Source organism: Molothrus aeneus, chromosome 1 (genome assembly GCF_037042795.1).
Source record: "Molothrus aeneus isolate 106 chromosome 1, BPBGC_Maene_1.0, whole genome shotgun sequence".
Lineage (NCBI taxonomy): Eukaryota > Metazoa > Chordata > Aves > Passeriformes > Icteridae > Molothrus > Molothrus aeneus.
The window spans coordinates 70,359,630-70,501,073 of record NC_089646.1 but is presented as its reverse complement, the minus strand read 5'-3'; the positions used below and the strand labels follow the sequence as shown (position 1 = coordinate 70,501,073).

The 141,444-nt window shown below is 41.3% G+C and overlaps 9 protein-coding genes across 17 annotated transcripts in view; 8 read left to right on the top strand and 1 right to left on the bottom strand.

Moving 5' to 3' along the window:
* Positions 1-3,397, top strand: part of LOC136562412 (ovalbumin-related protein Y-like) — a 4,221-nt gene extending 824 nt beyond the window's left edge. Inside the window, exons 2-7 of the mRNA XM_066559221.1 lie at positions 17-67; positions 653-781; positions 1,533-1,650; positions 1,882-2,024; positions 2,361-2,516; positions 2,958-3,397. Of these exons, the coding sequence (XP_066415318.1) occupies positions 17-67; positions 653-781; positions 1,533-1,650; positions 1,882-2,024; positions 2,361-2,516; positions 2,958-3,359 (999 nt within the window). The 3' untranslated portion in view covers positions 3,360-3,397. The remainder of the gene's footprint in view (positions 1-16; positions 68-652; positions 782-1,532; positions 1,651-1,881; positions 2,025-2,360; positions 2,517-2,957) is intronic.
* Positions 3,398-17,445: 14,048 nt separating this feature from the next.
* On the top strand, positions 17,446-22,346 carry LOC136562405 (ovalbumin-like). Its single transcript, XM_066559207.1, has 7 exons — positions 17,446-17,613; positions 18,216-18,266; positions 18,809-18,937; positions 19,574-19,691; positions 20,384-20,526; positions 20,704-20,859; positions 21,951-22,346. The coding sequence occupies exons 1-7, from the start codon at positions 17,446-17,448 to the stop codon at positions 22,344-22,346; spliced, it is 1,161 nt and encodes a 386-aa protein (XP_066415304.1).
* An 11,346-nt stretch (positions 22,347-33,692) lies between these two features.
* Positions 33,693-39,670, top strand: LOC136562380 (serpin B10-like). Its single transcript, XM_066559178.1, has 7 exons — positions 33,693-33,860; positions 34,797-34,910; positions 36,516-36,650; positions 37,047-37,164; positions 37,529-37,671; positions 38,230-38,385; positions 39,224-39,670. The coding sequence occupies exons 1-7, from the start codon at positions 33,693-33,695 to the stop codon at positions 39,626-39,628; spliced, it is 1,239 nt and encodes a 412-aa protein (XP_066415275.1). The 3' UTR covers positions 39,629-39,670.
* Positions 39,671-43,831: 4,161 nt separating this feature from the next.
* LOC136562374 (heterochromatin-associated protein MENT-like) lies at positions 43,832-50,233 on the top strand. Its single transcript, XM_066559164.1, has 7 exons — positions 43,832-44,001; positions 44,345-44,431; positions 44,826-44,963; positions 45,499-45,616; positions 46,309-46,451; positions 47,506-47,673; positions 48,716-50,233. Exons 1-7 carry the CDS (start codon positions 43,834-43,836, stop codon positions 49,127-49,129), a joined length of 1,236 nt encoding a protein of 411 aa, XP_066415261.1. The 5' UTR covers positions 43,832-43,833; the 3' UTR covers positions 49,130-50,233.
* Positions 50,234-55,379: 5,146 nt separating this feature from the next.
* LOC136562339 (heterochromatin-associated protein MENT-like) lies at positions 55,380-67,235 on the top strand. Its single transcript, XM_066559109.1, has 8 exons — positions 55,380-55,418; positions 56,905-57,080; positions 58,136-58,222; positions 59,844-59,981; positions 61,973-62,090; positions 62,838-62,980; positions 65,302-65,469; positions 66,343-67,235. Exons 2-8 carry the CDS (start codon positions 56,913-56,915, stop codon positions 66,742-66,744), a joined length of 1,224 nt encoding a protein of 407 aa, XP_066415206.1. The 5' UTR covers positions 55,380-55,418; positions 56,905-56,912; the 3' UTR covers positions 66,745-67,235.
* A 356-nt stretch (positions 67,236-67,591) lies between these two features.
* LOC136562348 (serpin B6-like) lies at positions 67,592-76,683 on the top strand. 5 transcript variants are annotated; one of them, XM_066559151.1, is made up of 8 exons: positions 67,592-67,750; positions 69,938-70,028; positions 70,428-70,605; positions 71,482-71,619; positions 72,197-72,314; positions 72,551-72,693; positions 74,281-74,448; positions 75,409-76,683. In XM_066559151.1, the coding sequence occupies exons 3-8, from the start codon at positions 70,438-70,440 to the stop codon at positions 75,811-75,813; spliced, it is 1,140 nt and encodes a 379-aa protein (XP_066415248.1). In that variant the 5' UTR covers positions 67,592-67,750; positions 69,938-70,028; positions 70,428-70,437; the 3' UTR covers positions 75,814-76,683. The 5 variants fall into 5 exon arrangements, with proteins under 5 accessions (XP_066415248.1, XP_066415224.1, XP_066415240.1 ...); XM_066559127.1 differs by having other exon boundaries at positions 69,938-70,047; XM_066559143.1 differs by having other exon boundaries at positions 69,935-70,028.
* Positions 76,684-76,903: 220 nt separating this feature from the next.
* LOC136562305 (serpin B6-like) lies at positions 76,904-82,827 on the top strand. Of its 4 annotated transcripts, none has more exons than XM_066559075.1 (8): positions 76,904-77,018; positions 77,671-77,761; positions 78,162-78,339; positions 79,208-79,345; positions 79,956-80,073; positions 80,310-80,452; positions 81,506-81,673; positions 82,358-82,827. In XM_066559075.1, the coding sequence occupies exons 3-8, from the start codon at positions 78,172-78,174 to the stop codon at positions 82,763-82,765; spliced, it is 1,143 nt and encodes a 380-aa protein (XP_066415172.1). In that variant the 5' UTR covers positions 76,904-77,018; positions 77,671-77,761; positions 78,162-78,171; the 3' UTR covers positions 82,766-82,827. The 4 variants fall into 4 exon arrangements, with proteins under 4 accessions (XP_066415172.1, XP_066415148.1, XP_066415164.1 ...); XM_066559051.1 differs by having other exon boundaries at positions 77,671-77,780; XM_066559067.1 differs by lacking the exon at positions 76,904-77,018 and adding an exon at positions 77,217-77,329 and having other exon boundaries at positions 77,671-77,780.
* Positions 82,828-84,349: 1,522 nt separating this feature from the next.
* LOC136562331 (leukocyte elastase inhibitor-like) lies at positions 84,350-92,863 on the top strand. Of its 2 annotated transcripts, none has more exons than XM_066559087.1 (7): positions 84,350-84,457; positions 85,842-86,017; positions 87,983-88,120; positions 88,944-89,061; positions 89,669-89,811; positions 90,491-90,658; positions 91,383-92,863. In XM_066559087.1, the coding sequence occupies exons 2-7, from the start codon at positions 85,850-85,852 to the stop codon at positions 91,782-91,784; spliced, it is 1,137 nt and encodes a 378-aa protein (XP_066415184.1). In that variant the 5' UTR covers positions 84,350-84,457; positions 85,842-85,849; the 3' UTR covers positions 91,785-92,863. The 2 variants fall into 2 exon arrangements, with proteins under 2 accessions (XP_066415184.1, XP_066415194.1); XM_066559097.1 differs by lacking the exon at positions 84,350-84,457 and adding an exon at positions 84,612-84,660.
* Positions 92,864-97,473: 4,610 nt separating this feature from the next.
* Positions 97,474-123,332, bottom strand: WRNIP1 (WRN helicase interacting protein 1). The gene is made up of 7 exons (XM_066559042.1): positions 122,771-123,332; positions 113,640-113,831; positions 112,421-112,665; positions 104,916-105,148; positions 99,670-99,825; positions 98,709-98,788; positions 97,474-98,251 (listed from the first exon to the last, which is right to left on the bottom strand). Exons 1-7 carry the CDS (start codon positions 123,272-123,274, stop codon positions 97,976-97,978), a joined length of 1,686 nt encoding a protein of 561 aa, XP_066415139.1. The 5' UTR covers positions 123,275-123,332; the 3' UTR covers positions 97,474-97,975.
* Positions 123,333-141,444: the final 18,112 nt, after the last annotated feature.

Below are 141,444 nucleotides of genomic sequence, written 5' to 3'. Positions count from 1 at the left end.
GTATTTTCTCTTGCAGGTCCTTCACTTTGATAATGTTACAGAGGATAGAGACATTTCTGACTCCCAGGTAGAGAAATAATTTAATCTTCCTTTCTGTCTTATTTTCTCAGAACAAAAGTAGAACTTTTCTGCCTCTCCTCCTAGCTGTTTCAGACCCTGACAAAAACTATAGTAATGGCCTCAAACCAAGGGGATCTGTGGAGGGAGGGAGGGAGCAAACATAGAAAGACAGTAGGTTGCTTATCTTGCATCAGAACAAGTAATGGTGTGGGGAGAATGCTTTGGGCACCAGGGTGTCTTCCCAGGCAATTGCTGCCGGGGGATGAGTGAAGAGGGCTCAGTACCCAGAGCCAGGGTACAGCAGGGCAGGACAATTTTCAGCTAGGCAGGAAGATGCTGGGCAGAGAAGAGCCCAGAAGTCTCAGTGATAGGAACTCAACTGCATCTTTTAAAAAGCACATTTCAGGGGATTTGTCTTGACAAGGATGAACTTGCCCATTCAATGCACCACCACCACAGCACTGGCTGTCGCAAAGGAGACAGTCTGTGGCGGAAGACTGCCCTGTAGCATCACTCTTAACTGAAAGGGACCAGACTTTAGGATCTTATTTCCTTATGCAATCTATCTTCTTTTTTCATGTCATCACCTCAGTGTGGCACTGCTGAGTACATCCACAAAACATTCAAGGATCTCCTCTCAGACATCAGGAGGCAAAATGCTACTAACTCACTCAGGATTGCTGACAGACTCTATATTGAAAAAACATACCCTATTCTTCAGGTGAGTTACACTGTGAACTGACTTCCATGAGATTTCCTGTAAATGCCCTGTGACTCTGCCCTAGAGATGCACCACCAACAGTAGCCCACTCTGTTGATGAAGAGGTGCTTGTGAGCCATGAAAGGAACTGGTACAAAATGAGTTTGGACTTTTCTGTGCCTCTTAGATGAAGGCAAAAGATATAATGGCATAAAATATGCCTATATTGCAAATCACAGGGAGTAATCAAGATTGCTGTTAATTTACCAGAAAAATGGCATGTGATGAAAAATGTAAATTTTAAGGGAAATTAAATAAAATTTATTAGTTGAAATATTGGAAACTGGAATTGTCAGTTTTCCTAGTGAAAGGAAGCTTTGCTTTTGAAATCTAAGAATGTGAGAACACAATGTTCAAAACCCTAAAGAGTGAACACAAAGAGAAGGAGACAAACATTGTCTGTCCTTAGAAATGCTTGTTAAAGTGAAACTGTTTTGGTAAAACAAAGGAAATATATCAAAATTTTAACTTGGAACCCTGTCTCATCAAAAAGTGCCAGACCTATACATGTGAAGCAGTCTTTCTTGTACAGCTTTAAGATTCAGTTAAGGAAGACAGATGTGACTGACATGTTCAGTGTCTGATGCTCAAACCCAGGAGTAAACATTCACTGTTCCTTAAACCATTCTGCTTTATTTCACAATCTTGCTTAAAACATCTGTACAATTCCAAGTCCTCATCAGTCTGACAACTGTAACCCTTTTGCTATTAGGAATACATAAAGTGTGCAAAGAAATTCTACAAAGCAGAGCTGGAAGAAGTTGACTTCAAAACAGCTGCAGAGGAAGCAAGACAGCTCATCAATTCCTGGGTGGAGAAAGAGACAAATGGTAAGGACTCAAAAATTGGTAGCAGGCATTTTCGCTCACCTACCATAAACTACATCCTTGTCTTCCTCTCCTCATAACCTCTAGAAAAGGTGGGTCAAGCAAGTGCAGGTTGCTTATTGCTGTGAAAATTAAACTCCACAAAACAGGAGCCACCACCCTCAACCCAACATCACAGAGATTTGTGCAGAGGAGCTGGATCTTACCTCTCTCTGCCCCGTCTCTTTCTTAAAGGACGGATCCAAGATTTCCTGGTGTCAGACTCTGTTGATCTCCATACTGCGCTGGTCTTTGTGAATGTCATTTACTTCAAAGGGATATGGAAAACTGCATTTAAAGAAGAATACACTCGGGAAGAGCCTTTCAACATGACTGAGGTAGGAGGGCAAGGACACACCTCTGGCCAGGGCAGCTGTTGGCTCACACAGGCAGGAGTCTGGGTGCTACAAATATCTGTCACAGGTTGGGTGATTTTTCTGAGTCCATCATTGTCAGTAAGTGGGCCTAAAGCCAAGTAGTGTTCACAAGATCTGTGTCTGACCACGCTTCCAGGACACACAAGCAAGCAAGAGAGGAAAATGGAGATACAGCTCTTTTCCAAAGGCAGCATGGTTGAAGATTGAGTCCTGTCCTTTCAAAGGCCTTGTACATTTGTCTGACCAAAGAAAAAGATTGCTCCCACATTGCATCATCTCACATTTTTGTTTTTGCAGCAAGAGAGCAGACCTGTGCAAATGATGTATCAGAACAGCACCTTCAGAGTGGGAAGAGTGGCTGAAGATAAAATCAAGGTCCTGGAGCTTCCATACACCAGTGGAGAGCTGAGCCTGTTGGTGCTGCTGCCTGATGACATCTCTGGCCTGGCACAGGTATGGCCCTGGCAGGGCGAGCAGAAGAGCTGTGACTTTAGTGGGGCTTGGCTGCTGTCAGACCTTTTGCTGCCCATTGACATTGCAGCTGCCCACCCCATGGCTGTGTGCTGGGCTGGGAGGGGAGCACAAAATCTGCCAGGTGCTGAGGCAGAGCCTCTTAGGAGAGTCCTGAACTCGGTTTTATAAAATGAAGGTAAAGCAGTGTAGTGCTGCTGCAGCCCTGCAGAAGAGGATGTTGCCATATGCACCAATCTCCATCAGGTATCAGAGGCAGGCAAGGTAGCAGGACTTCTATTACTGTGAGTGGTTTCAAATGTTTACTAAAGAAGAAGTTTGTCCTAGGGGAAATAAAAAATGAAAGTGATGAAGAAAGCATTCCAAGAAAGCATTCCATTTAACTTTTGTCTCAGACATTTAATTCCCTGCCTCTCTTTGCAGCTTGAGAACAAAATCAGCTATGATAAACTCCTGGAATGGACCAGTCCCAGGGTGATGGAAAAGAAGAAGGTGAAAGTGTACCTCCCACGCATGAAGATCGAGGAGAAATATAACCTCACATCTGTCCTGACTTCCTTGGGTATGACTGACCTGTTCAGCCCCTCAGCCAACCTCTCTGGCATCTCTTCAGCAGAGAGCCTGAGGGTGTCTGAGGCCGTCCATGAGGCATACATGGAAGTCACTGAAGAGGGCACTGAGGCAGGTGGCTCAGAGGTTGTAACTGGAGACAGCCAACATTCCTCTGAGTTTGAAGAGTTCAGGGCTGACCACCCATTCCTTTTCTTGATCAAACACAATCCAAGTGACATGATACTCCTCTTTGGTAGATATTGTTCTCCCTAATGAGAAAAAGGGCTGGAAATAATGCTTGCCTACCCCTAAGAAACAGACCCCCTTTACTCTAGTATTGTAGTATAATCTTATCTCTTCACTAAGTGGAAAGCCTTCAGTATCTAGGGTATATTTCTGAAGAAGCATGTGACTTTTCAGATCTTTGGGTGCTGATATTTCTGCTTACACAAGTTGTACTTAGGACTTATATCCAGGAATAAATAAGAACTTCAAGAGGTAGCTTAACATCATGATTGAACAACTTAGGATTCAGGACCACTGTTTTTATTCTTGTGAGAAATTCTGACACTGATACTGAGAGTCTGGTTTTTCTACAGGAAATAAACACAGCTATTAAAATAATCCTGTTCCTTTCTGTTGATCTCACTGTGCAACCATCTTTGAATTGATGCCTGGACAACTTGCAGATGAAATTCTTAATTTCAGCAATCATTCTTTGAGTAATGCATTTGTGCTTCTTTGTGCTGCACATACTGTAAGGCTAAGGTCTTGTTCAGAGGGGGCATACAGAAAGTTTCGCATTTCTTCTTAAATCATCATCTCCAAACACAACACCTGCCTGACTGATACAATTTCCCATCTTCATTCCCATGATATGCCAATGATTTTGTGAATGTCAATTGTTGATCTTTCTATTTATTCTAATAAAAGCACTGCAAACTAAACATGTTCTACCTGTTTTGTGTTACTGCACCACACAACCAAAATATATATTGGGTCATCGTTATTTACAGAATGAGTTTAGACTAGGATTTAGATACTATTTTCAAAACCAGAATGTACCTATATAGAAATCATTCAAGAGCCTAACATTTCTTTTCCTAAAATTCTGAATCTAAGCAAGATAAGCCCCATAGCTCCTATTTTTACCTTGCACTCATCTCCATATGACATATCAAATAACTCAGTTTTTTAAATCTGCTATTGTATTTCCAGAGAGTTTTAAAATATTCCTCTAATTGCCCCCAGGAAATACATTAAGGTGATGCCTAAGAGATACAAGTTCAAAAACATGAGGAAAGGATTGCTATTTTTCTTAAAAGGTGGACTGCTTCAGCTGTCTAATACCCACAGGAACCGTGTGAGAAAATCTTTTGTTACTGCCTTTTGATAACATAATCCCCTAGAGGTATCATTTCCTATTTCAGAGTCTTTAGGGGGAAGGTTCTTCAGGTTGCAGTTTTTCCAATTGAAAGACTTACTAGTGTTGATCACAGACTTAAGCAATCTTTCTTCTGCTGGCATACACGTGCAGAACTTCAAATCACAGTACTAAAAAAGTGCTTAGAAAAGGGAGATAGTTGGCAGTATTTGGAGCTGCCTCAAACATTTCAGAAGTATTAAATATAACTTGAAATGATGATGCTGACTATAGGGAAACATATTTGGCTGCTATGAAGCCTATGGAAGAGCTGCAAATACTGGTCTTCCCAAGACAGTTTTAAGGGATTAGACACGGTTAGAAGTATTCAAGTAAAAACATATTCTTGTTTATGCAATTTCAAGCATTTCTATGCATATAATGTTCTGCTTCTCTTAAAACCTAAGGCAGCAAAGAGAGTTTTGCTACAAGTAAAACAAAAAAGAAAAAGGCAGGATGTAGAAAATACTTTTCTAAGAAGCAGAGGGTGAAAGTTTATAAACAATTATAGATCTGTTATTAAACTGAAACAAGTATATCTGTCATTCTGTGCTTTCTAGGTACAATGAAAATAAAATTAATATTTATTGAATTATATAACATTAATATGGAAAATAACTATTCTCTTGTTTAATTGTTCCTTTGCTTGATGATTATTTTAAAGAAAATAAATTGTGAAAATCAATGGTAATGAAATGAAGATGAATGAAATGGTAAATGGTTTCCTAAAGCTACATCTGAGAGAGGTCCATCTAATGTCCTCACTGTGAAACAGAACTATTTGACTCATTCTACATTGGGCCATTAGGTGTCACTAGGGATACAAAATGATGTCTCAAGTCTTCTGACAGAGAGACATCTGTTGAAAACTAGATCTGGGAGCTTAATGTAGGTTCCAATTTTGTTCTTAATTTTTGTGCAAGCAGATGATTATGATCAATATACTGAAAATGTAAGCCAGTGGCACTGGGCTTGAAACCCAGTAATTTTTTGAAGAAAAAGACAGAAATATTATTTGGTGAAACATCAGAGGCATTTTAAAATGTCTGTGTCCTGGAAAAAATATCATGGTCAAACACTGTAAAATGGATGGAGCTGTTTTGTTTATGAAAGAGAAACCACCCTCTAAAGAGGCTAAAATGAGAGGAAAAAGTGCAGATTCAGGGAAGTTAATAAGATCCTCTATATCAATGGCTGGGCCCAGTACTGCACTTGTGCATTGCTGGTCTGGGCTGGCAGGACCTGCTGCAAAGGCTCTGCCAAGGTCAGTGTGGCTGCTGCAGCTCCCATGGGAAGCAATTCTGAAAAGACCAGCGTGGAGGGTGTTACAAAGGAATGAGGGAAGAGCAACCATGAGGAGAGCAAACTCTGCCTGCTGTTTCCTGGCTCTGAAGTCTGGTAAGAGTTTAATAAAACTAATCCCAGCTCCCACAAAGTCTGGGTATTGTCCTGCAGCCCTTCTTACCCCCCTGGCAGCGTCATTGAAGATGGTATGTCAATAAACTGCCATCTGTCCATTCACTACACTCCATTTTCACTATGTGCCATGTGGTTCTGGGTTTACTGTTCTGCCAGGGGTGTGTGGAACAAAACCAGACACACACAGGACAGCATTTGAAATGCTGTGTGAACTATTTGTGGCCTTCCTTGTTATGTCATTTGAGGAAGGGTTGAAGATGACATATCTTCCCTGCCCTTTGGGGAATATAAATTTCTGAGACTATTCCACATTCCTGCATATATGACTTGTGAGAGAGGCCTGCTGTCTCCTAAGCAAACTGAATCCATGGCTGAAGGCACAAGATTTAGCAGGCATTATCCTGTAACCATAGTCACTAGAGGAAGTGCAGAGAACCCTCTGAACTCCAGGGCAGAGCTGTCCTGGGTTCCCAAATGGTATTTGAGAAAGCACATCATGCTGAATCAAACTGAAAGCTACATGTCTGCCAGAAAGGCTTTGACACACAGCAGGGCTTTCTGTTTCTTGGCTAGTGAGCTAAGATTGATCAGTAGGGAAAAGGGACAGCAGAGAGGAGATTGTCAAAAAGCAGCAAGGGTGGGGCTGCTTGGCAAGGAAAGGGATACACAGCAGGAGGTGACAACAAGACCAGAAAGGCAGGGGCTTTCCCATAAGATATTAGATACTGCAGTTCCCTACACTACTGCTACAGTCCAGTGATTGCCAAACAAGCCTGTGGTGATAAGGTAGGTCAAATATCAAGCCTGCAGGTTAAATCCAAAAATCAGTGTCTGTAGTGCTCCTAACCAGAACACTGGTTAGTACACAACACTGTACATTGAGGAGTTAGTGACCATGTAAAAATGGATCTGATCAGGCTGATCAGTGTGTGCAGTTTTGTGTTAAGTTAGGCTGCACATACTGCGTAGTGTCCAGGACCATACGGTGCTGAACATATCATGGGGCTGTGGGCTAAACTTCATCTGCTAATCATAATGGAGAGCCTCACAGATGGAGGAATGGAGAACCTCACAGATGGTCCTGAACTGGCACCCTGTGATGATATTGCTGGCATATTATTGTCTTAATCTTGAAGTGAAGCAGCATTTTTCTGTATACTTTCATTCATCAGTAGAAATTATAAACAGAACATACCCATAAAATTGTAAAGATCACACTACCAGTGAACCTCAGCATGCATGGGATATGCAGTGTGCTGTTCCCTGAATAAAGACCTATCCAATGCTGCACCACTTTGGGATCTGACCACTGGAAGGGACATGAAATTGACTATGCTCTCTCCTTTTCCCTTCTCATGTCATTTCCAATAAAATGGAAATGGAAATTTAATAATTTTCTTACTAGTGTCCAAAATGAATACTTGCAGTGTCCATCTTGCTTGAGGTTCATGGCCAAGCAAACTAGCAAGAGCCGGTCAAGAGACACCACCTAAATTCTTCTCTTGAGTGAGGGGGATGTAGACCCCCATGGAGGCATCTCACAGCTCTGCCACAAACAGTGCTCAGATTCAAGGCTTGGAAGCTGCTTCACGTGTCCCTGAGCCCATGCAGTCAAACTTTTAGGAGAGGGATGAGCTCAAGAGCAGAGGTTTCTGAAGTGCTGAGTGTTATGGAGGCAGTGTCAGAGGTGGACTATTTGGTGTATCTTCTGACATAGGAACTTAATGGCATCAAAAGAGGTCAGCAGAAAGTGGTTAAAAAACCCCAGCACATAGAGGTAGCTGACAACAAACAGCTGAATGATGGAATTAATGGTCAAACAATGTGGAAGATGATAAAATTTCACATGATTTTAAAGGGGAACTGGACAAAACCATGGAAAAGAAATCGGTTGAGAGGTAATAAATGTACAGAAAATACTATCAGCTATTTAAGTTCCAGAACTGACAATAGCCAGTGTTAGGACCCTGAAAGCACAGCCGGCTTCAGCAAGAGATTTCCCCAGCACCCTCTGCACATGGGTCTGGAGCCTGTATTAGGTACCGGCACCATTGGTGAGAGGAGGACACAAACTGTCCTTGGCCATTTGCAGCAGACCCTGTAATGAATGGAAAGAGCTCATACTGTGCCAAATCTCCAGTCAGAAGAGCAAACAGCACCTCTGCTTGAGTGTAATTAAGAAAGAGTGGACAGAGACGTGTGACAGATGTGTCTGGAGAAACAGAAGAGAAGACATGGAGATGTTAATAAGAAGGGGATGTTATAAAGAGCACAGCTGAAGGCACACTCTTGGGAGTCACCTCTGGGGCATTGCAGCCACAGGCAGCTCATGGCAGGGCAGTGACACTCCAGAGGAACTGCAGCCTGCTGGTCACTGATGCTGCAGCAAGGACATCCTTGTGGAACTGCAGCTCCTGAAGCAGACTAGAGCACAGAATAAAAGTGAGCAGCACTATCTGGCAGATATATACAGTTATACACCAATCACAACCTCTTCCATTGCTTGCTGCTCCACCAAAGGGACTGGTGAGCACTGAGTATAACAAGGAAGCTGAAACTAGTAAGCACAAGAGGACACTTTTTGTATTGAAGTGAAATGTGGGGAAGCAGGATGAAGGGTCTGTTTGTTTCATGGTTTGTTACATTGTCAGACACCAAATAAACAACAAAAATTTAATGTTAATCAGCAAGAAATTAAGTGAAACTCCCCAAGCCAAAGCTGTTGTCCACAACAGAAGCTTGTTTCAGCCTAGACATAGCACTGAAGTGCACTACAGGTTCCAGTTCTACCTCCTGACAGACCTCAGTCCTAAGCCTTGGAGCCTTGTCTCCAGGCCCATCTCTTTTGCTCATAAGTGTATGACAGAGCTCCGAGTGCACTAATGAATTTGTAATAGTCCTGCACTAATGAATTTGTGAGAGTCCTGGAGCCTCTCCCACACCTGTGACCCCAGGAGCTCTGAGCTATGTGCTGGACTTTCAGTTCCCATGTGTATTACATCAGTGGTGTGTCACTCTCCAGTACAAACACAGCTGTGCCCATTCCTGGCCAAGGACTCCTAATGTGACCTTGGCCCTGGCTTGTGATCACTGGACCTGGACCTGCCTCTGCTGTGTGAATTGACTTTGTGGTCAATGTTGTCTTTGCACCTGCCTCTGTTCTGCCCATGGTCTCCAGGCCTGCTCTGCTCAGCTGCTGAGCCCTGGCTGGTAGGACTCCAGATGAGGCATCCCCCCCTTGCCTCCTGGTTTGTTCCTCTTTGGGAAAAGATGGCCCTTGCTGCTCCTGGACAGTGAGCTCAGTCCTGCCTTAGCCCCCTGCCAAGCAGGAGGAGCCTGGGTCTCCGGTCACACAGGGCCCTGTCCTAACAAACCTTCCCAATCTCCACAAAGCACTCACTCATTACCCAGAGCCAGGCTCCTGAATATTCCCCTTCCACCCAGCCAGACCATCCTTCCTGGCTTGTTCCTGACCAGCCTCTGGGGACTGTTGGGATGCCCTGACCATCTCACTCCGTTCTTGACCTCTCATGCCATGTCCGTTTCCTTTCCACTGCCCTTGTCCCAGCTTTGTGTCCCCTGAAACAGCCCCCTAGCACCCCACAGCCACTGAGTCACTCTGAAGTGAGTCCCTCTTGAGCACAGGTCTCCCTGAGGAGCAAGGGCACGCTGTCCCCACAGGAGAGGCTGCACTAGAAGCCCTCAGTGGCCTTGTTCTTCCATGGGACCTCTCCCAGCTGCCCAAATCCCCAGATCCCATGCTACCCCCCACCCCGGGCCATCAGCCCCCACCCCAGTGACACCACATCAGGGGCTGTTCTCCTGTTCCCCTCAGTCCTGCCCTGCTTGGCCATGGCCTGCTTGACAACAACTTGTGCACTCATCTCCTGGCTTGAACTTGAGCCTACTCTGTCACTGCTGACCTGCCTTGTAGTCACTGGATCTGATTGCAGCCTTCACCTGTGGAGAGACTTCCCGGCTTATATTGCCTCATGTTCTGAAGGCTTGGTTGGAGCTGTCACCCTTTCAGGGTCTGTCCTGTTTCCCTTGCTCAGGTGCTATGGGGCCGGGCCCAGGTCAGCCAGCCTCCCATTCCACAGGCAGCAACCAGTTTTCATTGCTCCCTAACCTAGGCTCTGGAAATGGACCATGGCCCTGGCTCTCCTCTTGCTGTGTCCATGGATGCTGGAGGACCCTGTCACTGACATTTGGTTCTGCTTCCCTATGGTCAGATATTGTGGTGAGGGCACTGCCCTCCCTGAGGGCTGACTCTTGGCCCAGCTCACTGTTCTCATGGAGCAGCCCTGCTCCTGCTGCTTCTCTCAGAAAGCTGTCAGACAGCTTTCCACTCAAAATACTGCCTGCTTACTCAGGCTATAGTTCTCCAGTGTGACTACAAGGATATTATGGGAGATCATCCAGAAGGCCTTACTAAAGTCAGGTGTACAATATCTTCTGCTCTCCCTTTGTTTATACGACAAACTGTCCCATCCCAGACACCAATGATGTTTGTCAGGAGAGATTTGTCCTTGGTAAATCTGAGCTGGTTTTCTTCATCATCTTTTATTCCTTCACATGTCTCAAAATGTTCCCAGGAGGCTATGCTTGGAAGCCTTCTGCAGGGATTTGAGCTCAAATACAATGGTACACCAGGGCATTAGTGACCTACATAGTATTTGACAGGAGAAGGTGCAGGCCTGAGCTTGTTGAGCGTGGAGCTTGGCTTCCCATCCTGTGCTGTCCTGCACATCGCCCTGGGCTGCAGCATGAACTCTGTGTACGAGTCAGAAGGGAGGAATCTGTAGGTAGCTCCCACTTGGCATGAGTGACTGCATCCCCTGCCTCCTTGCATTATCATAAAGTGAAGCAGCAGGTCTTCATGTGAACATCCTTCCATTTCTCAGAAGAAATTAACTGCTTTCTTCTTTAAAAATTCCTGCAAGAGCTCTAAAGACCAAAGTGTCAGTGAACACCTATCTCTGTGGATGGTGATCTTTCCAATGCTGCACAGCTTGGGGTTCCCAGCAGCTAAGGGAATATCACAGAATCAACTAGGTTGGAAAAGACCTTTGAGGTGATCAACCTATGTAAGCAGGCTATAGGTCCAACCTATGACCTAAGACCACCATGTCAACTAGACCATGGCACCGAGTGTCACATCCAGTCTTTTCTTAAACACCTCCAGGGACGGTGGCTCCACCACCTCCCTGGGCAGCCCATTCCAATGCCCAATCACCTCTTCTGTGAAGAATTTCTTCCTGATGTCCAACCTAAATCTCCCCTGGTGGAGCTTAAGAGTATGTCCTCTTGTCCTATTGCTACTTACCTGGGAGAAGAGGCCGACCCTTACCTGGCTATAATCTCCTTTCAGGTAGTTGTAGTGAGTGACAATAAAAATTATCTATATTATTCTCTTTTTCCTTTCAATGTTAGCTGGAATAAATGGTATTTTAGGCAGTGTCTCAGAGACTGTGTTTTTCTTGACACAGATCATTATGAGTACTAACCCTTAGTGCCTTGCAGCAGTGCACTACACCTTTTCAGTGACTGCAGAGACCTGTAGTCTCCTCAATTCTCCTCCTGTTCCTTTCTGAAAATTAGTCAGTTTTTCAAATCATCAGGAACCTTCTCCAATCATCCTGACTTTTCTCTAGTTTTCATTTTGCTGTTGCACCCAAAAACCTTTTCTTACTGTCCTTCACATCCCTTGTCAGTTTTCCTTCCAGCACAATTTTTGCTTTTCAGATTTCATCTCTGAGTGCATGGTGAAAGCTTCTATACTCCTGCCTGGTGGACTCTCCTTGCTTTCAACACTTGTACACTTGCTTTTTGCATTTGAGCTTGGACAGAATGAAGGCACCTTTATCATCAGACACATGTTGCTTTCACAGAAAGATATTTAGCAGGTATGGAAGCAAGGCAAAGGCTTTGCATGTATGTGAGGCTAAAACCCATTCAACCACAGTAAGGATGTTTTTCAAACATGGGAGTCAAAGACTCCCATCCAACCCATTGCTGGCCTGTGGGATGTGATCATTGAAAATTATGTCATGAAGGTCACATCAACCTATGTCAGGGGGAGCAGTAAGAAATCATCATCTGTATAATGAAGTCTAAGCCTGTGTCAGTCTCAAATGAATAAAGGGATGTGTGTTGTCATATGGGATATTGCAATGACAATTAAGGGCAATGACAAATGCCCTGTCACTGTCTGTGAGAGATCAAGGCAGCACTGCAGGCAACAGTGCACATCTCCAATGGAATAGAGCAGTTGTAGAAAGGTGCCATGTGGGCCATGGGCTCTGAAGGAGCTTGACCAGATACTTCATTTGCTTAGTACTGGGGAAAAAAACAGAACCACAGAACAATGAAGAGAGAAACCATCGATAGCTGCAGCACCCAGGTCTGCAATGGTAACAAGTTAGACAGTCAGCTGCAATCAGTAAATCTCTCTGTGACTGGTTACCTCTGTCCCTGCTTGAAAGCCAGCTTCTAGAGTCACAATGTGGAATGAAGACAAACACAAAACAATTAATATGCTCCTTTCTATTGGCAAAAGAGCAGGATCAAGGACAGAATCCTGAGTTCTGAATAGGTTTTTGTGATTAGATGAGAGGCTTTGTTCTGTGAACTGACCTGAACTTCATATCCTTTTGGTTAAGTTCCTTTTACACCGTCAGTTGTCCAAAGCTCAGGTAGTCAAGAGTCTGTTGGTTTAGGGACAGCTCCACAATGAAATGCCTGGCAGAGGAAAGGGCAATTGAGCCTTAGCTGACCTCTTTCTTGGGACAAGCATTGTCAAACAAGGATGTGTGACTGAATTGTTGGTACAAGTACAGCTGTATTTGACAGGACAATCCATTGCCAGTTGTCACAGTCTTCCAAGTGCAGGAAGGTTTGCTTACTTTAGACCTCATGTCAAGCAGACTGTAAAAGACCTTTTAGGGTCGACGTTATGATGCTGGTCTGCTTTGTTCCAGTTCTTCATTTGCTCATGGGTATATTCTGTTGCTTAAAATGGGCCTTGCATTAACTCCCAGTCTGAGCACAGAAAACCACACCAGACCCCTCATAAAGAACACAGCTTCCCTTTACCAAACATTATCACAGCAGAGCTTTTTATCCTCCATGTATTTGCTTATTGTGGGTGTGTTCTGAACCTGAAGCTCCAATTCTTGGAGAGAAAACATGATTTTCCTATAAATCATGCAACAAAGCTCTACATCAAATGCATACAAAGCTGTTCTGAAGATCTGGAACCAGGACACTACACAGAAGTTAAACTCACCAGATTAAAAAAAACAACTGGGATAATTTTAATTCTATTCTTGCAGTGTGATAGTGTGTAAAAAAAAAAAGATCATCAAAAGTGAAGCTCCTTCCTGAATATGTTTGTAAGTCCTAAAATTCAGGTCATATGAGCTCTACTTGTGATACAGGTCTGGACACTTCTGTAATTCATGTATGATCAACCAGACGAAGGGAATGGGAATTATGGTTGTTTAGCAGAGAGTCTTGAAGGACATTTGAAAGGCAGATTTCACTGAGGTAAATACACTGACCAACTCTCACATGCAGCAATTGAAGACCAGTGTGTTGGAAGTAGAACTAAACCCTTGTGGACATCAAGTGGCCCTATACAAAAAAAGGATAAGGAGTGAAAATAGTGGCATAAATCTGAGATGCACTATAAACAATGTGATAAAACAGCTTGTTAAGTGAAGACACACAGGCTTGAAGAATCATAAAGTATCTCAAATTGGAAGGAAACTATGAGGATCATTGAGTTCAGCTCTCTGATCCTTGCAAGACTACCTACAAATAAACCATATGACTAAGAGCATTGTCCAGATACTCAGTGAACTCTGACACACGGGGTGCTGTGACCACTTCCTTAGGGAGTCTGTTTCAGGGTGTGACTGACCACTCTCTGGATGAAGAACCTTTTCTCAGTGTCCAATCTGAGCTTCCCTCAATGGAGCTTCATTCCATTTCCTTGTGGCTCATCACAGGTCACCAGAGAGAGGAGAGCAACACCTCTCCCTCCACTGCACCCATTGAGGTAGTTGTAGGCTGAGATGAGGTCACCCCTCAGCCTTCTCTTCTTGTCCTCGAGGCCTTTCACCATCTTTGTCACTCTCCTCTCTACAGGCTCTTACAGAGAGATGTCCTTCTTACATTGAGGTGCCCAAAGCTGCACACAGGACTTGAGGTGAGGCCACATCAGTGCAGAGTAGAGAGGGAAAATCATAGAATCAGAGAATAGTTTGGGTTTCAAGGGACATTAAAGATGTCCCCTGCCTTTGGCAGGGTCAATCACCTCCCTCAACCAGCAGGTGATGCTGAACCTGATGCACCCCAGTATGTGGTTGGTCCTTTTGGCTACCAGGACACACTGCTGACTCATATTCAACTTGCCATTGACCCAAACCCACAGATCTCTTTATGAAGGGCTGTTTTTAACCTCTCATCCCCCGATCTGTACTTGCAATGAGGATCACCCCATCGCAGATGGAGAATCTGGCACTTGCTCTTGTTAAATGTCATACATTTGGTGATTGCTGAGCTCTCCGGTCTATCCAGATCTCTTTCTAAGACCCTCGAGGGAGTCCACAGTTTCTCCTAGTTCAGCACAGCTGGCATTAGCCCACACTGGCATGTTCACTTCAGCTTTTTCATCATCATCTTAGAAGGATGACTAATAATCAATATTTTGTGGGCACAAAGCTTAAAAGGAAAGCAACGTGTGACTTGGGGTCCAGGCACATCTCCCACTATTTAATCATATGTGAGATTTTCTTCTGGCTACCTAGCACTTCTAGAAAGCACTTCTGCCTCTCCTGATGTCTGTGTTACCACCTCACCTCACCTCACCTCCTGAGCTACACGCTGACAGACAACGACTCATCGAGGGGAATGCAGATTTATATGGCACATTTATTTTCACAAAAGGAAGCAGACTGAGGTAAAGAATACTGCACTGCCTAAACTTTTGACAGCAGTACAGGAGACTACTCTGCTTAACAGAGATCACGGTTATGTCCCATATGTTCTAAAGAATTACATCATACTGACTTTGAGATCCCCCTCCTGCCTTCCCCCCTTCTTCCCCCACTTTTAAAAATCACACTGTGCTTTGCAGAGGTCAGGATGGTTTCTTAACTGTTTGTCCATTCTATTATTCCAATACAGAACAATAGCTTTTATAAATGAAATATACTTGCTATTATATATTATGATTATCCCACAGACCATGAACACTCTAGCTGGTTTTCACAGTTCCTCCATCATCTCTCATGCCATTAAGTTACTCATGGAAGATCTGAGAGATACAAGGCAAATGCATACACAAATACATTTGAACTGACTGTTTTTTACTTTATCTAGAGTTATGTTTTGCTGTTAATCCCTGAGAATAAAATACTTTGCTATAAAACCACATTCATAGAAAGATCTTTTATAAATATTCCAGCTTCTCAAAGAAAATGTTCCTGTTTTTGACTTTCATCTCAATTGGTTTTGTCACATGCACCCTACTTTATTTCCCCATTTTTTAAGAAGAATAAAAGGCTAAGTCCTGTCCTCTTATCTCTTCTGTCCAGCATGGCTGCATTTTGTACATTCAGAAGGGACTAACTGAAAGAGAGTTCTGGTCTATTACTATGACCATAATAACAAATTGACTAATTATTGACATATTGACTAATAACTGCTAATTATGTGTCACTAAGGTTTTCACATTTTTTGTTTCTTACTGCTATCCCAGTATCTCATTGCAAATGGGGCATTGTTTTCCAGCCTCTTCTCCAGCCAAATGGTCCTGATGTACTGGTGGAAAGCGCTGTTAAAAAGCATAAAATACTAATATTTGTTCTCCCTTCAATCAAACCCAAACCCATTGAAACAAAAAAACCTGACCTAATACCATTAATTTATTTTTATGGTGTCAAAAGTCAAACTTCTGAGGGACAGCAGTGGGTGGGTCACAACTCAGACTGTATAAATTCCCAAAGGCTCAGCCAGTATACCCACATACAGCTGGAAAGCTGTATTGTCTTTGGTGCTGAAGCCTGAAGGTAAGAATTTTTCTAGAAAAATTTACCTTCTCACTGCATTATTCCTTGGTTCTGACTAAACTTAAAAAGAGAGAAGTGATTGTCTTGTGTTTGCTATTTTTCAGGACAGAATATTTACATGATGTTCTCTACAAATCTCACCACTGTACATGCATTCTACACAGTTTTGTTATATGTAAAATCTGAATGTTTGTGGTTTTGGGGAGGTTTTTAAAGTTATTCTCTATGCTTAAAATGTTATTTTGTGCTCAAAACATTATTCTATTTCAGAGCATCTTATCTTCCCATTCCGTATCTTTTAAGATTGATTTTGACAGACAAGCAATAAGTTTCCTTGCTTGACCTCTCATTCAAAAGAGTGAATTGAGAGCAGAACTGTGGTGTTCTGTGAATTTGCTAAGTTTATTTTAGTGTGAAATTTCTCTAAGAGTTGCATTTCTAAAATATAGAGTTGGTGAACACAACATAAAAAGGTACGTGGGTGCACAGATGTACAATTTTTAAATAACTTATAAGTGGGATCATGTATACAGATAGGAAAGTGAGAGAAAAATGTGTGTGGCTGTATGTGTATATCCAAGAGGCCAGTCACAAAACATTTTGGTAGAGTTGAACACTACAAAGAGAAACTTGAGATCCTAGCATTTAGCTCCTACATAAGGGGCTGGATTTTGAAAAACAGTAATTTAATTTCTCAGACAGATTACAGTCTGAGAAAACGTAGCATGTTGATGCAAAGCAAACTATATCTGAAAGCACAATACAATGAAATATGAATTTTGTGCATCAGTCTTGCTCCTAGATTTGGTGACATTAGACAAATTATATTGCCTGTCCATGCTTCTATTACTAAAACAAGGGTAAGCTACAGGCCTTTGAAGATCTACTGACAGTAAGTATTGTGCAAAAAATAGATACTTTACTACACCTACTTATTCTTAGAAAATAAAAATAGCTAGCCTCTGCTTTTACCTTTATCTGCCCAGAGCTAAACCAAATGGAAATGTAATTTGTGCTTAAATTTCCAGCTTTGCAAGTATATGAAAGAGAGAATATTTTCATGTTTTCATCAAGCCACTACAAAGTACTAAGGAACTGTAGCCTTCAGTGAATAAAATAAGTACAGGCAATTGTTATTTGACTTCTTTGAAAAGGTAAACAGAAACCACATACAGATTCCAGAGCTCTGAGGAGCTGTTAAAAAAGGTGAATGTATAGAAATGCAGAAGGAAACAGATTTGTGAAAACAGAGTTTCTAACATGCATGAGAGGTGAGAATAGAAACAGACATGTTAACATAGAATGATTTCCAAATTACTTGTTTACATTTTATAGCCTGAAAATTCCTATTAAAGTGCACGTGTTGTGTGTGTGTATGCTATTCCCATCATTACATTGCTATTGTCCTTCTGCTCTTTGCTCTAGGCAATACTGCTGCACAATGGCCTCCATCGGTCCAGTGAGCACAGAAGTTTGCTGTGACATATTCAGGGAGCTGAGAAGCCAGAGTGTCCAGGAGAATGTCTGCTACTCCCCTCTGCTCATCATTTCAACCCTCTCCATGGTCTACATAGGTGCAAAAGATAACACCAAGGCTCAGATAGAAAAGGTGAGACTACATTGAGGATTTAAACCCTCCAGAGCAACAGCCCTTAATGATATGATAATGTCCCTCAGAGGCTAAGAAATGTGGATCCAGAGTTATCAAAACCTGTGGCCACTTGAAACTCCCACAGTGCTAAATAAATGCATCAGCCCGAAATCTTGAGACTGGATTTAAATTTTATCATAGTTTAGCAGTAGAATTCTCAAAGACAAAAATACATTCTAGCAACATTTTTTTTTTTTTAATAGGGAAAGGAAATAAAATCTATAGGGAAAGAGCCAAAACATATCCACAGACTGCAGTGTTTCATGTGTTTCCTACAGCTCTCACTATCTTCACAGAGTGGCTGGCTTGTTACCTACAAGAAGGTTGGCATTATTGGTAGCACACACTGGAGCTGAATCCTAGATGCTCAATAGAAAAAAGGATCATCTAAGCAGGCAACAGTATGCATGGCTGTTCAGAGATGGTACTGATAGATTGCACTTTTTGAGTCATTCTCAGTTAGTCAATAGGTTTGCTTCAAACATGATGTGTTAATCTCTGTTGCATAACCTTTTTCTTGTCACACCAGTTATTTCAACTACTGTTATTCTTAATTACAGGCTATCCACTTTGATAAAATCCCAGGATTTGGAGAGAGTACTGAATCTCAGGTACAGAAACAATTTAATCCCTTCTCTATGTTGGTTTCTCCTGGGAGCAAAGTCTATCAGATAAAGCAGTCTTGTACCAGTTCCAACCCTATTCCAATGTGCATAGAGCTCTTCATCCAGCATTTGGGGGGAACATTTAATTCATAAGAATGAACAGAGAAGGCGGGTAACAGAGAATTCAGAGCAAGTATAAAATGACACCCATTACCATAATATTGGGCCAATAGGGGGAAATTATAGATATTTGTATAACTAGGCAAAGTAGCTGGGTGCTAGTGGTTAAACAGAACTGATTGGGAACTGGTCTGCTGAAGCTAGATTACTGTAGCAGAAAATTAAAAGTCCCCCCATATGGCATGAGGAAATTACAGTAGAAAACCAGCACTGAATTATATATATCACAAAATTACATAAGCACAGGATGAACCATTTTCTAAGCAAAAGCATCTGAACTACTCTACTCCTTTTATATAGTATGTAATACCTACTCATCATTAAAACTAGGGTAACATCATCTCTATATTTGTATTCATATCAATCAGTGTGGCACATCTGTGAGCATCCACGCTTCACTTAAGGACATTGTCACCCAAATCACCAAACCAAGTGACAATTATTCCATCAGCATCGCCAGCAGACTTTATGCTGAAGAGAAATACCCAATTCTGCCGGTGAGTTGCTCTAAGATCTGATCTGAATGTCAAAACTGTAACTTTCTGTAATGCAAAAAGGACTGTCAGAAGTGTAGGGTCTGCTAAAAAAATTTTCTTCCATATGGAAAGATTCTATCTATCACAGCCCTAACCCCTGAAACTCTTGAGAAAAAATGTGACTAGCCAAAAAGATGTTTGTGCAAAGTACAATAAAGATCCAATTAAGTCAAGGTATAATTAATAAAGAGATAACTCCAACTCTTTTCTCAACTTGGAAAACAAACCTGAAAAAAACTTCAGGTTCTCAAAAATGTTCCAAGGTTTTCCATTGAAAGGAACATTTAATTTGAAATTCAATTCATTGCAAAAAAAAAAAAAATTTAAAAGTGGGCAAAGAGAATAAAAAGCCCATACTTAACTGAAATGAATGTTTTAGATTAAACTCAGTTCTGGAAAATATTTTTTAAAATGTGGGCATATACTCTTGCTTGAAACAATGCATGTCAAATCTTAAGATGCTTATGAACTAGCTCATAGTTTACTGATGAGCCTTAATAAGCAGATTGCTCATATCTGTTAATTTCATTCTTGCCTTTTACATCTGCAAAATGCTTTGACATTCTGAGCTGAAAATGGCATACTCTTTCTTTGCAGGAATACATTCAATGCGTGAAGGAACTGTATAAGGGAGGCTTGGAATCCATCAGCTTTCAAACAGCTGCAGAAAAATCCAGAGAGCTCATAAATTCCTGGGTTGAAAAACAGACGAATGGTAAGAGGAAGCCAAATGTCAGCACAAGTATTTTCCCTTCTGCCACCGTGTCTGAACAACATGTGAGAACATTTAAGTCAGGTGATGAAAAATCAAAACATCTCCCTGTGCTCATTATCTTGGATAAGAAATCAGATACAGAACTATCATCTAACATCAGACACATCCCTGTTAGAAGACTCTCTCTATCTGTAGAGGCTTTCTGGATATGTAATATTTCCAGTCCTGATAAAAGGGACTAATATATGCTAAAAGATTTCCAGTCCTGATAAAAGGGACAGCACTAAAATATGCTTTTTACACATTGACAAATAGTTTGACACCAATGTTTCCACTTTGGTTTGATGCAAAAAGTATTAAATGTTTGGCTGGGAGACCATCCTGGGATACAAGGTTCCAATGGTTCTTCCCATTGACACAAAATATGCTAATTTTGTATCAAGTAAATCTCTGGATCTTTTATCTCTCACTATAATTCTTTATAGGGAGAGAAACAACAACTATTGCCAACAGTAGTAAGCAAATCAACCTTGGAACTACAAGATAACAGCTACAAAACCAAAGCAATGTCCTTGCCCTACACTCTCCTTCCCACAAATTCTTTACCCTCCATTTAATGTTGAAAGTGCCAAGTAAGATGTGTTATACACAGATGTATTATAGATGTTCTCTTTTCCTGTGCATTTTGAAAGGGTCGATCAAAAATATCCTTCAACCAAGCTCTGTGAGCTCACAAACTGACATGATCCTGGTCAGTGCCATCTACTTCAAGGGATTGTGGGAGAAAGCATTTAAGGAAGAAGATACCCAGACAGTTCCTTTCAGAATTTCTGAGGTATGTGGGCCTACATCACTTTAAACGTGTCATGTTCGAGAATTTATGAAGGGAGTCGACGAGTTGCTGTATAATCTTACTGAAAAAGAGCAATCATCAGCTTTACCCATAAGTAGGCATTTCTACACTCTAGGAATACTCTTTCTGAAAACTGTATTGTTTTCTTTGGTTTTGCAGCAAGAAAGCAAACCTGTGCAGATGATGTCTCAGATTGGTACATTTAAAGTGGCAGAGATCCCTTCTGAGAAATGCAGAATCCTGGAGCTTCCATATGCCAGTGGGCGGCTGAGCCTGTGGGTGCTGTTGCCTGATGACATCTCTGGCCTGGAGCAGGTATGCCCCTGGCAGCTAGGTTTCAGAAAACCATGAACACAGTGAAATTTTAGGTGCAAAGAAACTCTTCACAATAAAGTTATCTTAAAGCACATCCCCAGCACAGATCTGAATATTGGCAGCACGGGATTGTTGCATAGAGACATGCATCTCTCTCAGTGGTCCTGCAAAAGTTTGTATGAGGATGGATTGATAAGCAACTACTTTAATGGGTTAAATTTTTGTCACTGCAGAACAGATTCTTCTCAGATAAGCAGCTGTTACTCCAGCACTTTGAGCTCCAAAGCTTTTATATTTCAATTTCTGCATACTGAGGAACTTACTGGGAAGTCGATATTAGCTTGAGTATTTGTAATTATTGAATGGTTTGATAGCCTTCAACATGCTTCCTTCATGTCTTCAAAAATTAAACTATCTAAAAATTGAATACGAGTACTGGAATTATTAAAGCAATTTCAGAAAGTAAAACATACATGACATATTACTGTTGGTATGAAAAGAATATAGTCATTAGCAGGAATGCAGTTTGAATAGGTAAAGTTATGCAATAAATCCGAGTTCATTGAAATGATTGCGCACTAACTCTAAGAACCTAAATTATAAAATTAAAGAGTCATTTGAACACAGCTAAATTTCTTCAGTAATAACTGATAGCTCATTTATTACTGAAGAAATTTAGCTGTGTTCAAATGCCTCTAGATACTTCAGGTATTAGTAAAACCTTTAACACTTCCTTACTTGGAGGTCCTAAATGTAAATAGAGCTTACAACTCAGAAGCACAGAATGACCTCTGGAATATATTTCTGAAGAAAAGAAGATAAATTGGCAAGAGCTTTGGGAAATTTGCTGAGTAGCCATCTAGTCAGGACTATAAATTGCCAGTGAGCCTATTAAAGAAATAGGAAGCAGGACAGAGAAGAGAGAGTCATGGTTTGCTTTCCTCTTCTAGACACGTTAATCCATATATACCCAGAAAATACACCATAAGAAAAGCAGTCAGTTTAAGAGAAAAAACCCACAATGGTACTGCATTGCTACAAAAGGTGTCGTGCTCTCATCCCAGAGATCTAATTTGTTTGTTTCCTTGCAGCTTGAGACCGCAATCACCTTTGAAAATCTCAAGGAGTGGACCAGTTCTAGAAAGATGGAAGAGAGGAAGATTAAAGTTTATCTCCCCCGCATGAGGATTGAGGAAAAATATAACCTCACATCTGTCTTAAAATCCTTGGGTATCACCGACCTGTTCAGCTCATCAGCCGATCTCTCTGGTATCTCTTCAGCACGGAGCCTGAAGGTGTCTGGAGCATTCCATGAGGCATTTGTGGAGATCCATGAAGCAGGCAGTAAGGTGGTACGCTCATCAGAAGCTGGAGTAGATGACACAAGTGTCTCTGAAGAGATTAGAGCTGACCACCCTTTCCTCTTCTTGATCAAGCACAACCCAACTGACAGCATCGTGTTCTTTGGCAGATGCTTTTCCCCTTAAAGAGAGGAAAGCTGAAAGAGTTTCTGTCCCTCCCAGCAAGACCCAAAGTGCTGCAGTATCAAGGGTAAAAAGAAACACAAACTTTCTCATTTGTCCATATTTTCTAAAACCAGAATGCTTTATTAAAAAAAAAAGTAAAAAAAAAAAAAAAGAAGTTAAGGCAGAGAAATTTTGAAATTTTGCTGGAAAGCAGAGGCCCTTTGCCTTTCCTCTATGCTGAGTATTATTATTTACTCATAGATGAAGAGTTAAAGGAATGAAAATCTGACCCGAAGAAAGCATGAGCATTAACAGAGATGTTCCTGGTGCAATTTAACAATAGTGCCGAATCATCACACTGAAAAAACACATCGCCTTTTTTGGGAAAAAAAAATGCAATCTTCTAACTTAGCCAGATTTCTCTACAGACAAATTTCCTGATGTCTCCCCTGGAATAAGTCACTCAAAATTTCCTAAATTAAACTCTAAACTACTACCAATCATACCTACTCTGATAAAGCAATTGGTTTTTATTTCTACCCCTGATACTGCCAGGCTTTTCCTCCCTTTCTAAGAATGCATTATAGAAATTTTGTAATTCATATTTCTTCTTAAGCCTTTTTGGATCAATCATCATGACCAAGTGTGGTGATTTTGCAGGTTGCTATTCAAATTTTTTCCATGTGTCCTATCCCTATATACAATGGGTCTTGTGAGTGTACACTTTTGCTCCTTTAATCATAATAAAAACTTTAATCATAATAAAAACTTAAGAAAATGCTTTTCATTTGGAGTATTTTAAATGCATCTGGGACAGGGTAATCCTGGCTGTGCATACAAATCTGCAGCTTTGGGTGGATGGCAAGTTGAACAGCAGTGCCCTGGCAGCCCAGAGGGCCAACCTGGGGTGTCCTGGGGGGCATCAGGCACAGCATGGCCAGCCAGGCAAGGGAGAGGATTGTTCCTGCTCTGCACTGGGGCAACCTCACCTCCAGTGCTGGGGGCAGTTTTGGGTGCTACCGTATAAGAAGAACATCACACTCTAAGAGTGTGTGCAGTGGAGGGGGACTGAAATGGTGCAAGCTCCCAAGGGCAAAACTTACAAGGTGTGTCTGAGGTCACTTGGCTTGTTCAGCTTGGAGGAGAGGAGGCTGAGGGGTGACCTCATCTCATCCTAGTGGGGGCAGGGGAGGGGGAGGTGCTGCTCTCTGTCTGATGACCAGCAAGGGCATGAGGAAATGGAATGAGGCTGTATCAGGATTGGACATGACATTAGGAAAAGTTTCTTCATCCAGAGGGTTGGTCACTTGAACAGGCTTTCCCAAGAAAGTGGTCATTGTGCCATGCCTGTTAGAGTTCAAAAAGCATCAGGACAATGCTCTTAGTCATATGGTTTATTTATAGATAGTTTTGTGAGGATCAGGGAGTTGGAATCAATGATCCTTATGAGTCCCTTCCAACTTGAAATATTCTATGTTTCTGCAATTTTTCTGCCTAAGTTGGTTCATTGATTTCAGAGAGATGAGGAATAAGTCTGTTGTAACTCTGGGCTAAGACAGAATATTCAGACCAATTTTCTGCCAGGAAGGGATGTGTGTGACCCATACTCCCTCATGCATGCTACTCAAACTAGTCAGATGCAACAATTTCTGCACAAAACATGATTCATCCAGTTTCTCTGAAACAGCAGTTGATAGGCAGTCTGAAAAGCAGCTGGATATGTGCAGAATCTACATGCCACTGAGACAAAGCATTGCCTCAGAGAATACAGGGGAATGGGAAATAGGAAGGAGTTTTTAACTTATCTTTATGGTGTGTTTACAAAGCTTTATGGGCTTTTATTCAGAAGCTAAAGAGAATAATCATGCTAGGAGATGGAATGTCTATGGTGAGTTATAGTTTTTCTCTGGAATTAATTATTCATCTCTTTGACACTGAAGCAAGAAAGGAAACAGAACTGTGAGGAACTGTCACAAAAAAGCACCAGGAGAGTGAAATGGAAAAAATTTGGGGGTGCAGTTACTAGAAGAAGGCTATGCTCTTTCCTGATTCCAGTATATACAGCATAGCACCAGTGCTGGGAGAACTGTGGTGGAATACTTTTTCAGTTCTACCACACAATATTTACTTGTTCTACTTGCTTTGGATTTCCCTGCCCCATCCTCCAAAATAACACATACTTTGGCAGGACCTCGGGGACATGACTTGCTGGTAACAAGGATGACCTTGGGAAAGAACAAAGATAACATGACAACACCTTCACTGGTATGTAAATAGTTCAAATATATTCCTCCACTTTCTTTTATCAGAGCTGATTGCTGATCAAGAGATAACAATGGGGAAACTTACTGCAAGAGAGCTAATAGTGTGTTTACTATGATCCTAGAGTTTCTGTTGATCTGGTCATGGAAATAGGGCACCTAAATTCCCAAGGACACTTACATTTCAGCAAATTTTTTTCTAAAACTGCAGTATTTCCAGTCTGTTCAAGTTTTTATCAATTAAAGCATACTTCTTCACAAACAGAAGACACAAAGAAGTCCATCTGCTCCTGTATGTGGACAGATATTTTCAGTGCTACCTCGTGATTTCTGTTGACTTCAGCTGCCAGCACAGCAACAAGCAGTCATATTCTTGTCCTCAGTAGTCACTTCCTTAAAAGAAAAAAACCCCATGTGTTCCCAGACCTGTTTGCAGAAATCGTTTTGGAATTTGGCAAATCATGTCCCCCTTAAGGAATGGATGCCGGAGTCCTCAGATCCCAGATAGAGAAATATTAGTTTGAATGCTTGAAGATAGCCTTCCACATTGAGGTACTGCAGATTCTGCAATAACAGGCACCCAAAGTACTGGCCCCTAGAGGAATATGCCTGGATCTAGCCCCAAGCTATGTGCCAGATATCAAACGTCCACCACTCAGCATGGAACAAATCCTCTCCTTTGTGCCACCAAATGAGGCTACAGCTTCATCTCACCATCCTCAAAGCAAAATAGTAGCATCATGTCCTAGAGACTTCAGCTTTCTGCTGTGTCATGAAGTACAGGTGGATTATTCTCTTGTTTATCCACAGAATGTCTTTCAGCACAATATGGAAGAAGGTTCATACAGCTTTAGGATTTGTCATTAGAGGCTTTTATTGCTCTACCACCACACCCCACATATATTTGTAATTTCAAGCGTGCATTCAAAAGATTAGTGAGTTGTGTCGATACAAGACCACACTCGCTTGCTTTCTTGTGGTCTTACAATGGGAAGGTAATTCCACAGAGATGACAGAATTTGACCCTGAGGCCTTACTGTTTATTCCAGTACTAACTGTTCTAATACATAAAAAAGCAAGTAATATTGTTTGGTCGAACAAAGTCAGTTATTTGCAAAAATTGGTCTCCTGAAGTTCACAGAATTAGAGACCAACTTGTGCTGGAATGGGCAGCTGACAGTCACCTGGTCCTAACTCCAGAAACACATCAGGGCCCTTCCCAGTCAAATGTTGCATATCTTTAAATTTGGGGAATCTGCAGTGCTAGGACTAATTTAATTTTAAACATAAATCCAAATATTACTAATGTAGAAGTAGTGTAGACTATCTAGCCAGCTTAGTTTTCTCTCACCAAATGGGAGTTGGCCACATGTGAAAATGAGCCCCACCAGTTCCTTCATTTTGATTCTCCCATGTCCAGTCTGCAAAGCTCTGATTATCTTCCCTTACTTTTAAACCTCTTGGAGACAATGCAGAATACCTCTGAAAATCCCAAGGAGTGTTTAGTGAACCATGTGAACAGGAAATTCCTAGAAAATTCCATTGCTCCTAACAACGACTAGGAACAGAAGTGAAATAATAGATAGCTTCATGTTATGCATTTTTATTCCAGAAGCATTACTTATACTTTATCTACATTTTATTATTTGGCAATATCACTGGGATATTGTTTGCACCTGGCCTCTATTTCCATATTGTTACAGTATTGAAGTTCCCAAGAAAAAGAGTTTAATACCATATAGTCCAGCTGTCTTGTAAAGGGAACAAACAGTCTCAAATTGCATGCTACTCCCAGGAAAAAAAATCCAAACTAATTTTATGCTCTTATTTTTTAACTCATTCATCACTTTCCTACTTTTTTAAATGCTAGCAATAGCATTCCACAGCAGGCAAACAATGAATTTCTATTAGTGGCACCTTCAGAGAACAGGAAAATGTTTCTAGAGGTGAGCAGATCCTTACAAGGAGGGCTGACTTCTTAGTCACGCAGATAAAATTCCAGTTTAGTGGCACTGATAAGACACCAATAAGGAGTGGGAGAATAGTGAGGTGCCAGATGTGCTTTTGTAAGGAATGGAATTACAGATCAAAGGGGGCAGAGGAGGAATCATTGAACTTCACAGGGCTGTATGCAGGAGCAATTCCTCTTCCTTCTTTTCTATTTCATTCTGCCTCATTTCCCTTGGATGTGGTTCATTAACCATCTTTTCCCAAGGTGCTGACTATCCCCACCCTTACCATGCCCTCCTTTTTCCTCCTTGCCCTTCAGCAATCTCTACTTCTGTGGGCAGTGAGGGAAGAGGGCAGGGCTGGAGTCAAGGCTTGATTCTAAGAGGAGCAATATCAGGGAGAGGAAGAAAGTGGGAGGACAGTTTACCCCTCCTACTGTGGGGCCTGGAGGGACCATCTGCTATGAAATGATGCTGTGTCAGCTACAGAGGCCAAGCTGCATCTGCATGAGGTGGGGGGAGAGCCCCTTCCTCCATCTACAAACAGGGAGCCATTGCTCTGCCTTCCTTACACGTCTTCTGGTAACTTTCCCTAGCCTGATCTTGCCGACGTTCCACTGAATTCAAATTGGTCTTGACCTATGTGTTGGTCTGTCTATGTTCCCAGACAAGGAATTAGCAACCACAGAAGCAAAAGATATTAAAAAAGATAAAGGATATTAAGGAAGATTAGGCCAAAGAAAAGTAAGGGTGATACACCAAGAAGAAAGAAAAGTCTAAAGCAACTGAAAGGGACTACTGCACTAGATTTAAACTACACAGAGAGAGTTCTGCTTTTGGCTTTCAAAGAGCTAAAACAGCCACAGATATCAGTACAAAAGATAATAGAGTCATGAAGATCTCCTTACAGTTGAATCAAAAGAGTTTGGAAATGCTTTGGTAAAGAGCAGATGTTCATCAGGATAGTTTAAAAGAAGGTCCTCAGTGCAATACCCTGCAAGTTCACACTTTGCCACTCTCACAAAAGTTTGAGGAACAAAATGAAAGCTTTCCATCTAATTTTACCTGAGAGCAGAAACGAACATGAGATCATCTTATATTGTCATGTATCAGGTCATTAGTTTCGCCTTGGCTGTGAAAAGCCTGCTAACTTGAACCATGCAAAGGATGTCAGGTCTCAAGAGATTTAGATCCTTTGTGCAACAGGCAGGGAATGTGAGAGATGGAAAAATGAAATGGCAAAGGCATTGATGAGATATGTTCAAGTGATGCTTATGACACTACACCTTAGACAAGGTTCTTGTCAATCCAAAAGGGGAATTCCAGTCCAAGTCCCCATTTTTTGGGTCTCCCTCTTCCAGGACAAAGCATTAATGCTGCTGTATGTACACTTAAGCAGGTAGTTTATATCAGTTCCAAGATTAGCCTAAAAAGCATGAAACTATGAAGGGGCAGCAAGTGCCAAGCAGATCAATGAAGAGCAAAGATTTTCTGTACATCTCCTTGAGTGATTATTGGGAAAATTCTCCTGGTGAAACTTCTGAAAAGACCAACTGCCTTGGGAAAATCTGCATCTTTCCACCAAGCAAGAATACTTGCAATCAAACTGTATGAAAAACAGAGCAAATATCTAAATGGCTTTCTTAAAAGAGAGTATTTCCTCTATATTCTGCTCTGACACCTAAGTACAAGGCTCCTGTTTAGGATGGGCACCTGTTTAGAAATGCATATTGAAGATACACTGACTTGATATTCACATCCTTCACCTCATAATGTGGCACATCCTTCACGATAGCACTGGAAGGGGAAGATGGGATCAGCTTTCTGATAGAGTAGTTGTGCAGCTGACATACAGTTCCACCCTTTGAGAGATTTCTTTGGAAAAATGACAAGTTTCAGCCAAAGAGCACACAAGCCACACATACATCATGACTCATAATGCAGAACTGTGTATCATGGCTGAGAAATTCAGGCCACTTTTCATATTTTTGGTGTCATCCGTGACCTGTGATACTTTTAAAATGCTCACCACCTGAGTCATTCAAAGGAAAACTGCACCCTTGCATGTGTGGAAACAGTATGCATATTCATTCACAGATAAACCACCCCTTTTCAGATATACAAACCAGTCCTTTATCAGAAGTGCTGTGATTCTTACCAAAGCAGAATTTCTCAGGACAAACATTGCCTTTATTAATTACAGTGCCTAAGCTAAAGCATGTAGAAGTAATACTGAAGTAAGAGGAATTCTGCTGGAACTGTCAAATTTTACCACACCTTTGCCTCTGCAGGTGTGGAACAAAATGCCTCAATAATATTTATACAGGAACCTCACCACACCCTTTGGGAACTCATAAGGTTTTACATAGTGTTAGAGTATGTCAGCAAGGATTGCTTGGCAAGGGAAGGCTTGCAAATTTACTTGTAGGAGGTGCAGAACAGATCACTATCTACTTTGTTTCAAAATAAAGACACGTGTATTATCGACCAAAGCTTTAAAAGGAAAAAGGACACTCAAAGAACTAATATCTCTTTAACTTAAAAATTATATGAGATTTCAGGTTGACACCATCACGCATAAAAATCCTTTACAGCACAGCCCAAAATCTGTTATAATCAGTCTGGGTGATGCATATAGGTTTTTTTTCAGTTGACAATGTTAGGTACAGCTCATGCCATGCTCTCAGTTACACTATGACAGGGTTATCAACCAGGAAAAAGCCCTCCTTAGCACAGAAAATGTTATGTTTCTAGTCATAGAATCATATGCTGAGGTACAAGAGACCCATGAGGATCATTGAGTCCAACCTGCAAAGGATGCCTCAAGAGCCACACAATGTTCCCTGCGAGTGTTGTCCAAATGCTCTTTGAATTCAGACAGGCTCAGTGCTGTGACCATTTCCCTGGGGATCGTGTTCCAGTGCCCAATCATCCTCTGGTCATGAGAGTGAACAGATCAGTTCTTATCCCTCCACTTCCCCTCCAGAGGATGCTGAAGACCACAATGAGGTCACCCCTGAGTCTCCTCTTCTCCAGGCTGAACAGAACAAGTGACCTCAGCCATTCCTCATACGGCTTTCCCTCAAGGCCCTTCATCATCCTCATGGCCCTTCTTTGGACACTCTCCAATAACTCAATGTCTTTTTTATATTGTGGTGTCCAAAACTGCACACAGTATTCAAGGGGAGGCCATACAAATGCAGAGTAGAGCCCTTATCACTCTTAGTATTTTCTCAATTCCTGTGCCCCTGTCCTCCTTACAGTTTTTAAATAAATTACACAGAGATTTAAAACAACAACAAAATCACACGTAAAAAGGGATTAAAATATTAGCAGATTTCAAAACTCTTTTCTTCCCTATGCTTCTTGTATCTCCTAAAGTCTTTTTAAAGGTTTGGAGGTATTTTAAATCCTTTCATGTTTAAAATCTGGCCAACTCTGTCTGAGTCAGAAACTTGAATAGAGTGCTCTGCTGGGTGTATCAGAAATTCTTCCCTGCCAAGTAAATAAATAGTGCTTGTAATTGTAAAAAACACTTGAGGATGTCAGAAAAACTGAAGAGCTTTCCTTCAAAACCACTTTTTCTTTTGATCTACCTGAACACATTAGTCTATACAACACATTAGTTGTGAATTAAATCAGATTTCCAAGAGCTATACAGAGTTGATAGTAAAAATAAGCTACCAATGGACATGAAAACCACCCATGGAAAGTTGCATCCTAAAAATACGGTGTGAGAGCAGAAGCTACCACTTTTCTGTGACAGCAAATCTTTTTCTCAAGACCCTTAAGAAACTTCATAGAGCACTTTATAATGTTCTGTTCAGACATCAAACATATCACCTACTCCTGAACCCAGGCATGAACTGAGCCAGACACTGTGTAGTCAAAATGACGTGTGCAAAGTTACAGTGAAACTGGAGGAAAACAAAATGCTTTTATGCAGCTGGCCAGGGTGCTGGTATCCTGCCAATATTTGCCCTAACCAAATGGAAACATGAATGACTGCAGTGAGAGGGAACACAAGTTTACTTCCCACAGGAAGGAGACTACTAACACAAATATAAGTCTCCTAGTGTGCTGCTGTGTTGACTTAGTAAGGAGTGGGAGCACCGCCGTTACTGAGTCAGCAGTAGCATCCCACAGTGAGTTGTGTCCTCCAGAGATGCTAATTTAAATGGATATTAGAAAATATTATCAACCCATCATGTTGATAAAGCATATTTTGTCTTCTGAGATGAGTATAATTTTAGTTACTCAGTATGTTTTTCTTATTTTTATGTCCTAACCACTAAGAGGTGTTCTAAAAAGGTAGCTGTAAAACCTTGTGCAAAAGCACAAACCTCTCATTCAGCCTAACCCAGCATTTCTGTGTAAACAGAACACCTCAGTCACTTCTTGTAAGGCAGCAAGCAGTAGCACTAGTTAGCAAATTAAGTTCATCCCCACTTTATAAGCAGAAAATCCACACCAATTGCTTTAAGGGATGAAGTCTTTTCAAGATATCTATCACTCTTCAACAACAGGGCTAAATTTGCAAAGATTACTCAAATCATTTATGCTTTGGAAACCATTTAAGGCCAATGTAAACAGATTACAACTTTCCCAGGCGCTATGGGAGCAATTAGTTCTGCAGTGAACACCTCTCCTACACTATGCTGCTCTCTGCAAAACGTAACAGGTACATCAAATTACAACTCACACTGAAACATGCCCCTTTTGCCTAGCTACCATTTCAAAATATCTGAGGGGCAGGAGAACACCATCCAATTAAAGTAATGTGGCTCCTCACAGGTAGGAAAACAACTTTAGCAAAGCTTTCAATTCCCAAGTTACATTGATACAGAAGTGTTACTATTGTCAAGGGATCCCTCCTATGCCCCGCACCAAATTTTGTAGGTATTTCCATGGTTCATTCCTCATTATGAGATCCTTCATGCAAACCTCTACCCTACAACATAAATCCACGTTGAATGTACGCTCACAGACAGCAGATCAGAAGAAAGCTCTCCAAAGGCATTTTATGCTGAGGAAATAGACTTTGTGAGTGAATCCTGCTCAGTGTTGGGGAAGTATCCAATTCCTACTCAGGTTTTCAAGGTGGAGGTATCAACAGTGAAGAGAGAAAAAATGAAATAAAGGGCAAGGTAGGATTTTAAAGGGTGTTTCAGTTAGGAGTCAGAGTGGGGACGAACAGATACAGGAAGGACTACAGAAGAATGATTGCAAGGAAAATCAGGGAAGGAGGTATTTTAGTAGCCCAGGAAAGAAGAAAAAGAAGATTTAACAGAATATTAATCGCTGGAATGGAAAATAAGGAATAGATCTCCGATGTGCTACATGGGCCAAACAGCTTCCAGACTGGGTGGAGAAATAGAAGTCTAATCTAAGACCCACACTAAGTTCAAGGGATGTTGCCCACTGCTAATACAAGTCAGGGTCCAGTGCCTACGTTTTAACCTTCCCTATCTCACAGTTACAGAGTTTCCCTGGCTGTACAGTCTTAGAATCCTCCAAAACTAACAAAACCCTTTTTCCAAAAGAGAAACCCACCAGGAATGACAAATACTTTCTCAGAAGGAAGCAGGCAGTAGAAAAACTCACACATAAGAGGTCCCTTTCTTTTTTTGTCTGTCTGTTTCTCAGAGATAAATTCTGTAATACAATCCATAAAATAAGTAGGTCAGTGACTGCCTTTTTTTAAACTCTCCAAACCACAAAGGAAAGATTGTTCAAAGTAGTGTGGGTTCAAGTTGTTACTAGCCTGTTGCCACAAAAGTGTTTATAGAAATACTTAAGCAGTCACTTTTGTAAAATTCTTCTATGGTATCATTCTTACCAACACTTCACATCCTACTCTGAGGTGATTCAGTTCTTCCACAGGGATGTGGCCTATAGGGCAAATCTCATTGCAGAGTCATGAGTCATAAGAACCTTTGCAGAACTGGCCAGGCGCACTATAAATTCATCCTACCCTTCCTGTCAACTGCAGAAACCTTGGAGACACCCAGAGCAGCAGTCTTTCTTCCCACACAAAACAAGGTACTGTAATGACTTCTAGATACTATTTATTTTACTTATTCTTGTCTGATGTTGCTTTGTTGACGAATAGGAAAAAAGGAAGCGGGTATCTGAACTGGAAACAACTAATGCTTGGGAAAAGTAATTAACTTGGGATTGCACGGGCATAGCCTAGAAGATGAGTCTTAAAAATATACAGGAAGACAACTTATTGTTCAGAGTTCTATAATTTCTAGAGCTCACTGACTAGCATATATATCACAGCACCCTTAGAACCATTGTGTTTGCCTAAGTCAGGTAATTTGTTCTTGTACTCTTTAGTGCTTAGAAGTACTAGTTTGGCTCCTGGTTTGCAAGCTATTAGGGTCACAAACTATCTTTTATTCTAATGTCATCCTATACCAACCAGAATAGCTCTTAGTCTCTGACTAGAACCCTCAGCTAACCTGCAAGGCAAATAACAAATAGTAGCCTTTGTGGTCTGCTGAATATAGAAAGCTTCTATTGCAGAAGAACTGGGAAGCTAGGATCTGGGCTAGTGCTGTAAGACAGGGTTTCAAGACATTTTTAAAAGTCAGAAAGGTAATTCAGGATGCTTAGCATGCAATAGTTGGGGCAGTGCTTGCTCAAGTGTAGGAGTGAAGGAGAGTTTTGTCTTGACCTAAAGGAATAGTTTGACTGCTCCTGTTACCAGAGTATTTGTTCACTACAGAGATGGGCATCAAAAGACTCTTAAACAAATTGAAGCATAAAATTTGTCCTAAGAGACACTTTCTCGGTGGTCTCTAGCCTAGGTTTGCTGAGTAATCAAAAAATCAAAATTTGCTATCAACTATCACTCCAAGATGCTGTAAAGGGCAGTGCAATAAATTTCCTGGTGAACAAATATGAAACACAGTTAGAGGCTGGTTCATCCCTAAAAATGATAGCTGTTGCCATCAGTGAAACATGGACATGCTAAACTTTGCGTGACTTTATAATAGTTAATGCTCCTCACTCTTTATATAAGCAATTTTAGAAAGCTTTTTAATCACAAAAAAGTTCAAACAGTGAAGAGGAGCTTCTAAAAAAATAGCAATCACAGTTAGTGGTTCATTAATAGCATCTTTTCTGCCTTTCTGTGCAGCTTCAGGACAATGGATACACTGAATAAAGCAAACACAAGCTTTGCTCTTGACTTTTTCAAACAGCAATTGCAGGAAGATGGTGACAAGAATATATTGTTCTCTCCTTGGAGCATTTCATCTGCCCTGGCTACTGTTTATTTGGGAGCCAAAGGTAACACTGCAGACGAGATGGCAAAGGTGAGTCTGGGCTTCAAAAGTAGCTGTCTGAAAGGGTTGATCTCTTGGAGTAATGTCCTCCATGCCAGAAATTTGCTGTGTTGAAACAGAGGAAAAGAGTTTTCTCTATAGTTATTTCAAGTTTTACACTTTGCTAAACATAAATCCACATCTACAAGGTTAGAGAAAAACTGTGTTGAGACTACTATCCTTTCTTTGGAGTATGTATTTTACAGGCAAAATTACGTACTGAAATGCCAAGTCACACTTGTTCAAAGCTTATAGCGTCATCAGAGGACAGTGAGAACAGTCCCAATGCTTGGTTGTTAAACACCTAATGCAGGTACCTAGCTTCTGTTGGAGGAAGGGAGGCTTGTGAGTTTGCTTCTGCTGTGGCAGAAGTTGTCCCACCTGCAGTGATCTAACTCCCGATTTATAGGACAATAAAGACCCAGCAGGGTAAAAAAAGAGTGATCTTCTGTTAGGATGAAGGGAAAACAAAACAAAACAAAACAAAAGACTCAGCTCTTTTGAAAAGTGTTCCAAGGTTGTTTGCACCCCTATGTAGCCTGGTTAAGGTGAACAAGTCCAGAGAAAGGGATTTAAGGCATGGAACTGCCTGTACACTTTTCAGGCTTTTTGACGCATAGCAGAGCTCCATTAAGACTTCTCCTTTGGTAGACTCCATCAGGGCATAACTCAAAGCAGGCAGATTCCTCAACAAAGGCCAGGTACCTAAGAGTTTCGCCCTGCAGCCCTCAGCTTAGTTTGCACAAGCTATTTTGTACACATGGGCATTGAGACCTAGACAAAGATTTCATATTCAGTAAGGACTGGACACAAGAATAAAATCTGAGCTTGACTGTCATCATTACTAGTCCCTTTGATGTCACTGAAAAATTCACTGAAACAGCAAGTTTTCTATTGTTACATTTCTTATTGCTTTTTCCACTACAGGTACTTCACTTCAACAAAGCTGAAGAAGCCAAAAATGTCACCACAACCATAAGAATGCAGGTCTATGCCAGAACAGAAGAGAGTCTATCAAATCGACGTGCATGTTTCCAGAAGGTATCTCACCCAAACTGGTGATCAAGCTAAGGGCATAGCCACATTTTCTCCTGTATTTTCCTTCCACATTTGTGTTTGCTTATGTTTGCTTTCCTCAGATTCAGTATACAAAATTAATTGGTGCAGCATTGTGTGATACCTTCAACTAATGCAACGCTTATTGCATGCTTCCCCCTTTTACACAGAATTGCATAATCTAACCTCAAATTTGCAAAATTTAACATTTGATGATCAATAGATCTTCTGATCTTTTTCCTTTAGCTCTGAGGACAGATTTCTTTCTCAAACTATTACTATTCAAAAGCTAGCACAGTTCTTACCGCAGAGAGCTAATCCCAAGAAAAGAAATGTTCTTCCACACATTTGATTGCAGCATCAAGACAAAGAAAACCAGAACACTAACTTTTCCAGGCTACCTATTCTTGATCTGTTTCAGAAATTTGCCTTCATTTCAGTTGAGAAGTTAACAGTATAAATTTACGTGTTGGGATTTTCCAAAGTAGACCAGTTGCCTGCAATAAATCTAAGACAAATGGGAATAATTTTATTCCTGAGATAAGCCTTTGCCATACTGGCAAGCATTTTGTCTCAATTTGTATGTGATTTAACATAGCAGAACAATACAGAAGAGCAAATGTAATCCCTCTGAGTCAGAAAAGGCTTTTTCCTAGTTTACAATTCAAAGATGGTGATATCAAATTCTTCTCCCTGCTCTTTCCCGTCATCCTTATTCTCTAGGGGGTTGAGCTGTTTCCCTGCAATCTGCCCACAAAACCCCAACTGTTGCTAGTTTTGATGAATGGATCTGCATCCCACAGCCAAATCCCATGGTGGGAAGATTTATTTTAGGGGTTATGTCAACATCTCATTTGCATGGCATGAACAGGAAAGGGATTGCTCCTCACGAGTAACACTTGCCCTCACTGTAAGAATTACAGAGTGCTATGGGTTCTAACACTCTGGAGATTTAAGGGTCTGTTTGTGCCTCTAATTCTGATAAAATGATGAGATGAATACAGCACAGGTTCAGATTTTAAATTTACTAACTCACAGCTTATTCCTTGAGCTCATTGGAGACTCTGAACCCACATTCATTTAATCCTGTCACTTCAATATAGAGAATTTACTGCAATTACTGAAATATAAAAAAAACCCCAAACCATTATGAGAGACATTAAGAAATTTAGGGGCAAACCTTCCATGTAACACTACTTTCATAAATTAAGGGAGTGATAGAGCCAAGTCTCACACATTGTTTAAGAATTACTCTCTGACTTTTGTTTTCTGGATGTCCAAAGTTTCACAATATCCACTTATAAACCCTTAAATATTTTACATAATTCAGGCTCTTAACACTTACATTCCAAGATACCCACACACTGAGTGTCTATGTGTGTCTATACCACACCTGCAACTTCTAATACTTTAAAATTATTCTTTTATTTCATTTTATTTATGATGTCTAGTTTAGAGCACCTCTTCTGTTGTAATATAGGTAACAGATCACCCAAGGAGAATTACTTTACTTGGATCTGTGTGAAGGAAAAAAACCAGAATTTTTACACAACAGATGAATAATGTCCTTTTTATTTCTATTTCTCCAAGACAGAGATTGGCAAATCAGATAATATCCATACTGGATTTAAAGCACTCAGCTTTGAAATCAACCAACCCAGTAGAAGCTACCTACTTAAAAGTGTCAACCAGCTATATGGAGAAAAATCATTGCCTTTCAGCAAGGTAATACTTTTATTTAGATTATGCAGTGTCATTTAATCTTCATGATCAACCTATGGCAACATAAGCTATATACTTTAAATATTTTTGCTACATTTGCAAATTATGTTATTATCCTTAACATTAACATTTTCTATGATACTTTTCCTTAGACTTTGGACACTAAAATTTTAGTTTTTTGGAATGTGTATCTAATTTCAGAGTGGTTTGTAGATGTAGTTAGATGAGAATGTTTAAATTGAGTGTTTCCACTAAAAAAATTGTTCGAGAAAGGAACTAAAAACTTTGTTCCTTTGAGAAAACACTGTGCTTGTGCCCATGTAATTTTCATCTCTGGCTGTAATAGTACTCATATTGGCAGGCAGCAAACCTAAGTTAGGTGTCTCTATTGCCCTGCAGGAATACTTATTTTTAGCCAAGAGATATTACGGTGCAGAGCCACAATCAGTCGACTTTGTGGGAGCAGCAGATGCAGTCAGGAGAGACATCAATTCCAGTGTTGAACAACAGACTGAAGGTGAGTTCCAGCCTCTCCTCTCCAAATCAAAAAGGAGTCATTTTGGCTTCACTGTGCCCAAGGGGCCCATGGCAGGTAAACAATTCACCTCAGAAAGGTAAATCAGACTTTTTCTAAATTACTCATCTACCAACAAGCTCTTACTAAAATTAGTGTCCTCCATCTCAGTGTGTGAGGAATATGTCTCATTCTTTGCAAATCATGGTTACCTCAGTAACTACATATTTGCAAAGAATCTCAAGCTAGATGAGTGCTATGGCAGCACTTAAAATTTCCCTGGTTTATATCCCCAGAAACTGTGCCAGCTCTTAGACTGAAACAGTGAAACTGCACAGATATGTGAATGTCCCTCTGTTTTCTCTAGGTAAAATCCAGAATCTGCTGCCTCCTGGATCCGTAGATTCACTCACCAGCCTAGTCCTGATAAATGCACTCTACTTCAAAGGAAACTGGGCAACAAAGTTTGAAGCTGCAGCTACCAGGCAAAGGCCTTTCAGAATAAACATGGTATGGCAATATACTGCCCTATTTCCTACAATGCAGGTGGAAAAACTTGAAAAAGATGGGGGGAGAGGAGGGGAAGGGAGAAATCCTGTCACCCTTTAAATCCATGTGGCAGTATAGTTATTTCATTTAAAGCATACAGTGCATTCAGTATATTTATTTCACCACTTTCAACACTAAAACTGTACACACATACCAGGCCCTGAGGCACTAGCAAATTATCAGAAGCTGACTTCAAAAAAGCTTCCATTCTCCAAAGGTAGGAAAAAATAGAGGAGAACAAAACTGTATGGGTTAGTTCTTTACATGTTCACTTTTAACCATTCAGCAAATCAGAGTGGCATACAGTTTCCTACAATTGGTGTCATCTGAGACATCTCAGATAGCATGCCATGCCTCCCAGTGCCTTGCAGGGATCCTCTGAAGATCCTGTGTTCTGTGTCCTACCCATTAGGATGTCTCAGACACATTGGGCAGTTTGTAGAGTAAACTGTGCTACTTTAACTTAGTCTTTTACTGTTCAGAGTATAAATGTAAAACATTCCATTTGATTTGTTGCAGCATACAACTAAACCAGTGCCCATGATGTACCTGAGGGATAAATTTAACTTAAACTACATAGAATCAGTTCAGGCTGATGTTCTTGAGCTTCCATACGTCAATAATGACCTCAGCATGTTCATCCTGCTACCGAGTGACATCTCCGGCTTACAAAAGGTAAAAAAATTGAGAACATAATTGCTGTGAAAAAGTAAGTGTGTCATTATCTTCTTACTTAATGCATGTGTGAGGTAAAAGACCAGGCTGTAGTCATGGTTCTAGGAAGGAGGATACTGATGAGGCTGAAGGTAAAGCAAATCCAAAATCTGGTCCAGTACTGTGAGCTTGAAGCTCTTGACGCTCAGACTAGATTTCTTAGTCTTGGAAGCCAGCATGTCTGTGCTTACTAAAGTTCGTAAGTCCCGGAAACAGGTAACCCAAACCCCGTAAGATTACCTCTTTTCCAGAAGAACAAAAATGAATACACAAAACCAGCCCTGCTGAGATCCACTGTCCACACCAATTCAGACAGATATGATTTCATTCTGGAAAAAACCCACCAAAAATTGGGCAGCCTCTGTTATGTTCCAGGATGTCCGGAACTAATGCGTATGGATACTGCCACCTTCTGTAAAAAGCCTGATTCTGCCTTTGGATAACAAACCCTTAAGAAATTTTAATTTTTAAAGTGTTGTGTGGGGGGCAGGAGAAAGCTCTTTTCAGTGAATTCTAAAATGTGGGGAAGACAGTCCTGGGAACAGAAGAACAGCCAGACTATCATAGCTCTGCTATATTCCCTGACAGTTACTGAGAGCATTTCAAATATTGCATTGATATATCATAGAACAACATTCTCCTTTAGAACAACATATCTCCAAACTGCTGTTTCATTACTGTTTTTCTTGTACTCTTACAACCTCTTGAAAAGTTCTCCATTTAAGAGAAGAAGTAGCCTGTAGAGCACACGTTTTGGAACATATTTTAATTTTCTGATTTTTTTTTTTACTTACTGCAGCTAGAAAGAGAATTGACTTTTGAAAACTTGTCTGCATGGACAAATCCAGAACTAATGGAAAAAATGAACATGGAAGTTTATCTGCCCAGGTTCACGTTAGAAGAGAAATATGACCTCAAATCTACTTTGAGCAGGATGGGGATACAAGATGCCTTCACAGAAGGTCAAGCTGATTTCACAGCAATGTCCAAGACTGGTGATCTGTTTTTGTCACAAGTTTTCCACAAGTGTTACCTGGAAGTCAATGAAGAAGGCACAGAGGCAGCAGCTGCCAGTGCGTCAACACTGGCATCGCGAAGTCTTGGTGCTACTATTATCTTTTTGGCAGATCACCCTTTCCTTTTCTTTATCAGGCACAACAAGACCAAGACTATCCTCTTCTTGGGAAGGTTTTCTTCCCCATAGAAGCTCGATTACTAAACAGGTTATTGCAACAACAAAAATGAACTAAATACACACCACAAAGAACCTCTCAATAGCCTGTGCACTTCTTAATTTTCCTGTACTGTTGACAAACCTCTCAATGTTAGAAGAGAGTATTTATGAAAAATAACCTCAAATGTATGCCTCTGGCTCGTTTTCCTGGCCAAAAACCCCCAAAATGCTAGCACTACACACTAAGTACCCAACTGTGCAAAGAAGAACATTACTGTGTCTTTTTAGCACTTTCTGAACCTGAACTTTGACAATTCAGAACAGACTGAGTTGAGCTCGACCAGTAATTTTAAAGTTTTGATACCTAAGAAGACGAAAACCCAGGAAAATCTTGCAGAATGCTGCTGCATCTCCATTGGTTTCAGCTTATGCTGATCCCCAAAGCAGGCTACTCACCCACATTCTTGTCAGTTTTTTACCAACTCTGGTAAAAAACTGCAGCCTGGCAGAACTGGCAATGAAATAAACCTGCAAAATCACCTTTGTTCCTGATAGTGGTGCTTCTTTTTTTGCTCGAAAAGTGGTTAACACATGTACTTTCTAATCTCTATGCCACAGCAACTGGAAAATATTTAACAGCACAATAGAACTAGGAAAATAAAACACATGTGCCTCACAACCTTCTCCTTTGTAAACTTTCACCCTTACAACACTATGCCCAGCCTAGCAGTGTGCTGCTTTGCTCTCATTTTAATTTGCCACTTATTCACTGGTTTGAGACAAGAAAAAATAGGAGAACCAAGTCTACAGCTAATACAAGTAATACTAATGGCCATAAGTGCTTTCTGGAAGATGAATGTGAATCTCCCAGGTCATATTTACTCCTGTCACTGCTCTTTCTCCTAAGAGAGTGCCCTGATCAATCATGCATGTTTGCAGGGAATGCTCCTGACTATATGAATTCACAACAGACAGCAAAGGACCAGGTTTCTTAAGGACTTGCACACACCAACAGCTATCTTACTACAAACACATTTTCTTGAAACAGCAGAAACTCCCTTTTCCTGGCAGAGACTGCTGACTGTCCCTGCATCCTTTCTCTTTTCATTCAAGTGGTCAGCTGCTCCCAGGGTCCCTTCTGGCTCTGCTTCCCAAATGGGAAGGAACATAGGAAAAGTGTTATGAAGCACGTACTTTATCCCTATAGAGCCCCAAGAGAAATGCCTTCTGCCTGTCTCAGCTGTGAAACATGACACTGGATCCCTGTGCATTCAGTCCAATTCTGCCATGCCCTCCTTCACCTCATGGAAGAGCAGCATTTCCCCATGGATAAGCCTCTAAGCACTTCCTGATATGCCTTGGGAATAAAGACAGAAAAGTCACAACTGGAAGGCCAAGGAGAAACAAAACTATGACAACATGGACACAGACTCACTCAGGCCTTTAAAGTCAATGGAAATATGAGTCATCTTTTCTCCCTCCTTCACTATTTTAAGCATGGTTGCAAAGATGACACAGTTGATGTCCTTTTGGCAATGCCATATGATTACTGAGTGGCAGTGGCCACAACATATGAAAAGTGAGTTGTACATTAGGGAACAACTTTTTCCCGGGGTGAAGAGCAGTGCTGGAAATGTTGTGGGATCTTCATCCTTGGAAGGGCTATGGCTAACCTTATCTACTCATGGCCCTGCTCCAAGCAGGAGGTTGATCTCTGGATGCCCCTTTCAGTTAATATCTGTGATTCTTTTTTTCTCTCTTGTCAAAACCACTCTGCCTTGCAATCTCCCTTTCTCACCATGTATGGCTTCCTTGCATCTTAACTAGCAAAGGCAACTATATTGCTCGCACATATATCTCTGGGACTTGGGGGTCTCCTGGCTTGGGCTTTCTCACCACCTAACCATTCAGTTGACTTTTCTCCTATCCAGATTTGTGGGGAACGTACTCACCATACTAAAACTAGCACTTGTTTAATTTCTGGCATTTCTTCACTGCCTTGCACAACACTGATTTTTGACATTTTTTAGAATTCTTGACCCACTGTATTCCTGTAATCAGGCTTGCAGTAAAATGCTTAGCAAACAGTACAATTTCCTTCCTTTCCTGCTCCTTCCGCTACCCTCTAGAGTCTTAGAGTTGTTACCACCTTGTTCTTCTTCCATCACTGTGTCTCTTCTGGGACTTCAAAATGACAGCTCTTGTGCCATGTTTACCTCTCTTGTGTCTCCGTCTTTGCTTGAGCCCTCCCAGCAGGGTTGTTTCAATTCTTGCCCTCTTCCTTATTGTGCAGCAACTCAGGGTTTTGCAGTGTTTGTCTCAAATGATTCCCAGCCATGACTGCAATGAGATTTCTTCACCAACCAGTGGGGTTCTCCATCCCTTGCCCTCCTTCACAGCTTTGTGTCTGTCTGTGTTCCTAATAATCTTCAGTCTGAAGCTGGACTCCCAGTGTCCAATTCAATCACTAAACTTGGTGTTTTATGCTGAGGTACTGCATTTGAAACTCAGGAGTCACAGAGCGGAGAATCCGACTCTCAATATCTGCTTAAATCCAGAAACCAAAACAAAGTATTGTGTAACCTTTTTAAAATTCACTTATTTAAAACAACACAGCAGTTATCTCCACAACAACAGAAAACCTTTGGAATCAGCAACTTGCTTTGCTATCCTGTCCATAGGCTATTTTGGTGCAACAACAGACTTGAGATTTAATTCCATTGTCCTTTTGAAATCTCTAAATCTGAAAAGTGACCAAGTCAACAAAAAGGCCAAAACTTTGTAAGATGTTTTGGGGATGTGGTAGAAAGGAACTTTGGGTAGGTGGACACAATGTGGATGTAGATAAAAAGGAAAGGGAGGGGCAAGCAGTACTGTGTTCCCTAATTTAAAAATTGCTTAACACACAAATGCAGAACCTGACTGAGGACAAGAGCTAAGTCTTCTCTCTCACAGGATTAAAGGTAAATATTTAAATCAATTTAAGGAAGTTTTATGGTGTTTTTAAATGCAATCTGTGCCATGTGTGACTGTATGGATAAATGATAATACACCTGTGTTGTAATGCATTATTCTTGCCTTGTGTTTTTCTAAATGTCAACCATTAGAGAAAATAATGCTGTAAGCCTATGGAAAACTGCTAATTTGGGGCAGAATTATTCACAAGCAGGAACGTTTTCTTAGGGCAGCAACTGCATTACAAGTAAAATCTTCATTTTGATAAAAGAATTCTGTACTTCAGGTGAAGGCACAGCACTGCACATTATCAGGCCAGAGACTCAGAGGAGTATTCATTAGCTGAAAACAGAGATTCCCATCCTGATGCTCTCTTGGTTGTGTTCTCCAAGGAAAGAAAATCACTCTGGTACAGACATGGTCCTGAGGGCATACTGACTACTAGAAAGAATGCAGTTGTCTGGAAACCAATCACTTCATAAATATCTGCAGACTTCAGAGATTGCCCCACAATTTTTGTTGCTCCATTCCATAGATAAGACAATGAGAATAATATAAGCATTTCTGTTTTTTTAAATGGCAAATTACATGAGGCAGCTATTACTGGGCAGATATCTTAAAGCCTAGAGCACTCATAACCTCAAGGCATCTGGCAGTTTCTGGGGGAAAAAAATTGCTGGAACATTCAGAAGGGGTGGTAGGTACACAGAATGAATAAACTGTGTAAGTCTAAATGGAAACAACAGCTTTGCTGTTCATGAAACTACTCAGAATAGGTCACTGGCCAGGAAAAGCAAATGAGCATAAAAATTATGCCTAAATCCTTTTGCAGTATCAGCTATCAATTCTATACAGATCCAAATGTAGTAGTGGGAAACTCAAATAATGTACTAAAATGTGAACCAATGTACTAAAAATGCATATAATTTCCCCTGTGAATGTTGCTTTCACAAATCATTAGTTAAGAACAAAAAAGGAAAGAAATACAGAGGTTATAAATCTGCACATCTTTGGAAATCAAAGGCAGAAAGAATCACAAAGAAAACTGCAGCTGTAGCGGGAAAAAACCTACAAGAAATTGGTGCTCCTAACATGTGGCAACCAGTATGTGTGTGGAAGATAAACATACAACTATGCTATTAGTTTTAGTGGCTTAAATGGATTGCTTTGCACATGCAACATTTCTCATTAATGTGTACAAAAATGTATACAAATACGTACAAAAATTTAAACATTCAAGGAGTACAATTCTGTTTGTTGCCTCTTTCCAGGTTGTAAAAATGGAAGTGGTCTCCACATCAGTTGGCAACTTTACTGTTGATCTTTTCAACAAGCTGAATGAGAACAACAAGGGAAAGAACATTTTCTTCTCCCCTTGGAGCATATCATCTGCTCTGGCTCTGACATACCTGGGAGCAAAAGGAACTACAGCAACTGAGATGGCAGAGGTAGGTTACTTTTGCACTATTATTGTGGGGAGAACCATTTGGATTTGCACAAACACATTCCTGCTGTTGGGAGAAACAGCTGTGGAATGGAGTTCTGCCTTGCAGCATGTAGATAAGAGCACAGTGTTGGTGGTCTGGGAAGGGTATGGTGCTACTCATTGTTATTCCATGGGATTTACTGTCAGCACAGCTTCAGCAGCCCTTTGATTAGTCACCTAAGCAGCAGATAGCACAGTGAGTTATCACAAGGAAAGAAACATGACAACCATTTGATCCCCATTTGACTTTAAGTCTCACAAGGCCCTTCATGCCTATTTCTTATCTTTGAAAATTCTGCTTGCAGGTCCTTCATTTCACTGTGGGAGCAGGAGCTGAAGCTTCTTCTTCTGTGGCCAGACCTTCTCGGGGGAGACCAAAGAGAAGAAAATTGGTATCTATTTGAACTGAAATTCCATTATAAAGAACCTGCAGAATCAAAATGTCCTGATACAGCTTTAGGAGTCCAGCCTTTATTGTCTGCACTCCTCTTTAAAGTACAACCCCAGCCATACTTCACAACAGGATGATGTTCAGTTCCTTTCACTCACTCAGACCTTCAGAAGCTGAAAGGATGAGTGAGTCACTGGGATAGTCTGGATGGTTTGTTATATGACAATTCAGTTAATCCAGTCACGAACAGAGCTCTGCAAATTTGCAGTGATGGTAAACTTGGGAAAATAAAAAGGAAGAGGAACCTAAATCCCTCTCCTATATGCATTGCTTAGGATGTTTTGAAGGCTTGATGCAAAAATTAAATTGCTGAATGTTTGCTTTCTTTTTCCAAGGATCCTGAGAACAAACAAACTGCAGATATTCATTCTAGCTTCCAGAAGCTCCTGACTGCCATCAACAAACCCAGAAGCACCTACTCCCTGAAAAGTGCCAACCGCATTTATGTGGAAAAAACCTTCCTATTACTGCCTGTAAGTTAAAACTCAGGGAAGAGGAAGAAAAAGTGCAAAAATATTTCTCTTTTTAATTACTTGCCATTAATGGAACAGTTTGGAAGCTGACCTTGAATACTGCAAATAGGAGCTCTGGACTCCAGTGATAACCTTAACTGGAAAATACCAGTCAGTCTGCTCACAGAATTTAAGGATGCATTGCCCTTGACTGTATTGTAGATCCCTACAATCCTTTACATGAAATGTGCCTTTAGTATTGGAACCCCCAATATATAAAATTGTAAATGAGAAATTAAATAAGCACATCCATAGGATGCATGCAGCCTTCCTCACTTCTCCAGATAAATCTTGGAACAAAAGATGTGAAACTTCTGTTCTTTGCTTATTTCTTAATTGTTAAACCACCGTCCAGCACATAGTAACAAGCAAGATCCTGCAGTCCTCTAGGTCCAATAATCTATCAAGTATAAGAGCTAATAACTTCCTTTTGGGGCTAAAAATAGCATATTTCTCTAGTACAGAACTTTTTTGCTCACTATTTTTTATTTTTCAGACATACATACAGCTCAGTAAGAACTACTACAAAGCAGAGCCACAGAAGGTTAACTTTAAGACAGCACCAGAACAGTCAGGAAAGGAAATCAACACTTGGGTTGAAAAACAAACTGAGGGTAAGCTGGGCTCAACCCCAACATCTTTGCTCTCCCACAAAGTCAGGCTGCCATTTCCCTTGGGCAGGTGCCCTTGCTTCCCCAGGTGCTACTGCAGCAGCCAGGTCATGCCTTCCAAAGTGGATGTGGGCAGTGAGCAGAGATATGGTGGGAGGACAGACAAAGAGCAGCACACTTGAGCAGCTCCAAACACCTGATGTGGACCTCATTGAGTTCCCTGAGGAGATTCCCATTGACTCCACAGTGCTCTGAAGCAGCTGGTCTGCTGGCACAAACATGCCCTGGTGCTGCACCACTGGCAGAGCAGACAGAGGGGAGAAACACCTCTGCCTACCAGAGTGCTCCAGGGCAGGGGGGGATGCCTGCCTTGCTGGACCACCCTGCACTGGGCAGAGGGGCTCCTCCTTCTACCTGGTGTAACCAGTCAGTGAGGCTTTCTGCTTCTAGCTGCTTGCCATGAAGCTGAGACAGCTTTGGAAGAAGGAGTAAAGCCCTGTCAGCCAGGAGGACAGGTCAGGAAACAGCTTTGGAGAGTGTAAAAAATTGCACTGATTTATCTCAGGGGAGCATTTTAGGGAGCAGGGCATTGTGGCATGGACTTTTTACTAAGAAGCTGAACTGAGAGAAAAACTGATCAAAATGTCCACACTGTGCTATGCTGGAATGAAACCTGACTCTTGTGCTTTCAAAAGGCAAAATCAAGAATTTGCTGGGTCCACGAGATGTGACAAACTCCACCAAGCTGATCCTGATAAATGCCGTTTACTTCAAGGCAGAATGGGAAGTGAAATTTAAGGCAGAAGATACAGAGCTGCAACCCTTCCGACTGAGCAAGGTAAGTTCCTCCTTCTTACTGTAAACAACCTGGTCACAACATCTATTGCTGAAATCTTTCCATTTCATAAGTGTTTTAGGTAGCCCTGTGGTAACTAGACCCTGTGAAAAGCTGGTTGCAGCAAAATCTGTCAGTTCTCAGCTCACTGAAACATTAGGATGTGCTCAGGTAAATGTTAGTGAGCTCCAGGTAACAGCTACTTCTTCCAAAATCACTACAGACATTTAAAACTTTGCAGTAAAGCAGTGCTAAAATTGACTAAATTGTAAAAACATGATTTTGAGAGTCCAGGCTCCATGGATGGTAACTCCATGGCATATCATGGTTGAGTACAGCACCAGGCTGGGCACAATCCTTCCCGCTCAAACACAGCTGCAACAGGGTGCCCTGAACTGGTGCATGTCTGTGTGAGGCTAGAAGCAAGGTTAATGGCATGTACCCAGGAGAGATGTTAATGAATTCACAGTTAAAGAACTCTGTGCAACTTCCACAAAATCTGCCTTCTGCTCTCTGGTTAGCTCATACACATGGTCTGCTTCCTTGAATGAAGGGATACAGATGTTAATAGAAGTTACACACTCCTGACAATGTGACTGTCTCCCAGGAACTCCTCTCATCATGAGCTCTTTTGCTCTCACACTAGAGTTATCTTTTCTCAAGCAATCAGCTGTTTTTTCCAAGCAATTACCTTTTATTGCCAGAGAGAAGAGATCACTGATAAACTGCACAACACTCATCCTCTTAAACCACAGCTGCTTTTCTGCCAGAGTGTTGTAAGGCCATATCCCACACCTGCTCCATACCCCTAATCCTTGCAGACATTTCTAACTCTCTTCCTCCTTAGGCATTTTTTGGGGAGAAAAACATCTCTTCAGCCCCCTACAAAAGCTTTGGGACAGACACCAAGATAAGCAATGTTGTTCAGTCAAGAAAAGCTTTGGAAAATGGATGATAAATCACTGTTTTAAAAGTTTATAAAATTTCCTCTCCCTGCACTGAGACATCATCACCCTTCCATTCAATGATTTCTTACTTATAAAAAAATACTTTCCAGAACAAGACCAAGCCTGTAAAGATGATGTACATGAGAAATACATTTCCAGTTCTCATCATGGAAACAATGAATTTCAAAATGATTGAGTTGCCATATGTGAAACGTGAACTCAGTATGTTCATCCTCCTTCCCGATGACATCAAAGACAACACCACGGGTCTCGAACAGGTACAACCATTTTGTATTACTGCTCAGTCATTTAAAAAAAAGAAGGGCAGGCTGACAATAATATCTCCCTTTCTGAGGACATGCCATCATGCTGTTTGACCTCATCCACTAGCTGAATTAATTTTCTTTAATGCTTCTTTAATTCCAAGAAAGTTCTTCCATGCTGAGGGCCCTTAGTTTGGCAGGAACTGAAGACAGGCAACACTTTGCATAATCAGATGCTCAGCTCTTCAACAGCCCCCTTGACTGACACCCAATTTTACATGATCTGTAAGGGTTGATCTTGCTTCCTTGCATGTTCAGGAGAGACACCACCACATACGAAGTCATAGGTTCTTCCTGAGATTACACCTTTTCTTGATGGCCTAGAAGTCTATTTCCATATTGTTCTCACTCTTTTTCCCCTTCTCCCCTCCCACCGTTTGCCTGCTCGATAAAAAACTAGAATATTGGTGAGACTGCATTTGCTACAATAATGAGATCTGCTACTGTAGTTACTATAATTACAAGATTGTTAAATTCTTGGAGTCTAAACCATTCATTGCTTTCCTACATTTGTTTTGAGCTGAACCCTGGTGGCATAGTGCCCAGGATACAAAGTGGCAGTGAAAGACTCGAAGCACTTTGTTTCAAAGCTGTCAAGGAAATGTATGCAATAATTTTAACACCTGTTTTTATAGAACTGGACCAAACTGGACCAATTGCTGCCACACAGCAATTTTAGTCACATCAGGACTGAATTTAAAGAGAGGAAAGAACTACCATGGGGGATGGCAGCTGTTGAACGCCCTTCCTATCTCTCTTTTGCTATGAATTTGGAAAGGGCACTGCTCAAAACTTTGCAGCAGTAAGACTCAAATACTTGTGGCACACCTTGTCTCTGATCATTAATAAAACCAATTTCTTTCATGCTTTCAGCTAAATGTTACATTTACTATTTAAAATGTTTGATTCATTACATTGCCATAAAATTGATTAATTCATAGTTAATGAATTGTTTTTCCCTGCAAAATCCAAATTCCTTCTCTTTCTTAAATGATAGCTGGAAAGAGAACTGACATATGAGAAGCTGTCCGAATGGACTGACTCCAAGAAGATGACTGAGACTCTTGTGGACCTGTACCTACCTAAATTCAAAATGGAAGAGAGATATGACCTCAGTGATAATCTGATCAGGATGGGAATGCGCAGTGCCTTCAGCAGCAATGCTGATTTCAGTGGAATGACAGAGAAGGAGAGAGTGATGATCTCCAAGGTTTTCCACAAGTCTTTTGTTGCAGTTGATGAGAAGGGCACTGAGGCAGCTGCTGCTACTGCTGTCATTATAGAACTAACAAGTGCACATGTTAGCCATGTTCTGAAATTTAGGGTTGACCACCCTTTCTACTTTTTCATCAGACACAACAAGTCCAAGAGCATCCTTTTTTTTGGTAGATTCTGCTCTCCTCTAGAATGAATAATTACTTGCTCTCAGACAGCAACCAAGGTTCACTGTTCAATGGAAAAAATGTGAACTGCGGTGCTAAAATCTCAACCTTAAGCCATGTAGCCACCTGTACTGAAGTGCCTGTTCTTTTCCTTCCACCCAACCGCCCTCAAAGAAGGCAGCAAACAGAAACTATCCTGAGCCACCAAAGAACAGCCCTCTACTGCTTCTTTCTCTTGTCCTAACGAGACAGTCCTAAACAGAAAAGAAAGAACAGAATTTTGCTCCCTTTTATCAAATCTGCTCTTCTGGCTTTGTTGTTTAAAAGTAAGGCGGAGTCATAAAAGCTCTCTGCACACAGGCCATCATCTAGCCCTATGTCAAATGCTGACTACAAGGGAAATTCAGTTCATTCTTTTGACTTTCACAGAGAGGAAAAAGAACCCTGAAAAGAAAAAAAACAAACTTGTAGAAATCTGTATGCTCTCTTTTTCTCTCCTTCCCTCACTGGGAAACCTGCATTTGTACTGCAATGCTATTTCATAACCTTAATTTCAAATTTCAATGACTGTTGGAATTTAAAAAAATTTAATACAAATCCAGAATAATCTCAGAATGCCCCTTACCATCCCTTGTCTCACCACATGTATATAGGCACATCACATTCATTCTCTCCTGCTCTTTCAGCTTCCTGAAAAAGACTGTGAGAGAAAATTGTCCAACCCTTAATATTAAATTGCTGACTTCTAATCACATTGCATTTTTTCCTCATTTTTCTAATTTTTTTAGTTTAAGGTTGTTGAGATTTCCAACCAGCAAAAATGCTAAGAAAACTATTAGCAACATGCCTTCTTGCCACCTTTTTTATTGATATGTAATCTAAACCTGTTAGAATTTAAATCTGTTTCCTCTTTTTAATTTTGCTTAGTTATACCTGTTTCCTGTTTAATACCTGCAAAGCTTCCTTGCCACATGTAATAATGAACAATGTTTGATTTGTATCTTATGAGTGCATCTTAGCAAAGATATTTGTGGTATTGACAGAAACACCAGTGAAATTTTGATTTTGATTGATGCTTTACTTACTATTTTACCATGAGCTGCATTTAATGAAATAAATAAACTTGAACTTGTGTTTGTGTTGTTCAAGACACTGAGTTACTTGGTTCTCTTACAGCATCCTGCAATCTGCACAGCTGGAGCATGTTTCCATTCTTGTCATTCCAAATCAACCACCACACCATCCCAACTGACAAAGCTGAGAAACTTTAACACAATTGTGTCTTATTTTCACCAGGTTTCAAATAGGCCTCCAAACACTGTTATTCTGTGTGTCATCCAAGCATTTACAAACATACCTTTCACAACACACTAGAAATAAGGAGTCTGACCAGAAGCTATAGACCAGAACAGCACCTTCCAAATATCCCTTTTGACCTTGTTCAAGAGTGAACAAGCAATGTGAAAAACAAAATGAACCTTCCACACATCCCTCTTACCCATGTGCAATAATGAACAAGTCATGCTGTACTGGCAGCATCAGTTCCCTCTGACAGCTTGGGAGGGCAGCAGTTGTGCTATCCCTGTGGCATCAGGAATAGGATAAAGTTTTGAGGCCATTGTGGTAGTCCAAATATGTGTCAGAGAACATTATGTAAGAAAACAGGATCTGAATGCACAAGGGAGGTACTGGGAAAGCATTTACTCTCAACAAAATTCCACCTATAATTACAACTTGTTCCACCTCCCCAGAAGGTATTCTATTTGGAACTACATCTCCCTTCAACAAACAATTTCCACATCATCTTCCCTGTACAAAGTGCTGCTTCTAAAATTAGCACCCTCCCTTGCCTGTAAGCCACAGCTCAGGATTTAGTTGTCTGTCCCTCAGGGCTGACCCCAGTGCAGCCCAGATGTGTGCTATTGACTTGGCTTTACTGAGAAGTTTGTTTTTTAGGTGTGGAAGAATACATAAGTGAAGGCTGTGAAAAATAAAAGGAGGGAAAACAGAACCTCTGTGGCTCTCTCTCACTACAGCACAGTGACTGCCAGCTGGCGAGAGATGCAAAAGGTCAAACAGGCTGGGTTGGCTACCAAGCCGCTCCCAGTCTCAGCTTTCCTTGAAGAGTACACATTCCAGTGTATGGCTTGGAGTACAAGTGAAATATGTGAAAGAGAAGAAAAGGAACCCATCTAGTACTGCAGAGCTCTTCTACTGCAAGCAACACTGAGCTGCTTCATTTGTGCTTCCCTGCATTACTGTCATGGTAACCAGCATCTGGGTCTCAGGTCAGGGTAACCCTTGCGGAAACAGAGAATTGTCAGGGTAGAAGTGACTATTTGAGATCATCTGGTCCCACCCACTATGCAAACAGGCTAAACTGATGCTGGTTGCACAGGGCCATATGCACTGGACTTTGAATACCTGTCTCCACCAATGAAGGATACACAAGCTCTCTTGGCAACCTGTGCCAGTGTTTGACCATCCTCATAAGTGACCATCCTCATCCTCTCTTATGTTCAGATTGAACTTCATGTTATCAGTCTGTGCCATTGCCTCTTATCATCTGTCATGGTTTGACACTGGCCAAACACCAGATAGCCACAAAAGTTGCTCACTCACCCTCCTCTGCCACAGCTGGGCAGAGGAGAAAAAAAATTGACAAAAGGTTCATGAATTGAGATAAGGACTCAATTCACGAACCTCAATTTCATGAAGGGAGAAAACACTCCAAGGGCAGTGGAGGTACAAAGTGAATTAGAGGAACAAAGTGAATTTATTACAAACCAAATCAGAGGAGGATAATAGGAAATAAAACAAGCCCTTAAACACCTTTTCCTCCCCCAACCCCTCTCTCCTTCCCATCAACAGTGCAGAGAGACAGGGCATGGGGGTTTGGTCAGTTCATCACCTGAGGTTTTCTTCTGCAGCACAGGGAGAGAAGTCCTTCCCCTGTGAGACCATGGGGTCCTTCCCATGGGAGACAGTTCTCCATGAACTTCTCCTGCATGGGTCCATTCTCAGAAGCAGAAGTCCTCCCAAAACTGCTGTGGTATGGATCATTCTTTCATGAGGTGCAGTCCTCCAAGGCCATGCTGCTCCAGCCTGGGAGCAAGAGCCCCCTCTCTCCATCCAGTCTCCCACTGGATCACAGCCTCCTCCAGACATCCACTCACTCCAGCATGAGCACCTCCCCCACAGGCTGTGGGTGGATTTTTGCATCCCCTGTGGATCCCCATGGGCTGCAGGGGCACAGCTGTTTCGCCATGACCTCACCATGGCCTGCAGAAGAATCTCAGCTTCTGCACCTGGAGCACCCCCTTCCGCTCCTTCTCCACTGACCTTGGTGTCTCCATGTTGTTTCCCTCACATGTTCTCACCTCCTCCTTTTCTCTGGTTAGAAAAACACTGTGTGTTTTTATCTTCTTCTTAAATTTGTTATCATAGAGGTGTTACCAACCTTTCTCAGCTTTGGCCAGCAGCATGTCCCTCTTCAGAGGATCAGGGAATCCTCTGTTGGGCATGGTAGAAGCTGCTGGCAGCTTCTCACAGGAACCACCTCTGTGGCCTCCTTGCTACCAAAAACCAGGCCGTGCAAAACTCATGGGAACCTCTGAGAAGAGCCTAGTTCCTTCTTTGTTACACCCTGTAAGTCAAGTAAAAGGTGCAACATGACTGCATTTCCAAATAACTGTTTTCAAGAAGCCTTGGGTTTGTTCTGTATCATCAAAATTTGCAACTTCAGGACCACAAACTCCTCTTTGAAAAGCCACAGTAACTTTGAAAACTAAAGAAATAAGTACTTACTATAAACTGATAAAGCAAGACTCAACACAAACACATTGTGAGCACAGACCACTTGTCACTAAGTGATTCCACGCTTGTCAAAACACAGCATATTAACATGCTTTCAGTTTATCCTACAACGAAACATGGGCGTTTTGTGTTCCAGTACCAATGTCAGATTCATAAAATAATCCCTGACACCTCTGTGGTAGACAGAATTCATGAAAAGCAGAAATGGTAGACATAGGTTGCATTAATAAAGCCAAGAATATTCACAGTGTTGGTGTACTGTTAGTATACAAGACAAGGACATATAAACCCCCACTCTAACCGAAATGCAAATGCATCCATATTTTAAAGGTTTTATTTTTTCAACAGAAAGAGGCACAAGAACCCCGCTTTTCAGGTGTTATTTAGAGTCCTGTCTTTGCAGTTCTATTGTAACAGATGTGACACTTGGTCTCATTTTCTTCCCAAGCAATATAGCTGAATAGGATTTTTTGCAGACCAAAAATCCATAATTAGACTTAGTCTAACACTGATTTTAAATTCTGCTGCTTATTACTAGCAATAACTGCAAGAGAACTCATCTTCAACAAATGCCCAAAAGGCTCACTCAGAGTGGATAATTTACAAAGTACAGATATAGGAATATGGTAGTTAATCAGGCAGAAAGATACAACTTTCCTGCTGAGCCAGATAGGAATGAAAGATGGCTTCATTAAAGACCAAATTTGTTAATCAGTATGTCAGGGGAAAATGACTAGTTTTATTGAAAACTTTTTTATAACCATTTATCAAAGGTCAATCCACTTGAAGTCAATAGGTCAGGCATTGTGATGCAGTGAAACCTTTTTTTTTTTACCATTCTCTCTGCATCAATTCACAACTTGTTCTCACTGTTTACATCTGGCACTGCAAAACCAAGAGCACTTACTTGGCTAATGTGTTTCCTTCTGTAACTCCAATGTCTCTTACCAAACAGGATCTTGCAGCAGCTGGTATATACCACAAAGAGTGTCTACACAGTTTGGGAACCCTTTCTTCATCTTCCTGCATTTTTGGCCAATCTTCGGACCTTGTAGTACCACTAACTGCTTGGGAGTTTTTCTTCTATGAATTTATCTAGAAAACAAACAACAGCATATTAAGATACACAGGAGAACATTTCTTAAGCTCGTAAGCCAATACAACATTGCCTAATATGTTTCTGAAGCAAGAAAATAAGATAAACATGCAAGTACAAAAATTGCACTTAAAAACAAAAGGTATGAAGAAAGCAAGGCATACGTATCTCTCTTGAAACCTCGCATAGCATATACAGTAGTCAGATTTTAAGTGTATAGAAGCACTAAAATATAATCCTTGTTCAAAAGATGAACTTCATACTGATGCTTTTTCCATATAGGTTGTCAGCATGTAGGTAATTTCTTTACTCTGCATGTGCCATACTGGTGGGCAGGGGCCATTCTTTACTAAGGTTGAATGTAGCAGAAAAGACAGATCATGATCACAAATGAAATTTATCAACACAATTTAATCTGAGTTACAAAGATTAAGATCAGAATTACACTGGTTTAAAGTAAAACATTTGATTACATCTTACATTACACCTTTGCTGATATCCAGTTTTACACATTCTCCCGTTTTTGCTCCCTGCTCTTATATGACAGTTTCAGTAAAAGAAATCATTACAAGTAGAGCTTCCAAGTAGCTTTTCAGCTTTTGGTGGATGATTCATAATCACTAAGTCCACCAGAGAGGGATAATGAGTTCAGTACAATGCAGGGCCTGTAGGTATCTAAAGCACCTTCGCTGACTTTGCTAGGACCACAAGTCTTTCAAAACAACATCTACCAGTTCAAATGAGCCCAGAACTCACACTTATTTCATCACCTATTTTAGGTGACTGTGTAAATACCTTCTGAACTTCCTTTGTGATGTGTTTTCTTTTAAAAAAAAAGCAAAAGTGCAAAATATCCTTGTACAAAATAAAGGCTTTATGTGGCCTGAGGTCTACAAGTATTTAGATGCCTCAAATTTAACCAGAGGATCAATGAGATTAACAGTCTATTTCAATATTCCCTTTTAGCCATAGCTTTGAGATCAATTACTGTTAATTTCCCCAGCTGGTAGAGTATAGAGAAAAGGAAGCTGTAAAATCATTTCACTGCATCTGTTGGCAATGCAGTGTGGTTGAATTATTTTCTGCAATTCCTACTTTTTTTGCAGGCCAACTCCAAGGTTGTGGAGGACACCTGTAGGGAACTGGAATACTGGCCTTCATGTTCCACGACATACATGCTCTAGCAGGGACCTTGAATTGAAGAGGTCTCTTAAGTTCTGAAAGCAGGTGATAGAGAGCAAAACTAGGACTAAATGAGGGAACATGCACATTTAATACCAGAAGAGGATGTAGATAGAAAAGGGAGGTGCAAATATTTCTACATTTCCAAAAGGACTCATTGCCCCACAGACTGCCACAGACCCTGACTGAAGACAGATCTTAACTCTTTTCTCTCAGGATTTCAGGTAATTAGATATTCCTATCAAAATAACTAGCTTTAATTGAAAGTCTTAAAAACTCACTTAAAATTCTTTGGAATGGAGTTGTTAAATGATGGCACAAAAGTCATTCAGAGGAAGGGAGCATTTATTTTTTTTACTATGAAGTGTAACCCTTAGGAAAGCTCTCTGTTGAGGCACAGTGAACAGAATGCAAACCAGGGCTGGGCAAAACCTTCAGAGCCTGGGAGGGCAGAAAGTTTCCTGACCTGTAGAAAGGCAGCCTTAATCACCAGAGACCATCAGCATCTCCATGAACAGCAGTAGGATATGTGATTTGAAGGACCTAAAAATGCTTAGGTGTGAGTAGGCTGCATAGTATTCACCTCTGAAGCACTCCTGGGAATGCTTCAAAGCTGTTGCAGAGCTCTAGGAAGCTTTGAAAACAGAACTTGAGGACCTCAGAGGCTCCAGGCATCTTGGACACTTCATGGGATCAGCCTCCTTTGAGGACTGCAGTTTTTGATTCAACTACACAAATTGTGGGTGAAAATGGATTTAAATGCCCAGTTGCTGTTGTTGGTCTAATGCTTAAATTATACTTGATGCCATCTTACGCTAACTTTACCAAATGTTTTATTAGTTTTTATTCTGATGAAGACAATAGAAATGTCTGAGTTTGTCCTAATATTTATCAAAGTATTATATGGACCAAAAAATACGAATAGGATGCACAGGTTTATTCCAGAACCATGTATGAAAAATTAATTTAACCTGGGGTTGTGGTTATTTGTTTTCTTTGGTTCTGTCCTGAAAAAACATACCTAAGAAAAGAAGAAGAAGAGGGATGGAAAATATGCTGGATAAACCAGCAGGAAACCAGAGAAAATTTGTTGTTGGTTAAAAGAGGAACTATTTGGGGTTGTATGTAAGATAAAAGAATTTTCTTGAAAAACATAAATTAGCAAATCCAGACACAGCATCTAAATATGGGTTTATCTACACTAAGAACATATAATAATCTGTATCTCTCTAGTAGCCTTCAGGATATATCTGGATGTAGTGAATCACCTGAATTCAACTTTTTTCAGCAGAAAATAACTGTACAGGAAGTTTAAACAAATAGAAAAAAGCCTAAAGCAGCACGGTGAGAAATTATTCTGTTTCAGTCTCTCAGAATCAAATAATAGCTCTATAAAAATAAGGGAAAGAGCAAATAAGTTTTTGAAGCAAGTCTAAACTCTGATAACATTTCTAGCTAAAATTGAACTCAGCTGATGAAAACCAAACAAACCTGGCAAGGACATTGAAAGTGATGAGGAAGGAAAAAATAGTACAGGTCTTAGAAAGAACCTGCTAGCTGACTGTACTTGGTCTCTGTGCAGTATTTTACCCAGGGATACCTTCAGACTGTTTTTGAGAGGTGCAGGCAATCTCCCACTGGCAGCTTTGTATTTTTAAAAAGAAGTGAAGGAGTGGTCACCAACCCCTCTCTGATACTTGTTTGTCTCAGGTGTACCAATGGAATCTCTCTCAGTGTCAACCAACAGCTTCACTCTGGACCTTTACAAAAAGCTGAATGAAACTTCCAAAGGCCAAAACATTTTCTTTTCTCCTTGGAGTATTGCAACTGCTCTTGCCATGGTCCACTTGGGTGCAAAAGGTGACACTGCAAGCCAGATGGCTGAGGTAAGCTCTGAAATTAGCCATGTACCACCTTCAGGGGGTTCCTACATAAATTGCACTGTTATTCTACCTATGCAGAACAGCAAGGAACAACATGGGAGGACAGTGATCTGCAATGCTGACAGCATGAGTAGGGATATTTTCTGTACCAACATTATGGAAGCTCACTTCCACTTTATTTCCATGATCTCTGCTCTTCACCAACTCTACATTTAGCTTACACTTACAGTTCACAGAGCATTACAAGTGATCTGCCAAGGAGCAGTTTTCAACATTTAGAGGCTACTCTTGGTCTTGCTTGGAGTTCCCTGTTCCATTTTAACTGCCTTATGAACAGAATAATTAAACTAACATAATGCCCAAAAAGTAATGAGGACACACCTTTATTAAAAAAAATTAATATGGGACTATGATATCCTAGAGAAAGGAAATCTGGAGACAATCTCTTGAGCAAGATATCACTGCTTCTACATCTCAGCTGGTTCTGGCAGGAGTATATCTGCTTTCTCATACTGCACACAGTAAAGCAAGCTCTCCTGGACATGTGTTTGGCTGCACAGGAGAGGCAGAAATCTTTATTTGTGACATAGTTAGTCCATAAAAATAATAATGCTTCAACAAATAATGGAGATGCGTGAGTATTGGAAATATCAGAGAGCCATAGAATATACTGAGTTGCAAGGCACCCATGAGGATCATTGAGTCCAACTCATGGCACTGCACAGGAGTCACACCATGTGCCTGGGAGTGTTGTCCAAAAGCTTATTGAACTCTGCCAGGTCTGGTGCTGTGGCCACCTTCCTGGGGAGCCTGTTCCAGTCAAAATACTGATCTATTATTAAGCAGTCCATGTGGCCAAAATCTATCTAGTAATGATACAGTTACAGAGATTTAATCAATGTCCTCAATAACATATAATTGTCCTCAATAACTTCAACAGGCTATCACTGGGTACGGCTGGTGGATTACCATAGAAAACTAAGATATTTACAACTCTTGGGCATATTAATCTCAAACAAACAAGCTGTCTTTATGAACATTTATCATCATCATCATAGGTTCTTCATTTTAACCCGACTGCAAGAGAAGAAGGATCAGCTGAGACAACAAGGCCTTCTCCTGCAAGACCAAAGAAAAGAAAGATGGTATTTATTACAACAAAAGATTCTGATATAAAAATTTCTGAGAATGGGATAAGTCCAATGCAACCACTGCTTTTAGGCTTTTAACATCTGCTTGTTTTCAGTCTATTATCTACTGTCTCGGTTCAGTAAGAACTATATAGAAAAAAAGTGAACAAGGAAGAAATATGGCTGTAAAGCTTATTAATTCAGTCTTTCAAAAGCAGAACTGAAACACTAACAGCACTTTGATTGCCCATAATACTGTATCACTTGGTTTTAGCTGGGCTGTGGAAAGATCAAAAAATCATTGGTCCTAATATGCTTTGGACAATTTCATTTCTTATCCCCTTTGGGATGGTTGGGATATTTTTTCTGTAGTGATAATCAACCACTGCCTTCTCGCCTGTCTCCAGCCCTACCCAATAAAGTCCCTTCCTCCTTTTGTATGCACAGACACATCAGGCAGACAAAATTCCCCTTTAAGGTAGCGTGCGTTGACTCATCCTTGCTCATCAGCTCCCCAGAGGCTTGCCAGCAGGAGAAATGGCCCAGATCTTTTTCAACAAGTTAACTCCCTAATCAATGAAAAGTATTAAACTCAATCAAGCCATGTTTTTTTCAGCATAGAAACTAAAAGAGAGCTGAAAAAAATTAAATTAGATTAACTTCAAATAAAAGGGCAAGGGGACTATATCATTCTCTCCCTTGATGGTGTGAGATGGTTCTTCAAGATGAATCACTGCACTCACATTCATTTTAGCAACTCACTGACTTCATAAATTGTACCAAAGTCTGTCCAATCTTTTCCTTCAGATATTTTCCCCTATTGCCTCTTTGTTCTGGTCCCATCCCATTGAAAAAACCAGCCTCTGCTATCCTGTGTCCTCTGGCTACCAAATTCTTTCCCAGGTGTCCTTCCTGGCAGGCCACATCTCAGCATGAGTGGGAAAAGATCACAGCAAAGAATGACAGATGAGTCACCCTGAGTCAGTGGCAGAGACTCTTGGTGTCTCATGTGCAGGGCACTGTACAGGACATGGGGGAGGACAATGCATCCAGGCAGCTGGTGGGGAGCAGCTGGCAGGTAGCAGCTCATTCCTCCATTTGCAAAGCAACAGCTGGAAACAGCTGGCCAGCAACCTCATCCTCCCTAAAACCATCAACACTGACATCCAAAACAAGCTCTCTCCAAAATCCAAATAGCAACAGAAAACATCCACGTGAAACAGGAAAATTTGAATAGTTGGCAAGTCCGTGCCCTGGCATTAGTTTCTGTGAGGGTAGAACACCTTCTCAAAGGCTGCCAGGATGCATTGATGGATCACTGTGAAACTGAAAGGTCTTGTGAAACTGAAAATCAGGCTTGAAAATGACAAAAATCAGGAGATTCAGCTTCCTTGATGCACCATCATATGATGCCCCCAAATGCCTACAAAGCACTGCAGAAACAAATCATTCTACCCTACATGTAGAATCCCATTTATCTAGTTATGCACAGTGCTGCAAACATATAACATTCTCAAAAAAGTTTCATTCCCTAAAACTCCTTTTTAATTAAAAAAACATGAACAATTTAAATAAAGCAGGTGTATCAGACAAAAAAAATAAAAACCCTCCATATTAATTGGTGTCTCTTTCCAAGGATCCTGAGCACGAGGGAGCAGAAAACATCCACTCTGGCTTCAAAAAGCTCCTGTGTGACATCAACAAACGCAAAAGCACTTACTTGCTGAAGAGTGCCAACCGACTGTATGAAGAAAAGACCTACCCATTACTGCCTGTGAGTTGAACATCTTTATGTGGGAATATGCTGACATGAAGAGTGATTATCAATAGAGTGATTATCAATAGAGATGATAAAAAACTTCCAAATGATAGCACTGGGGTGTGAGTGAGAATATGATGACAGCCATGGAGGGCAGGAGAGAGTTTGGATAGGCAAGAGGTCCATCTGTTTTCAGCAGTGGGCAATAGTTTGGCAAGTGCATGAGAAAACTCTGTAGTGATTCTTCTCCAGAATCTGCTGTGGCCACCAACTGACCTGCAGCTCAGGGACTTCTTGAGCCAGAGGGCATGTCTACTCCAGTGACCCTGATGAGCTGTTGTTTCAGGACTTTGCACATTTGTTTTCTGAATCTACTTCAGCCCCCAGCACCAGGATTTCCACAGCTGAGCTGTACACTGCAGGAAGCCCCTGTGCTTTCTGAGCTTGCTGCCTGTTGGCACCACTGTTGGCTCATCTCTGTTCTGAAGGACATTTCTCCACATCTCTGGTCACCCTCATCTCCTGTGTCTGTATTTTTTATACTGTAGCATTTCTGAGACTGGAGAGGCCACAGCTGCATTGCAAGCTCAGACAGTGGACACACCATAGTATTATAAAGTGCCATTATAGAAATTTCTCTTTTGTTGCCTACTCTTTCCTTCATATTTCCTAAATTTTTATTTGCATTTTTGGCCATGATTAGGTAGGTTTTTTTTTCATGCACCTCTCCATTACAGCTTCAATACCTCATTCCTAAACCGTAACAAACGACTTCCTATATTTTAGCACTTTACCAGATCACCAACAAATATGTTAATATATATATTTTAATGTAAACATCTAAACTTTGGTTTTATAGAAAAAATACTGTAGCAAAGATGCCAACTTTGCTACATACACATACTGCTGTGGTACTCCAGCAGTAATAACCCTTCATTGTGAATGTATTTTCCTCCTCCTCTTGGTTTCTAGTCTCTTAAACAAATGAGACATATCTCTGTAGTCCCATGGATGCTCAGCCTTTGCTGACAAGTCCTACAAAATGCATTTTGGTAACCCAAAAAGACTGTAATGGCTCAGCCCTTTTACCCACATACTTCCTAATGCCCTCAGAAAGCTCCAGCAGATTTGAGATTTTTTCCTATAACAAAATGTTGTTGACACTTCTCCAATAAGTCATGTTAACCCACATACCTAATATTCCCATTCTATTCATTTGCCCCACACCGACTCATGAGTTTGTAATCATCTGTATCTCTGAAATCTTTTCAAGACTGATGTTGTAGTAATCATCTTCCAGGTCTCTGGAAGGGGGTTTTTAATGAGATTACTGTTCTTTGATTTTGGAGTTTGTTTGGTTTTCTGAGTAATCAGTAATTTGTCTTTCTGAATGCGTATTGCTCATTTTCTCCATAATCTCATGTACATTTGCTTTACAGAGAATCGAGGGAATTTCCTGCTGGGAATCTCCATGAATGATTTCACAGCAGACAGCAATGGAAACGTTAATTCTGCTTTTCTGCCATGACTTTATTCTACCAGAACATTCCTTTTATTGTCCTCATAAATTTTTGGCAGGTTCCTCACCTTTGAAGCAAACTAAAAGCCTTGTTTAACTTTATATGAGACTATTCTTCCATCTTGCACTGAACATTACTTTGTAAATCAGGGGAAAAAAAAGTATTTAAATTATATCAAAATTTCATTTTGAGAAATTTAAAAAATGTAAAGTTTTCACGGATATTTCAAAACTAAAAATTTCCACCTTTGATTTCAAACACAAAAATTTGAAGTATCAGTCTCCTTGAGACTGAAGTTTGATCAATCCCTACTTAATATTTAGAATAGAATGTATCAGGTCTTATTATAAAGGTTACTGCATGTAAACCAAGTTTTCTTAAATTATGTATTAGCAGAATGTATAATTTGTTACACTGATTGTAACTAATATTTTTATAACTCAAGTTTAACTAAATAACCACACATTCTTTAATCCTATCTTTCAGAAGTTTTTACAACTCATCACAAGCTATTACAATGCAAAGCCACAAGCTGTAAACTTTAAGAGAGCTGCAGAACAAGTCAGAGCACAGATCAATTCATGGGTAGAAAATAAAACTGAGAGTAAGTATCACTCTGATGGCTTTTTTTCTTGTCTAACTTTCAAATATTTTGCATTTCCACATTTATTGCTCTTGCAGCCAAGAATCCATAAAAGGTGGAAACTCAGCAGGGAGGTGATGAGTAAAGTACAGCTAAATAGTCTGAAGTATGCCTCTCTCCAGCCTAACTACTACTCCTTACAAGGTCCTTCCTGCAATTCTTTATGCTGTAGCCCCCTCTGAATCATTGCTGTTCGAAGGCCTGCACAGGTACATACACACAACGATTAGTGAGAGTTTTACTTCTGCATTCTTCAGCTGCTTGCAACCAACTTCACAGAACATCCAGGCTATTCTGCTTTACCCACTTTCCAATGCCATTTACTACCAAAATTCCAATAAATAATTTTTTTTTTAAAACACAAAGAATTCATAGAATGGTTTAGGTTGGTAGGGACCTTAAGGATCATCTCATTCCAAGCCCCTGCCATGGACAGGGACATCTTCCACTAGACCAGGTTGCTCAAAGTCCTATCCAACCTGGCCTTGAACATTTCCAGGGATGAGGCATCCACAACTTCTCTGGACAAAGGATACAGAGATACTTCAAAAGGTCATTTTTACCATATGTACAAGATAAATACATATTAAAAAAGCCTCCCAAAATGCAAACACTTTTGAAAGAGAGGTAGGCACAGACAAGGAACAATTAAAATTGGCAAGTTGCACAGTCACACTGGAATAACTGTCTCTTTCTCTGATTTTGAAGGGAAAATACAGAGTCTGCTGCCTGCAGGATCACTCCATTCTCGCACTGTGTTGGTCTTAGTAAATGCCATTTATTTCAAAGGAAAGTGGGAGAAGAAATTTCTGGAGAAAAATACTTCTGAGATGCCCTTCAGAGTAAGCAAGGTAAATTCCTTGTCGATATGCCTGTTGTCCTATGTCAATATGTCTATTACTGAGGAGAAAATACTTCACCTGTATTTCATATCCCACTGCCACACTACTTATTGCTGACAAAGTGCTATAAACTCAGGGAGAATACCAACTGTGAAAAGAACTCAGCATTGTCTTGTTTATGCATATCCATGAAATCTGGATTTTTTATTTATAACTCCTCAGTATCAAAATACTTAGGAACAGTTAAAGTTAATTTTTTAAAAAAGGTAAGCTAAGCAAAGTAAGTTAAGAAAAGCAGCTTAAGGACAAGAAGAAATTTCTCTAAGTACCATTTCCAAATGGGACCAGGTTGCTTTGGAGAGCAATGTTTACACACGTAGGGCTCACTTCTGCTCTTGGGACCCTGAGATTATGTGATCTAATCCAGCTGTTCTTCCCACACCTACCCTGGGTGTTGCACCAAACCTCACAGGGAATTTTCATGGGGTTTGTCATTTTAGCTGAGTGTGTGAGGGTGATCTATTCCAATGATCTATTCATTGAGCTATCAGTTTTTAAATGATCATGCACTGACAATTCCCAGTAGCTGACGACACACATATTTTTAGACTGTGTCAAAAGCAAGCAAAACTATTTGTCAATGGAAACAAACATTTTGTTTGACATAGATTTAGGGTGTAAATACCTTTTGTATGCCAGGCAGTGTGAAGCAATTGATGTGACTATGTACTCAAAACCTACTACACTATGTGTGCAGTTTTAGGATCTGTCACAGCAGAGGGCTGTGGTGGGTGACCCTTGCCACCCACCAGGTGGCCACTGAGCCTCCCTATCACTGCCCCTTGTCAACAGGATAGGGGGAGAAAAATAGGATGAAAAGGTCACACATGGGTCAGGGAAAGAACAGGGAGAGAATTTACCAATTGCCATCACAGGCAGGAACAGGTTCAACTTCAATAAATTAATTTACTGCCAATTCTCAAAGTAAGTTAGTGAAGTAAACCAAGCATAAAGTGCCTCCCCCCCACCCACCCTTCCTCCCAGGCTCAACCTCACTTACAACTCACCTGTGCCCCAAAGCAGTGCAGGGGACTGGGAATGGGCTAATGTTGTAGTCAGTTCATTGTACATTGTTTCTACAGCTCCTTCCTCCTCACACTTTTCCTCTGCTCAAGTGTGGGGTCCTGTTTTTATCTTATTGCAAAAGTCCTATACCTTCTCAGTGATTGCTCACGGACAGCTCCTCACAGCACTGAGTCCTTCTTCTTCACAGCACAGCCAACAAACTTCAACTCTCTCCTCACCCACCTAACCCACTCTTTTGTGGCACTCTTCTTCTCATTGGACACAGCTGTGGCCTATTAAGGGCAGGCCTGTTCCTAATCTTTGGTGATTAGTACAGCTGCAACTCCTCAGGTGTGAGACTACCTTCTGCACTATCCTTATTTTCTTACATTCTATACCCCCACCAGGTCCTATCTATTCAAAGTCCTTCACATTCAATGCGGCCCCTTTCCATTGTCTGCAGTTTTGCAAGAACTGCTCCAGTGTGAGTCCACTGCAGGGTCACAGGCGATGCCAGAAAAAGGCTGCTCTCCACAGCATGACAGGTCCTGCCAGGAGCTTGCTCCAGCATGGGATCTCCAGGGGTTGCAGGGTGGATATTTGCACCACCATTGTTTTCACCATGGGCTGCAGGGGAATCTCAGCTCCAGGGCCTGGAGCACCTTCCCCACCTTCTTCCCCACTGACCTAGGCATCTTCAGGGCAGTTTCTCCCACATCATCTCACTCAGCTGTCCCAGTTCCTTTTGTGCAGCAGTTTTTACTCTTTCATAAACATGTAATCACAGAGGCACTATCAATGTCACTGACTGGCTCAGATTTGGACAGTAGCAGGTCTGTCCTGGAGCCAGCTGAAACTGGCTCTGCCTGACAGAGGCATCTTCTGAGGTCTCCTCACAGAAGCCATCCCTGCAGCTTCCTCACTACCATGCAAACCAAATATATTGGTGCCAGAAAGGGTTTAATTCACAGGGTGAATAGCAAGGCCTGCAGAGATACTTGATTATCAAAGCTTAATCTTTATTTTAAATTTAGAAATACATTACATGGGATTCAGTTAATAGGTATTTAGCTTGTGTGTTTATACTAATTTTTATAAAGATCTCAAAGACTTTGAAAAGAGGGTGTATGTGATCCTGTCTAAAGAAAAGGGTCCTGGTATCCAGATGCTGCTGAATCTTGTACTTGTTTTCAGTTCAATGAAGCAAGTAAATTTTATCATCCTTTTAATGTGTAAGGTAATTTTTATGTCTGAATTTTTTCCAGACCAAGACTAAACCTGTACACATGATGTTTTTGAAAGATAAATTTTTCATACTCCATGAAACCACCATGAAATTCAGAATCATTGAGCTGCCATATGTGGAAAATGAACTCAGCATGTTCCTTCTCCTTCCTGACGACATCAATGATAACACTACTGGCCTGGAGCTGGTAAAGCTGACCTACTGTTGCATCACATATACTATGAAACAGTAACAGAAACAGATGAAAACAGTGAGAAAGAACAAGCTTCAAAATCACAGTAGAATATTTCTGATGTGCTCGTACTTTGTTTCAGAAACTGTAACACCATGATTTTCAGCTTAGGATTCAGGACATGCGGTAACTTTGCAAACGTAGTACATCTAAAACCTATGTCCACATAACAGTTTTAGCCTATTTTGTATCCTTTTTACTATCATCAGTATAGCATAGGGAAAGCAAGGATCATCTCTGAATCACCATGCCCTAGAGTTATCTTCTCCTGAGGGCTGTATTAATGAATTTTTATGTCATTTTCAGTCTGGATTTCCAGCTGATGGTTCGGGGTGGGGTTTCTCAAACTAAGTGCTGACTACCCTGACCCAGAAGGTGCCCACAGCAACTCATGACTACGCCAGGATCATTTTCAGATTCTAAACAGAGCAGAGCAAATACTTTTATTTGTACCTTAGTTCCCATGCATCCCATTTATTTATCACTACTAAGAGAAAATTTATCCATATACACACACATCAAGCACCTATTATTATTGTTATAGGTAATACACTGCAAAAAAAGCAATGTTCTTCACACCAGGGGAAAAAATGATAAACTACTCTGAGGCTTCAGGCCTCCCCACCTTTAAAAAAATACACAGGAATATAAGTCACTCAGCACTTTGTCAGATCATGCCCTGTAAATATGATGCATGTTGCATCTGTAGTCACTGCTGGTAGCTGGGTCTTGCTTTACATGTTCTTGATGAGCAATAAGACACTGGTCTGTGCATGTCTTATCTCTGTCCTTCACATTCCAATTGCTTTCTTCCTCAACTCATTGCAGGTGGAAAGAGAGCTGACATATGAGAAACTGTCTGAATGGACCAAATCAGACAATATGATGAAGGCTGAAGTGGATCTATACCTGCCCAAGTTGAAGCTGGAAGAAAACTATGACCTTAAATCCCCTCTGAGCAGCATGGGGATACGAAATGCTTTTGACCCGGGTCAGGCTGATTTCACAGGGATGTCAGTGAAGAAGGATCTTTTCATCTCACAAGTTATTCACAAAGCTTTTGTGGAGGTCAATGAAGAAGGTACGGAGGCAGCAGCTGCCACAGGTGTCTTGATGATGAGATCAAGAGTCCCAACAATGACTTTCAAAGCGGACCACCCTTTTATCTTCTTTATCAGACACAACAAATCACAAACCATCCTCTTCTTTGGCAGGTTTTGCTCACCCTAGTCAGTAAGTCCTTGCTGTGCAGAGCAGGAGATGCTTGCTTGCTAGCACAGAGGCAAACCCCAAACCTGAGGCTTTCTGTAACCAGGGGAGCAGGACTTGAACCCCTTCCTCATTAGACCACACACTCTGGTGCCTGAGGCACAGCTACTCCAATATCTCCTTCCTAAGCTGAAGGGACAACTATGGCAGTGCCATGGGGAGTGTGCAATGCCTTGCAGCCACAGAGCAATCCTAGCTATCATTTGGATCAGGCCATCATGTGTAGCTCTGCCCTTATCACTTTATATCACCATGGCATTTCTATCTCTCCCACTCACAGCACCGTGCACAAATATATTTTGCCTAATTATGAGGGCCACTTATCCTGATGTGGTCCTAGTATGTACCCCCAGCCTACAGCAATCAGACCCAGCTCCTGCTTTTTAGCCCTAGAGTTAATACTGGAGGCAGATCCTCCCTACCTTCACCCTGTGGCCATCCCCTTGCTTTACTTCCACATTTCAGCTGCAAGTCTTCATCAGCCCCCAATAACCCTCATGTTGCTCCAGATTCCTTTTAATAAAATTAAAAAAAAAAAATACAGCTTTCTTAGGGCTGTTTGCCTCCCTCAAACCCTCAGGAATGCGAGGAAGGGTTAAGCCCGTACGGTGTCTGGCTACAGCAACAGCTCGATTTGGCTCAAAGCAATCCTAGCTAGAAATAAGGAATTAATAGCGCCTCACGGACCTGGGGTGCTTTCTGTCAGCTCTGCCACGAGAGGGAGGCAGAGGTGGACAAACACGGGCCGTGGCCGGCGGAGCTCAAACGGGAGGGGAGAGGCGGCTGCCGAGACTCCCTGAGGCGGGGGGGCCGCCATTTTATCGGGAGGGGCTGCGGCGCCTCCCGTTCCCGGCGGCCAAGGGAGAAGCGCCTCAGCCTCTGGCTAGATCCCGGGAGGGGCCGGGCTCCTATCCTTTCCCTCTGCTCGGCTGCGCTTCCGGGAACAGGGAAGGCGGCGGCCGGCGGGGTGAGTGCGGCGGCCGCGTTGCTGCTGCGTTGTCTTGAAGGTTTTCCACGGGGAAGCCTGTGCCTGTGTTTTTTAGGGTTTTCTTGTTTGGCGGGTTTTTTAGGAAGTAGGGCTGAATGGCGTTGCTTTTATTGCGTTTTCTGTTTTGTTTCTTTTTCTTCCCTCTTTCGTGACATTCCCTAAACGCAGCTGCTTCTTGCCAGCTGGAGCCGCGGCGGTGCGGCTGGAGCTCTTCGTGTGGGTGCGCCGGGAGCACTGCGGGGTTGAGGCGTCTCCCGCGGGTCAAGCCCGGGGCGGGGACGGAAGAGGAACTCTTCGCTCCAGGGAGGGCCAAACCTTTGGCTTTTTGTGCCTCAGCTTGCTGGAACAGTGTCAGGTTCCTCCCTGTCCTTCCCCGCCCGTGCAGAGGCGCAGGGGTCAGGAGCCCGACAGCAGCGGGACCGTGTCATTCCCTGTGTCCCAGGGAGAGCTGCGATGCCAAGGCCCATCACTAGGAGCTGTCCGCGCTCTTACCCTGCAAGTGTTTTAACATCGCTCCCAACTCTCCAAATCCTAAATGAAGCCTTTTCCTGTAAGAAAGCCTGCTTTGGTTCAGTGCATGGGAAAAAGGGGTGTCTGTGCCACAGACAGGGCTTTGTCCGTGGAGATGGACATGGCCTGGTGCTCACTGCCCCGAGTTCCCTCTGGAGTTGAAAGAGTCAGCTTGAGACTCCTCTGATGTAGCTGACTCACCGTGGGGAAGTGTCCTTGTTTGCCGGACACTGATGCCGTAGTTTTTGTGGGAAGTGTCTCTTGGGTTGCGAGCTGGAGGAGAGCTGCAGCCTGCTGTGGTTTCCCCATGGCGAGGCCCTGCAGTGGTTGTCTACTAATTGATTTACATACAGCCTTTCAGTCCATAAAGACTGTCCTGAAGCATAGATGTTGACTGCTGAGAATATACACTTGAAATTCAGTGGTAGGAACACAAAACCTCTGCAGAAGTGTCTCATTGCTGACCTGCAGAGCATGGGGAGAGCAGAGTAAGGAATGAGTTGCTGTCAGCAAACCCTTTGACCACTGAGGGCTTTGCAGCAGTTTACAATTGACTGACAAATATGTATTTGTATCATGACGTTTTTTGTTCCTTAAAGTGTGGTCATTGTGTATTGTCTCTGAAACTGTAGATTCCAAATTGTGCATTGTGTCTGATGAGAAGTTTGTCTGTAGTTATGTTGCTACTCCTGAGCTGCAGAGGAGGCATAGTTGACTGTGCAGATGTAACTCCTAGCCTTGTGTCACAGCTGTTGAATATTTTTTATTATACTTATGAATATTAATTATTATTTAAATGCCCCTGAATTTCAGGCAAGCAAATAGTGTCAGTTGCATCCTTTTGTCTGTAAATTCTTGCCTATTGTGGAAGTCCTAAAGACACTTTCTAGAAAACAGAAATTTAAATGTAAATTTCTGCCTGTTGGTGTCACTATTCCTGTGTGTTTTGACCCGGAGGTTAAAAAAACCGTATTGCTAGCAATCTGCAGATACTGGGATAGTAGGAAAATTCTGGTCTACATTGTAACTAATGTGAATGCTATGTGTCTTTTCTTTATTCTGTGCAGTGCATAAATTACTCATTCAGACACAAGTGGAGGATTGTTTCCATCTAAGCATGCTTGTGTTTTGGTTGTACTCTTTTCAAGTTACGGGAGAAGAGAAATAGGATTAAATTGCTACTGGTTATAGTAAAGCTGCTAGCAAGGAATTTTCTTGGTTTGAAAAGCATGCATGTGGAAACTTGCTCTTTTCAACTCTCTAAGATAATGAATCAGTAGTATGAATTAGGTGGTGGTTTTGTATTTGGTAGCAACATGTCAACACTAGGCCCTGCCTAATGAGAAAAAGAAAAGAGATAGTAAAACCTATCAGCATTTATCTTATGATGATTTATGATACTTATCTGTGGTTAACTCAGTGTTCTAGTACCTATTGCTCATTTAATAGGTGTGGTGTTTAATCTCAGATTCACTGCCTATAGCAGATGAATACAGCGTATGACAGTTTATGATTGTGTGCGTTGCCATGTTGCAGGCAATAAAATGGAACTAAAATGAACTTTGATTTTTTTTTTCTTTGTAATACAGCAGGAAATTGCAGTTACCTGTCATGCTGGTGATGTAAATTTTTTTCTTTCCTTCTTTTATCTAGCAGGCCAAGTCATTCTGCTGACTTCTCCAAGTCTGGCTGGCAGGTTTAAAACCCAGTGTACCCACGTAGAAGCAAGCTGCAGCTACCACTGAAGGTCTGTAGAATTAGAGAAGGTAAGAATTGGTAATTCTGCTGTTCTGATGTCTAACTTTGCCTCTGGTGGTCTAATAAATGGAAATTATTTTCTATGTGAAGTCAAGAGAAACTTCTTTCAGGAAGTCCTGACCAAAAAGCTGTTGTGCCTGATCACCTCAAAAGAAGTCACACTGTGTAGGTATGGGATTGAAATTTGAAGTAGCCTCTAAATTAGTAAAATAACTCAAAGGTGTAGTATGGGATCTCAGGTGCTTGTGGCACAAGTCAGTTTTCAGTGAGCTGATAATTTTCCAGCCTTTGCTGCCTAGTTTATGCTGGGAAGTGTAGAAGGTATACAAATAACTGTTTTGTATTCAAATAAATTTGAATTGTTCTCATTCTGTGTTTTATGTCCCAGGCTTGGAAGCATGGAAAGCCTCTGTGCAGCAAACAGCACTTTTGCTGTGGACCTGTTAAGAAAGCTGTGTGAGATGAAAAGCGGGCAGAATGTGTTCTTTTCACCATTTAGTATTTCTTCTGCTTTGTCTATGGTTTTACTGGGTGCAAGAGGTAGCACTGAAGCCCAAATAAGCAAGGTAGGTCAAAATAAACTTGGTGGATTGCATTTGATGGGATCATATGAGGAAGAGATGTGTCATCCAGTCTGTGACATGCATTTGTCTAAACTGTGATTGTCACTGTGGCATGAGAGAGCAGAGCTCTTCCTCTGGTGTTTGTATAACGGCAATCAATTTTCATTGATTTTGAAAGGGGACATTCTTTCATTATGAAATAAGAGTTTCCTGGTTTTGTTGTGTGGTGATTTTGGGGTTTTTTTTGAGACACATCATCTTTAATATGTAATTGAGAGGTGTTTTGTTTTTTTTTTTTTTAATTTAGCTTGATCAGTTTCCAGCTCCATAAAATATTTTGCTCTGCTTCTTCGCTTGGGCTTAATATCAGACAACATATGTTTTCAAAACATAGCCAGACACATAAAAATAAAATCCACAGTGACTGAATGTCAAACTGTAAGCATGGTTTAGACTTTTTTGATTTAAACTTGCTTAGGTAGCAGATACTACTTGTCATGTGTTTTACATATGACCTGAAAAAGTTAAGTGCAGAATCAGTCCTTTTGGTTCTGTTATTGGGCTCCTTTGCAAAGTGAGAGATGAGTAAAAACCTGTATTTTTAAAAAATATTTACTGTTAAGAAAAGTTTCTCAAAAACTTTTGTTGCCATTGTTGGAAATACTCAAAATGCATCTGGACACAGTCCTGGACTATGGGCAGTAAATGTTCCTGCTTGGGCAGGGCTTTGTAGCAGATTGTCCCCACAGGTCCCTTCCAGACTGAGCCATTCTATGATCCTGTAGCTCTTGCCTTGAGGGAAGGAAAATCAGGACTGCTGACTCTGCTGCTCCCCAATTTATGAGTTGTACCAGAAGTGCAGATGTTGTCTTTGTGCAGGTGCTTTCTCTGAAGAATGCCCAGGATGCTCACAATGGGTATCAGTCCCTTCTCTCTGAAATTAATGATCCAAACACCAAATACATCCTGAGAACTGCGAACCGGCTCTATGGAGAAAAGACCTTTGAGTTTCTTGCAGTGAGTAGCCATTAAATTTGTGATGATTCTTAGGACAATGCACTTGCTGCCACTTTCCTCTGGAGGTCAAGGCAGGCTTTGGGGTTTGATTTCCAATGTTTCTGTGCTGAGAGTCAGGAGTGCAATGGATTCTGCCAGAGCCTGGTGTCTGAACTTGGTGGAGAATCTCCTTTAAATAACATGGGATCTGAATATGGCAAAGCACAGTAAAGTCCATCAGTGTCTACACTTGAGGGTTCTGTGATGCATTCATTTATTTGGCTGTGGGACAAATGGTTGATGTATCTCTTAGCAAAAGTCTTACAAAGAAAACATATTAAATCGTATATACCTGAAGCATAAAATACAAACAGGAAAAAAAATAACCATACTACAGGGAATAAGCCATTTGATTTAATAACAATTCCTAGTTCAAAGAAGTGGTATAAATCCTAGAAGGAACTTGTCAGTGAGAAGTTTAAGCTATATGACGCTGGGGAAGGAAAGCTGGCAGATTTCCTTGTAGAATGTAAGAATCACCTGTGTCTGAATGAGAGTGAATCTCTTGCTGAAAATCTGTTGTGAATGTCCCTGTTAGTCATTTATAGAGTCCAGTCAGAAATCCTACCATGCTGGCCTGGAACAGATGGACTTCCTGCATGCTTGGGAGGATTCCAGGAAACAAATCAATGGCTGGGTGGAGGAAAGAACTGAAGGTGAGTGCTTTTCCAAGGGCCCAGTTGTGTTTAATGGAAGCCATTGTCTGGGTAAACACCTAGTTCAGGATATAGGATTGGGAATTCAAACAACTCAAATGCTGAGCTGTTGCTGTGCCTGGTACATGATTCTCTTCTCTATTGTTTATTAATCGCAGACCAGATACTATCTTGGATAGTAATTAGATCCATGTCAACCTCTTAATTAATGTGTGTTTTTTCTTTGTGCCTTAAAGGTAAAATTCAGAACCTGTTGGCAGAGGGGATTCTGGATTCCCTGACCAGGCTTGTGTTGGTGAATGCCATCTATTTCAAAGGCAAGTGGGAAGAGCAGTTCAACAAACAGAGTACCAGAGAAAGGCCATTCCAAATTAATAAGGTATGATGTGCTAAAATTCTGACAATACCCTGTTAATCTGAAGTAGCCTGAATTGACCACCTTTAAGAAGAAATTAAATCTTTCAGTCAGGTTTGCCTTGGGTGGGATGTATGAGATTCGTTCTGTCCCCTCCCTTTCATATGAATACCATCTTTGCTGACTTTCTCTGAACTTTCACATCATTAATAGAACCTTTCATGTAGCACAAAGACAGGTGTGAAAGCTTGTGAATTTAAGTCTTCTTCAGTCAGAGCTTCCTTGCTGCATTCCTGCCCCCGAGCCAATCCAAAGTAAATGGAAAACAAATTTCCTCTGAAGACCTGTGTTCTCTGCAGCCTTGTTTTTAGAAGTAGATCAGTGCTCCTGAGGAGGACTTGGCCTCTGGCATGGGCAGGCCGTGGCTGCCCCTCAGGATTCTTTGCAGCCCAGGGTTGGCCTCCAGAAGTCATGAACAAGACCTGGTAATGTGCCTTCCTTAACTCACCTGCTTGAAGCAACCATTGAGGAAAATTGAAGCCCTCATGCCTGCCTGGAAACTGTCCCTCCCTGCAGTGGTGAAATAAATCCAGGAAGGCTTTTAAATGCTACTAGCACTTTTAAATAAGGGAGTGTTACTGTTCACCCCATACTCTGTACAAGAGCTTCAGAGACAGGTTTGGTTCCTGACACCTTGTCCTCTGTGAACATTTGGAAATGCAAGGTGTAAACTGAAACATTAAGCTAGTTATTTTACATGCTGTTCAGTAACAAAGAGTTACTTTGACATCCCAGGAACATTTCCAAAATCTTATGAAATTATTTCTCTGACTCTTGCACTTCTTATGAGTCACTGGATGATTTTCTATTGTGTTGTGGCTTTCCTTTTGCTTGTCGATCCTTTTTATGTGTCACTGCTGTTGCAAAATAATTTCTGCCATATTCTTTCTGGGCATTATTCCAATGGGCATTAGTTTAATTACAAAAAGCTGCTTATTTGAAAATCTCATGAAGGGAAGAGAGAAAGCAGTGAAACTGAGAAGAAGGAAAATAATGATGTAAACAATAGTAGCTGATGCTCCATGTGGAAATAGAATAAGATAGCAGAAAATGAAAATGAGAATAGAATCTCTCCCATTATTACTATCCTCATGACTTTTAAGAATTCATAATAATACTCTTTCTTGGTAGTTTTAGTGGATTTTAAAATTACATTTTAAAATATTTTAAGTCTTTGTTATAGCCACACAGAACCACATGGACTAACAATACATACACTGAAATAACTTATTCTTTTATTGCAAAGAACAATGCCCCTGCTTATTACTAGCTCACTTTAGTGCTTGGCACTAGTTCTTAAGTTAACAAAAGTGTGAGAACATGAATTTACCTTAAATGAATATTCCCAAACATTTTTACGTTAATAATTAAAAAGGAAATCTCAGGATTTTTAGTTATTAACAAAGGACGGTGTGGTGTCTGTGCTCTGTGGTGTGTAATCAGTTCCCTTTGGTCAAATCCTAAAATGCCATGAGTAACTTGCTGCCTGCTTTGTAGTGTGAGACCAGCAGAGAAGCTCAGCACTAACTGTTGGCATCTCTTGATTTCTAGAACGAGACCAGACCTGTGCAGATGATGTTCAAGGAGGCAAATTTTAACATGACCTACATTGGGGACTTCCAGACCAAAATCCTGGAGCTGCCCTATGTGGGTAATGAACTGAGCATGATCATCCTGCTCCCTGATGCAATCCAGGATGGCTCCACAGGCTTGGAGAGAGTAAGTAGTTGAGCTGAGTGCAAAGACAGCCTGAATCCTTCCAGGGAAGAAAGTCTGATATTGCACAGAGACCTGCAGTTGAGTTCCAGAGCAATTGTGTCTCTGGTGCTCAAGGCCAGCAGAAATGTCCCTCTCCTCCCTGTCCCCAAAGGGACAGCCCCACAGCCCCTGCTATGTCAGTGCTGCTCAGGCCATGTGCTGCTCCCTTAGGCAGAGGCTCTGGAAGCAGAGCTGGCCCTGCTCAGGGGCAGAGGTCAGCTGTGGTTGTGGGGAAGGCACAGTATGGTGATGATTGAATGTGGAGAGGGGATTTTGGGTGGGCTCTTTGGAAGTGCTGGGGCTTGTCCTACAGTACAAATGTTGTGTTGTGTGCTGAGCAGCTGGGAGGTGGTGTGTGGCTCACTGGCTGGAAAGAGGCTCAGAGGAAAGGGCAGGATCTCTTTTGTGGGGAGGGTAGGATACCTGTTTGATCTCTTTGGAACTCTGGACCAGGAGTTTATGAATAAAGTTCTCTAAGACTGACTGCAAAGGGCCTTTGTGAACACACTGTTTTCATAATGCTGCTGACTGACCTGTAGGATGAACTTTTGGTAAAGTGATAGAAGAACTGGGTTTAGATTCTTTGGATCCTTGTTAACTGTTCTGTGCCTTTCTGTCCCATAAGAAAAAATTAAAAAAAAAAAATCCATGGACAATTTAACATGTTCTGTAGAAGCTAACATTACATGGAGGAGATTGATCCCTATTATAGCTATCAGAAAAAACAGTAGGTAATGATCTTGGCAGGGGCAGTATGCTCTAGTGAGAGGTAAAACTTGCAGTTTTGACTTGAGAAACACTGAGCAGGTAAAAAAAGATGCATCTTATACAATATAAACAAATCATATAATCAGTTCATTTGCAAGTATAACTCTGATTCAATTCTCATTGTAACTAAGTAAATCTGAAATTTTTCTTCAGCTGGAAAGAGAACTTACATATGAGAAGCTAATAGATTGGATCAATCCTGAAATGATGGACTCTACAAAAGTGAGGGTGTCTTTACCCCGATTTAAACTGGAAGAAAATTATGATCTGAAACCGCTTCTGAGCAGCATGGGAATGCCTGATGCATTTGATTTGGGGAAGGCAGACTTCTCAGGAATCTCATCTGGGAACGAGCTGGTGCTCTCTGAAGTGGTTCACAAATCCTTTGTGGAAGTCAATGAAGAAGGCACTGAAGCAGCTGCTGCCACAGCTGCAGTGATGATGATGCGCTGTGCAATGATAGTTCCGGAATTCACTGCTGATCATCCCTTCCTCTTCTTCATCCGGCACAACAAAACTTGCAGCATTTTGTTCTGTGGCAGATTTTGCTGTCCCTAAGGAGGAGATGTCTTGGCTGCATAGGTGCCTTCAGACAATAAATTCATATTTCCCTAGAACAAGGTGACTCATTCTGCACTAATTGTCTCTTTCAGCTGTGCCTGAACTTCTTCTGTAGTCTTGATCTTAGGCTTGGCAGGAATAACAGATCTGCTTAGACAAACAGAGCACCTGCCACATCCAACTCCTCCTGTGCCTGTGTGCAGAGGTCTCCAGGTTCTTGCTGACACAAGAACCATCCCACTTGCTCTGTGAGTGCTTCTTCTGTGCTTGACTTCACTTTTGGTGTCCAGCAGGCAGAGTCAGGCAGTGAGAGCCCATGGGATTGTTACTTTTGCTTGTGACAAGGCTGGAGCACATTTGTAGCTGCCCTCCACTTTTACCTTCTAGTCTTCTCCATTGAGTGCCTTGATACATTGCCTGGAGCTGAAAGGAGTTTTTGGCAGCCTGTTCCAGGTATTGCAGAACATCCTACATAGATGGGGGCTTTTAGCTAACAACTGGAGCCGCACTTAGGCATGAATGGGAATGAAAGTATGCTGTTATAAGAGATGTACCTGGGAGGTATTTGTGGGGTTGAGTACCTTTATTCCTCGCTCCAGGACACTTGGGTTTATTACCTGTCCCCTGGTTCTGGTCCTTTAACAAAGAATGAAATAAAAGGGCAGATGCTGCCTATGGAATATTTGAAGGAGAAAGTTAATTTCAATTTTTTTTTTTTTGCTACTGTTATATGTTTATCCTATTAATATTTTCTTAAACACCATAGTTTACCTGTATAATACCAAAGACAGAGATGTAACAGCTTTCCTTATATTGGGATGTATTTTGTGGGTCCCGTTCCTGGAATAATAAAAGAAGTATAAGCACTGCATGGTTCTATGTCTCCTTTTTCAGTTCTAAATTATACCCGTATGTGTCGGGCTGTGGCAGGAGGAAGAGCCTTCTGGCAGGGCCCGGCGGGGTTGGGTGTCGCTGGCCCGGCCCAGCGGGCGCTGTCTCCTCGCCGCGGTTGTCGCCGGCCGGGCAGGGGCGCGGCCAAGCGGCCCCGGCTGCGCTGGGGCTGCGCGGGGCGGGAGGGGCCCGGGGCAGCTCCGCGCTGTCCCCGCCCGCGGGGCATCCTGCGGGAATGGGGCGGTATCGCGGTGAAAGGCGGAACTGTTTCCTCGGCTCCCGAAACCGCAGCGCTGCTCGGGCAGCGAGGGGTGCGGGCTGTGAAGGGGTTTGGGTGCGGGGCTCGCACGGAAGCGAAGGCACCACTGGGCCGTTGCTTTAGATGTTGGCTCGGGAGGTGCCGGTGTTTTCTTTAGCACAGAGCTTGCTAAAAGACCTTTGCAGAGCTGCCGTGCCGACTGTGTGTCTGCCTGAGAGAGCTGGCATCGATATTAGGAATTTCTGTGGGAGGGCAGTGCAGGAAATCCCCAAATTCTGATGCGAACTTCTCCCCACATTTGGGTATAAAAGGAAGCAGCAAATCTGCCAGTTCTGCTTCAAGAAGTGTGGGGGTAGCTGCTGCGTGAGTGAAATGTGTGGGGATGCGGGGTGTGTCAGTTAGAAGAGTTTTAACGTGGGTTTGCCGGCACAAATCCTTCCAATTTCCAGTTATAATGCAACGAATTTTTCTTTTATATGTAGTCCCATTAACTTGGAGCGATTAGTAAAGTTGTTGGTAATGTGCGGAAGATATATCCTATTATAATGTGATTTATATTTGCTTAGTATGGTTGGGGATTTTAGTTTGTTTGGGATTTCTTATTGTGCTTTTTTCCGATTTGTTTGTGAGGGGTTTTTTTCTTATTTTTCGGTAAAAGATTGTTTTAATGACAATGAAATTCTTGCTTGTTCTCTTGCTTTTAGGCAAAGTCCTTCTGCTGGCTTCTCCTAGCCTGGTGGGCAGGTTTAAAACCCAACGTGCATACACAGAAGCAAGCTGCAGCTACCACTGAAGGTCTGTAGACTTAGAGAAGGTAAGAGTTGGTAATTCTGCTGTTCTAACTTTGGCTCTGGTGGTCCAATGAAGGGAAATTATTTGCTTTGTGAAGTCTAGAGAAACTGCCTTCTATATGGACGACCAAAATGCTGTTGTGCCTGATCACGTCAAAAGATGTCACCCTGTGTAGGCATGGGACTGAAATTTAAAAGCAGACACTAAACTGGTAAAATAACTCAAAGGTGTAGTATGGGATCTAATGTGCTTGTGGCACCAAATCAGTTTTCAGTGAGCTGATAATTTTCCAGCCTTTGCTGCCTAGTTTATGCTGGGAAGTGTAAAAGGTATACAAATAACAAATAACTGTTTTGTATTCAAATAAATTTGAATCATTCTCGTTCTGTGTTTTATGTCCCAGGCTGGGAAGCATGGAAAGCCTCTGTGCAGCAAACAGCACTTTTGCTGTGGACCTGTTAAGAAAGCTGTGTGAGAAGAAAAGTGGGCAGAATGTGTTCTTTTCACCATTTAGTATTTCTTCTGCTTTGTCTATGGTTTTGCTGGGTGCAAGAGGTAGCAATGAAGCCCAAATTCGTAAGGTAGGTCACAATAAAGTTATTGGATTGCATTTGATGGGATCATATGAGGAAGAGATGTGTCATCCAGTCTGTGACATGCACTTGTGCTAAACTGTGATCGTCACTGTGGCGTGAGAGAGCAGAGCTCTTCCTCTGGAGTGTGTGTGTAAACAGAACCTGTTTTCTTTGGTTTTTCAGTGTGAGCTTTGTTCAGTATGAAATGAAGAATTTTCTGGATTTAGTGTGTGCAGGTTTTTGAGGGTGATCTTCCTTAATATATAATTAGAAGGTTCCTGGAATTGTTTTTTTTTTTTTTTGATCAATAGGTGGCTACATAAATTATTTTCTTTTCCTTGCTTGCTTGGGCTTATTATCATATGATACATGTTCTCAAAAAGGAGCCAGGCATATAAAACTATATTAAAAATCCCTGTGCCTCTATTTCAAACTGGTAACTGCAATTTGATTTATTCCTTTTTAAAAATGTGCTCAGGTAGCAAATATCTCTTGTCTTGTGTTGTATGTAGGATGTGACACTATTGAGTGCAGAATCAATCATTTTGATTTGGATGTTTGCTTCCTTTAAATGTGGGAGTGAAGTATAAACTCTGATCTTTTTTCCATGTACTTCATGAAAATTTCTCAAATACCTGCGTTGTTCCTGTAGTTCCAGATAGTCAAAATCCATGGACACAGTCTGAGCTACCAGCTCTAGGTATCCCTGCTTGGGCAGGGCTTTGGAGCAGACTGTCCCTACAGGTCCCTTCCAGACTGAGCCATTCTGTGATCCTGTAGCTCTTGCCTTGAGGGAAGGAAAATCAGGACTGCTGACTCTGCTGCTCCCCAATTTATGAGTTGTACCAGCACTGCAGATGTTGTCTTTGTGCAGGTGCTTTCTCTGAAGAATGCCCAGGATGCTCACAATGGGTATCAGTCCCTTCTCTCTGAAATTAATGATCCAAACACCAAATACATCCTGAGAACTGCGAACCGGCTCTATGGAGAAAAGACCTTTGAGTTTCTTGCAGTGAGTAGCCATTAAATTTGTGATGATTCTTAGGACAATGCACTTGCTGCCTCTTTCCTCTGGAGGTCAAGGCAGGCTTTGGGGTTTGATTTCCAATGTTTCTGTGCTGAGAGTCAGGAGTGCAATGGATTCTGCCAGAGCCTGCTGTCTGAACTTGGTGGAGAATCTCCTTTAAATAACATGGGATCTGAATATGGCAAAGCACAGTAAAGTCCATCAGTGTCTACACTTGAGGGTTCTGTGATGCATTCATTTATTTGGCTGTGGGACAAATAGTTGGTGTATCCCTTAGCAGAAGTCTCTTAAAGTAATTTATAAAATTAAATGTCATGTCCATAAAGCACAAAATAAAAACAAGAATTCCCCCCCCCCCCGCCACCATCCTTGTCTATGAAGTGTAGAAGTTTGGAGTACTGTGCATAAGCCATAACAATATTGATTCTTTGTTGAAAGAAGTGGAATAAATCCTAGTAGGAACATGTTACCGTAATGGCTCTGTATGATGCTGGGGAAGGAAAGCTGGCAGATTTCCTTCGGGGATGCAAGAATCACCTGTGTCTGAATGAGAGTGAATCTCTTGCTGAAAATCTGTTGTGAATGTCCCTGTTAGTCATTTATAGAGTCCAGTCAGAAATCCTACCATGCTGGCCTGGAACAGATGGACTTCCTGCATGCTTGGGAGGATTCCAGGAAACAAATCAATGGCTGGGTGGAGGAAAGAACTGAAGGTGAGTGCTTTTCCAAGGGCCCAGTTGTGTTTAATGGAAGCCGTTGTCTGGGTAAACACCTAGTTCAGGATATAGGATTGGGAATTCAAACAACTCAAATGCTGAGCTGTTGCTGTGCCTGGTACATGATTCTCTTCTCTATTGTTTATTAATCGCAGACCAGATACTATCTTGGATAGTAATTAGATCCATGTCAACCTCTTAATTAATGTGTGTTTTTTCTTTGTGCCTTAAAGGTAAAATTCAGAACCTGTTGGCAGAGGGGACTCTGGATTCCCTGACCAGGCTTGTGTTGGTGAATGCCATCTATTTCAAAGGCAAGTGGGAAGAGCAGTTCAACAAACAGAGTACCAGAGAGTGGCCATTCCAAATTAATAAGGTATGATGTGCTAAAATGCTGACAATAGACTGTTAGGTGGATGTTGTCTGAAATGACCACCTTTAGGAAGAAATTAGATCTTTCAATCAGGGTTCCCTCGGATAGGCTGTGTGAGATTCCTTATTCCCCCTCCCTTTCGTTTGAAGTCTCTCTTTGCTGACTTTCTCTGAACTTTCACATCATTACTAGAACTTCTGATATAGCACAAAGACAGGTGTGAAAGTTTGTGAATTTAAGTCTTCTTCAGTCAGAGCTTCCTTGCTGCATTCCTGCCCCTGAGCCAATCCATATGAAATGGAAAGCAAATTTCCTCTGAAGACCCGCTCTGCAGTCTCGTTTTTAGAACTGCTCCTGAGGAGGACTTGGCCTCTGGCATGGGCAGGCTGTGTCTGCCCCTCAGGATTCTTTGCAGCCCAGGGTTGGCCTCCAGAAGTCATGAACAAGACCTGGTAATGTGCCTTCCTTAAGTCACCTGCTTGAAGCAACAGTTGAGGAAAATTGAAGATCTCATGCCTGCCTGGAAACTGTCCCTCCCTGCAGTGGTGAAATAAATCCAGGAGTATTTGAAAGTGCTGATATAACTTCTAAATAAGGGAATGTTGCTGCTTACCCCAAGACTACCTCCAACAGCATTTCAGAGACTGCTGGAATGACTAGGCTCCTGCCACCTTGGTCTCTCCCTATTGGAATGTGTTGAAAAAGCTGGCAGGAGTATCCAAAGACACTGTTGCAGTTTTCTATTCCCTACAGCTGTGCAAGCTTAGAACCAGGTTTCAAGTTGCAACGCCGCAAGATACAGGGCAGATGAATAATCTCAACTTTTGAGTTGTGGTGGAATATTGTGCATTGCTGCTGCTCCTGGGCAGGTTTTACCTCATGCTTTCCAAAAGGCAGTGTTAGGGCTGCAGTGAATAGGACTGCTGTCGATCAGTGGTGTGTGATCAGTTCCCTTTGGTCAAATCCTAAAATGCCATGAGTAACTTGCTGCCTGCTTTGTAGTGTGAGACCAGCAGAGAAGCTCAGCACTAACTGTTGGCATCTCTTGATTTCTAGAACGAGACCAGACCTGTGCAGATGATGTTCAAGGAGGCAAATTTTAACATGACCTACATTGGGGACTTCCAGACCAAAATCCTGGAGCTGCCCTATGTGGGTAATGAACTGAGCATGATCATCCTGCTCCCTGATGCAATCCAGGATGGCTCCACAGGCTTGGAGAGAGTAAGTAGTTGAGCTGAGTGCAAAGACAGCCTGAATCCTTCCAGGGAAGAAAGTCTGATATTGCACAGAGACCTGCAGTTGAGTTCCAGAGCAATTGTGTCTCTGGTGCTCAAGGCCAGCAGAAATGTCCCTCTCCTCCCTGTCCCCAAAGGGACAGCCCCACAGCCCCTGCTATGTCAGTGCTGCTCAGGCCATGTGCTGCTCCCTTAGGCAGAGGCTCTGGAAGCAGAGCTGGCCCTGCTCAGGGGCAGAGGTCAGCTGTGGTTGTGGGGAAGGCACAGTATGGTGATGATTGAATGTGGAGAGGGGATTTTGGGTGGGGTCTTTGGAAGTGTTGTGGCTTGTCCTGTAGGTGTTGTGTGCTGAGCAGCTGGGAGGTGGTGTGTGGCTCACTGGCTGGAAAGAGGCTCAGAGGAAAGGGCAGGATCTCTTTTGTGGGGAGGCTAGGATACCTGTTTGGGCTCTTTGGCAATCTCATTGAGGAAGTTATTACCAAGGCTTCTTGAGTCATTTATTCCCCAAATAAAAATGAAAAGAAAAACCCACAGTCTTCATGCATAACAAAGGGAAAAACCCCATGCATATTATGTGCTATGTGAATAAGCAAACAGAAATCAGTACTTTGGTTATGTAATATGATCTCAATTCTCATTGTAATGAAGTAAATTTGGAATTTTTCTTCAGCTGGAAAGAGAACTTACACATGATAAGCTGATGGGTTGGATCAGTCCAAAAATGATGACATCTACAGAGGTGATGGTGTATTTACCCAGATTTAAACTGGAAGAAGATTATGATCTGAAACCGGTTCTGAGCAGCATGGGAATGCCTGATGCATTTGAGTCAGGGAAGGCTGACTTTTCAGGAATCTCACCTAGTAATGAGCTGGTGCTCTCTGAAGTGATTCACAAATCCTTTGTGGAAGTCAATGAAGAAGGCACTGAAGCAGCTGCTGCCACAGCTATGGTAATATGTGGATGTTCCGCTGTTATGTCCACTGCAGAATTCACTGCTGATCATCCCTTCCTCTTCTTCATCCGGCACAACAAAACTTGCAGCATTTTGTTCTGTGGCAGATTTTGCTGTCCCTAAGGAGGAGATGTCTTGGCTGCATAGGTGCCTTCAGACAATAAATTCATATTTCCCTAGAACAAGGTGACTCATTCTGCACTAATTGTCTCTTTCAGCTGTGCCTGAACTTCTTCTGTAGTCTTGATCTTAGGCTTGGCAGGAATAACAGATCTGCTTAGACAAACAGAGCACCTGCCACATCCAACTCCTCCTGTGCCTGTGTGCAGAGGTCTCCAGGTTCTTGCTGACACAAGAACCATCCCACTTGCTCTGTGAGTGCTTCTTCTGTGCTTGACTTCACTTTTGGTGTCCAGCAGGCAGAGTCAGGCAGTGAGAGCCCATGGGATTGTTACTTTTGCTTGTGACAAGGCTGGAGCACATTTGTAGCTGCCCTCCACTTTTACCTTCCAGTCTTCTCCATTGAGTGCCTTGATACATTGCCTGGAGCTGAAAGGAGTTTTTGGCAGCCTGTTCCAGGTTCTAGCTGAGCTTCTTGTGTAGATGTGTGGTTTTGGCTAACAACTGGACCACCACTTAGTAAAGAACAATTTTGCAGCATATGTCCTTAGAGGGTGTTTATGGTGAGAACCATCACCACAGGAGATCTTGAGTTTTTCACCTGGTTCTAGTCCTTTAACAAGAATGTAGTCTAACTGTGGAATACCAAGGACACAGCCGAAACAGCATTTCTGAGACAGGGATGTTTTTTTGCACTTTCTGTTTTTGAAATACTGAAAGAACTCTAAGTGCTGTAGAGATCTGTTTCTTTTTGCTACTATTAACAGTGCATCTTTTAACCAATTTTCTGAAAATTATTTCTTGTAATACCCGCTTCTATGTAGCTTGTTTGGAGTTCTTTGCTAAAACAGATTTTTCTGGATAGTGAACCCAAGGTGCTTACTTGGCTCACCATGAATTATTGGTTGGCCTTGAAAGGATTTCAAGGTATTTCAAAGGATACCAAGGGGCTCCCTAGATAACAATTTTTTTTCTGGCCAGCACTGCAATACTTCCTCTTGGTTTTTTGCATAGGTTGACGCCAAGGCTTGGTGGACATTATCCAAAAGGTGCTAGATCTTTATTCAGTGCACAGTAAGCCAGCTGTCTCAGGTGAAGCAAACAAAATCATTATGTGCAGGGGAGAGGGATGAGACCCAACACTTTTGTCACAGGGACACATGCCATACACTGCAGTTGAAGGGCTGTGCACCTAAAGCCAATATGGGCAGTACAGCTGGGGATTTCCTGAGGACTGATGGGGAATGGAGATCGTGAGAAACCACGGAAACTTCCCCAATGCAGTTACTTTCTTTGAAATGAAAAAAAAAAAAAAAAAGCAAAAGAACTTTATAAAAGATGAGTGTAAATGGAGACACAGGGTAGTAAGGCAGAGAGGAGCCTCTCTGGGCTGCAGGGGTGCGCTTGCCCCATGGGTCTAAAACACCTGGATCTCTTACCGCTGGGGCAGGTTGGGGGTTGTTGGTTAATCCCTCTCCCGAAGCTCCCTCTTCTCTCCGCCGGAAGATCGGGGACACCCGGACGGGAGCGGCCGCGGGATAACACCTGCCGCCCCGCCCCGTCCTCTCTCCCCGCCCCGGCGGGGTCCCCGCGGGTGACACCGCGGTGTCCCCGCTGCGGTGTCACTGCGCCGCTCGTCTCCTTCCGATCCATCCCGTCCCGTCCCATCGCAGCCCGCTCCGCGCTGCCCGGCAGGTAGGCGGCCCTGGGCTGCGCTGGGGCTCCGCGGGGCTGCCTCCGCTCCTGCCCCCGGCGCATCCTGCGGGACGAGAAGGGGAAATTTTTCCGGTCCGCCTCGGCGGGCGGGGTCTGCGCGGGGCGGGGGGCGCTTCTCGGGCAGCGGGGGTGGGCACTGTCGGACAGCTGGTTTGGGGAAAGGCTTGCGCAGTGAGGTGTGGGTAAGCGAAAGTGAAAGTACGCCTTGGGGCTTGGGATTGCGTATTTTTAGGGGTGTTGGTGGTCTGTCTTTAGCCTACAGCTCGGCAAGCCTACAGCTCGGCAAGTCGTAAAGGTGCCTGCCAGACAATGTTTATCTGTCTGGCACGGAGGAAGCCGATAGTGATGATTTGCAATTGCTGTAGAAAGACTGTGCAGGAAACATCCAAATTTTGGTGTAAACTCCTCCACGCAGTTGCGTCCAGAGGAGAGAAAGAAACAAACCGGGACTCCGGCTGCAAGCGAGCACAGAGCAGCCGGACTGTGAGCTGGGCGGGCAGGAAGCTGGAGCAGCTTCCAGCGGTGCCGCCGCTGGCCCTTGGGTGGGGTTTGGTACCTGACCCGGCCCTTGCGCCTTTCAGCCTGCTCCCGAGCATCTCCCAAAAACGCATCGCTGCTCAGTGCCAGCCCTGCCGCTTCGCCTGTTCTGCGCTTCGCTCGGGTCGCCCCCGCCGGTCGGGGGGTCACCTGCAGCCCCCGGGACCCGGCCTCCCTGCCCGAGCCTTGAGGGCCGCCCAGCCCCGGCGGTCCTGGATGCGGCGGGAAGGCAGCTCCGTGCTCCTGGCAGCGCGGGCGGGGTACAGCGGTGCTCTGCTCTCCACTGCTGAAAGTCAGCGGGCACGGAAGCCTTTGGCAGGGTTGACACCGCTCAGGGACATGGATTTGTGGCATGAAGGCAGGCGGGTTACTGAGAGGTGTCTGCACGTTCCTGAGCAGATACTTTGAATGTCCTCTGTGCGTTGTAGAGGAGCAGAGGGAATGCTGCAGGAGGGAGAGCCCTGGCCTCCTGTGCTGGGTCTGTGAGGCTGAGGGGCGTTTGCAACCCTACCAGCACATACACTTCCAATATCAGGTCTGCAGGAAAGGAATTTTTAGAAAATAACGTCTATAAAGTTAGTATGTTAAGGAAGGTTGGAGCAAACAGCATGGAAAAAAATCCCCTTTCACATTTTTCTCCCCAAGCACATTTTTCAGTGTGACTGATTTTTTTTAAGAATAAGGTGCACTGATGACGATATTCTTGCTGTTTCTGTAAGCAGCTGCATCCAGTTCATTCCAGTCTTTACTCTGTGAGTCACACAAGGTTAGACAAGGTGTTTGAAGAATGCTTCCCAGGGTCCTTATCAACTGTTTTATTTTTCAGCTAAAACCATGGAGAACCTGTCCACTGCCAACAGTAGATTTGCACTTGATCTGCTCAGAAGGTTTAGTGAGGCCAACCCAACGGGAAATGTCTTCTTTTCTCCTGTCAGTATCTCTGCTGCTCTGGCCATGGTCCTTTTGGGGGCCAAAGGTAATACAGAAGCCCAGGTGTTGAAGGTTAGTTAAAATAAAATGGTCATTATTTTTTTATTTTATTTACATTTAAAAGGGTTGTGTTTTAGAGGGGGAAGATGAACTGAGGGTGTTTTTGTTCAGGACAAGATTTCTGTCATGCACACTCAGGTTTCCTCAGACTGTGCAGCTAGTTACTCTCTGCCTACCCTGCTCCAGAGCCCTCTGTCTATATTTTCTACTGCCCTTGTTGTTATTTAACTTCAGTAGGTAATTCTTGACAGAGGAGACTAATTACATTAGTCAGTCTCCTTTTAAATTGATCATAATTTCCAGCAGCAAGGCTCTATGAGTTTTCATGAGACATTTTGACAGACTATTACTTCATAACCCAAGATCACCAATGGTATGTTCAATTTCAATAGTTCTTTGTGTTTTTGTAAAAAACACAGTAGCATTCTATAATTTTATATCTAAAGCTATGATGATACATGGTGATGCTACCTAAGTACCAATCTCTTACTTAACAGGCACTCAGATATCTTGAAGGAGCTAAGTCTGCATGGTTATCCTTACCATAGCTTTAGGGTAGGTAGGATAGTTTAAAAAAACCTTATAAATTGTAAAAATGGTGCACACAGGCATATGCCAGTTTCCCCTGAAACCTCTGTCATGAAAGGGACTCAGTCACTGTTATTTTTGCACCCTCGTAAGGCTAATGCCTGCAAAAAGGTGTGGGAGTCTGCTCATTGCAGTCATCCTCATGCATTTGCCTATGAATAATTTCACCTTTGTATTCTGGACTTTAGGAGGGACTGTTTTATTCTGTTGAGTATTGCTGGGCTTACTCAATAGAATTACTTCCCCACTACTTGTTCAAACAGACTTTGAACATATTTCATGTAATCAGACTGACAGCCCCACCTAGGATAAACCTACTGACGGCACAAATCATGCAAAAGGAACTTGGGGGGAAAATAAATGTCTTTCAACCCAGTCATCCTCGACAGGGCATGTTTCTGTACTACAATACTTCACTTATGAACACAGTGCTAATTAAAGAGGGAGCGATTAGCAATTGTCAAGAGCTGTTTGCAGGGACAAAAAAATTTGTTTCCGGGATCATAGTTCTATTGTATTGCCTGTGTTGTTCTTGCTCAGCCATGCACCTGTACAGCACAGCTTGTGCTGAGGTGGTTGGCAAAGCCTGACCAAAAACTCAGTGAGAGAAAGAGAAGGCTTTTCTTTGAATCCAATCACTCCTTCACAGTAGTCTTCCCTACTGGGAAACACATGGTTTAAGTTTGAATATGAATGTCCCTGCTTTGGTGTAGCCATCCCTGTCCATGAGGTCTGGCAGCTTCTGCTGTCATATCTTTAAGCCCTAGCCAGCCAGCTTGCCTCTGGAAGAGAAGGTACTGATAAAGAGATATTGCAGTAATACATTTGATCTTAAACCTAATACTTACTTTTATGTATATATAAAGTATATATGAAGTGTATATATATTTATTGAGTTACATTTTCATAAAATTATAAAAGATAATTTCTCTAAGTTTTCTTAATACCTCACCTGTGGTAGTGATGATTGTATATTGTGAAAATATACAACTCCACATCCCCTTGGGCCAGCCAAGAAAGCAGAAGAGTCTCCATGGCATCATCTCTCTTTTTGATTCCTCACCTGGGAACGAGTTCTTGAGCCTACAGAGGAGAGGCCCACAGAAATGCAGACAGGACTTGGGGTTGTGATCAAGAGCTTGAGCTGTGACTGTGTATAAACCAGGGTCACAATACAAGTGGCTGACATTGGCAGTGTAGCACTGAGGGACAGTTTGACTCATTCTTTGAGATTTACAGAAGTCTCTTCACAGCTTCCAGCTTTTATTTTCTCTTTCTTCAGCCTACCTACTGGATCCTACCCTGCTGCATCAGGCCTACCCTACAGATTGACAGTATGCTCTTTTAAGACAGTATTAATAGCAGTTAGTTCATTTCTTTTTATTTCAGACGCTTCACCTTGACAAAGTTGAAGATGTTCATTCAGGATTCCAGGCTCTGACAGCGGACATAAACAGAAGCAGTGCTCCCTATCTCTTACGGCTGGCCAGTCGGCTCTTTGGAGAGAAGTCCTACAGCTTTCTGCAGGTACACATCAGGATGGCGTGTGATCCTGGTGCACATCAGGATGGCATGTGCTGGGATCTGCTGGGAAAGTGCAGCTACTTGAGTATTTATGAAGTAGAACTATTTCCAAGCCTATTTCTAAATTTTTCTGGAAAGTTGACAAAAGTGCTTAATACTTGCTGTGTGCATTTCCATAGCTGTGAGCCTCTGTGCCTCTCACCTGAAGGGTGTAACACAGTAAACCCTTTTCTGTTCACTTCTGCTGTTCTTGTCCTCAAGAGAAGAATCACTGGTCTATGTTCTTAATTTACAGTAACTATCATGACATCCCACTCTGTTGCAACCAGCTTTTTAGGTTGTAGCCAGTTCTGTTCCTGTTGCAATCAGCTTTTTAGGATTTTCATCGTAGCAGTACCACATAACTTCCATCTTTTTGAAAACACTATTTATTTGGGAGGAGATCTCCAATATGTTTTAACAACATGCCTCTTTGCCAGTGAATTACAACTTTGTGTGATATTTTTGTCCCTCTTCAGTTGTTTTGGAAAGTTTTGTTTTATCCCAGTTGTGCTTGAGCCTGTTTCAGGACAATGATAGGTAAATATTGCAACACCTGTAGTAAGCACCACATGGTGCTTATCAGCTCTAGACATGGCTGCTGGACTGTGAGGCTTGTTCTAAGAGTGGGGAAAAAACCTGTTAACTTCAGAATTCCCCCAAGCAACACACTGTTAGAAGCCCACCTCAGAGTCGGTGACAATCTGAGTACACCTTATCTACCTAGTAATTAGATGTTTTCTAATCTGCATGCAGTGAAAGCTATTCTTATCATTCCAAAATCTAGGATTTCCTGACTAATACACGGAAATTATATGGAGCTGACTTGGCTACAGTTGATTTTCTTCAGGCTTGTGATAAAGCCAGGAAAGAAATTAACCAGTGGGTTGAGGAGAAAACGGAAGGTAAATTAATTTTTTGCTAATAACTGGCAGGGTTTGATGTATTGGGGAAGGAATGAGCTTTATTCTCTGCTGTCTTTCAAACAGTTTAATTCTGCCCTGGGACACTTATTTGATGCATGGACAGAACCAGGAATTACCTAAGCAAGACATTTAAACAGTTCCATAAGTCCTGAGAGTTTTCCATTCTGTTTTTGTGTTCAGGCCATGAATGCAGGAGAGATGGCTAAACATGGAGATGTACACATGAGTTGGAGAATTTGTCTTAGTCTGTCTTGATCCATATATATATTGTATATGTATTTCTAAATTCAGTATTCCTTAATGTGGGCATTCTGTAGCTCTTGTATGAGGAGTAGATGAGTTGCATGTGACAGTTTAGACTAACAATATTACGTTTTCATCAAATCACTGTATATCAAAAGCTATAGTAGTGTGTGTTAAGAAAAAGTATGGTGAAGTAGTGAGACAGGTACTGAAATACACCTTTTTACAGGATTGGTTTTATATTTGTAGTATTTCTATGGCATCCGTTTCTCAATGTATATTTTATATGCCATCAACTTACTCCATGATTCTGTTGTGACCCTTTTTTCTGCTACCTCTGAAGGCAAAATCCCCGATCTGCTGGCTGAAGGCTCAGTTGATAGCATGACCAAGCTGGTACTGGTGAATGCTATTTATTTCAAAGCAAACTGGGCAGAGAAATTTCAAGAAGCTGACACCACTGATGCACCATTTCGATTAAATAAGGTAATACAGATACATCCTGATAGGACATATCTAATGAAAAGGTCAAATAATATAGGTGGTAATGTGAAGCATTGCTTGCAAATGAAATATTTTAAAAATACAAAGTAATTTATTAATATTATAATTATTTTTTATGGATTTTAGTATTTTTCCATATGCAGCAAGCTATTTGTTGTCTTACGAGAGCGGTGTTAGAGACAATTCTCACCTGTGGTTTAGGACCTAGCAGGCTTTCTGTCTGATCTGCAGCAGATCAGCAGCTACGAACTGTGTCTGTGATGATAGGTAAGCAGTCTTAAAATGACAGGACATTTTGATTAAGCCCCATCTTCTTGTTCTATATTCTGCTTATGTTAACAGCTTTACAAGTTACTGTATGCAGTCATCTGCTTTATGCTAAACAGAGTTGATCTTTGTTGGCTTAAAATTTTCGTACAACAGTCTGAAGAAACTGTTTCAGTTTCTGTGAGGACTGTGCTATAGAAGCCAGAGGAGAACCAATATAATACAAACTCATTATTTCTTCAGAAGAAATCGTTATTAAACAGGCAGTCAGAAGTTTGAAGAAAGTTTTATAAAGGAGGATAAGTGTTTACATAAATGCAGTTTTAACTTACTTGTCTTCTATTGGTTCTTTAAATGAGTATTTCCTTAACTGTTATGCCTTTTATCCATCCAGAATGAAAGAAGGACAGTAAAAATGATGTATCAGAAAAAAAAATTTAATTTTGGATACATCCCTGAAGAGAAGATCCGTGTTTTAGAGCTCCCTTATGATGGAAGAGAACTTAGTATGATCATCCTGTTACCTGATGACACTGAAGAGGACTCCACTGGACTGCAGAAGGTGACCCATCTAAGCCAATGCAGTTGTTCAATATTTTTAAGTTTGGCCATTCAAAATGAAAGCCTTAGTGAACCCATGTTCTCAGGGCACCAGATCTATCTGGTGTATTTTTAGACAACTCTCTACTAGTGCAGCAATAAAGAATAAATGGATGTACTGCATCAGGAAGAGAGGTTGTGTTCTAATTTTGTAGCTTGTGTTCATGTGTCCTCTGCTGAACTGAATGAACCATGGTGGAGACTGAAAACAGAGTTAACTGTGAGAATTACCTTGCCTTGTTTGTTTTTAATGACTGTCTTTCAGTAGCTTTGAAAGACTTCCTTTTTTTAACCATGAAGTAGTGAGACTGTTTTTCATTAAATGACCAGTTTCTTTGAGCTTTCTGATTATGATTTTTGTTACTTGTTTTTAATTAGGTAATTCCATTTAGTTAGATGAAACAGTAAGAAGATTGGCTTGCTATCAGTGCATGATTTTCCCTTCTGTACACTGCAGCAAGAAGCAAATGTCTGCCTTACTTTGTAAAGTAAAAACTGCACTGACTCCACCTAATTTGAATAGTATTTGTTTAATCTCTGTTTGGCTGTCAAAGATATGCATATGTTCATTTTTGCAGAGCTGCTTTACCCTTGTATAATGTTCCATAAATAAAGCCTCATAAATGTTACTGAAAATGAAATACTGCACTGGTGATAAGTAATGCTCTCTGTCCTTTTAATTCTAGATGGAAAAGCAGCTTACCTTAGAGAAGCTCCAGGAATGGACACGCCCAGAGCATCTGTATTCCGCTGATGTTCACGTGCGTTTGCCAAAGTTTAAGCTGGAGGAAAGCTATGACCTTAAATCAGATTTAGCTGCTATGGGCTTGCTGGATGTATTTGACAGTGGCAAGGCTGACCTGTCGGGAATGTCGGGGGCACGTGACCTCTTCCTCTCTGCAGTTGTCCACAAGGCTTTTGTGGAAGTGAATGAGGAAGGCACGGAAGCTGCAGCTGCCACTGCTGGCATTGCTATGCTCTGCATGGCCATAGAAGAGGATTTCAATGCTGACCACCCTTTCCTTTTCTTTATTCGCCACAACCCAACACAAAGCATACTTTTCTTGGGCAGATATGCTTCCCCATAAAAGAAAACTTAGCATTTGCAGCAGTTCCCACTGTTGTTAATGGAAGTTTTGTTCCTGAACAAGTTAATCCTCCTGTTGTGAGTTCCTAGTAATTTGACTGAGATTCTGCCTTTCCATTTAAACAGCCTCAGAGAAAATGAGGAGTAATTTATTTTTCTTTCTGGAGATTGACATCATCTTTAATTGAACAAGGAAAATCTTGGAGTAGAAACAAATTTTCTTGGAAGAAGCGCATATCTCTCAAAGCACAGTATCAGCCTTTTGCATCCTCACATGGGTTTTTCTGTGTTGACAGCTTCCCATTGCGATAAACAGTCACTCCTTAATAATCCAGTCACTCCTTATGCATAAATACTAGGTTGTTCTTGCAGAGCTATCCCTTCCCTAAAATCTTGCTTTACAAAAATACTGTAATAAAATCGTTCTAGGCACCAAAAGGCATGTCTCAAACAGCTGGGTATACCCAGTTCTGTCATGAAATAGAAGGTCAGATAACATTTGTTTAGAGACGTCTATTAATAGAGAATGGATTAAGCTATTTAAACAAAAGTAAGCCCTTGAAGCTAGTAGCCAGAAAAACTGCAATACAGCTTTTGAATGAGAATGAAAAAATGAGTAAGACTTTAGGTGATGTGGTTAAAGAGGATTTTTAAAATTTAAATTAAATATTAAAATGTTTCAGGGATTAGAGGTTTTAGGTGCCTTTTTGAAAGTTCAGAAACTGCCAATATGACGTCAGATTCCGGCCAGTACCTCTGTCATTCCCAGAAGATACTTCAGCTTCCCAGAGGAGGATCTGCAAGAAATATCTGATGTTTCTCTTCACGTACAAGGATTCTACATTTACTGAGCTGACTTCCACTACCTCTTTATGCAGAAACCTCTGTTACTGTATTCCTGGTAGCCAATTTCATACTGTCATGTTCCGTGTTTATTTTTGGAGGCTATTTGCTTGTATCTTGGGTACTGTAACATTTACCCGGACAACCTCAGCTCTGAATGGGGCACAATAGTTTATGTAATTGCAAACTGTATTTTAATCTTGTCTTTAAGCAACAAATAAAAGTCTTTAACCTAAACTTTTGTTCAAAATGGCAAATTTTTGCATGCGATTTAGTATTTCAGAGTACCAAAATAACTGTGTGATGAGTAGAGCCACAGAAAACCACTGGCACAGCCGTTGTGACCGGCTGTCTGAAGTTTAGATTAGGTGAAAATATTGAAAACCAAATTACTCAATAGAAGAGATGATTGCATGAACCAGCAGCTTCCCCTGGAAGTGTAAGCTGAGCTGCTCACCCCCACAGGGAACAGGGAGAGTCATGGTTCTATGAAATGGCACAAGATCTTCGTCTGCAATACCTGGTTGCAAAGGCTCTGGTAGGTTTGCAGAGGAGAGTGTGTATTGCAGCCTGCAGTTGTGAATGCAATACTCTCTGCACCCACTGCTTTGAAAACCCAATGCCTTGCAAACAAAAAATACTAGCACAAAACCCATGCAAGAATTTGGAACACTTTGATGTTGTGTTGGTTCTGAGTTTCTGGGCTTTGTTTCAGCATTTTAGCAAAAAAAGCTGCTGCTGCTGTAGACGGGGTTTGCCAAAGCAAGGCTCAAAAACTCCATTTTAATTACATCCTTATCTTTATTTGCACAAACTCAGTCAAGGTGTGCAGGATACATGACTGAAGGCTTTTAGGGCAGCAATTACCAGGAAATCAGAAGAAAGATAAAACCTTGCATAATAGTACAAATCAGCTTTATGAGGAGATTGATGTCTGTCTGTATTTATTGTGTTGGTATCAGCATTCAGTAACTGAACTGTAACTCAATTACATTAAAACAAGTCTGGTTTTCTACAGACAGGGTGCACAAAACAAAATTTCAGCAATAAGAATCTCAATAAAATCAGCTTCACACTGAACCATTTCAAAAAACCCAGCAACCCTACCGGCCACTATTCCCCTCCCATAATTTATGTCTCACAATAGGATAGTTGTATTTTTCCTTAATACTCCATGTTTTTTTTTCCTGTGCTCTTGTCAGAACAAATGACTGACAAGGGCTGACTGCAACAGAGAAAACCAGCATGCTATTTGTATTCACATTTCTAAATAATAATAAGCTTCTTCAACTATCCTCTTGAGAAGGATTTTGTTAGTAGAAGTACTGAATGAACACAGGCCTCACTAAGTTCAAAGCAGGGTAATTTTGAGAAGATGTTTTAATTGAGTAAAATGGTAGAAAATGTAATTTTAATGAGTTAAAGAGATACAAGATGAGAGATTGAAACATCAGAAGTCTCAATATAAAATCAGGAACTTAGCCTTAGTCTTAGCAAAGCAGCATTCATAAATTCACAAGCACCACATAAAAAAAAAATCTGCTTGCAAAATCTTTGGTTTACATTACCCTTAGGAATGCAACATTAAAAAGTCAGCCTGACTGCAGTTAAACTTCGTAGGAGGGAATTGCTAAATTCTTGAGCACGTTGAGTACTTTCCTGTTCAAAACCAATATGCAACAGGCTGCTGGTTTGAGTAGACAACATGTGAGTTTCTTCCAGTGAAATAGAGGACTACAGTAGTTGTATTTCCCTCTCCATTTTGGCCTCTCCCAAGCAGACTAGCCTTTATATAACAAGACAAAACTCTGAGAAATATTTGTTCACTGTGCTGTGATGAGTAATCCAGACTTTGAACTTCTGCTAACAGACTTCCTAGGAAAGCCCTTTGGTTTTGTCACTTAAACACAGAAAAACCACCACCACCCACCACCAATTGTCTGCTTTTTGTCTGATTCATACAGTTGAAATGGCTCATCCTAGGAAGTGCATACCATAATGTAGATAAGGAAGAGACAGTTATCTCTGCATTTTATGTCACTTTATACTAGAGATAAATTTATATAGATGAGTTAATTCAGAGCACGTGTAACTATACTTTTGCTGTTAAATGTATGTACACGTCTACATATGACCAAAATCCTTGTAAAGTTCATAAACCTGATCAAGTCTTGGAGATGGATGGTTGAGTTGATTTACTATGGTTTATTACAGAAATAAGACCAGTCCAGTTCTCTTGCACCTATTGAGATAAAAGGGTACAATTGAAATCAGAACCTCACTTTTTGCTTTGGGTTTCCTTCTTTTTTCGTTAATTTTTTTTGAGGTTCTTTTTCTGTTTGTTTTTTTTTTTTACTGTAGTGAACTGCTAGTTCTGTCACATTATCTCGTGGTACCATCTAAATGCAGGCTATTAGCCACATTCATTAAGAAGCCTACGCAATCCCAGACTACTTAGTACAATAAAAGACAAAAACCACAGCCAAAATCCTGGAGAGCACAGCCTGTCTGGAAACATGCTAAAGATGCAGGGTAGCTGCTGGCAATTCAGATAATGAACTCATCACAGCAGCCAGAAAATGTATCTTCAGGATAGATGGGAATTCAAAAAACCAGTTTGTATAAACACTTATATTTATAAGTAATTTCATGGAAAATGGAATGCAGTCATTTTGGTCAAGCGCTTTTCTTTCAACAAGAGAGAAAACGCTCACAGAAAAGGGAAAAAATACAGCCCAGAGGTTAAACTGAGGGTTTCAACATTTGTGCAGAGAAAACAGGACAAGAAAAATAAAATTCAAGTAATGATTTCACATAAATATTTAGTATAAAACAACTCCTTGCCAGCTGTGTCATCCAAATTTTTATCTGTAAGAGGCAAACAAGCTAAATGCTGGAAACAATATTCATTAGGTAATTTTCTAAAAAAAATCTTGCAATGGAACTAATTTGGGGAATTATTTAATTGATATTTCTGTTGTGGTTATCCATATCTCTCACATGAGCATGTTACTACTGGAAGAAACAACTTACATCAGTACAATTTGTTTCTCAGAGTACTGAATTCCCCAATATGGAATAGCTATGGCATGGCCTTTCCCATGATCTACATTATTTCTTAGTGGCACAACTTATGTAAGAGAAAAAGAGACCATGGCATGATGGATTTTGATGGTGTTCCTCACAGCAGAAGCAAGCATTACCTGATGGAATCCAAATTTTCTAGTGACACTGCAATGTTTGGTATTTCCTTAAACTCTACACTCTGAAGAGTAAATAAATACACCACTACACCAGCATGCAATTCATAACCATTTCTGCCTTTCAGCAAGCTTCTCAGGGTAAACTTCAGGTAGTCAAAAGCCAGAAAACACAAAAGAAAATGTACTCCATGATTTTTTGATTTCATTCTTTCATCCTGTGCTTTTGAAGCAGTTTCACTAGACTGGCTTCTGCTTGTTGAAAGCAGCATTGCCAATCCCGTGTGGAGACTGCATAAATTGCTGAGAGAGGAAATGGATGTTTTTGCCTTGGGTCTGTTTTGGAGGGATGGGAGATGTCCATCTCTGAGTACATCTGGTCCTGATGGACTTTCTAATGGAGTATGGAGCTCTTCAAAGAGAGGAGATTACCCTCCATGAGGGGATATAAAAGAGATGCACATCAGCAGCAGGGAGAGAGCAGGAAGCAGCCACTCTCCAGTGCTGCTAATTACCACAGGGAGGAAGGGAAAAGGCAAATAACCCTTGGCTTGAAGAGCAGCCATGTGACACGATGGCTTTGAAACATTAACTTCTTGTTACCAATCGTTTGGTAGCCAATTAAACAGCACTGTCTGATGGATCTGACCTGAGGAGCACTATTTCTGCCTCCATTGGAGGCTGAGGAATGAAGCACCACGTCTGAACCCTTTGCCAACCTGTGCTGCCCTCTGAAGGTGAGCACATGCTGGTTCAGCATTGGAAATGACCACACCTTGCTTTATTCCTCCAAAGGCATTTCAGAGGACCATTAGGATAAAAATATGAATCTAATTAATTACCCCCTTAATTTATGCAACAGGCAAGTTCCAACCAAACAACAACAAAGTGAATTGTGTTAAAAAGAAAAGCATGCAAATGTACATAAATAAAGCTTGTTGAAATACTTGCTTGTCTTTAGAGCAACATTTTGCCCATTCAGAAACTACTTATTTAAGGTAGGAGAACATAGAAATGTTTAAAGAATAGGAGTGAAACCCTCTGACAATACACAGTCATGCAAAAGGTTCCATTTCTGGAACATTTCAATTACATCAGGATCTTTGGCTTCACTCCTACATCATGCAGAACTTCGTATGAAGGGAGTCTCACAAAAAAATTCACCTCCAATACAAATCACAAAGTTTTGGAGGCAGTATATCCAAAACTTTTGATCAAGGCCAAGGGGCAGCAATCTGTCTTGAGAATTAAGAGCAATAAGCAGAATAAAGTTGGCTTCTGGACTTGGCACTGCATTCTCAGCCCACAGACCTCCTGGCTTGTGAACATTGCTCTGAATGAGCTCCAGACACGTGGCTGTGGCAATCCCTCTGATCTAAACCCCACACAGCACAAATACCTCTGCTGTCAAGAAATACTCACCTGTAACTGATGTGGTCCAGACAGCTGACCTGCAGGTGGCTGGGTCATATCACAGCTGGAGAGAGGTGCAAAGAGCTCAGTATCACTCCAGTGGTCATTTTCATGACTATTCTGCTTACAAAATGAATGAAACTTGCTCTGGAAAGAAGGGATAATAAAATTAAAGGGAGATCAAACTTTGAAAACCACACTGCTGTCATAGGACTATTTAAACAAATGCATAGACAGTATTTGTAACAGCTTTATTGGTTCAATAACTGTCATACAAAATTGGTCTCTGAAAGATCGTAACAGCAAAAATTACTCTGTAATTATATTTTGTACAGTACTTTAGCTGAGGGGGTACAATTTACTATTTTTCTGGAAAATAATGTTCTCAAAATCTGAACTAAACACTGATTTTAAAAAGCAGCACAGTAATATTTCTTGTCTCACAGCAAGAGCCAGCAACACAAGTCTCTTGTTTTTTCCTTAATTTCATTTAAACCAGTGACAGCACTATATAGGATAAAGCTTATTTTTGCATTTCTACACTGCCTAACTGTAATCCTTTGTAAAATACCTTCTGAACAACAGCAATAAAAGCAGAAGGATAAAAAAGAATCTGGAAGGCTTGGTGGCTTAATCCTTTCAACCAGGGTAACAGGCAGCTGACACTGTAAGGGGAATTTTGATCCCAGTGGAAATGTATGAGTCATAAAATCAAAACCCATTCTGAGCACAGCAGTCATGTTTTTCGTTCCTTGAAGAAGTCTGTTCCTTTCAACTCTTCTGGCAGATAGTCCTGCTGCACAGGTTCCTTGTACATGGGGTTGTATTTGTAGCCTTTTCCATAGCCCAAGTTCTTCATGAGCCTTGTTGGGGCATTTCTCAGGTGCAGGGGAACAGGGGGCAGTGGTCCTGTGTGCATCCTCAGGCATTCCTTGACATTGCCATATGCCCTGTACACCTCTATAGACTTTGGGGCTCTGGCAAAGTACACTACACACTGTGCTAGAATCACCTGCAAACAAGCAGAGGGAAATGTTAAATGACTTCTTTTAAGCTCTTTGGGAAAAGGCCTGCTATTCAGGTTGGTTGTACAGCATGGCAGGGATTGTTTTTAAACTGACCTCTGCCTGCTACTATAATATGAATACTTAAAACAATATGAATTATTTAACAATACCATAGCTCCATGGTTTTCACTACTAGAAAATAATAGCCACTTTATCTATCATAAAAAAACAGAAAAATTATATATGTTCATGCATCACATTTTAACAATAAATATGCAGTGACTTCTTTTTAAACTACAGCATCTATTTTAAGAACTACAATGTTCTCTTGTCAAAGAAGGGACATGCAGAATGAACAAGTAACTAAGTCTGCCCTGTCCTTGCAATCTGCTTCTTTTTATAGTTGCAGATAGGTTTTACAGATTGCAGAATTTCAAATCAGTGAATTAATGAAGCATTTACCTCACACTCAGGCATTCCAATGAAGTGACAGCCTTGATAAGCAGCAACTGCTTGTGTTAAAGCCAGAGGATCTGCCAGTCCTACAGAAAGGAATCAGATAAAAGCAGGTTGAAGTCAATTTACTTCACTTAATGTCTTTTTTTAAAAAAAACTCTTATTTCCCTTTCCTGTAAGGTATCCATGCACATTTCAGAGCTGCTTTCTCAAATATTGGAATTCCTGGTACAATACCAAATCATACATAAGATACACTCCCTCCATCTACAAGCTTTCCTCCTCCCACAAAAAAAAAAAAGAAAAAAGGAAAAAAAAGAAAAAAGAAAAAGGAAAAAAGAAGTCTAAGCTGTGTGTACGATTTAGACTGAATCTACTGCCACACAGTGGTAGCCTGAGCAGTAGTTGACCACAAATGATTCTCCTACCTTTTGAAGTTAAAAAAGAAATGGGTAAATATACAGACATAGCTTTAAAGGTCTCCTAACTCTTCACCTATCACATATGTGCTAAAAGTGTTCCTGGATCTGCTACTTTGGATAAGTAAATAAAGATGCCTTATAGCTATCAAACCTAAGGAATGCAGGTCAGGGTAGGTATTCATGTACCAGAACTTATTAGAAAACTTATCAGACAATCAGACATCCCTGAAATACACACTCTCTGTGGCACAAGCTTACCGGTGACCTACAATCAGCAGGGCTTAAAAGAATCCATATTAATACACACCAACCCTGACCTCAAAAACATTTGTCTTTCCTGAAATAGGTAATCATCACAATGACACCTCATGTAGGTCTCTGCCTGCATATACAAAGTTTTTATGCCATGTGCAGCATTTCAGTATTTTGTACCTATTCTGCATATTTTGCATTTATTTTTCAGAAGCCAACTTTTAGAAACCAGAGAAGCCTGGCAGATCTTCATTCAACATGATTTTCCCATGTGAAATACTGCAAATACTGACCTATATCTTCACTTGCAAACCTCACCAGCCTCCTTGCCACATAGAGTGGATCCTCACCGCCCTCAAGCATTCGAGCAAGCCAGTAAAGGGAAGCATTTTCATCAGAGCCTCTCATAGACTTGTGCAGGGCAGAGATGCAGTTGTAATGTTCTTCTCCTGTTCATGGATGGGGGAGAAGCAATACACAAAGCTGTTAGGAGGAAATTAACTCAAATGCATTTAAGGGAACAGAATATATTTTACTAGATTACATCTGTAAACATAAGCTGCTTTCTCAAGCTCTTTTTAGGGATATGTGGTTACAGCATTCATTATTGTTTTCAGGGCCTTCATAGTTTCCCATGTGAATCATTCCCTAACTACATAAGCAAATCAGAGCAACTACTGATGAAAAGGAAGTTGTTTTTTGTTTTTTTTAATATTGCTAGGCAAACAATTTGGGTTTTGTAAGCTAACTGCCTTCCCTTCAAAAGAAAAAAAAAAAAAAAAAGATAACCCCAGATTTCTTAAGCAGTTAGGAAGAAAACTCTACATAAATAGTTTGTAATTGCCAAAAAGTACAAGCACATACAAATAACTGATCATTGCTTTTGGACACACACAGAGCTCTGAGAAGACAACACAAGAATCAGAGAAATCCAGAGATACAAGATAGCACTGGATACAGTAATACAGTAGTGATATTTTAGAAAAACAACATTTCATATAATCTAAAACTTGAAAATGAAGTGCGCAGTAAAACACGAGTTTGATGTGCTGTATAGGGGTGAGAAAAAAGGAAATGCCATGGATATACAATGATGGAACATCATACAATTTAGAAAAAACAGAATTGCAGTGCACAACCCTGCCAAACCCCTAAGAAATGCTGAGTTCAAGTGTGTGGACACTTGCCCTATTGCAACACTTGAAATGCCAGGCTTCTAAGTAAAAAAGTGGGAAGACTGAAAGAAATAAAAGGAATTTTTTTTTTTAAATATTTAAGCTTAATTTATGATTAGATTTGGACTCCAAGGAGAAACAGAGCTATTCCACAGATCTTCTAGGGCTACACTTAAAAATAGGGAGTCAGTATTACAAACACTGAATGAGACCCTTCCTGCTTACAGTTTTCCTCTGTTCAACTGGTTTTGATTCTTATGCATGTCTTTTAATCAAACTTGTAAGAGTCTTTTGCTGCAATATTGTTAAACTTTCCATGTTATCTGCCTTTTTTATTTTTTCAAGTGCCTGGCATTCCTTGGCTCACAGCTAAGTATGTGTTTTAAAGGCAACTAGCTGCATGCACAGCCATCTGTTAATATTCCTCTTCTTCCTAAGGCTAAAAGGATTTACAGCCTGGCCAAATCAGAACACACCAGTGACTTGTAGGCCCTGAAAAATAAAAGGGCTGCCTGAGTGAGTTTGGGAACCAAAATCACCACGCTGCTGTAGTTGTTTCTTTTGTAGCCAGCAAGACCTCCAACTCCCAGGTCCATTGCCCCCATCTCTGCTCCTGCTGGAGTGTGATTCTGTGGGGAATTCAACAGGCTGCTGGTGAGCACAGGCAGTCAGACAGCTATTTTTGCTAGGACTCCACACAAAGAGCCCTGGTATGCAGCCCTCACTGGAGCCAACACAAACAGCACGTCCGTGCTCCACCAAAACACTTGAGTCAGGAGCAGTAACCCCGAGCAGCTGAACTCGCATCATCCTCTTGCAAGAGGCGTCTCTTGGTCTCTTAAAAGTAAGGAAGATGGCCTTTAAATATCTCCAGAGGTTGCACTCATCCAGAGTTTTCTGCTGGAGGCTTTTATGTGCTGTTTGGGCTACTGTAAAGTGTCATATGTGAGGATATCAGCTGGAGAGGCAGAAAGAATCCAGCAGATAGGTTTGGTCTAGATATATAAACCTGCAGGGAACTTCAGACTTCAGGCTGAGAAGGGAATTAGTTTTTGCTTTTTATTTCCTTCCTTACAAAGTTCGTGTTGGTGACAGAGCTACAATGACAATACTTCAGTATAGTCATGTTGCACTATCAATTAAAGACAAAATACAGTGATGTGCATTGGAGAGACATCTTTCATTTCTAAAATGTCTAAAATTACATTTCTAAACTGTCTAAAAATACAGTTTATAGATAGCCTGAGATACCAAACGCAGCTTAAAGAAACCTAGAACTTTTAGTAGACCTTTATTTATTAGCCTTCTCATGCTGGTTAGCTAACATATAGGTTTGGGCCTTATCAATTCAGTTGAGAGACAGACACATACCAGTTTATCTATCTCTGCTGTATCTCAGATGCCTCTTGAAATCAAAACTATGAAGAATTTTCAGAATCAAAATAAATTTTCTCTGTGCAGTTTCCACAAAGGCAAATACCTTTTGAAACAAGATACTGCACAAGAGGCTTTGTGGAAGAGAGGGCTTTTCTAGTGTCTGACATATACAGATATATGAATCTTGTTGACATATGCCCACAGATTGCTTTATGTGCTCATGAGGAGTTTTCATGCTAGTTTAAGATGCTGATTTAACTCAGGTCATATTGGTAGAAGATATGGGAAAAAGCCTTGTTCACTGACCATAATTAATATTTGAGCTTCTTAAACAATTTCTATTCACAAAGCAGTGGGCAAAACTAAAATTAGTCCCCATCTCAAATTATATTCTATCTTAGGCAAAGGTAAACATCAAACTGCTCACTGATAAAGGAAAGAAGAAAGCCCTAGAAGTAAGAGTAGACCAACAGCATGGATGAGAAGACTTCTCATTCTGATCCAGCAGAAAAAAAACTGAGCTGGAAAAAACCATTATGGTGAGAGTGTGGTGATTTAACATCAGTTGGGAATCCAACTCCAAATAAGCCCCTCCCCTACCCTAGGAATGATGTGCATGGTATGGAATAGCAACTTATTCCTGTCCACATGGCTCTAAGCTCTGCCCTGATAGCAAACCCAGGAGAGTGAGATGCCTTCTCTTTTCTCCTCCTGAGAAGGTAAAGGAAAAACTGTGCTCCAGACTGCAGAATAAATTAACTTCAGCATAACACATTCCCAGTCTTTACCATACATGAAGTTATGTCACCACACAGGCAGTGAAATTATGTTTATCTTATTAAATCAGTGCTAGCAGAGTGATACAATCTGTAAAAGGAAGGGGCAACAGTACAACTCTATTTAAAAGATCTAGTCACTGCCCATCTGCTGGTAAACTTCAATGAATTTGGTAGCTAGATCATTTTTCTAAAAGGATCAAAATTTTAACAACTGCAATTAAAAGCTAAAATATGACTAACAGTTTTTGTTTCCTCTCCAACTGCAAGGGCTTCAGGCAGCTGCTGGCAGTGGAATTTGATTAAAGTTGTTTCTTTGTCCTTCCAGCTAAAATGCATAAACTATCTGCACAAAGACCTTTTCTTTACATGTCTGCACATAGATTAGAACAACAGCCTAACAACTGCATTATGAATGATTTCTTTCCTAGATTACTTGATGAAAATACAGAAGAGAATGCTGAATTACACGTATTTGGCAAATTCTGCAGAAGGTTAACAAAGAATGTAAAATAAGAAGTAAAATGTAAAAAAGAATGTAAAAATAGAAAAAAAAAGAATGTAAAATAAAAAGTCCATATTTACACTTTGAACACTAATAAACTATTTTGTGTTTTCTACATGAACATGCAACACATGTATGTTGTTGCTATCATGATTAGATCCTCCACTTTAAAAGACTGAAGCATTTTATTTTAGAGGACTGTAGATCCCATCACCACAGCTGTGATTCAAAATGTGTTAGCTAAAACGTGCTACCAAAAAAATATAAAATTTATTCAGTAGCCACCATCTGAAAGTCCTTTGTATTTAGGACAGACAGCTACCTCTACTATGGATAAAAGTGGTAAACCTGCAGTCAACAGTCAGTGGTCAACATAGACCATTCCACAGAAGAAATTCTGAAAAGACATGTACTTGGGCAACCTGCTACTGTGACAATACCTGTGTCAGGCTTTCTGGCATTTATACAACCCAGAAAAACAGTCTTCACTGCTTTCACCATTCTGAAAATCTGTAACCAAAAACCCCACAATAAACCACAACAAAGATTACTGAAACAGAGAAGGGCCTGACACACTCTACCCAGACTTGATGCAAGCCTCAGGAAGAGGCACTCTGTGCCATCTCTACCAGAGCAAGAAGGTGACACAGCCAAGAGTTCTGTGTGACACCGGCCACAAGGCGACAGCAAACACACAAGGGACCCTACACTGTGCAAGAGACTCGTACCAGCGAACCAGTCAGATTTTCCACTTCCTTCTAATCATGACCTCTTCCTGCCACAGACCCCATAAAATGTTTCTTCTCCCTCCCCCTGCCAGCCCTCGACTTCTCAGCTGCCATTAGATCAGTATCTGCCCAGCTGCCTTTCTCCTGACAGTGAGTCATCATTATTTCTTTGTAGCAAGAAGGCTGCAAGCGGGCATATGTTATAACCAGCCTCAAGAAAGCTCTCATCACAGATTTTGAACAGTGGCAGTTAATGCAGATATCAGAAACAGCAGCCCAAAAAAAAAAAAAAAAAAAAAAAAAAAAAAAATTAGTTCTCCAAATACTGCTTGGCATAATCATTTCATACTATTCTGCACAGTCAATCAAGTGTTGCTGAAGAACCAGCATATTCATTCAAGGGGATTCACCTAATCTGACACTCACTGATCTTTAACCCTCTAACATAAAATGGTTTAGTGGCCAACTACTGTGATGCCTAAGATTGCCAAGTCACAAATTTAGCAAGAGTGGTTATCACTCTAGGAAGTATTAAGTGCAATGCAATTTATGTGGCCTGCCCTAAGCAAGCTACAGAATTCATTACCTTAAAAAGCAACTCTAAAAATAAAGCAAACTGCTCAGGTTTTCACATAACATATTGCTGTGGATGTGAGCACTTCCAAGACTTTCAAAGGAGTAAAAGTGCAATGGAAGATATCCAACCTCCCTCATAGACCTTAAATAACAAATAATTTCACCATGCAACTAACTGTTCTCAGGACAGCAAATGGGTCTTTCAGCTAATCTACACTTCCTGCTTGAGAAGGAATTTCAAGCTGAACTGCACTGTAGAGGAAAAGTAACTTTTGGGACAAACTTCAGTACAACCACTGTTTCAGTAGAGCAGCTGGTACAAAAAAGGGAGAAGAAAGAGAAATTAGAGAAGCTATCACATTTGGAGAACATTGCATCTCAGAAACTGCATCTGTTACTCACCTGCTCGGTCATACAGGATGTGAGACCGCTGGAGCCCCTCCTTTACGTGCTCTTCTGTTACCAGAATGCCATGTGCAGCACCACCTTTGGCAGAGGTGTTCAAAGGAGCGCTCCTTCCCGCTGCTACTCTGGCCTGAACTGCCAGCTGGAGTCCGTTCAGCCCAGTCCTGGCATCCCCATCGCAAAGATAGGCAAGTGTGTTCAGAGCTTTCTCCTCTATGCACACCGGGAATCTGCAACAGAATAACCACACACCCTTAGCCCCCATCACACTCCTCTCCCTGCCTGTTGTGCTGGAGATGATGTTTCTTTACAAAGTTTCTTGATGCACAGCTGGGTTTAAGATCTGTCTTAACTTGTCCTGCAGAACTAGGCGCCCACCCTCTTCCTCCTGCTCCAGTGCCTGCTAAATACAATTGTGCATGAAAAATGTAGGGCAGGAGCTCTCGTCTATTTAACTCCCTTATTTTTCCTCACCTCAATAAATTCAACAAAAATAGGGTCAGGTTTTCACCACAGTCCAATTCTGATACAGCCAGCTGAACTTTACAAAGTTTTACTCCATCAGCATTTCACTGGGAGCACTTCAAATTCCTTGGTGGAAGAATAGTGAAAAGGCAGCAAGCTATCCAAATGCAGGTGGGAGAATATAGTGAGTTATAAAGTCATTAGCATAACGTTTTGAACTACTAACAACAGCAAGAGGTGCTATCAGTTGTTCTTTAGAAAACAACAATTGGAAAGATTGTTTACAATGTAAAACACATGCATCCTACTTTTTTGGTATTACAACTTAGTCACTGGGGTACAAAAAAAAAATCTTACTAGAATGAAGCTGCATCCCAATACATGTCCATCACTCTTCTTGCCATCTACTGCTCTAAGTGTGCCAGAACTATACAAACATGAAAAAGGCCAAATTCTGGTGAAATCACAATCTAAATTAACAAGTCACTGAGATTAGCTCAGTTGATTGGAGCATGGTGTTGATAACATCAAGGGTTTGGTCCCTGTATGGGCCATTCACTTAAGAGTTGGACTTGATGATCCTTGTGGGTCCCTTCCAGCTCAGAATATTCAGTGATTCTATGAAGATGGGAAATGCAGCAGCAGGATCTCCTGAGATCTTCTAATGAGTCCATGAAAAATCTGTGAGAATAACAAAGTCCACAAGCTTTGTCTCCAGGTTTTCATCTGCTAGGCTGCAGTCCTCACTGTTGGGACACATCCAAACCAGTTCACCTCTGCATGTTTCCCAGGCACCCTGTTGGGGGAATTAACGCTCAAACCTCAGTTATGTAGAAAAGGTAACATCTAAGGTGTTGCCAGGTAGAGGGCGTAACTGATCTGATTTGGAGACAGCAGCTAATGGAATTAAACCATGACATTAAGGGCCCTAACTGAGCCACTTCTAGTAGCTGCACTGTAAATCAAGAGTGACAGGTATCAGTAAGGATTAGCACATAGGGCTTGGTGTGAGAGGCCATTTCTTATGAAGCTCTTGTGTGTCAAATAATTAAGGATTCACAACAGCCCTGCACTTCATTTACCAAAAGATGTGTTACTATTACTACCAGTGGTGTAGAAAAAGGCAGCATCAGGATTCACTGACAGATGTGTCCACTGATTTTCTTTACTTGCCATCTCGTCCTCCTTGCAAACCCACTTTGCACTTGTCACACAAAAGAAAAAATCTGCAGGTTCTGGAAAAATTTTAGCAGTTAATATTTGAGTTCTTTCATGGCCACACATAAAAAGGAAGAATTAGTAGAGCTGCAATCTTAATCTACGACTGCAAGTGAAAGCTGACAAATGTCTTCTAGGGGCAAATCCCATGCTGCAGAGAGTAGACATCACATCCTGGCAAAATAGATGCATCACATGCATCTCATCATGACTTTTTTCCATCTCCTTATTTCTCATGTATTTGATGAATCTAATAAAAGATATTAACACACACAGAGTGGCACTTTTGCCAGGGTGTTTCAAACACCATCATTGAACAAGGAAGCAGAACAATGCATCTGCACAGAGAGGTAGTCAATTATCTCAAGCATCAAATTCCTTGAAAATCAGGAAGCAACATTCATCCCTCAGCACTACAGATCTTTCATAAGCATTAAATTAAAAAAGCCAGCAAGGAAAGCAAAAGCTCTTTTTAAAAAAACAGCAGGCACCACACACAGACATCCTGCTGCTAAGACCTCCTTCAACAGAAACAACTTCAAATATACAACATGATGAGCAAACACTTCTCACACACCAGCAGGGCATACTTGAGAGAGGGTTTCACCTTCAAGGACTAAGCTCTTTGCCTGCTGCTTGCAAAGAAACACATCCTGTGCTTGAGGCCTCCTCACACGATACCACAGCTGCAGACTCCAAGACTCCAAGAAAGGGGAAGCATTGAGAGCACTAAAAGGCAGGTACTACCTTGGAAGAAGCTAAGTGCAGTCTTTTCCAAAAAAAGTTGAGGCCTCAGAGCACTTTTCCAATTTATCTGCTAATTTAAAGCTGGGTTGTATTCCTGTCTCTTGTTTCACTATAGGACTCTAGCTGCCCTGTTGACTCAACGTAAGCAATTTATATAACAGAAAGTGAAACAAATATACACAAGAAAGTATTGAATATTAGTCCCGATGTTTCCGGGTGTGGGGTGCCTGGCTTCTTCTGACCCTTGCTGCTGGACCAAAGGCGGCAGCTGTGGTGTTTTCACCCCAGAGATACCTTTGGCCGGCTGGAGGCTGCAGCTGGGCACTCGGAACAAATCCAGGCAAAATAGGAACTCAGTTTACCGCTGGTGGAAAAGGTTCAAGCGGCAGTGAAAAGAAGCGGGTTCTATTGTAGAGTTTTACTGCATCATGGTAGACCTCTGAATGTGGTAACAGCTCACTGACAGACCACTGCTGCATGGTCTCGTGTCCTTTTAAGCCCCGGGGACAGGGGGAGGGGAGGGACATGTGAGGGCCAACCAGGTGTGAGGAGGGGAAGGGTCAAGGGATACAGACACTAGGACAGGCCAATGAACCCAGACCAGAGGAGCATCTGCCAACCACACGATGCCCTTGCTGGAATGTTAAGACTGATGGACAGCTCTTAGGCAGGAGGGCAAAAGCGGGAGAGGGAAAGTTGGCACACCTGAGGGGGTTGGGATAGGTGAAACAGGAAATCGCACTGCAACAAGAAAGTATGAAAAAGCTGGTTACAAGCAATGGCCTTGTTCATTTCCATGCTAAAATTCAGTTGTAACCTAAGGGTAATGGCAATTCCAATCCAAATAATGCATTATGTATTGGCTGATCCAGTCCATGCCTACAATAGCATGACATGCAGGATGTGATACAGAACAAGAATAAATGGAGAAAACTTCCACATACAAACTGTTTGCACAGCACATTGATGAGAATCACTGATTAGAAATAACACAATGCTTTCTTGTTGCATAATCTCAGCTCCATACACATTCGGTATTTCAAAATAAAAAATGTTATACTCAGAATAACTGAATTGAGATTTTTTTTCTGAGCAATTAGGACCTTAAATTCCATTTTCTGATGATTTAACTTCACTAGGCAGGAGTCTAATTTCAAAATCAGGATGGCAATTATTTCAATACCTTGGCTTCCAAAAACCACTGTTGTGTTTTACATTTTTAAGCCCATCCTGTCTTCAGAAGCTCAAGTGCCCTACTCCCTCCAGTTTTTCCAACTTCTGCATCCATCAGAACCACAAGGCAGAATAACTGCCATGCTTTCTGACTTCCTTCCAAGCTCCTGATACGCTTGCAGATGGGCAATCCCATATTTTATTCAACTTCCAAAATTAACACCTAACACCCACTGGATGCCAAGGGTCAATATTGGTACCTTGTAACCAATGATACGGAGACCAAAACATAAACAAGCCAAAAGGGACGTGCTGGGATCCTTCACTCACTGGGCTGAAGGTGATATACTAGCTCAAGGAATGGAAAACTACCACTACAGGATAATAAATCCTTTTCCAGGTCCTCTTTATCGCCATTCCCTTGAGACAGTTTGTGCCAAGAACCAACATGAAATGTCTGATGAACAAACCATTAAACCTACACAGCACCACTGCACTTGAGCCAATGACAAGAGAGCATAAGCAGTATCAGGGAGTAAATATAAGGAATCCCAAGCAACTAGAATCTGTGTGATCAAAGATTAAAAAAATTACTGAGCAAAACACGAGATAAAGCACTCACTGCTTCTTTCCCGTACAAATCAGTACTTTCTTACTTTCTCAGTGCAATTATTCTCACTATGTTCACTCCTTGGCAGATTGCAACACTTTTACAGGCAAACAGTTCTTCAACTGAACTACTGCAGCGTGATATGCACTGCTCACTGCCTTACAGCACTGTCTCCCAGTATTGCCTCTCACCTCAGCAACTCATTTCCTGCAAGGAAATTGAATGGATATTCCAACTAAGGCATAACTTTCAAGAAAGTATTGAACACCGAAGATCCAAAGGAATTCCACCGTCAGTGCTGTGATTTACGAACCAGTGAATTCAAAACACGCCAGAACTTTGTAATACAGCCAGTAGCAAGCTGAACTGCATGATGTCTGGGCTTGCCAACAGGAACCTGGGGTTCCTTCCATTTCCCTCAGCTGTGTGCCTTCTGTGCTATCTAGCTTCAGACACATTAATCAACCATCCAGTTTACTGTCTGACTTCAATTAGAGATACCATTCTGAGGGCAGCACTTGAATGGCAAAAATAAAAAGCCACGAGAAGAATATGGTTTCTTCCACCTGACACAGTACAAGTGTAATGTACCAGTGCACACCTGGAACAGCTGGTGCTGCTACTGACACTGCTACATAAACTGCAGAAAGCACAAGCAGTGGCAGCAATAAAAAACATCTTTAACATTGACTTCTTACTTTCCTTCATCATGAGTATGTTTCTTCCTTTCTCATTTCTTCATCTTCAGTATACTGAAGACTATACTTCAGTACAGTCTTCAGATTGTAAAGACTTCAGTAAAGTACAGTCTTCAGATTTACTCAAGACTTCAGAGGCACAGTTTGATGGCAGTAATGCTGATGCAAATATAACAAAAAGCACATATTATCCTAAATAAATCCAGTAATTAACATAAAAACTGTCAAAGAACCTTTGTGAGCCATGATGACACAACAGAAAGATATCCAAGAAGTAAAACTCACTGCTAGTTGCTCTAGCTTTAGAGCAAGAAAAGGCCACAGTGGAGTGAAAGAGAATCCAGGTGATCTAACCTTATCAGAAACCTGCACCAATGGTGGAAGCAAGATAAGAAAAATCCACAAAGAAAATCTAGGGAAACAGTTTTGGGTAGAGCACACTTTCCTTGTGGAGCGCAGATGATGAAATCCATTGAATCACTTGGGGATGGCTGCATCTTTGCCAAGCACAGAAGATGCTTGTAAAGACTAAGGAAGATTCACCCTCACCTTATTCCTCAAGGTAATAGGAGAGACCACAAAGAATCGTCCTCTCCTTCAAAATCTCCTAGGTAAGTCATCCTGTCAGACAACTGATGTGATACTAAAACCATCTGATTAACTGAGGCCAAGTAGCACATGCAGTACTTCATACTACACTGCTGTGGCTTGGAAAGGGAGACTAACATGGGAAATGAAACCCAAAATTCAATGTACACATCTCTTGTGCCTTCCTGCTAGATCTCTGAAGCATTTTCAAAGTGGGTTGACCCCACGGTTTGGGGATGCGCTGCCTTACAGCTCCTTTTCTCAGTCTGGTATAAAGGCGAGCACCATTATCAACCAAATAAATTGTAATTGGTGATTTCCATTTATTCTTCAGGACAGCATGAACAGTTACCTGCCTGCATCTAATGACAGTCCTGTTCCATAGAGGAAAGGGTGTAAAAAGCTGAGACAGCTGCTCCTGCAGAGCAGTGGAGAGGAAATGAAGAAGCAGAAATGGTACAGACACTGAAGCAAGAAGCAGGAATCAATGAGAAATCCAAACCAGAACCATGGGAGGGTGAATGGCTTATAAAAATCTGAACTTATCAGCAACAGAGTGTAGGAATTGTAGCTCAGCACCAGATTGCATAATGAAAGGTAAGAAAGACACAACTGCAACAAAACCTCCTCAATTCAAACCCCCATTTTAATTTTTAAAGGCTCGGCTCCCATGACTGCCTTGGAGTGTGGCCCTCTCTCCCCAGGGAGAGATTTCTGAAACTGTTAGTCTGATGTCTGCCTGCCAGACTTCTTTCAGTTTGATGAAGCACCGTGCTGTTTAAATCATCCATTGCTATTGGAAGGTTAGACATGGAGAGTCCAGCGAAATCCAAACCCAAACAACTGCAGCTGAAACTATGCCTTGTACTTTAATCCTGTATAGAAAGGAAAGCCTCTGAACCCCAGTCAGGGTGTAGCCACAACCACAGCTGTGCCACTACATTAATGCTGACATGCAGTACTGCCTTCTCTTCTAAAATTCACATTACTACAACACATAAAAGCTACAAATGAGTAAACCATGAGGCAGGTAACCTAAAAATAAAAAAGGAATACCTTTCCTTACCTGTCCTGACCTCAGCATTCAGGTTGGCAATTCTTTGTGCTTATATTCTGTGACAAAGTTCAAGTGGATTCCCTCTCATTTATTTCATACAGTCTGTCAATCACCACCATGCCAACGCACTGTAAATTACCAGGAGTGCAGCCAAGAACCAACACGAAGGAAGTGTAATAGCTTGCACGTGAGTACCACAGTACCACGCATTACTCTTATTTGCCAGCCTCTTGTTTCAGAAGGCAGATAACATCTCTTGTAGACAAATCTGGATGTTCTTTTTCTAAAACTTTCTAAAGTGTTTAATATGAATCTATCTGTCTGGACATCAAGGAGCAGAGAAAAACAAAGTCTCTCTTAAAACAATCTATTAATGTCTCACAGCAACAGTCTCCTCTCGTCATTGGATATCCTAAAACACAGCACAGGACTTATCCTACAACCAAAGTACAGAAGCAGCATCATCCTCCCTGATCTCATTAAAAACATATTCTCGGAAAACAACAAACTTCTGGCAGGCATTTCCAAATTAAGAGGGGATAGCCCATCCAGCACTTAACGGTAACATGATGCTTTTACAATCAGTAGCGAGAAGTAACACACATTAAGACATGACAAAGACCCAGATACAGGCTTCCACAGCAAATCCTCAGCAGCACAACAGATTTAAATATCCTGAGAGGGTGAGTCAGGAGTTACGGATCCAAGTATAAAATTCTGTCCTAATCCAGACGGTGAGATTATGTTTTGGATGGAGAGAGCCAATGCTTTGAATTCTCTCTCTCCTGTCACCCCCGCCCCTGCCATATGCTGCCACTTCTTTTCTTTACTATCAGAAGTGGCTAGGGTTTCTCTTCCCACCCCCAACTGCTTCATTCTCTCCCTGGCAGGCAGTCAGCTCCTCGGGTTGTGCACGTTAACACCCCGCAGCCCATAAAGTACTCACTCCGAGCTCTTGCTGCTGCTGCCAGTTGCAGGGGTGCCGTGCTGGTCGCCCTGGCCCAAAACCTGGAGCCCTAAGAATCTGACAGCCCTCATCAGAATTGCCTCCATCGCTTCAGCCGAGAGCTTCTCCAGGACGATCACCCGGCACCGGCTCAGGAGAGCGGCGTTGACTTGGAAGGAAGGGTTTTCTGTGGTCGCTCCTATCAGGGTCACCGTCCCACACTCGACGTGAGGAAGGAAAGTGTCCTGAGCATGGGAGGGAAGCAGAAAAAGCTGATCTCGATCAATGACAACCTGAAACACCCCATGTGAGTAGGCTACCTTTTTTTTTTGCATCTTGTGAGACTTTGGGTTCCCTGTTGATATGACAAATAACCACATTGACAAGGCAGTTAATGTGCACAGATATGGAAATAATAAATGACTCCACTGAAAATGACCCTGCCAGCTGAAAAGAAATACGGTAAAGAAATCTGCAAATTTTAGGTTTGTGTGACTTTGGTTTATTGCATGGCAACACAAGAAATCATGAAAATGCCTTATCAAGGATAACAAATAGTGACGCTACTCCTAAATACGCTTTGAATCAACCTTTAGGGCTACAATTCCCTGCTTAATTCTGTACGCAGTAAACTACAGGAAGATTACAGAACAGTTCAATTTAAAAACTGTAACCTGTAGTACAGAATTCAAGCTTTCCATGGCACAACTGAAAAAAACCTTATACCTAGGAAAGAAAAAAGAAAAAAACCCCAAGTGATGGCTGCAGTGTTATCCTGAAGTACCATGCCATGACTTATTTTTTTCTTACACAGAAGAGAGGACAACATTAAAAATACCCACCTTTGGCACATTCACACTCCAGACCTTTGTAAAGGTAATACAGAATGCTACCCCCCAGATGGAGTCTAAAATGAAGATGTGTGCAGCAAACACTACTAACATGACTTTGCAAAAAATAAAATTTCATAAAAGTATCATATAAAGACTGGCATATATATATAACTCAGTCTTTTATTTAAATCCTTGAATCACAATAATTAAATGTTGGTTGGAAGTCAGCTAAGGAATTTAATTTTTATGTTTCTGCCAAATTCATCTACTACAAGTATTAACATTGAAATCAAAAGCCCAGAGGAAGGTATCACCTTAAGGCAAAGTGGGAGATTTTACAGAAGTGCTGACAAAGGCTCTTTTAAAAAAGCAGTGTAGTACAATACCTGCTGAGATTTATTGAAACGATGGATCTCATCAATAAAGAGGATAGTTTTTCTCTTGAAGAGTCTTTTTTCATTCTGGGCTTGGCTGATGACATCTCGAACATCATTTGTCTTGGCACTTGTGGCTGACAGTGTAACAAACCTCATGCCATTCTTTTTGCTGCTGTTGGCTATGATGTGTGCCAGTGTAGTCTGAAACAGCAATAGGAGAAAGCTTTGTAAAAATCATTTCAGACACAGAAAGTACCAATTTAAAGGAAATATGTAAAGAACAAAGCTATATATTTTGGACATAGGGACAGTGTTGACAGTTTACAGTTAACATTTAGCTTTTAGCTCACGTTATTCTAGGGCACAGAAAACTTAAAAACTTCCTGCTAGAGGTAGCTGCCAATTCCTCTGCTGCATTTCCAATGCCTGCACTTTTCCATACCAGACCCACTGAGCCTCAGTACTGAAAAGGACAGCACTGACAGCTGTCTCCTTTGTCACGGAAGAACCCTCTGCCAAATACATTTCTGTCACAGAAGACGGGCTGACTGCAATTCCCTTTGCAGTTATTTTGTAGAGCATGTTAATGGATAAAGATCTGGACTACCCCAAGACACCTGCCTAAGAGCTTACAGTGCAACTGCATGTGAGAAATAAAAAGCTACAATGTTATTAACTAAACCCTTATATATTTCAAATACATATAAAAATGAAATTAATCAGACTGCAATTTCTACAAAAGCATGAGAACATTAGCATTAGAAATTGACATGTGTACTTCAAAAAATGTAACTCTTAAATCTAAATAGTTAACAGTAATCAAATGCTGACCCAGAGAAGCAAAAGGTAGCTGACAGAACAAACTGGCTGTTTTTAGTAAGCAGCTATGTTGTTTTTCTGTCCTTATGAACAACCCCTTCAAATTCAAATTTATTTATAATTTCATTTAGCCTACCAAAGTACAGATACAACCTCCACCAACCTCCTGGGTAGATTGATTACACCAGAACATATCACAGACATGGTTTTGAGACTTTCCTTCACAACCTTAGTTAACACAGGTGTATGCCCCAAAGAGAGTGTATCTCTATTTGAAAGTACTGCTAGAGAAAACAGGTGATTCTTCCATCAAGCTCACTGTTCTATTAGAGAAGGATCCAAAGGAGACTGAAGACAGGAGAGTCTCAGCAGATGAGGACAGGGACAGGGGCCAACAAAACCACCTCAGAAGATATTCTAAGTGCTGAGGTTAAAGCAGCAGGTGGTGTCAACCTGATCCTCTTGCAGGGAGGCTGCAGAAACAAGCACCTACCACTTGGCTACCAACAGTGTTGCAGTACCCTGCTCTGTCCATTTAATGGATTTCCTTGTCCCTGAAACCACAACCAGCCCAAGTTAGAAAATGGGAGGGTAAGGAGAAGGATATATTGTTATTTATTCTTGCTTCAGTTTTAATAAGGGCTTCCTGATTGCCTTCAGAAGCAGTGTCATTTCAGGTCCTGACACAAGACTCGCATCCCATGTCAGATCCTTCCTCGCTTCCTGGAGCTCAATCCACCAGCCCATCCCCAAGCTGCATCATTGCAGAAGACAAGACTGGAAAAACACTTGGAAAGTGTTTGCAGCAAAGCCTACAGATATTAGCAAGATCTGAGAAAATAAACAAGCAAATTCCACCCCCACCCCATCAAAACCAAAAGAAAAATATCTTTGAAACTGAGTTATCAAATTAAAACCAAAATTCATGTTTCCTTACAAAAGGGCCTTGAATCAGGATGTAACTTCAGAGGATATATCCATGCCTTAAAAATCTCTGAAAGCACACAAAGATCCAATACATCAAATTTGAGGATGAAAAAAGACAATGTACCTTTTCCTTCTCTAAAAGTGGCAGTGGTGAGAGGACAAAGAAAAAAAAAAATAAAGCAGCTCTTCTTCTTGTAGCTTCACCTGGACTGGTAGCTCACATTGTACCCTGGCTGTCACTCAGAGAGTTTTGTTATTTACAAAAAAAGCAGTAAAGACTTTGTTTTATACACATGCACAGGAGTCCACAATTTTACCCTAATTTAGGGGAAAAAAATCAAAGAGATTTGTTTGAAAGTTACTGTTAGACCAAGAATCTACTTGAAATCTGCTGCACGAATCTCAGCCAGCAGATACCTTTCTCCCTCTGCCAACTTGTGGGTCATCAAAGGTTGCAATAAGAATAACATACATTGCCTTTCAAATGCAATGCTTGACAAGGACAGGCATGTTCACAACCTCTTCCTTCTGTTCTGCACAATCAATCATTCAGCAAGTCAAACTGCCTATCACACAGATATAAAACTTTCCCTGATCCTCTGAAAGACTTCCCATGAGTTCAGGATTTTTATGCTGCTTTTTGTCCTGCCATCTCAAGCAAAAGTCAGTAACAAGCTACAGTTTTCTCCCTCTTTGTTACTTCAGGTTACAACCTAAAGGAACCCAAAACCTAGTAGAGAATTCATGTAAGCAAAGTAGCTTAAGTACGAAGGCACTAGCACAAAACACCTATAACTCATATGCTAATTTCCTACTTTTCCCCCATGGGCAATGTATTTAAGGGACAAGAAGAAACTTAGAAATCTGATATGGAATAAGGCAGAAGAAAATACACTGATTATCCTTCATAATCTAAAATAAATTTTGATGTTTGATTCTTACACTGGAAAACAAATCTTTTAAAATAGTGACACTGATGTTGCAATTTACTGTGAGTACCCCTGAATCAGAACCTGCATAACAGGCACAAAAGGAAAATTCAAACAAGTTGGTAATGTGCTCCTTTTATTATACAGGTGTTTCTTATTTAGTTCATATTTTTTTCTTTATGGGCAGGAGCAGGAATATTGTTTCCCACAAATTAAGAATAGGAGTGATCCAGTGATCCTGCAAACTGACCTTTTGCTAACTTCACTAAAAATAACACCTTACAAGGAGCTGACAGCTCCTTGCCCTTTCTAGAAACCAGTCTTAGTTCTCTTCTACTATGATGCCAAACTATTCAAACTCATACCTATTATCTCAACTTTTATGCTGAATATTGTGAGACTTTACTGACCTACTTGTTTAGACAAGCTAAAGCAGTGACATCATAAAAAGCTGTTCTGAAACAGAAACATATTCACCAAGAAACTTCCGAACCATTATTCACCAATGAATAACACTTAACTTCAGCCCATGGTCATTTATTTCCAGACCCATTGCACACAGAACAAACACTTAACTACTGAAACTCTCCTTCACCATCCTGTACCTATTGCTTTGTGTCAGCCCAAATGAGAATATCCTTTCCCAGCGGCTGAAACTGTCTCAGATTTACAAACAGCCAGCAACCAACCAACCAACCAAAAAAAAACCCCAAACAAGCAAGCTGACTCACAGCAACTATGCTACTCATTTTTCTAGGCTTTGATACAAGTTACGGATGAAACAAAAGCAACCCACAAAGCATGCTTGGCTCCACACACCTCCCACTGTCAGAGCAGAAAAGTCCATCAGATTTGCTGTTTGGTAAGCTGGGTGTTTGTGCTAGGAGACAAGAATTTACTGTACACCCAGAAGTTTCCCTGACTGGGCAACACACTTTAGGTATGACCTATTTCCCTCTTCTCTGCACTGCCAGTAGTCAAAGCTCTCTCACATCCACGGCTGGAAGAAACAGTTAAAAGCCCGTACAAGTTAAGCCAGTCTTATTGATGCTGATCTTCAATGCTACCTGCTCACAAGTAAGATGATCTTATTGATTTTTGCAGTTCTGCACCAGGCCATTAAACTATGCTCTCCAAATTAGCTCACCAAAGTTCCTTACAAGAATGAAGAGTGGTACTGCCAAACTCACTTCAGGAAGTGGAATTGGAAAAACCTGGGAAGGGATTAGAACACAGGATTAGACCATATCAAGAATACTGTGAAACCTAAGGTCCTACACAGTTCTCCCAGGAAGTCTGGAAGGCTGTAGGCTCTGCCAGGCCAGGTTTAGGTGACCAAAGCAGATCTGGCACAGACTGGCACAAGTGCAGCACAGCATGGATTATTCCTGAGCAGGAATAATCTAGCTGGCATGTAGGTTTCCCCAACAAGTGACTTTGCTGGCTTGTTCCAGAGCAAATCACAATGTAAACTATGTTTGTGGCAGGGATGACAAGAGACTTATAAGCCTAGTGCAAAACACAACAGGCTAGTTACACCTACAGACTTGTAGGGTCTAAGCTATGTTATCAGAGTGCTGAACTAGCATCCTGATTTTCTTTGCTGCTGTTTGACCATGACTTTGCAGCTATTTTTTGTTCTTCCTTTATTCTGACCAGGATTTCCAAATCTTTGTTTACATGGTGTTGCCATCAATGGTGTCCCCTCACCTTCAACCCTCCCTTTGCTGGCAGCAGGGCCACACTGTGGCTGCCAAGCAATCATGAAAGGCCGTGCTCTGTTTCACTGCCTTGAGGGAGACACCAACAGCATCCTTGGATGCCACACAGGGCAGCAGCTCTCTGGGATGTAGCTCTGTGGATGTTCTCTGTGCCACAGTGCGTCACAGGAGATAAGCCAGGCCGTGTCTAAAGGAAATTGGCAGCACAGAAGGTGAACGTGGCCTGGGGACACTGTCTATAGAGATAAACACAATCAAAAGTAGCAGCAGTTGGTGTTTATATAAGGGCAGATGCTATTCTTACCCATCTTGTTTGGTTCCTCAAACCCCAAATAGCCCACTGAGATACTACTGGAGGAGTAAGTGTCACTGAACAAGAGACACAGTATGTGCTTTACAGCACTTCCAGAATCCAATCCCAACCAAGCATAAACAGATGCAAGGTCATTGCATAATGTTTGTTGAAATGGAGCTGTATCTCCATTTGCTCTATTCTGAAATTGTGTACTTGATTCCAACTGCTGTATGGATACAATGGTATTTTCTCTTCCAGCGTTCTCTTCCTAGAGAGCCACCCCAAGTTATTCCTGATTTAGATTGACATAAGCAAAACCAAGCACACTGCTCCCTGCAAAGGAAGTGTTGCAAACACAGGTAACTGCAAAGACTAACCCATTTTCCAGAGCTGTCCTGGACTTTCAGTTTACACTACTGTAAAAGACATGACGCATTTTTAGTTTAAAATTTCATGGTAATCAATCGAAAGAACTCATTAGTTCAAATCAGGTCCCAAGCTGTATGAGTAACAGAAGATAAAATACACTCAAGCAATCAAACAGCCCATTAGGTAACCACTTGAATCAGCAAAATAGGAAGCACTGAGAAGTGATGATAAATACGTGGGCACCAAAACAGGTGTTGGACTTTCTGTCTGTGTTTCAATAGGTCATTTATTGAATGCAAAGAAAGAAAAAAAAATACAGGGAGTCCTAGAAATAAAATGTAATGTCAGAAAAGATCTGATAGAAACTTCAAAGACCACTTACTGGGGTTTTTAATGTTTTGCACTTATACCAACATTGCATATTTTATCTTATTATTGGAGTGCACACATGAACCTCAAAAAATCATGCATGAACACTCTTTGTCTTATCTTCTGTAAGGAGTGGGTTCATGCCACTTGCTACCTATTTTTTTCTTGTTACACAGCAGCCATAAGAGGGAATGTTTACTGTACTTAAATACGGAATGTTCAGGTTTATAAGGCTTAAACTTCATCTGTGGCAGCAAAATTATTCGGTGCTCAAGTTACGCTGTGTCCCCCCGCTAACTCTTTACTAAAATTGGTGCCCCAATGGCAGACATGCAAAAATCTAAATCCCTGTATTAAGGTGCCATAAATTACAGCACAGCTTACTCACATTACACTCAGATTTATACAGGCCTTTAAAAATTTGCATAGTCAGTATGAACAAGCTAACTGTTCCTAAGTTAATAACCACGGCATCTCTTTGAAGCACTGTTTCTTCTGGCCTGAGTCTGATCAGTTTCTTAAAAGAAGAAAACTGGCTCTTGTGTTCCAACACTTTAGAGTGACAAAAGGGCAAACAAAAAGTCAAAGTCTTTTCATCAGAGCACCTTGGCTTCCTACATAATTAGGATGACAGATTCAAGGTACAAAGATCATGTTCCCTTAAAGTAAGAGGACTCAGTACAGATGGAAACTCAAAAGAAAAGAGGATCGCAACAGAAATACCCCAATTTTGTCTTTTCAATTCTGAGGATGTTTCCTTCAATATTCAAGTGAAGCTGAGGCCAAAATCGACTTGGGCAGAGCAGTTACATAGCACACATGTTTTTACTCTAGCACCTAGCTTTATTGCTGTCATGATAAAGATTCTCCAAAAATACTCTTGACCTACAATAAGAAATATTACATTTATAGCACTTTAACAAGCAAGATTATTTTCTTCTTGCTTAGAAAAAGTTTGCTGAACTACAATTTTTCATAAACATCCAGATTGAAAAATAATACATAAATTGATTTGAAATTTGGCCCTGATGATTTACTGCATGTTCAGTTATTTTTTTTTACTTAGTCCTGCTCTACCCTTTTCAAAAGTATCAGTTACCATGGCATTTGGCTGTAGAAATGGAAGAAGGCATAGATGGGCTGCAACAACCAGATTCCATGGGTAGCAAGAGCCTGTAGAGGTTTAAGAAATGTATGACCACCTTACACAGCACTTCTGAATTTAGACCAACATATCTAATTATGCTGCTATTTTAGCTCTTTGATGGGCAGAGCTTAGCATATGGCCTTGTTACTGCTGAAAAGCACTGTACTTAATGGAAGCAGCTTTTGCTGATCAGTCCAACCAGGTTCTGAGGCAGTGAGCTTACCTCTCCTCTACAGGATCTTTCATGTTTTCAAGCCCAATATTGCTTTTTCATGGAATGTCTTCTTAGACACATTATATACATACAACTCAAACAGTAAGTGAGTGGGATAGGCAGGCAAGAACAGATCTCCTTTTTCATCTTCAGGTCGACTACTTTGCTTGCATGTTAAATCTGTCAGGAGAGGAATTTTACAAGGACATATCCAAAAAAAGAACAGAACTTTTAGCTATTTAACTCAAACAGACATTATGATTTATGGGGAAGAAGGCCTGAGATAAAACTCTACGCTAGCACCATCCTAGAAATATTGATAAATGTGGGTGAAGGGGCAAAATGCAACTTTTTGCAGAAGGAATTTCAGGTTCAGCCAATAATGGGTGTTTCATCAGGAGCCAGCTGAAAGCAGATAGACTCAAAACTCTGCTGAGAAGGAATAACCTAGAAAGCAGAAGAGTCACCCAATAATATTTTTACTTAGTGAGTAAAAATGTAACAGAAGAGTTGTGGAACTGTTCTTTGAAGGGTCAAAAGGCACAGAAATGATGCAAGTCAGACAACTGACGAACAACAGAATTTAAACTCTGTGAAAAGCAAGCTTACTAAATACAATTATGCATAAAGCATATGGGTGAGGACGATGCGCCGTATAAAAGGAGAACGAAAGCTGTGACATCACAGGCATAAAACAGATCACCCTTTACTTAAAGACATTTTCAGTACCACAGAAGGTTCCTAAAGGAGACCTGGAACACAACTGTTAAGCTGTCATAAGCTCATGAAAAAGCACTTCCATGGTCAAAGCCAGGTGCATTCATCAGATCACAACTCAAAGACCACTGAAGCCAGTGCCAGTTTGCAGAGGCTGTTCTGCAGCCTTTGCTTTGCTACCACTGTACTTGTACAGCTTTTTTTTCCTGAGCAAAGAGGGCTTCAAGAAAGAGCAAGCACATGCTGTTGACAGAGATAACAAGAAACAAAAGGCAGGAGACCACGAAAAATATAGAAGCAAGCCCCTGAATGTGTTATTCAGAAAGAAGAATTCCTATTTATTGAAGAACTGAATTCCACTTCTCTCTCTGGCCATCTTACTTCAGTCAATCCACCTCTCCTTTAATAAGTTTTCAGAAACAGCCCTTCTTCACCCCATCTATTCTGAGCTCTTACTTTCTGCTATTACTTTGTTATTTTAAAGGAAGTGGCAATTATTGAAGTTCACTAGTTGGTTCTTTTGAGGTGTATGTTATCTAGCCTAAGAAACCTGCTGCATCATTGCTAATGGTATTCATCTCATTCTAACACCTGCTCCTTATTTACTGTGATTGACTAGCATTATTATTCAAACATCACATAGCAAGTGCTTGCTTTTTTTTTCAATTAAGTACGTTGACAAGAGCAAGCTGCTGCTTTGTCCTTCTCTGCTAAGCATTAATTGCTTTCCCTATCCCAGATTTCTCAAACACACTCTCCCACAACCAACACACCATATTATAGACATATATAATACATGAAACTTAATGTTGTGAACACATTAGAGTGACAGACAAAACTGTATTTTGTTTGCCCTGCCACACAACAAATCTGAAATACATGGAAGTACAGGACAAAATTAAGGCGAGATCGTAAACACTGCTCAATCACACCTGAGGCATTCCTTTGGTCCTTCCCTCACAACAACTGTGAATCCCTTCACTGCTGTGCCAGACGGTCTCTGGGGATTCATGATGGCCCCTGGTATGCTAAAGGAGGCAGAACATGAAGATGCAGTGGTCAGATCCTGCAAAGACCCACCAGCCTAAAAGTGGTTGAAGGTGGATGAGTGCATAGCCAGAAGTTATCTGCCTTCCACACCAGTGCTGCCTTCTCTTAGGGGCAAGAATTCATAGGCTAAAACAAACCTAGTACTCACAAACTGTGCTGTATTAACCTGCTGGTTTCCTAGACGTATTTAGAGATTCTGTGTTGCGGCTGTTTTTCAGCTTCTCAGCCATTAATTAAACCACGGCTTATGTTGTAGGTATGGACTTTGGAGTTACGAGATCTGAATTATCTGAAAGCAAGAGAGGCCTTGTGTAACCAAAGAGCAAATTGCATGGAGCGGGGCTGATGAGGGCGGACCAATTCTATTTTATTCACGAGGCAGGTTGTGTTTTTTTGTAATCTTAAGTGAAAACTAATGGACATCAGCCAACGTAAGGAATCTACAGAAGAAACCAAGAAGACAGAAGAGCGAAGAAAAGGGAGAGTCCGAAAATGAGCATGTCTTAGGTACAGCGGCCTCAAGAGCCACGTAAAGCAGCAGCGGCCCGACCCCGCACGCTGCGAGGGGGCCGCCCGCACTCACCTTCCCGCAGCCCGGCGGCCCCCAGAGGATGAGCGAGGGGATTTCGTGGGACTCCAGCAGGGACCGCAGCAGGGTCTCTGCCCCCAGCACCCGCTCCTGCCCCACGTAGTCCCCCAGCGTGTCCGGCCGCAGCCGCTCGGCCAGGGGTTTCCCCTCCAGCTTCTGCGCCAGGCTCTCCCCGCACAGCGCGGCCGCGCATCCATGGCCCGCCGGCACGGCGGCCTCGTCCCGCCCCGCGCCGCTCTTCCCGCCGCCGCGGCCCTTGTGGAAGAGGGAGAAGACGGGGGACGCGGCGGGCGGGCGGGCCTCCTCCGGCTGCCCCTCGGCCTGGCTGCCCGGCGGGGCGGCGGCGAGGCGCGGCCGCTTGCTGGGGGGCTCGGCCTCGGCGCCTCCGGCCTGCAGGCAGCGGTCCAGGTGCGCGTTGATGTCGGCGCCCGGCAGCTCCCGCAGGCACACGGGGCACTGCACCACCCGCTCCTCCTCGGCCCCCTCCGTCGGCTCCATGGGCTCCCGCGGCCCGGGCAGGAAGCGGAGCCGCCCGCAGCCCTTCGGGAGCTGTAGTCCGCCCGGGCCTGCTCCCCGCCCCAGCAGCCGGGCTTTGCTGCTCCTCGGCTGCTGGGCAACATCGCCGAGCTCTCTGGACTTGGGATCCACCTGGTTTCTCATTGAAGTATGTGAAAACGTCATTCTCTGTGAAAAAAAAAATCAATAAATTACTAATTTTTTAAAAATTAGATTCAAACCCGAACTCTTGTATTCCGCAGAATGTAGGGCAGGTTGTATTTCAAAGATGGGCACACTAAGCTGTACCATTCGCATCCTAATTTACGACCCGAACTTGACCCATTGGTAATTCTTTCCACATTACATCTTGTTTTCTTTCTTAAAGTATATGTTTAGGTTTAATTATACACGGTGACATAATACTTCCCAGCTTGTAAAATTCAGGTCAATCTAATGTCAGCTGTATTAGGAGGTAAACAAGTCTGGCTACTGGCTAACAGTACCCCCAGGCTTAAAATTTGAAAATGGCTAGTTAGAAAGTGGCCAGCAGGTCAGAAAAAAAAAAAAATTATTTGAACTGATGATGGAGAACAAAGGACTGAGTTTGAAGCAAAGTGCTTTACAGCCTATCATGTAAACCTAGTTCTTACTGAAGGGATTACAATCTAAATGCAGATGTTGAAAGTGAAATGAGATGTTTGTGGGTTCCACTTTCCAGCTTATACCTATTTGCCTGCCCATTTCTATTCCTGATCAGATTTAGAAACAATTACTATATTGTTTATATTTTTATAGTGCAAACATATTGATTTGCTGCTATAGGGTAGAAAAAGCAGCAAGACCGTAGGTATGCACTGCCTGTGCTTACAGCTAAGCAGTGCTTTTATGGCATGTGTGGTCTCTGAGTGTGCAAGTGAAGATGTGATTCATGAAGCAAGATATTTTGCTTGGAGTGAGCGATTGGCTTGCCAAAAATGACCCAAAAAGTAGAAGAAAGTATCTCCCAGGCCAGAGCTGGGAAATGTAGATGACTGGGGAAGGGTTTTCACCTTCCTCTGGGGGAAAATGGAACTTCACGCCATGTGAAGGTCATAGTTTCCCATTGCTCAGTGGCACATGACCAGGGTGAGATTTCTTCTCTAGGACTTTGGAGGAGGCACTTGCAAACAAATTTCACATTCTATTGTTCATCTTTTTGTTTCAGGGATGTATTAAGATAATAATGGTAAAGAGCACAATCATGTTTGGACTCAATTCTAGTCTCTGCTTGGTAACAGAGCCCAGTAAGACACTTGAGCTTGCCATCCCATTAATATTTTCCCAGATAACTAACTCACTGGTCAGCTTGAAGAGACATCCTTTAATTAGGACATGTCATTTTCATAAGATAGATGGCCACATTTGGTGATCAAAGCTTAGAGAATGATGTGCTCTTTGGAGAGCTATGGAGAGAGCCTGAATCAGCTTTCCTTGGTTGAAGTCCTGTCAGGCCACAAGGTCTTCACAGCCAGGTCACTCAATCACTGTAGGATTTGAGTAGCTGTAGACATGGAGGTAGCAGAAGGGCATCTGGAAACATGTCCTGTTTTTTTCTGACAGCTTTTGATTACATCTTATCATCCCTTGCCATGGAGTGGATCAGATGATCCATGGAATAATGGCTCAAAGGTCAGACTGAGCTGTTGGGTATTTCATCTGCAATTCTCAGAAATCCACAAATCTGCTTTTGACAAATGGGTGAAGAACATCTCCTAGTGTGTTCCTTCAGCTGATGGCAATGGAAAGGGAGGGATGTCAGAGCTGTGAAAGTTGGTGAGAAACGCTAGATGCAGCAGATTGGATATTTTTACATACTGGATGCATGACTTCTTCAGATGACGAATGCCTTACAGGCCCATTATGGTGTGCCTGCATCTCCCATATTAACAGCACAGTCTGCAACAACATGGTAGCAGGAATCTCTCTGGAAGGCTCATTTGAAAACTACAAGCTTATGTGGTTCTTTGCTGTCCATCATCTTTAAATGTCACCACTATCCAACCATCTCTCGTGTCACATGGGATAGCACGTGGCATCTTTCACATCTGGGAAGCTTGGAGGGCTAACTGTGGGCAGAGCAGCTACTTGGTATAGGTACACATTTGATCTGCTGCATGTGCACAGATGTGGAGTCAAAACACTGAGGAACATTTTCTTTTGGAAGGTGCTTGGATAAAAATAGCTGATTTAATTGGGTCTTTGATTGTACTCTGAAAGCTGCTTCTCTCTGCTGCCAGTGACTGTAAGGTTGTGTATAAGTTCTTAATTACACCATATAATTTATGGTGTTTATGCAAGTTAAGTTGAACTATGAGCTGTGTAATGAGATTTAACAGATTCAGCTTTCTAGAGCTAAGGCATTAGCACTGTTCTTTTGTAGCTGGGTTTCCAGTACAATGAAGGAAGGGCTGCAAAAGCAGCAATAGAAATGTTTTGGTCTTCTATTTCCTGGGTGTATAAAGAGATGCTAAGTGAAATTTTAGAGTACTCTTTTAAAAAAATTTAGTTGTTCAGAAGGACATATATTCCAAGTGTAACCAAGTGCTTGCTTGAGGTGGGAACCCACGACCTTGCTGTGGAATAAAAGCCTTCTAGAGAGAAGGCTTGACTTGCAGCGGCCTTCCAACCGATCCTACTGTTAGACAAGCCTCAGTGATCCTACATCCTGTACTTGCCAGGCACATCTCAAGGGCCTGCAGAGGAGAAGAACCCAGCTCAGGACTGTGCTCCTCTGCAGCCTTCAACAGAGGGCCAGAAATTGCCACCATTTTGGCAACTGCCTATTTTTGTGGTAGAGGATGGTGGGAAGAGAGAGAAAAGGCCTGTGTTCAGGCCTGTACTACTTTGTTTAGTTTCTAAAATCTTTCTGGACTTAATGGACTTCTGGACCCCTGATAAGCAGGGTCCTTGCATATCAGCTTGCTGGAACTGCAACAGAAAAGAGAGCCTGTTGAACATCAGAGAACCACTGAGATGGCTAAAAGTGAGGAGTGCTCCATAAGCAAGGTGTGCAGCAACAGCAGCAGGTGTTGATTTCATTGAGCTAAATAGTTACTATGAACAAATTCAATTATATTGGTCTTGTACCCTTCTTCAATTATCTGGTGTTCAGTGTAGAACAGTCTCTGTGAACAGGCAGTGCTGTATACTCTGAGTTTTGGTTCAGCAAGTATAAGGAGAGAGAGCTGAAATATAAAGTGTTGCAACATGGTAATTTTCTAAGCAAAAATGCATGAATAACACTAAGACCTCTTATTTGTCTTTCTTTTGTACAGCCGAGAAAGAGGAGAAATCAGCAGTTACGAGTGTTCACTGGTTTATGAATCTAAGGTGGAGAGGAGAACAGACACTAAATTAACTGGACATAGTATGAAGCTACTTAAGATTAACAGGCTGGAAGAAATAAATACACGATTCAGCACAAGCAGACTAGAAAAAACAGCCTTTTTTCAGAGTGTGGAGAAAATGAAGATGACTAGAAGCTTTCAGGAAGAAAAATTCAGTGAATCAGATCCTGGAACAGAAGACAAAAAGGTAACTAACTAACTGCACAATTAATTTTGTTTTCCCAAAACCACTGCCTCTTTCTTTTTTCAGCTAGTTAAGGAGTTTACTTTGTGTTATTTTCCAGTAAACTTGAATTTTTCATTATCATCTGTGAAAATGTATTGCAGCTTTGAGAGACTGACTGCGTTAAGATCTGATTATTGAGAGATGCCTCTGCCCAAATTAAGGTGCAAATGAGACCACATGCCAAAGTCAATAGTATGGATTTTAGTTAACAATGAATTTGAGGTAGGGAGATAGAAATGGAAAAGAGGAGGGGGAGAGAGAGGCTAAGTAGAAGCTAGTCACCATCTGTGGATCAAATGACATCCCATTGGTCCTTTTTCACCCATGGCTTCTCAGTGGTGGAGGTCCTGATGTCATTCAAAACTTTTCACTATTTATATGTCTTAGCAGAGAAAGGAATTAATGTTCATTGGCTACACAGTTCTCTTATTCTACTGGTTAAATGATTGTCTCACTTCTAATACTAATTAGTGCACATGCTGAGTCTTATGGGTCGGTGGGTTTCTTGAGTTGTGGGTGGTTTCAATCTCCCCCTGCTGGAATGAATTTTTACCAAGTCAGAGCTGATTTCAGCACAGTTGCTGAGTAAGCTTTCCTCATGGCCCCTAAATTCTGCATTCTTCGTGTCCATTTTCATTGATAGATTCTTCTCCTCTGGCTTTGTTAACCTCCTCCTCAGTCTGAGATAACACCCATTATCTTATTTCAAGTCCTTGTCACAGTGGCTTAACTATTTGGGACAGGGCTTTGGTGGTGGCAGATGCCATCTGTCCCATAACTTGGGGTGATCTTTGACTGGTGATATACATACAAGCAGTTACTTCTTTACACAGTTTGCCACACTGGGAATTTTTGTCTGGATGAATTACCAAGTGTGTGCTAACCAGATCTTGCCTCCACCCGGTCTGGAGTTAGCACCACACTATTACTCCATTCTGTCCTTATCTTGTGGCAAAGTCCTTCTGTGGCCCTAACAGTATTTGGGACAGGCAGCTGTGATCTTTAGTTCTTACAGACTGGTTAGCATCTTTTAATCTTTTGTGTTTATAGAAGCAAGCATGTGTTGTTGCATGTTGGGTTTAATTACCACTGGACTTAATATTCAGAAATTGTAAAAGGGTTGTGTGGTTCTACCACCCTTCAAAATCAGAAGGTAAACATGGATTTTGTTGGATTCATGTTTTGAAAGCATCTGTCCTGTCTAACAGCTCTGGAGTTAGTGGGGACTGAATGAATCCCATGCAAAGAGCAGATTCCCCAGAGGAACTGAGGCAGCTTTGTGCTTTGCTCCCTGCTACCTGGTGAGCAGAGCATGGTTGCGTGCTGCTTGCCACACTTGCAGGGCTGAGTGTTATCAGTGAGGCTCTGTTCTTCACCTGTCTCCAGTAAGAATGGTGTTAGGCTGGAGCAGCGGCCGGGTGATACAGAATGCCCAGGCTAGAGAAGCAATGTCCAGCCAGCCTCCAGCCAGTCGAGCACTGCCTAGGCGCGAAACCCAGGCCCTGTGCCCAAGCGGTGTTGAGATTGAAGGCAGGTGGCCGCAGGTAGAGAACTCCAAAGCTGCAGGACGCTGAAGAAAGGGCGACTCACGGCTTCTTGGGAAGGGAGATTTTATTGGAAGGGAAGGTGATGGGTTAGGGAGCTGAAGTCGGAGCCCTGAGGCAGGGAATAGCCTCAGGTTATATAGGGAATGGGTGGGGTTTGGAACAACAAATCAGGAGGGGGTACAGGAGTTACATTGAAGACTGACAGTGGTGAGAAGCCAACGGGAGACAGTTGCGGGTGGGGCCCTGGCCCCTGAACCAATCACCCAACACCCCAGCCAGAAGCTTCTGGAAAAAGAGGCAGGGGTGCTGGGTGACAGGCAGGCGGCCAGGGGAGGGGAACACACGAGATACATTGGGGAAACCATGACAACGTGGGAGGGGTATAGAGATTGACATGTACTGGAACTTTTCGGGCAGAACCATTAACACAACAACTTAGGGGAAAACTGAACAAACATAGAACAAACCACAACATTAGGCATCATGGTATGGGGTCTCTGGTAGGAAAATGGCTCAGTTATCAGCCAAAATATGTTTAGAAATAACAGCACATTTCCTTGTATTATGGGTTTTTTCTATGCAAGAATCTAAAGGAAGCAGTATTTTTACTGACACATCATTTAGATAAGAACTGAGAAAATCCACTTGCAGTAGGAGAATGAGAGATTAATTTTGCATACCAGTTTGTAAAAATACTTGAAAAATTTGTACTTTGGCTGTTTGTATGCTGATTGTGCTAATATGACAGAGCAGTTTTTCGAGTGTTCTGAATATTTTTGTGTTCAGATGATACCCTGGAGCATTGGTGTAAAGTAAATTTCTTGGTGTTTCCATTTGTATTATGAAATCAAGAAATTGAATTTTTGAAACTCCTTAATCTGTTGAGTCACTTTTGTTCAAAATTATTCCAGTCTTGAGGAAGGTACTGCAATTTTTTACTTTGTAGTCATAGAAAGAGAACTTTATAATGAAACAAACAAATTGTATATAAGTAGGATGTGTTTATTTTAGAGAGTTTCATTTAGCTTTACAGTGAAAATGAGAACTAAAAAAAACCCCTACAATTGGGTGTTTGAGGTTTGGAAGATGTTATTGGCTCTTTTAAGAGAGTATACTTCCAATGTGAAAATAAGTTGCACGAGTGAGACAGCAAAAACTGCTGTTTCTGCCCTGTAGCTCTTCCAGTGATCCAAAAGATCAGCAAAAGGACTGAGAGCTGCTTTGCCTGTATTAATGTATCTTAGTTTGATGCTGAATTGCAGATAGTAACTGAAGGTGGTGGGATTTTTTTGCTAGTTTGTGCTGCAGAGTCTCTTAATTCATTGTCTTGATGTTTGCTTCTTTAGTCTGATGGTTGGAACTGGCCCTTTGCTAAGAGTGCTGTAAGAAAGGGTAGGGAGGTTTTGGTGGTGCAGTAGAGGAGAAAGGAATACATTTAGAAGATGAACAGCTGGTGGCTAGTTGCAAGCTGGAGAAATAGCTCTGTATTCCCATTTTAGCTTGTCAGTCTCCTGGGAACAAGACTTCAAAGGTGAAAGACAATCTAATTGAACTCTGGTAATATACCTCACCAGAGTGAGCCTTCCAGATACATAAACATTACTTGTATTTCTCCTAGGCTTTTAAAACTTCACTGTCACACAGCTTGTTGGTTTGTTTGTTTTGGGGGGTTTTTGTTTGTTTGTTTGTTTGGATTTTTTTGGTTTGTTGGGGTTTTTTTTTGTTTGGTTGTTGTTTTTTTTTTTTTTTTTGGGAATTTCTCAATGGGATCAAAAACTGGGCCCTAACTGTCTGTTAATATTGATAAAAGGAAAACCAAGACCTTCCCTTAAAAGGTCTTAGTGTAGTCTGCTGGCCTGAGGAGCAGTTTTATTATATTGACCGGGAAAGGATGGAAAGAAGAGTGTGTTGGCAGGAAACATGGTAAACCTTGCCCAAATGTATGTCCTTGTGAATGTAATTTCTGTGGGTGAAGGTGAAAGCAATGACAACACATCCATTCACTTAAATGGGAGTGTGTTGTAACTCAAGAGACTGAATAGAGGACAGTGGTCAAGCCTGCACTTGCTGGAGAAAAGAATTCTGTCTGAAACTACTGAATTATAACTAAAGAAGAAAATTATCCACTTCCTCAAAACAACTATTTCTCTAGATTTTTTTTTAAATAAAAGAAACAAACACAATTTTTGTCTTTTGGCACAGGATGTTTTTGTAAAAAAAGCTCAATCCCAAACACAATGTAGTAGTAGTAGTAGTAGTAATGGTAATAATAATAATAATAATAATAATAATAATAATAATAATAATAATAATAATAATAATTTCATAGCTATTAGAAGACTTCAATGGAAAGCAAACCCCTCAATCGTTGACCATCCATGATGAGCGGTTGGTGCTGTCGAGCAGTTCTGCTGTCTGTGCCCCCTAGATGGCACCCTTTGCCACTCCAGCTCTCCATCGACCACTTCCCTCTTGGACAGGATGGCAAAACGGCTCGTGACAGAACTGCTCCCTACGTGTTTTACTTGTGCTTTGTTCAGAATGCCCTCCTGTCCCCCATGTGTACTGTTGGCAGCATGTGTCTTTGTATCTTGGCTAGGTTCTGTCTTCAGTGAACTTTATGAAGTTTTGCTTCAGGTTAGACATTACCAAGTAAGAGACATTTTGTTTTCACGTGTGAGGACCAAATTAAAAGAAGACTAAAAATCCAGACCTATCCTTGCCCCATTGCACTGAACAGACACATGGAGATATCTGAAGGTGCTGGTCCAAGGCGCAGGGTAGGAACAAGCAGGTGTGAGAAGTAATTCCTTTTGACAACAGCACCAGCTTATGCAAATATAACTTGATTGTGAAACTGCCACAGAATTGACCCAGCTGCATTAGATCCCAATGAGCTCCATGTTTTACACCTGGGCTGCTTTTGATGACCCAGCCAAAGCTGTCTGCTGTTGGTCACAAACCTGTTGTCTCTTCCCTCTGGTCCTTACTCGTGTAATTGATGTCAGAATGCAATTCAAATTGTTTGATCTTGAATTGTTATCTGCAAAAAGTGGCCATGAAATTATTATCAAGTGTGGGTGAGTTAACTGGGTGAAGAGGAGCCTGGGAGCTTCTATAGTTCTGAACATTGCTATTGTGAAACAACCAAGTTGCACTCATGAATTATGGAGCTGGGGTTTAAACACAAGTCACTGACCCTGAAGAAGATAATTTTACAGCATTTTCTATGCAAAGCTATCCTTTTACTGATATTCTGTAAACAGTTTAGGACTAATTTATAAATATTTAGTGTAGCTAGAGCTGTTGGATGCTCTTGGTATTTGATGTTCAGTTAAACTAGGCCTGGGGATAACTAATTGTCCTCTAATTCCCTGTATCCTTTGAGCCTTCTGTCGCTTCCTTCTCCACCACCATCACCATTTATCTAGCAGTTACTTTCCTTGCAGGTTCTGTGCTGGAAATGACTGTGGTGGTAAGGATACTTTTACAAGTTCCTTTTTCCAAGGGAGGCCATAGTCATGGCAATATTTTGTACAGAGAAAAAATGATCACTGTCACACAATGAACTCCAAATAGCTCTCCTCTGGCACCTAACACTGTTCAAGATATCGAGCTGTATATTTTGACAGAAACCTATTTCCGATTTTACAGTTTTAGTCAAGAATGGCTTTTTAACAAAACCCTGTAAGGGACTCAGTACATTTGGAGTAAAACTTCTTAAACCCTCAAGGCTTTCTTTAGCCTTGAAATTGAAGCACTATGTCTAAAGCTTGCCTTGGTATGGTCAGGAAATTGGAAGTGGCCTTCAGCCAAGTTTGAGTCTATTTTGTTTTTCCAAGCACCTTTTCAGCTTGCTTGGAATGCTGTCATGAGATACCACGCTGCCAAGCTCAGCCTGGCGCAGCTTTATGGAATATCCTTTTTGTGGTGCCCTCTTCATGTCCCAAGTTCATGACGCTCTCCTGTCATGTGGCAATGTGTGTGTGATTCTGTGACTTCAGGTGGCTGTGTTTTACCTAATGCTCCCAGCTCCCATGCTTGTGAGAATATTTTCCTGTCTTTCTTAGAAAGAAAGAAAGTAATATCAACATTTTCTGACTGAAAAAGCCTCTATCACTACACTGACCCTTCCCAGCATAACAGCTATGTACAAACTCAAAAGTGGCTTGAGACCGCTCTGGAGTCACAGAAGTCAGAAGCTGACTAAGGAAAGGGCAACAGTCATTTAATTTTTTAAATCTCATGACTTTTTTTTTCCAAATGATGTCATGATATTTGTAATCGTGACAAATGATTTGTGAATTTTTAGCACTTGAGATTCCTGGTGTTTATATATTTTGCTTATTCACCTCTGATCAGTAAATACTCAAGCAGAGAAGAAATGACACCGTTTCTTCTTACTTCTTCAATGACTCTTAGTGCACTGCAATTATGGGCAGGATTTGCACGGAATAAATATAATCATTATATATAAGGATTACTTCCATAACTATAGACCTGAGACCTTATGTAATGGTTCTGCACAATCCTTATATATATCCTTATATCCTTATTTATTAGACAATAAGCTACAACATGCTTTGTTCCTCAGATTTTAATTTTTTAATCTCTAGAAATAAATATCTCTGGGCTTACAATGGGCCTGGTAGCAGGACTTTTTTTGGTTAAAGTTACTTACCATTTCCAGTTTTAATATCTTGTTTTTAGTTGTTTAGAAATTTCCCAGGTTTAGTCTGCTCAAGCAAATATTTTCCATTCAGAATTTTCATCACCTTGAATTGCTTGGGAAAGTTCAACTAAAACAGTTTATCTGCTTCTGGGAATTTTAGGGGAAAGAAGATACTTTTATGATAATATTGAGGGTTTCACATCCATGTTGTTGAAATAACTTGGCACCATCCATCCTTCAGATCAAGGAATTGACGGTCCACAGGTGAGCAAATGGATATGAAAGGGCAGACAGCTAGGACTCCCTTTCTGCACAGTGTTGGTTTGGATATGGAAGCAATGGAAATACACTGCAAGCACAGGAACAGAAGGCACTGAAGACAGTAAAACTATGGCATTTCAAACTGACCTTTCTATGCACATGCACTGTGACATGTCTTAGGTTATTGCCTTGAATTTTTTTTCCATTTTTTGCCTATTAAAAGGGGAAAAAAAAAAGATTCTCAATTGCCTGAAATGTTAACTGCAAATGGATTGTGCTAAGAGTTTGCTTTCATTGGAGAAGTTCTGGAATGTTGGAGTAATTGCCTTCAAGTGCAATACACATCCCGTGTAGATCCCTGCACCTGTTTCACGCTTGTCAGTGATCCATCACTTCTTTTCCTTATAGGTTCAGGGAATGCGTTGAAGTGTGAGATGGGATCCTGCGGTGTGTCCGAACCTTGTCTAGCTAGGTGGTACTTAGAGAGCTGGGGAGGGTTTTGAGGGTGCCTGCCAAATTGCATCTGCTAGAGCAGGAGAACCAAGTTAATCAGATGATTAAAATTAAAGGGATGGATCTAATCCTGCAAAGAAATGCTGCCTGGATTGTAGCTAATTTCTGCCTTTTGGCTTCATATCTCTGGCACACATTGTGGACTGTGTTAAGCTGTGGAAGAAAGAAAGGGATCCCTGCACCTGGAAATGCACAGGTAGTAGATATACTTTTAATAAATTAGATACATTTCACTGCTCAGTCTCAGTATTGTTTAACTGGATGAATGCTGCTTGTGTTCGGATGTAACTAGTTAAACTTATTTGTTTTTTCCTGGAGCGGCATTTATTTCTCTCTTTCATACTGGCAGTGTTTAGGTCTGGCTGGCAGTAAATCCTAGGCAGATGATGTGCTTTTCAGGAAGGTGCATCGCTTCTTCCCTTGCATTCGGAGGGCTTTGTCTTGCCATTAAAACATCCTCTAGTGACCTCTACTGGGTGCAGTACAAGGGAGTGCCTCAAGGTTACCGTCCGTGGCCATGGTGGGAGCAAGGTTGCCAGCCCTTCTTGCTGCGGGATGCAGAGATCCCTAGTAAGCCCCTTATTTTCCTGTTGTGGTCAATTGAATGTAGCGTTATATCCCCAAAGAATTGGCATCACTTGTTATTACATCACGTTGCAAAGATAGTATGCGTGTTTGCTGTGGTTTCCCAGAAAGTAATGCAGGGGATACCCATCATGTGGTAACTTGAGAGTTTTTAGAATTCCTAACAGGAAACATTACTTAAAAGAAATAGATGAGTTTAAGAAGGCTAAAAGGAAGACATTTTCTTCCTAAAGTATTCCGAATGATGTAGATTGCCAAAATGCTCAGGATTTTAATTAGTTTGCTACAAATGACATTTTTTTTTCCTTGAAGACAGCCACTTGCAGAATCTCAAAAGTGTTTTCATGACAAAGGTTTGAGGTCTGAAAAGTCTGCAACCTTACACTTGTATGTTCTTCTAGTGCTATCAGCCAAAAGAGTCATGACCTATTGTATGAATTTATACCAGAATTTATCACACATAGTATAAGGACCTCACACAATAGTGATAAGGAGACTAATTTAAATATTGCTACATATATCAGCACGCAAGATTAATACGATTCACAAAGAAATCACCTGGCAAATAAAAAAATCAAATCTGTTGTTCATAGTTTGCATTTTGTCTGAAACTGTTCCTGCATTTGCACCTGGGCTTGAAAAGGATCCACTCTTTTCTTTATGCCTAGCTCATTAAAATTTTGCATTTCCTCTTGAGTGAATTGTAATTTGAAATTAAAAAGAAATTAATTTCATTCCAATGTCGTTCTTGTTAATTTCCTTCCATTTGTATTACACTTCTACTGTTTTGCTACTGTCGATCTGTTTTTCAGTTTTTAAGACTTAAGGCCAACAAAATACATGGTATTTGGTAACAAGAGAATTGTATCCATTGCACTGTAAAGAAAACAGATTTTAAAATATCCTGTGTTAAGACTACCAGAGATTGTTTTCTAGTCCTTATTAGCACTTAAGTGTTTTTTTCCTGAATTTTGCATAAGTCAGAGCTCTTTGCCAGTTTTCTTGCACATAATTAACTCACTTTTGAAATTCAGAGTGGCATTATCTGTCAGACTTCCCTCCCCCCCCCCTTTTTTTTTTTATTGCTCTGTGTATGTTGCATTTGTTCTTTTGAGTTGAAAGTTCCTTCATAAAGTGCAAGTTTCCCAGGCTGTCTCCTAAGTCCTCATACAAGAAAGGTGGCATGGACTCACAAGTATTTCAAGGGCAGGGCAAGTGTCCTCTCCAGGAACTGGCAGTAGGACTGTGTTTATGCAGGGATTCCTGGGTAATTGGAATCCTTATCTTTGGGAGCAAATGAGGCAACAGCTGCCTGAAACCAAGATTGTTGTGTTGTCATCTCAGGACCCCATGGCATGTCCATTCCAGACTCATCCTTCCCTCTTCCTTTCTGAAGAAGCATTGTTGTCAGCTGCAAGAAAGCAGTTCCTCGAGCTCCTGTGTCGCTGTGCATGCTGATATGTGTCCCGTGGCTCTCAGACCTGTGGAGGTTTTGGACTGTAGTTTGGAAGGTTTTTCTGTGATGAGAAAGCCTGGTGATCTTCACCAGCATTCGTATTTGAGAATGGTTCTTCCTTGAACTCAAAAATGAGGAAAAATGGGAATTTGATCAAGAGAACTCTATGGGTCTTGCTCATTTTTCTGCAGTTCTGGTGAAAATATGAGTTTGGCTTCCTAAGAGACTTTAAGGGAACAGTTCTACCCTTTGATCATGATACTCCTTCCCCAAAGAAGTGCTAATTGAGAAAAAAGGTTTAGAGTTATAGCAAGTAACTAGCAGCAAATCCATTTTGTTTCTGTGTGTGATACTATAGCAGAACACTACTGCCAGTGGGAGGTAGCTGGAGTGTTGGTGACCCTGTGTTTGTTCAGCAGGTTGTGAAGGACCTTTGGTAATAATTGCCAAAGTGTGTTATTATGAGCAAGCAGAGTCCCTAACTGGGACTGTGAGAGGCTTAGTACAGGTTGGATCTACTCCACAGAATTCGTTGTCTGAACAGCTGGATAAGGAAGAAGTGAAATGAGAAACAGGTACAGACATGGATGAGGACTGTGCTAAGGTCATGCTCTCAGTCAGTGACATCTGTGCAGAGACATCTACAATGTGGAAATGAAATTGCTGACTCTCTGTCTAGTGTCCAGTGTCCTCTTTACGTGGCTCTATGCTGAGATCTGAGGGGAGGCATGCCTCTGAACCCTCAGACTCCTGGATCCCAGCCATTTCGTGAGTGCTGATTACTTTGCAAAGCTCCTATACATCATTTGGTCCAGGATCTAACATTTCAAAAATCTATGGCATCTTCTAGATATCTTTATTTTTCTGGTGTTCATTTACGTACAATTCACTTCATCCTCTCCCTGTTAATTCTGCTTGATTTTTATTTAGATCCAATGAATATCATGGTTAAAGTCTTATTTGAACCTTTGGAATACATGACTGTTAAAACATCTGAAAGATCAGTTTCAATACAGCAAAGCATATATATTTATTTCTGTGTAAAAGATGTTTCATCTTGTCTATCTTCCCTTGAAAACTTCTTTTTGACCCTGGATCCACAGTTTAGCAAATAATTCTTTTGGCCACAATCATTCAGAGGTGTCATGTTACAGATTACCTACCCAACCAATTTGTAATCTACACGGAGAGTAGATTGGGAGAGACATTCAGCCTGTCCCTGTGACCTTTCTCTTCTGGCATCTTTGTGCAATGTCTTGTGGACACATGCAGCAGAAGTCACGATGCAGTAAAAGTGACTTTCCAGCACTGAATGTGGCATGAAAATTCCAAACAAGGGCCCTTGCTTGGGAGGGGCACATTTCTGTTACCTTGAACGGAAACCTCACATGTAAGGAGCATTTTAAAGGGTTCAGTATCTTTATTTTTCCACTTATATGGACAACCTGATGTAATTCCTGGTGTTTGGTCCTTCTGTGTTTGCTGAAAATGTTTTTTTAACTCTCCCAAGTTAAAGAAATTGCTTATATTGAAAACATGCATTGTACACTATGTAAGGCAGGATTTTTTCTAGTATTATCTAGGCAGGTACTTTTAAGTGCTTATTTGCCATTTACAAATTAAATTCTTGAGAGAAATGAAAATGAGGCTTTAAAATATGACTTCATGCTTAAGAACATGCATGGGATGTGGTTATAATACACGTAGATTATTTTGTTATTGACGATAAAAATAGTATTTTTCCATCGTTCCCTGTCTTCAAGGCTAACTAAACAGACATTCTGGTACGTGAGATCTCCCTGACACCATGCTTTATCACTAAACAGTCATAGAGCAGATATTCACTAAACAGTGATAAAGCAGATATGTGGGCAGATAGGTTTAATTTCAATTATGATCCCACCTAGTTATGACTCTGTGTAGTTTACTTGGTATCTTAAATAGGGACTGTAGTTGAAGATGATAGAGAAAAATCTTAGCCTTTAAAGTTAACTATTTTGCAGGGAGACAACAAGTTGTGGGTTGATTTTCTCTTGACCTTTGATGCTGCCGTAGCCCTTATTATCATAACTACATTTTAAAAGACATGTTCACTGAAGGAATTACTGCTTTTATCAAATCAAATGTGTTCTGCTGTCTTTCTGAAACTCGTAGTAGACCCATGTTTGGTAATTCTAAATCTGGAGCAATTGCCTAAAGCCTCTTGGTCCTGCATGTTTTAGACCATAATAGAGGAATCCTATATTCTCCTATTTATACCTACCCTCTGTATTTCTTCCAACTCATATCTTAGCAGGGTTTTATAATGGTTTCATAAGAAACCTATTCTATAAGAATAGAAATGTAACTTGATGGTGAGAGTTTTTAAAGAGCTTGGGGATCTAAACATAATTTCATATGGCATTACTAAAATGGAAGAATGAACAAAATTCAGAAGATTAGGACAAATGAATAGGAAAAATTGACTAAAATGATTAATTTATTTTTTATTTTAGTAACTTCTAATCCTTTAAGCTGTCCTTTTTTTCAAGACAATATTCTAGCCCCTAAAATGCATATTTCCACCACTACAGCCAAGATCTGTATCTTTAATCTCCTTTGTGTGTGCACTCCATTTTTAGTTGTAGAATAATTCACTGTCTGTTAAGATAGAGAAACATAGAAAGGCATGAATTTATCCAAAAACTTAAATTGAGCAGGTTTTGAACAGGTTTGCTCTTCCTTTTACTGATTCCGTATGCAACTACTGCCTCTCCTGCCATTGTAAATTATTGGGCTTGTTAAAGACAGTATTTGCATCACTTTTCTTACTTAAGGAGAACACCTTGTGCACTAAAGGCTGCATAAAAATTGCACTATGATTTTTTCATCAGGTAGCTACTCCAGAGAATAGGCATGAAAATTTTTAGCTTGGAATTCTATCTGCTGCCGACTGCCAACAGATTGATTTAAAGTGTGTGAGGGCCAACATGGGACTTGTAAGGAAAGCTTGTGCCATGCACTGTTCCTGGCTCACACTGTGCTTTACAAGGTCCCCCTGCTTTGTTAGCAGTAACTGCATGGATGGTTAGATATTTCAGAAGCCAGCTCAGGATGAGAATTTGCTCCTTATGTCCCCAGACAACACAAAGTTTAAATGTATCAGAGATTATTTATGGACACTGTGAGTGACAGTTGTCACATCAGAAGCACAACAGTCTAAGCAGACAGGCTGTTATGAAACTGAGTGGAGAAGCAGGGGCTTAGAAGGATGGAAATAAGCATCCAAGGTCACCCAACAGATCTGTTACAGAGGCAGGGCTGAAAGTCAGACTCTCACTTCCAGACTGTGGCCCAAGTCATGCTGCTACTGCAGCAGGACCCCCTTGCAATAAAAGAAATGCCTTGTTTATCACACCTGTTTCTTATATCTGGAGCTGTATTCTCTGAGACACATTCTATGAAAGTCTTCATGTTGTCAGCTAGCATTTGCCAAGTATGTGGGAGATTCTTTTTTCCCCCAGGAATTATCCAGTCATCTCCATTTCAGCATCATGTGACTGCAGTAGAGAGTATTGGCTTCTTAGCTGTCTCTGAGTTCCAAAATCATTGGAATGCATAATTGAAGGAATATGGGTTGGTAATAATGATTTAAGTTCTATTTCCATGTCTGCCAATGCTCCTATAGTTCCCATGATCATCCTGCATCTGGAATCATACTCTTAATGTATGCAGTGTCTGGAGCGATGAATTTCCCAAAATGTTCAGCAGACACCAAAGAAAAAAATAGACTCTCAAAATTAACCACCTCTTGGCATTATCTTTCAATAACATTGACTTTAGAAACTGCATTTTATCTTTTACCTTAGAAATCATAATAATTTATAAAGACCTGTCAATACCAGGGAAGTCAGGAAGAAGAGAAATGTGATTCTATAGTGTTACAAACAACTTTTATCAGCATGAATTTGGAATGAGAATTAATTTGTCAAAGGAAGCACTGAAGGTTATGCCAAAAAAATGTTTTCTGAAAAAAAAAACCCTACAAAAATCATTGCTTTGGAGCATCTGTTTATCCATTGTTCAGTATCTGTCTTTGGGTTTTTTTCCCTCAACTTTTAAAAGCATCCTTTGTTTGGTCTTTGTGGTACTTCATGTATCTTAAAAGATTCCTCCAGTATTAGAAAGAACTAACTGAAATGAAAGCATAGCTTTCTGAACTACGTAAGACATTTAATGTCCTGCTCTCTGTTTGTCAATTATAATTGCAAATAAGCTAGTACTGTTTGTTCCAGAGGAAAGATGGGATTTTCTACCTTCCAGTAAGCCAAAATGATACGCTAAAGGATATAGCCAGAGATGCTTCACCAAGTGGGTGGTCTCAGATTACACATTATTTACAGTGAGTCTCTTCACATACTTGAAGTTAGGCATGTGCTGAAATGCTTTGTTAAATCAGTGCTGTTTGGCATCACGTATTCATGTACATTGAAGTTGTGTGAGCATACATCCAGTGAAAGGTTGCATTTTAAGGAGCTCATATTCTGTGTGTAAAGGTAAATGAAAAAAGAATGGCACAACAAAGCAGTAACATTATTGTTCAGTGAACTTGTTTTTGTAGCTAGTCTGTGCTTGACAAGGTGATGCTTTAATCATATCAGAGGATTTTTACAATCTTCATTCCATGGGGTTTGGTCTTTGTTAGGATTTTGCTGTACCATGGATTGTGTTGATAAGCCTTCAATTGCTGATTCCTTGAAATGGGTTAAAGTGCATAAGAATAAAGAGAAAAGTAAAAGGTAAATCAGAGGAGTGAAGAAAAGCTTGTCACTTTTCAATTTATTTTCAATTTCTCAGACACTTATATTACTTGTCTTTTACAGAAGTTCTCAATTTGAGTGAAACAAGGCCAAACTCCTTTGGTGTTATTCTGGTTGACATAAGCCAAGAATTGGTCTGTTGTGTTTCACTGACCAGAAAATACAGAAACCTCCATTGGGATGATTCCCCTTCCATATAAAAAAACCCCAAACTTCAGTGTATAAAATGGTGTATTTCAGATAAAACTTGCCCAGCTGTCACTAATTGATTGTCAAAATTGTGGTCAAGTAGGCATTTCAGATGTGTACTTGAAATGTAAATTCTTTAGTTTATGAAGCTGCTGATTTTTTTTGTAATACATTGGGAATTAGCTGAGCTCATTTATCTTTATTCTTTTCCAGTGCTTTCATACTTATTTCCCCCAAAAGTGACCCACCACCACTGTTTTGTGAGCATTGGCTGTTCCTCTGATATTCGTATCAGTAGGACTCCTACAGTATGGGAGACAGGAACTCAGACAAACATCCCTCCACTGTCTGAGCATCAGTTTAAAATCAGCAATGAATATAGTATGTATGCCCTGCTATCTGATTGAGTGTGGTGGCCTAGAAAGGTTGTTTGAAAGATTGTTCCCAGTAATGGTTCTCTGAATGCAATGAAGTGAGAGAAGAAAATTACATTCAGATGAGCTGTAATTTATGGATTACATAGGATGTAAACCTTC

Coding starts and splice junctions, on each gene's coding strand:
- LOC136562405 (XM_066559207.1), top strand. CDS start 17,446: ATGGCCTCCATCGGTCCAGTGAGCACAGAAGTTTGCTGTGACATATTC. Junction 18,938..19,573: donor AGAAATACCCAATTCTGCCG/GTGAGTTGCTCT, acceptor CTTTCTTTGCAG/GAATACATTCAATGCGTGAA. Junction 20,527..20,703: donor TTCCTTTCAGAATTTCTGAG/GTATGTGGGCCT, acceptor TTGGTTTTGCAG/CAAGAAAGCAAACCTGTGCA.
- LOC136562380 (XM_066559178.1), top strand. CDS start 33,693: ATGGATACACTGAATAAAGCAAACACAAGCTTTGCTCTTGACTTTTTC. Junction 33,861..34,796: donor CTGCAGACGAGATGGCAAAG/GTGAGTCTGGGC, acceptor TTTCCACTACAG/GTACTTCACTTCAACAAAGC. Junction 37,165..37,528: donor TGTTGAACAACAGACTGAAG/GTGAGTTCCAGC, acceptor TGTTTTCTCTAG/GTAAAATCCAGAATCTGCTG.
- LOC136562374 (XM_066559164.1), top strand. CDS start 43,834: ATGGAAGTGGTCTCCACATCAGTTGGCAACTTTACTGTTGATCTTTTC. Junction 44,432..44,825: donor GACCAAAGAGAAGAAAATTG/GTATCTATTTGA, acceptor TCTTTTTCCAAG/GATCCTGAGAACAAACAAAC. Junction 47,674..48,715: donor ACACCACGGGTCTCGAACAG/GTACAACCATTT, acceptor CTTAAATGATAG/CTGGAAAGAGAACTGACATA.
- LOC136562339 (XM_066559109.1), top strand. CDS start 56,913: ATGGAATCTCTCTCAGTGTCAACCAACAGCTTCACTCTGGACCTTTAC. Junction 58,223..59,843: donor GACCAAAGAAAAGAAAGATG/GTATTTATTACA, acceptor TCTCTTTCCAAG/GATCCTGAGCACGAGGGAGC. Junction 62,981..65,301: donor TGCCCTTCAGAGTAAGCAAG/GTAAATTCCTTG, acceptor AATTTTTTCCAG/ACCAAGACTAAACCTGTACA.
- LOC136562348 (XM_066559151.1), top strand. CDS start 70,438: ATGGAAAGCCTCTGTGCAGCAAACAGCACTTTTGCTGTGGACCTGTTA. Junction 70,606..71,481: donor CTGAAGCCCAAATAAGCAAG/GTAGGTCAAAAT, acceptor GTCTTTGTGCAG/GTGCTTTCTCTGAAGAATGC. Junction 72,694..74,280: donor GGCCATTCCAAATTAATAAG/GTATGATGTGCT, acceptor CTTGATTTCTAG/AACGAGACCAGACCTGTGCA.
- LOC136562305 (XM_066559075.1), top strand. CDS start 78,172: ATGGAAAGCCTCTGTGCAGCAAACAGCACTTTTGCTGTGGACCTGTTA. Junction 80,074..80,309: donor GGTGGAGGAAAGAACTGAAG/GTGAGTGCTTTT, acceptor TGTGCCTTAAAG/GTAAAATTCAGAACCTGTTG. Junction 81,674..82,357: donor GCTCCACAGGCTTGGAGAGA/GTAAGTAGTTGA, acceptor ATTTTTCTTCAG/CTGGAAAGAGAACTTACACA.
- LOC136562331 (XM_066559087.1), top strand. CDS start 85,850: ATGGAGAACCTGTCCACTGCCAACAGTAGATTTGCACTTGATCTGCTC. Junction 89,062..89,668: donor GGTTGAGGAGAAAACGGAAG/GTAAATTAATTT, acceptor CTACCTCTGAAG/GCAAAATCCCCGATCTGCTG. Junction 90,659..91,382: donor ACTCCACTGGACTGCAGAAG/GTGACCCATCTA, acceptor TTTTAATTCTAG/ATGGAAAAGCAGCTTACCTT.
- WRNIP1 (XM_066559042.1), bottom strand. CDS start 123,274: ATGGAGCCGACGGAGGGGGCCGAGGAGGAGCGGGTGGTGCAGTGCCCC. Junction 113,832..122,770: donor GGCCGCCGGGCTGCGGGAAG/GTGAGTGCGGGC, acceptor TTGCTGTTTCAG/ACTACACTGGCACACATCAT. Junction 105,149..112,420: donor AGCAGCAGCAAGAGCTCGGA/GTGAGTACTTTA, acceptor ATTCTGTTGCAG/ATTCCCGGTGTGCATAGAGG.